At 39.2% G+C, this 128644-nt stretch overlaps 6 protein-coding genes and 1 pseudogene across 11 annotated transcripts; all 7 read right to left on the minus strand.

The window, feature by feature from the left end:
- Positions 1–28377: 28377 nt before the first annotated feature.
- SMARCE1 (SWI/SNF related, matrix associated, actin dependent regulator of chromatin, subfamily e, member 1) lies at positions 28378–50893 on the minus strand. Of its 4 annotated transcripts, XM_033089992.1 has the most exons (11): positions 50465–50893; positions 48438–48489; positions 48219–48262; positions 45091–45195; positions 40078–40158; positions 39035–39166; positions 38596–38767; positions 35677–35849; positions 35046–35147; positions 33770–33980; positions 28378–29643 (listed from the first exon to the last, which is right to left on the minus strand). In XM_033089992.1, exons 2-11 carry the CDS (start codon positions 48442–48444, stop codon positions 29435–29437), a joined length of 1236 nt encoding a protein of 411 aa, XP_032945883.1. In that variant the 5' UTR covers positions 48445–48489; positions 50465–50893; the 3' UTR covers positions 28378–29434. The 4 variants fall into 4 exon arrangements, with proteins under 4 accessions (XP_032945883.1, XP_032945884.1, XP_032945885.1 ...); XM_033089993.1 differs by lacking the exon at positions 48219–48262 and having other exon boundaries at positions 28380–29643; XM_033089994.1 differs by lacking the exon at positions 45091–45195 and having other exon boundaries at positions 28380–29643.
- Positions 50894–53432: 2539 nt separating this feature from the next.
- KRT222 (keratin 222) lies at positions 53433–64050 on the minus strand. 2 transcript variants are annotated; one of them, XM_033089999.1, is made up of 6 exons: positions 63794–64016; positions 60605–60733; positions 59680–59900; positions 58010–58083; positions 57684–57819; positions 53433–57271 (listed from the first exon to the last, which is right to left on the minus strand). In XM_033089999.1, the coding sequence occupies exons 2-6, from the start codon at positions 60707–60709 to the stop codon at positions 57043–57045; spliced, it is 765 nt and encodes a 254-aa protein (XP_032945890.1). In that variant the 5' UTR covers positions 60710–60733; positions 63794–64016; the 3' UTR covers positions 53433–57042. The 2 variants fall into 2 exon arrangements, with proteins under 2 accessions (XP_032945890.1, XP_032945889.1); XM_033089998.1 differs by having other exon boundaries at positions 56915–57271; positions 63876–64050.
- Positions 64051–78305: 14255 nt separating this feature from the next.
- KRT24 (keratin 24) lies at positions 78306–82588 on the minus strand. 2 transcript variants are annotated; one of them, XM_033090773.1, is made up of 8 exons: positions 81961–82588; positions 80936–81018; positions 80329–80485; positions 79898–80059; positions 79666–79791; positions 79076–79293; positions 78744–78856; positions 78306–78545 (listed from the first exon to the last, which is right to left on the minus strand). In XM_033090773.1, exons 1-8 carry the CDS (start codon positions 82513–82515, stop codon positions 78442–78444), a joined length of 1518 nt encoding a protein of 505 aa, XP_032946664.1. In that variant the 5' UTR covers positions 82516–82588; the 3' UTR covers positions 78306–78441. The 2 variants fall into 2 exon arrangements, with proteins under 2 accessions (XP_032946664.1, XP_032946665.1); XM_033090774.1 differs by lacking the exon at positions 78744–78856 and having other exon boundaries at positions 78381–78545.
- Positions 82589–98238: 15650 nt separating this feature from the next.
- Positions 98239–104381, minus strand: KRT25 (keratin 25). The gene is made up of 8 exons (XM_033090785.1): positions 103895–104381; positions 103499–103581; positions 102940–103096; positions 100673–100834; positions 100462–100587; positions 99885–100102; positions 99461–99528; positions 98239–98614 (listed from the first exon to the last, which is right to left on the minus strand). Exons 1-8 carry the CDS (start codon positions 104321–104323, stop codon positions 98505–98507), a joined length of 1353 nt encoding a protein of 450 aa, XP_032946676.1. The 5' UTR covers positions 104324–104381; the 3' UTR covers positions 98239–98504.
- A 2545-nt stretch (positions 104382–106926) lies between these two features.
- On the minus strand, positions 106927–112206 carry LOC117013593 (keratin, type I cytoskeletal 26-like). The gene is made up of 8 exons (XM_033090901.1): positions 111766–112206; positions 110635–110717; positions 110089–110245; positions 109798–109959; positions 109583–109708; positions 109006–109223; positions 107652–107719; positions 106927–107078 (listed from the first exon to the last, which is right to left on the minus strand). Exons 1-8 carry the CDS (start codon positions 112204–112206, stop codon positions 106927–106929), a joined length of 1407 nt encoding a protein of 468 aa, XP_032946792.1.
- Positions 112207–118314: 6108 nt separating this feature from the next.
- On the minus strand, positions 118315–122793 carry LOC117013549 (keratin, type I cytoskeletal 27). The gene is made up of 8 exons (XM_033090820.1): positions 122325–122793; positions 121789–121871; positions 121261–121417; positions 120828–120989; positions 120623–120748; positions 119018–119235; positions 118752–118801; positions 118315–118636 (listed from the first exon to the last, which is right to left on the minus strand). Exons 1-8 carry the CDS (start codon positions 122742–122744, stop codon positions 118494–118496), a joined length of 1359 nt encoding a protein of 452 aa, XP_032946711.1. The 5' UTR covers positions 122745–122793; the 3' UTR covers positions 118315–118493.
- A 2701-nt stretch (positions 122794–125494) lies between these two features.
- On the minus strand, positions 125495–126022 carry LOC117013921 (ferritin light chain-like; annotated as a pseudogene).
- Between the last annotated feature and the right edge of the window lie 2622 nt (positions 126023–128644).

Genomic DNA, 128644 nt, shown 5'->3' on the forward strand with positions numbered 1-128644 from the left:
TTTCTGTTGATTTGGCCCCACACAGGCTCCACCTAGGGCTCATGATATAGTGGCCACACCTTGGTACAGCTAGGGAGCAGCTGGGCATGGGAAGAAAGCTTAGTGGGGATATCTCTAGCTACCTACGTGGCCAAGTGCCCCTGCTACAAAGGTTAATGTCTACTTTGGCTTCTGAGTAAAGCTCGTGGAGTCCCTGTTCTGGGGAAGCTCCCAGGCTGATAAGGCAGGTCACCAATTTCCAGGATCTTACCTGTCGTTCAAAGAAGGATGGGAGCTTATACTTATTCAGCACCTATTGCATGCTAGACCCTGAATCACCTCATTTAATCTCACAACCACCCTGTGAGGTAAGCACTGTGATGTCCGTTCTACAGATGAGGAAATAGAAACTCAGAGAAGTTAAGGAGTTTCCCAAAGGAGGCTCATAGCCAGTAGCAGAGAGTGAGGAATGAACTCACCTGTCCATCTTCTTCCCCTACACAACACTAGTTGGTACCCAGAAACTCAACTTCACAACCACCGAAAGCCCCAAAGTCAAAAGCCTCCACTGTTGCCATGTCAACAAAAACGGAAGCCCCATTGCAGCCCTGGTGTCCATCCAGTACTCATTTCTGAATCAGTCTTCATGAGTGCTTCTGATTGGTGGAGAGTAGGTCATATGCCCATGTCCTAGCTGCAAGGGAAGTTGGGAGTTTGAGTTCTTGTTTTCTACTTGGGGAAGCAGGACAATAACAAGGGAATTTCCTCCAGAAATTATGGCTATCCATAAGACGATGGCAGCTACAAATGTGACAGATATCCACTAAACTGACTCACTAAATGTTGCACGAAAGGAAATTATTTTAGATGCCTGAACACATTCCTCTTTCAAATCCTGTTCCATTCATAAAAGGCAGTTTGCAGAAATAATTTTTATTACATAATTTTTTGAGATATAATTTACATACAGTAAAATTCACCTATTTTAGTGTACATTTCTAGGGGTTTTTACAAATGCATACAGTTGTGTAACCACTACCACCAGCAAGATACAGTATTTAACCGTTTTGTCACCCCCCCATGCCCTCATGTCCCTTTGTAGTCAACCCTTCCTCCACCCCCAACCCCTGGCAACTACAGATCTGGTTTCTGTTTATAGTTTCTGGAGCAAAAACTTTTTAAGCAAAGTACTAAAATAGAACTGAGAAGATTCTTTGTGTAAATATGAATGCATACAAGTCAGAGTCTCCTTCTCCTTGGCCCCTGTTCCAGGAGTGGAGAAAGACAAAGATTATTTCAAATTGAATCAAACGGTCAAAAGTATAATTTTCTTTCAAATGTCAGGTTTGGGGCTTAAAGCAGGAAGAAGGATGAGGTAACTATTGTGGCTCCAGCTCACTGCAGGAATGCCCACTTAGAGTGACAAGCAAACAGCACCTCCAACGAATGCGGTGGTACCCATAGACCCGTGCAGAGGGAGGCCTGTCTCCAGCCTGCTGATGGTACTCCTGTCCGTCAGGTGAAGGACTGGCGAGTCTGTGTTTCTACTTCAGTGTCATGTTCCAGGTCCCAGGATTCACAAACTCCTACGCGCAAAGGTGGCCAAAGGCTGGCTCTTTATGGGGGTGTAGAAAGAGCTTAGCCAGCCGGCCAGCGCAGGCAATGGGAAGAGAAGGGGACTAACTGCAGGTCCAGGCTAGGGGCTGGAGGCTAGACAGAAGGTCTCCAAGGAGTCGGAGAATTCTAAATTTGAACATGGCCTTCTAGGTCATTCTGAAATACATTTTTTCATTATGGAAACGTATATTTTCAAAACAAGATATAACTTATTTTAGGGAACAGCGTATTAGCTTGGTTTATGACATAAATATCTGAGCATGTGGTAGTAGGCCTCTGTTAGTAGTCTTCCCCGGGCCCTGCAAATGTTCAAGGCAGGCCTAAGTGAATCTATTGAGCTTCTTCAGAGATAGGTACCAAAGCTCCCTGCAGGCCAGGCTCCCTGGTACCCGTCTCCTGAGGAGGTGAGAGAAGAAGAGAAGGAAACATTCACTGGAGGATGACTATGTGCCTGAATCTGACCTGGGCCCTTTTCCTCACATCGTCTCATTTGGGTCTCTCCACTCCCTGCCAAATAGGTATAGCACTGCTGTTTTATAGATGAAGAAGTCAAGGCTTAGTGACATTTCAGTGCCTAAGCTGGGCTTCCCACCCAGCTCTGTGTAGCTCCAAATCCAACAACCTCCTATGTTGCTATAGAGAGTTCCAACTTGCTTCTGCTCTCCCTCCCACTGGAGTCCACAGAGGAAAGTTGTCAGTCATTTAAATGGGTTGGAATGAGGCCTGTGCCACTGTTTTTTTTTTTTTTTTTTTTTGGGGGGGGCCCTAAAACTTCTAGAACCTTGTCTGGTTGATCCTATCTTTGTTCCAAAGTAGAAACAGGCAAGCTACAGGTACCTAGGGCAGGAAGTGTGCAAACACTCAGGTAAAGAAGGTACATGTAAATCTGCTGTGGGAGCAAGAGAAGGACAGGGAGAGTGGGAGGGTATAGTGCAAAGAACTTTAGCTTTTGAGTAAGTTCTGGTTTCAAATCCAGGTCCCACCACTGACTAATTGTTTGATTTTGACTGAGTCGCTTAATTACCCAGAACCTTAGTTTCAATATCTACGAAAATACGATTGATCACAGGGTTTTTTCAGAATCCCTGTGGGGATGAAATGAAATGGAATCAGTGAGCTGCCTAGCCGGGTTCTCGACAGTGCTCACTTCTGCCTCTCTCTCCTTCCTCTTGTTGACTGAATCACCGGAGCCCATTTTGGCATTTTGTAGATATCGACAGCTGAGAAATCTAAAAATAAACTTGAATTATGGTGGGTTTAGCGCAGAGGTCCCTGGCTGTCACTTCTGTGTAAATAGCAGAAGTGAAAAAAAAAAAAAAAAAGGCCATTTGATTTCTAAGTATTAGAAACTTGAGTTAAAGAACCCCCATCATGTGGGTGTCCCACAGTGGAGTAGCGGGGGCGGAAAGGGGAAGGTTTGGTATTTTTTCTTTGTTTTTGTTTTTGTTCTGTGATGATGTGGGGAACTCTCCCGGGACACATGTCACAGAACTGTAAAGAGAAGAGGAGGGTGAAGGCAGAGCAGGTGGGAAATTCGATCCTGTCCCTAACCTCATAGGGCAGAATTAGGGAAAGGGAGAGTGTCGGTCCACAATGGGTGGAAAAGGGGAGCCAACCCTCACAGGTCCCATGGCTGTCACACCCCTCCTACCTCCCAACTGCGAGTCATAGTTGGGCAAGTTCCTTAAATCGTTTTTAGTGAACTTCTGAAGTAAGGACACCTTTGGGGACTTGCCTGATTCCTGAAATGCTAGTACGTCAGAGACTTGGTTTAACGATTGGGTGTGTGTGGGGGGTGGGGGTGGGTGAGGGTGGTGGTGGTTATAGACACTCATGCAAACAGAAAGCTCACTTGACCATGGACCTACGTTGATAAGAGTCATAGGTTACTCTTATTCTTCTTATTAATTTGAATGCTTTCCCATCCCTCAAATCGAGTTTTTCACTATTCCTACAACCCACGTTTTATAGGCTCAGTGAGATAAAGAGAATTCCCCTACAGTCCTAGCCAGGAGAGCCAGAACTTGAACTGGCTGCCTCCTTCTTTACATAGGGTTGTCATTAGCCATCCTAAGAATGGTATGCAAATTGGGCTCTGGACCCGAGACTTGGGGAACCCAAGTCACCCCAGCTTTTGCCCTGTGACGTGGACTTCTGAAACTCTCTCTCTTTTTTTAATGGACATAATGACATTATATGTTAATGCTGTTGTTTTTTTAAAAAAAAGAGTGAATAATCCTAATAAAAACATGCTGTACCATGCTTGGTATTGTATTGATCTAGAAGCCTCTGAAGGTGATTTTATGGAAAACGTAACCAAGTTGTCTCCTGTTCCCCCTACAAATTGCCAGAGGGAAGGGATTTAAGCTGCTCTAAGAGGCTGTGGGACAGATCCAAGGAGAAGCTTCCTGATCATGGGAAGTTGAGCAATATCGGAGATGGAAGTGACACCTATCCAGTCCCCTGAGCCTCCAGCACCTTATGGTGTTTACCAAACACCACACTTCTTACTGATGGCCAGTGCCTGTATTCATCCTCGAGCCAGCTCAAATACCCATCTCAGACTTCCCAGCCTTCCCATTGCCACAAAGAATCATGGGCTTTTCTTCCCTGCTCTGCCATGTGACTCTGGTATCTCTATTTAGCACCTATGTTGTTCTTCCCAACTTAAAGCCAAGCCCTTGAATTCCTCCCTTCTCCGAGGGCTGGGATGTGGTCCATTCATCTCTATTACCAATACCTGAGGCACCCCCTGGCACAGTCAGTTCTCATTAAATGTGTGCTGAACTTCACAACAATGAGTTGCCTGTTGGTGGTGGTTTAAACCTTGTTAAATTTAAGAAGCTCAATCCCCAGTGTCAGTGCATAAAAATAGGCACTCTCACATCCTGTTGGTAGGAATGTAAACAGGTTCAACTTTTCTGGAGAGTAAATTTGAATTACTTAGAATTTTGAATGCCTTTTGACCATATTATTTTATTTTTCTCCCTCTCCCTCACCCTTCTCCTCTCTTCCCCCCCCCCAAGGGATTAATGGATGGTTTTGCATAAATATATTGCTATTGTTACATTCATAGCAATGTTTTTTTTTTAAACAATAGCAGAATTGGGACCAATATTAATATGGAGTTGGATAAATAAATTGTGGTTGATGTATCTGATAGAATATCATGTAGCCATTACAAACGATGATATGTGAATACTTGTTAACCAAGAAAGGGAAGTGACAAAAGCCAATTATGAAATAGAAAGCATGGTATGATCCCAGTTTTGAAGAAAACATACGGATATATCCATGGGAAAATGCCTGGAAGGATTTGCATCTTAACCTTCTGTTTGTGTGGTGGGATTTTAAGTGAGTTTAACTTTCTTCTTTTTGTCCCTCTGAACGTTCTTCTGTGAACATGTATTACATGTAGAAGACAGAAAAATATTTTAAAGTTGATTCTCTAAGTTCATTTCTCGGTCTTCAACTTTCGGAAACTGTAGAAACCAATACAAATGTAGGAAGTCAGATTTGGAAGAGCTGTTAGAAGGCCTTTGGGTCAGAGGCTCTCAAACGTGGCTGCACATTAGATGGGAGCTTTCAAAATTTGACTGCTTAGTCCACACTGTATGCCAATAAATCAAAATTGCCAGGGGTGGGATAGGGGGCCCAGAGTATGTTACATCTCCCCCCCCAAGTACGGCCAACTTTGAGATCTGTTGCTGCCCAACACAGTAGCAGTAGCCACACAAAGAAATTTAAGTTTAATTAAAATTAAGTAAAAGCAAATGAAATGAAAAGTTCAATTCCTTAGTCATACTAGCTTCGTGACCGTATGTACTCCACAACCCTATGTGATTAGTGGCCACTATATAGGACAGCATTGTTCCTCAATTTTCAGGAGAAGATACTAGAAAGGCGCCTGGTGGGTGTGTGCCCTTCTAGCAGGCCTGATTCTCACGGAAGGAGAGGGTCCCTATCCTTGCCTGCCCCTTGGCTGCAGAACAGACCTGCTTGAGCCACCAATAATTGTGCGTGCCTAGAAAGCTCCTTCTGCTTTCTGTGACTACCCCATCCTCCTCCTTGAGCCTGGGGAAGCTTTATGCGATATGATTATTTTCAAAGGCTCGACAGGCCCAAACCCTCCTGACCTGTGCAGCCTGGTCAGGCCAGCAGGCGAGCTGTTTACATGGAATCCAGGCGCTTAGCGGACAGCAGAGGGCTGAATGTTTTCCACAGCTGCTGAGAAAGGTGAGTGAGCTGAGGCAGAATAACAAAAAGCCACTTCAAAAACATACCAGAAAAAGTCATAAAGCAGAGACAATCAGAGGTTTGCGAGACACACACCCCCCCAAAAGCCTGACAAGAGAGCAAAAACAAGTCACGGGAGAGGCTCTAGCCTGCTGGTTTCGAGACCATCGCGGTTGCTGACTTGTACATGGGCCTGTCCCAAGCAGTTCTGAGAGGAGCCAGGAGCTGAGGCTGTGGGGGCTCAGAAACCTCACCTGAGTTCTGAGAATCGTGCGGTCTGGGTGGTGGGACAGTCCCTGAACACTCTGACTCTGGGAAGAAAGGGGTATATGGGAATGGCAGGGTCAGGCTGGCTGGGTGCGAATGTGGGGCTGTTTTAGCCCAGAGACTGGCCACTGGTTAGGAAGATGCATCCTACCTGGCTCAGGGCTCGTGGGACCTACTGCCTCAGAGGATAAGGCCCCCGTGGACACAGCCCTCTAGGGAATTCAAAGGCATATGAGTATGGCCACTTATGTCCAGGAAGCTCCTTCTCAGGATCCAACCATGACGATGCCAAGCCAGAAAGGGAGGCCTGGGGCTCCCTCACCTTACCCCATTTCCCAAACTCTGCCGCAAGGCCGTGACGCAGAGCCCTGGAGTTGGAGGACTTGGGCTCAAGTCCCAAGCGTGGTCACTTGCTGTGTGACCTTGGGCAGGTCAGTTTACCCCTCTGGACCTTAGTTTCTTGACCTGTAAATTGTAGGGTTGGTCTAGACCAATGGTTCTTACCTGGGCTGTGTATTAGAATAACCTGGTGAGCTGCAAAAATAAACAAAATTCTCATTTTGTTTAAACAAAATTCTCATTTTGTTTATTCTGGGATATAGTCTGGGCATCAGGATTTTGAAAAGCTCCTTAGATGATTCCAGTGTGTGGACAAGATTGAGAACCTCTGGTCTACCTAGTGGTCCTCAAGTTTAGCGTGCATCTAGTTTAGCAGGTCATCTTGTAAAAAATTCGGATGCTAATTCTCTGGGTCTGGCATAGGGTCTGATAATCCACATTTCTAATAAGCTCCCAGGGGACACGTGGGGCCCACATTTGAGTAGTAGTATGTCTATCTGTAATGTTCACTTCCCTCTAACCAGCAAGCTCAATTCCAAGCTCCAGCCGTTCAATCTGTTTTTGTGTCTTGTTTCGGTAGCTGGCAGTAGTTGCGCATTTCTGCCAGTTCACATCGTTGCTTCTAAGTTCTTTCTTTTTCCTCCCTCTCTCACAGGAATCATTTAAATTCTCACTCATTATTTGAGTTCTGACTGGATGCTGTGGGTGTGAACGAAACAGGGATCGTCCTTTCAAGGGCAGAAGATGAAAGACAAAGCCAGGCTGCGACTTGCGTTTAAGGCGGGGCCGAGGCCATTTTTATCGGGAGGGTCAGGAAAGACTACGAGAGCTGATAATAACAGTTACCAAGTACTGAGCCCCCGCCCCTGCTGGGCACTGTTCAAGAAAGCACACAGAGTTGTCTCCTTTAATTCTCATAACAACTCCATGGTAACCACTGATAATGTCCCCCAGTTACAGCCGAGAAAGCTGAAGCTTAAAGAGAGGCAGAGACTTTTCCAAGTAAGGAACAGTGTTGGGACTTGAACTCAGGTCTCTGTGTTGACTACTCGTTCACATGGAGTCAGTGCTTGAGCTGCATGCCTGACCAGACCTGGCCAGACCCAACCAGACCCAGCGTCTTGGCACCAAGTTGTTGTTGGTGGGGAGAAGGGTGGGATGGGATTTGTGTGAGTTTAGTCTACGAAAGCAACCTCTCCACTCACCTTGCATACCTCTCCCACAAGAAAAGGGCAGATGGTAACAGTTTTTCATCCCCAGCTTCTGGCCTTTGGGCCCTTGCACAGAGCCTGACACCTGGGTTTATACTTTTTCCCACTTGGCTGGCTGTCTCAGCCTAAATCTCTGCTGCCTGTATCATTTTCTACTTACATCATTTTCTTTTCTCTGAGGGAGCAGGCAGTGTGTCCAGCTTTATGATTATTTTATCTTCTTTTTGTGAGCTTGTCCCTAGAGTGTATCCCCCTCCCCCAAACAGTGCTGCATAGAAGGTTGTCTGAAGCTACCACGATTGCTGCAAATCCTAAACTTCTCAGATTCCACTGGGTTCTTAGCTAAAATGGTAGTCAACAGCTCAACCCAATACTTTTTCCAACCCGACTCAACCCAGCTTGTCTCACCTCCTGATATCAGGGTTATGGGGCTGGGGTGGGGGTGGGGTGAGAAAAAAGGAATGGAGACTTCTTTGTTCCCCCACTAGATCTTGAGTTCCTGGAGACAGTGATTTTGTCTTTTAATTTTTGGTATCCCCAGTATAGAATACGGTGCTGGGCAGATAGATACATAATCCTGTTTGTCAGATGAGCAAATGAAGGTGACATGGGTGCATTTTCTCACTGCATTGAAGGAATGGCAGCACTGATAGATTGTCCTGCTTGGTAGAAGAGTCACCTGGTACCGGCTTCAGCTTGTGAAGGCCCCGGAACCCTGTGGGCACCGTTACTGGTAAATCTCTCTCTCACCACAGCTTCTTGGGTTCTGCAGCAGCTCAGGAAGACAAGGTTTTCTTACAGAGCCCGACCCCTCGCTGTGCTGGGGGAGTTGTAGAATGCCAACTTTGAGAGCAATTAGGAGTGGCCCCGTGCAACTTAGGCAGCCCCAGGATTATAGAATGGGGGACCCACGGAAGGACCCTCTCTCCTTTACCTTCCAGAGAAAGGACCGTCTTATTGTAGTGGATATTCTTAAAATGTGTTTGGCTATGTAACCTTGGAGGCCAGGATGAGAAAAGCGAAGGGTTCAATTCACATGGGAGAATTTTCCTCTGCAGATCGTTTTTGTCCTATCGTTAGAAAAAGAAAGATAAGAAATTTAAAAAGAGGAAGAAAATACAAAGAAAAGAAATCGCATATGTACTGAGAAGCTAAATGTGTGCAAGAATCCAAAGTGACTTTGCACTGGTCAACTGGACCCAGCCAGGGAAATGTTCCTGTTTCTTCAACTTGTGTACCCAAGTAAGAAAATGTCAGGTCAGCTCCTGAAGACTCCCTCTTGTCTCTTGATTCTTACAAGAAATAAGCCATCGAGGGGTATGTATCCACTGCTGAGGTACCTGTTCCATTGGGAGAGGGTCCAGTAAGAGGAGCAGAAGTTAGGAGAGTCCCCCCCACCCCCAATTTCCAGCTCTGGATTCAGATGGGTGCTGCTGTTGATATCACTTTATTGCTATAGACCCAATCTCTTCCTCCGGCTTTCCCATGGGCCTGTGTGGTTAATCCAGTTACACCATCTCTTCTGAAAGCATCACCCATCCCAGGGGGATGTAAACTGTGATTGGTGCCATTTCTATCCCCTCCTCCAATAAACAGCTTCTTTTCTATATTTTAATTGCCAGGGTTAGAATTTTCAATTGTGAGGAATCATGAGGTGGGCCATCAATTAATGAATTAATTAATCCTTCGTTTAACAAATATCTTTCCTTAAGTGTCCATCAGCACCCCTGACTTTTATCTATATGTGGTTGACTTTTTACCTATTTCTTTGCTTTGACCTCTCTCCCTGACATTAAACTCACATTTCTAGCAACAACCAAAGAGTGAGAGGATGAGAATAGAAATTGGATGTACATGATTGAAGTTAGCCTACGGAAGTCATTCAGCAATACATATTCAGTGACTCCATTTCCAGGAGCAGAAGTTGAGGCCACAGATGGGCTGTGATTTGCCTAAAGTGTCTTAGAAAATTAGTGGCAGAATTGGGGCCAATGCTTTCCCCCTCAAAGCCTTGGATAGAGCCTTAAAGCCATACAGCGTAATCTATTCATGTCTTCTTGGATTGCTATTACTAGGCACAGTCTGCCTTCACACAAAACTGAGCTCCTCATGGGCAGGGGCCTCTACTGTGTCCCTGCACCTCGCAGCCCAGTGGCTGATACATCTGGGGGCTCGAGATGGGTGTGGGGAGTTCAACTGAGTGGTTAAATCTGACTTATGAGACTCTTAGCCGTAAACAGCATTATGTGAGGCAGGCTGACCCCACCCCGTCCTCTCCACTCAACTATGTCCAAAAAGGCGTAGCTCAGATCTCACCTTGTTTGAGAAAACTTTTTAGGTCAACTCAGTCTCTGAAATTTGAAGCAAATCCTGTCTGTTTTACTTTTCACTTAGCACCCTCTATATACTAATTTATGTTGGGAGGGGACAGTGTGGCACATTGGTTTTGAGTGTGGTCTGTGGGTATAAATTAAGTCCCAGCTTCACCATTTTCTAGATGTATGATCTCAGGTAACTCCTATGAGCCTTAATTTTCTTGTCTGTAAAATAGGCGTAGTAATAATTCCTCTCTCATCATTAAGATGAATTGAGACAAGTTGTGCAAAGTGTTTAGTGCGGAGCCAGGCACTCAGTACATTGTAGCTATTATTCTTATAAGTTTTCACAACTAAGTGTTTTGTTTCCTCACCTTCTCTGAGGATGTTAACTCACCTGTGAACTGGAAAAAATATTATGCAATTTTGGTGCATTGTTATGACAACCAATGAGAGAACACATATAGAAATGCTTTGTAAATTCTTAAGGTTTGGGTGTGAAGTGTGACTGCCCCCAAGATTACATGGCTGGTAAGAGGTAGCGCCCTCCTGGAACAACCACACCCACACCCAACACACACACACACACACACACACACACACACACACACACACACAGAGCACCACCACCACCACCGCCACCACCACCAGGAAACATCTAGGTGATCTGACCCCTACTGGCATCCTAGGGAAGTTGACTTTTGGTTATTTCAATCGCTACTCATTGAGGCCTCCAGGCCATCCGAGCAAGCAGTGGTGGAGTGGAAAAAGATAAATGACACATGGAGCTCATCCTCAAGAAGCTTAGAGTGTAGCAGGGAGAAGTGTCAGCAAATGTTATTCTAAACGAGGCTGATGACACAAAAGCGGTAGCAACAGAAAGACTGAAGTAGAGGAAGTTTGGGAGTGATATGAGTTTTCATGGCAGGGCTGGTGTTTGAGCTGACTTTTGAAAGATGGGTATTGCATTAGTTTTATTGGGCTACCATAAAAAAAAATACCACAGACTGGCTGGTGTACACCACAGAAATTTATTTTCTCACAGCTCTGGAGGCTAGAAGAGATGAAGGTTTTGGCAAGGTCGATTTCTTCTGAGACCTCTCTCCTTGGCTTGCGGACGGCTGCCTTCTCACTGTGTCTTCACATGGTCATTTCTCTCTCTGTGCGGTTTATGTCCTAATCTCATCTTCTTATGAGGTCTCTAGTCATATTGGATTAGGGGATAACCATGTGACTTAATTTGACCTAATTACCTCTTTAAAAGCCCTATGTGAAATATATTCTGAGGTCCTGGGAGTTAGAACTTCAACATATTAATTGGGATGAGGGGCACAAATCAGCCTATAACAAGTAGGATTTTTTTTTTTTTACATTTGTTAAATTACAGAAGTACTCCTAAAATGCTGTGAAATGTTGTAAAGCACAAAAAGCAAAAGAAAGCCACTAAGAGATACCCATATCTGTCCAATCTTTTAAAAAAATGAATGTATACATTTGAAAACGGGTTTATACTGTATAGCCCTGTTGTTTTGTAACCTGCTATTTTCATTTGACAAATATATCATGAACTTCCCTCCTTGTCATTAATTATTCTTCCACAACATTACCTTTAATGGCCTCATAGTAGTCCACCATAAGGATGTATTCAGTCAATGGATGGTGGGATTTTGATTAGCCAAGACTGGGGTAGAGAAAAAATAGTCTTATGGGAGGGAGAACACAGAAGTGTTCAGCAAAAGAGTTCTCCGAATCAGGTAAATTACACTCATAAGAATGTGCAGGTTTTTTTTGTCTGTGTCTGAGGAGAAACTGTGGCTGTGAGGGTGCTTCTGAGAAGTCCTGAAGGGTCCCAAGAAAGAGCCAGCTGTACAACTTCTGTCTGATGACTTTGAATCTCAATTAGACCCTACAGGGCAACTGAAAGTCAATATTTGACCAATAGAGTGAGACTGAACTTGGTGAACATTTAACAGTTTTAATTGAAATGCTGTTTTTTTTTTTTTTTTTTGAGGGACTTTTAGTAATTAGTGATGGTTGCTTTCCCATCTCTCATTCCCCTTTTTCCTTCCCCACTGTTCATCCCCGATGAGGAGAAATCTTTGGTAAAACAAAGCCAAGACACAGGGACTTAGTTAGCTATAAAGATTTATTTGTCTTACACTGAAGACCCAGAAGGATCCATAAAAGAAGTTCAAGTTCAAGTTGGACTGGGAGGGCTTCTTGGGAAGAGGAGAGGCAATGAGAGTAGGGAGGGAGTACAACTCCAGCATGCCTACCCATCCATGGTGGATTTCACATGACCCAAAGGACAATTCAACAGGGAAAAAAATGCTTAGCCCTATTAATTTGAATAACAGATTTTCAAATTGTGTTTATCAAGCCCATGGAATCTTAGGTTTCATTTGCTCCATCATGCAAGTGGGAGAAGAGGAAGTGCGAATGACCTTCTTGGGAGCTGATAGAGAAAGCCACAGAAGTCAGTTTAGGACTGTAGAGATGTCAGCTGCAGTGTTATTTCTAAGATAGCCCATTCTTAAATGAGAAAACCAGTCAGGAGTACAACGGTCTTTGGGAGCTCTTTCTATAGGATATGGCAACCATTTCTGAAACCTTAGGGATCTTACCAGACCCTTTGGTTGAATGAACGTGTCCAGGGTTAGATTTATTCTGATCAAGTCCAGCTGGGAACAGTGATGAATATTCACAGGAGTCCACATGTAGCTCAGGAGAACAAGATTTACGTTCTTATGAAAATCTTCAACCTATCACCTTCTCAAATCTGATTCTCTGAACTGGATTTCTGATGGAGAGTACACCTGTCCTTCTCCCGTGCTGGGCAGAGAGGCCATCTTCTGTGGTTCCTTCCTAGGGACTTGCGTTCATGATGGTGGTTAACATTTTGGAGGCAATTCTATCAGTTGGAATTGTAAGGACAAAAACAGGCCTGTCAAGTTCAATTTTACAGGCAGAAATGGGAAGGGAATGAAGAGGTTATCACTTATTAACTGTGAAATGTGGAGCATTCTTTTTTAAATGTATTTTTTATCTTTATTAAATTTATTGGGGTGACATTGGTTAGTAAACCTATATAGGTTTCAAGTGTACAGTTCTGTAATACATCATCTCTAGATTGCATTGTGTGTTCACCACTCAGAGTCAGTTCTCCTTCCATCACCATATACAGAGGTGCCAAAAAAATGTATACATATTTTAAGAAAGGAAAAAACTGTATTAAAATTGTAATATAATGAATGATGCTACCATTCATTTGTTTAATGCCATCTTTTGAGTGAATGTCATACTACTCATTGCTACCCTCATTCAATTCAACTTCTAAAAGGAATACATAGATAACGTCTCTTAAAATGTGTACCTATTTTTGGTACACCCGGCGTTTGATCCCCATGATTGTGGAAATTGTAAGGCTTTCTTCTGGTAAGGGATTGTACTGATGCCCTTCTCTAGTGCTGTGGGCATGAAAGGGTTCTGTAAGTGATTGTTACTTTTAGGAGCAGTCAGCCCCTCAACTTTAGGGAGGACATAGGAAAGGGGAATCCAGGAAGGATGCGACGCCCTTCAAACCTTCAACAAATCCACCTCATGAAAACCCCCTTAAGATCATTTGCTGTAAGAAAGGATTGATCACTTTGTAACAATTCCTCACATGTTTACTTTAAATAGTTCTTGTCATGCATTTTGCAGCTTTTTATTTTCTTCAAAATGAATCTTTGTTGAGACTGCACTGTGTGTGCCTAGCTCTGTAGGAAAACCACACAAACCAGGTCTCAGGCAGACGCACGCCCCCTCATTCTGTGCAAGTGATTTTTTTTTTCAGTGTCTTTTGGCACCCACTCCCAGTGCCTAGCGAGCTTCCTGCCACCCAGGAAAGTGGGAAATGCTGCCTAAGAACAGCACCCACACTCCAGCAGACAGTCATCCTGGAGGCTGGCAGCCCCTCTCCAAATGCTTGCAAAACAACATGTGCAAGGCGAACAGTCTTCCTGCCGGAAACCAGGTAGCTGGAGAGGCAAGTGATGCACCTGAGGCGGAAACCCGGGACAGTGACACACCAAAGGCCCAAGACGGGCAAGGTGCTCGGGGCGAGGGTGGCCACCAGGACATTTGGCATCATCCAATTATGAAAGCTGAATCTATTTCATTCATGTTAGTTAAAACAGGAGGCCCAGTTCCATCCTAAGGTGGAAGATGCTGTCAGTGGGTGCAGAGTGGGATTTGAGGACCAGGAAGCAAAAGTGCCACCTCCCTTGAACCTGTCACTGATGACTGAGATGGCACCATTTCACTCTCCTAGTTACCCTTCACCAGTCCCTTGTCTGTTATCCTTTCCGAAGACCGCAGTTTCTCTAGGAAGAAAGTGGGACGCCCCTCCTGCCCGAAGGTGCTAAAGCCCCAGGTCCTGGAGTAGACAACGAGAAGGTGTGAAGGGAAAGAATAAAGGTGTATATGGCACAAGAGACAGAGTTTCATTCCCCACTGAATGTAAACTCCTTGCTAGCAGGGATTTTTTTGTGTTTTGTTCATTGATGGAGCCCCAGCGTCTGTAACACATCCTGGCACATGGTAGGAGCTCAGTAAATATTTGTTCAACGAGTGATTCTCCAATGTTGAGTTGACTAGAGTCCTTCCAGGGAAGTGTTTGTTTCACTGTGAGGCCCTATGGGGAACAAAAGTGGTGGAAGTATAAATCAGGGTGCCTGGCCTTAGGTCTGGCCATATACTAGCCCTATAACCACTTGGTATTCATTCGACCACCCGTTCATTGAACATTTACCCAGTCACTCTTCTATAATATACTGTGTGTATTAGTCATTGGAGGCACAAAGATGAAAGTCAACAAATATTTCTTTAAACCCATTATGAGCCAGGCTCAGGAGATACCGTGGTGACTCAGGTTGGGACCACACTCGTTGGTAGGAGATACAGACTGTTAAAACCACCTGTGGGGAGCATCTCACTCCAGCTGGAAGTGGGGGTGCTGCAAACAGCTTCGTAGAGGAGGGCACGTGTGGGCTGTACCTTGATGGCAGGGTAGGTGTTCATCAGGGGCGGGGTTGGGCGGGCATTGAGTCAGCGTGTGTCAAGGCCTAGTGTCTCTCAAAGGCATGCTGGGGCCACCTTCCAGCCACACCGCCTCACTCATCGCTTCCCCACTTCCCAAATCCACTGAACATATCCTCCCTTCTCGTGAGTCCTTCACTATTCACTCCTGGCCTGGCTCATCCCAGGGCCTGGCAACATAACACAGATATGTGTTATTATTAATCCCAGTAAATGGAAGAACTGTTCCCAGAGTTTGGTGACATTGTTGGTGCTGGTATGGCTGCACCATACAGCCACAGGTATGGCAGCACTAAATGGGACTGTGACTCCCATTTAGCTGCTGTCCCTTGGTCTGGTTCCCTCAGGAACCTGTGGGAAGGGGAGCAGGCTGAGGAGGATTGGGGCATTCCTGGGTTCTTTGTACTATTAAAATACCACCTAGCCCCCACTGAGGACCAGTAGGTGGTAGGCCCATGCAGTCTAGCTTAACACAGAGACAATGTCTTCAACAGACTGAATATGGGGACAGCGCTTGTCCATTTGGAGGCATCCATGCCCAGGATGGAGGCCCTTTGACAGGAAGTATGGTGGCACATGGGACTAGAGGGCCTTTCCACCCACACAATTTGTTTTGATTTAGTCATTCTTTCAGGCCTTGAGTCTGGAACGTCAGAGCCTAGTCATGTGGCGGCTACTGTTAAAATGCAACTAGAAGGCTGTTTTGATGATACTTTGAAACATAAGCTGGTAATCTTTACAGGATTTTCCCCTTCCCAGGGTAGAGAAACAAAAGAGGAAGTGAGAACAGGAGGGGAGAATTTTCTTGCAGCACCTCGCCTTGTAGACAACAACCAAAAACCCCCTTGGGTTTGAACAACACCTTGTACTTTTTGGTAGCTTGTCCCCTTTCCCAGGTTGCTTCATTTGGTTCTCAGAGCTCCCTCAGTTGGGAGGCAGAATTCTGAGCTGCCGCAATTTCACTCTCATTTGCAGAGGGAAGGCACTCCTGGGAAAGGAGGCAAGGGCTGGGGACCAGCTATTCCAGGAGAAGGGAGTAATTCTTCAGAGCCATTCTGGAGCAGCGTTGGGGGTTTCTGAATTTCTTCAGGAAAGCTGGTCAGAGGTTTATCCATACCTGGGGGAGAAAAGTCCCTGTGAAGCGGGATCTGAGCTGACTGTCCTCTGGGTGGAGCCCTTTGGTCACAGAAGACGAGCTGGGCTCCCCAGCACTGAGTCACCGGCTGCTGATCTCTCCCAGCCCAGCCGTGGGACTGTCCTGGCTGCTGGGGATCCCCCACTGCAAAGTCCGAGGCCTTTAAGAGCTCCTTGGCTCTATCTGCTGCCAAGAAAGGGCCATCTTCCCCGGAGTCTTGTTGCTTTCACTGACAACTCGCAACGGGCCAGGGAAGGTGGGGAGAATGTGGAGGTGAATGAGTGAGGCCTTTGTTCTCTAGGAGATTGCAGTCTCCTGGTCCAGACAGACATGGACACAAAGACAGCACAAAGGCTGTAGGGAGGGGCAGTGGAGAGGGGAGGGAGTGCTGGGGGAAGCTGAGGCAGCCTCAGGTTGGAACACTGATGCCACGTCCCGGGGGCAGAGTCTGTGGCCCAGTGCCTCTGCTCTGGGGGCCACATGTCTACACTGAAAATCAGCAGTGCTTCATTCGGCAAGTGTGAAGGTCCCAGGGGGGAAGAGGGTTTGACATTGGGATGGTTTCAAGCAATTCAGGTTGCCATTCCCATTGCTCTTTGGAAAAGACTCTGTAGTGCTGCTGAGTTGAGCTGAGAATAAGGGGTTGGGACAAGGAGGTCAGATGGAGGGCTTGCTGGGGAGGGCGTCTCATGGCTGTCCTCTCCTGCCGCCCACGGATTTTGGTTTGATTGGGGTTTGGGAGCTGGGGATCAGAACTCTGCTGGGAGGGAAGGGGTACTCCTCCCTTAGTTTGACAGAGATCAAGTTCAGGGCCACTGGGGATCCCAGCAGGACTGAAAACCAAAGTGTCTGAACTGAACAGAGAACAAGGCTATAGGATCCTTGCCTACAGATCCCCTCCCCCCACACACATTCCAAGACCCATTCCAAGGCTTCCCAGTCAGGAGGAGTGAGCTAAGGCTGAGATGCAGTCTGGGCTGGGAATCAGAACCCTGGAGATGAAATCCTCCAAACAACCCCTTACCCCTACCCCCTTCTGGCTGACCACTGCTCCGTTCCATCTCTGCTCTGCATTTTCTACCAGCACCTGCCTTCCCTCCTGCAATGCCTTTCTCTCCATCTGTACTTTCAGAGCCAGCACAGATGCTGCACTTCCATGAAGCCTTCCCTGGTGTCCTCAAGTAGGAGTACGTGTCTCCCTCCTCTGAGCTCCTCTGGCTCACGGGACCACGCATGTGCCCCTGCCTGAGGCGTTTAGTGCATTTCTCTGTCTCTCTGAGATTCTAACTCCTTGGGCCTGGGCCCTGGCCTCCCTCATCTTGGAGTGTGCCCTGAAGCTATCAATAATATTGAATGGACACGTGAGAAAGTGCTATCATTGGCTCCTTGGCCTCTGTCTACGATCTTCTCTTCTGGAGAACAGGCAGTTTGTTCATTTCCGAGGAAAAGACTGGGGAGAGAGCTGGGAAGGGACATTCATAGCAAATTCCCCAGGGTTCTGAGATAGCTGAAGTCTCGTCAGGGTCATGATTGAGGCTCAGGAGCCATCCAGCAAGGGTGACTGGTAATGACAGAGTAGTTTGCTGGTCTGGGCTAGAGGGGAGAGGACAGAAATCTTTGCCAACAGGGCCCTGGCATTGTAGGAATTTGCCCAGCCTACAGGCTTGGCAGGGGGTCAGTTTTCAGGAGAGGCCAGAAGGTTCTACCCAGGTATATTCCAGCTTCTGTCTCTCTAGGGTATAATGAGTGGTGTGAATGACAAGGAACAAAGGTGCTGGGCAACCTCCAAACGTGGCCACCCTTGACTCCAGAACCAGGTTCCCAAATGGGTAAAACTCAGGTACAGAGTTGACTCAACCATTCAAATTTCCTGCAAGTTAATACCTACTTCCTTTTTCTTAATCCAGGGCTCCCCAGGTAGAGGCCTTGGGTCTTGGGATAGGTGCTAGGAAGAAAACTTAATGTGATGGGGCATCCCTGGTGTCCCTAGAGTTTGGAAACTGGGTGAACAGGAAGCATCCTGTTTAAAACTTACATAAATAATCTCACACCTTTTCTGAAGTATCTCTAAGGGGGGTGCATGAAGCCTGTGGTGCGTGTGAGGGGCTGGCTGGCTGCCTCTCCTTGGCCCTGGCCTGACCTCTGATTCCCCTGAGCTGGGCCCTCAGCAGCTGAGAACCTGTCCTGATGGCCTCTGGTCCCTCCTTAGTCATCCACACACACCCGGAGTGCTGTAGGAAGCCGCCACTCAGCTCAGCCCAGTTGTTGAATCAGTCTCCATCTCTTCATTTCGATGGCAGCCTGGATTTGTTATCCTTCAAAGATCATCTCTTGGAAGGACACCAGCCTCTTATTACGTCTCCCAGCCGGCCTGGGGCAGCTCAGCTAATCCGCATTCTTTGGCTGGTATACTCACTCCTGGCCTGGGTGTTCCGACGCCATCTCTGGCACCAGTAGGGTGGGAAGATGGACAAAATAATTAAGCCCCATGAGTTGAGAGGAGACTTAATTTCCCTGTACAAACTTTTGTTTCTTCTCTTCCTGGGTAATTTCATATGTGTATATCTGGAATGGTTCTTTTTCCCTTTTGTAACAGGTCTAACTTACAGCAGTAGTGTTTTTCTTTCTCTTTTTCAAACTGTATTTTTCATTAGTGTAGTAGATATGAACTTTATAACATTAAAGCTATTTTCCCCTTGTTTATTATAAAATGATTGGGCTATATTAAACCCAGTCTTGAAAAGAGAAGCATAAAATGTCACCCCTAATGTTACCAGAAACACACTGGATCCAGATTCTCTGTTTTCCTTTGCAGTCTGTCTAGATGCATATTCAATTGTCCACAGTCTCGATGTACGTCTAGTTTTTGAAAAAACCTAATCTGATAGCAGATGGCTTGTTCCATTCTGCTACATAATCTTTCTCACCTTCATCAACGCATAAAATACCTTTAGTACCATAATTTATTTCATCAATCTCCTTGTGGTTGAAAATTTGATTGCTTCTTCTTTCATGCTTCGAACCAACATCTTTTCTGGGCTCTGCCAGTCCCTAGGGGCCAGGTGGAGAAGGTGGTCTAGCTTCTTTGAGGGGTCTGGCAGGGTTCAGATGACCAGCTCTTCCTCCCATGCTCCCCTCACCTGGTCCTGGGCCTGACTCCTGCCAACTGGTTCCTGCCGTGCTCCGATGCCCATGAAAAGAAGCTCCCCCCTCTGCTCAGTTGGATAAAGGCACTTCCAGGGCACATTTGTGCAAAGGGTTTCATTCATGCTGGCGCTCACCCACTGGACTCTGACTGTATAGGCAACCCCTTTGTCAAAGGAAAGGCAGGGCCCAGTTGTATTGGATCTTTATAACTGGTGCCTAGAAGGATTCTTGGCATAGAATAGGTGCTCAGTAGTTGTTTGTTTAGGGAATTAAAGTCAAAAGAATGAGTCACAGCTCACAAGAAAACATGTAAGTCACCAACCCCTGCTGTTTCCCCAGCCTGGGCTGCAGAATCTGACACCTTACTCTGCTTTAGGGCCCATGGGCTTTGACTCAGGGCAAAGGGCCTCTTTATTCAATAGCTTACTTCTCTCCCCTAGGTGGTCCCTACACTTCTTTCCTTAGAATCCTGGTCTGTACTCTCCCCCCACGTCCCATTCCTGGATTTCAGCCATAAAGTGATAATGGATTAATAGTGCAGGGTCCCTGTGCCACTCCCTACAATAAAGCTTTAGGTCCTCCTTTATTGAATGAGGTGGCCGGCTTATCTCAGCTTGCCTGGACTTCCCAGTTTGAGCCCTGAAAGTCCCCCCTCATTCCCAGGTAAATGGGACAGTTTTGTCCTAGTTTCCTGCATCCAGTTCTTAACAAAGTCCTGTAGAGGGCGCTGGAGGCACACATAGGAGACAGGCGCGCCTGCGTTAGACCGAGCACATACAGCTTTCCCAGGTGGGTGATAATATTACACCTTCTGACTAGAGATTCTGCCTCTGGCCAGAGTGGTTCTGAAAACAGCCCATCTCCACCCCCTCCGGCAGGGAACGCCCACGTCAAGGAACTGACGCCTGTTGGAGTAGAGGGAGTTGCCTTGTCAGAAAGCCTGGTGCTCAGAGCTCTGCGTCTTGATCTTGAGAAGGTAAATCATGTATAAATAAGTTGCGGTTCATTTCTGGCTATCAAGCTGTCCAGTGTGTTCTCTCTCTAACTGCCCTGACATCAGCGCACTCCAGTTGCATTGACCTAGAGCACCTTAGGTGACCAGAACAAATTGGCTTGCTTTGTTTTTCAAGTGTGTTTATCAACTATCCACCTTCCCCTGGTTTACAGACCTACCTCTGGAAATTTAAGTGGGAAATCATAAAATTTACTTTCAAAGTGGGTGGTGGTAATGAACAAATAATCTTGCTACAACAGTTTTAGCGAGAGAGGAGACTTGCAGAGATCTCGCTTTGGGCATTAGCCTAGCTGCAGTCAGCAAGTCAGCTATTCTGATACATGCAGATTTCCTGGTGCTTCACACGCACCATCCCCCTGCTTTGGTTCATAATTAGTGTTGCTGTTATGTGTTCAACTGGGTTGCAAGTGTTTGGAACAGATACTATCATAGTGGGATCCTTTACCAACTCTCACACTTGCTCACCCTTTGTTGTTAAGCGCCATTACTTTGGGCGATAATTACAGTTCATTAGGTATGGCTGTGAGAACTGTTTTGTAAGGCCTTGGCGGAAAACAGCAACACAATGATTTAACAACACAGAGCTGCTATTTCTGACTTGGAATATCATCAGTGGATGTTTTCATCTGCACCAATGTCTGGGAAGTGACTACAGAATGCCAGTTGTCGGGTTCTATAAAGAGACATTAGTTTTCTCAGCTCTACTCCCTCTTGAAAATCATTTAAAAAAAGCAGAGGGGTTATGAGAAAAGTAGTAGTGCTTTTGAAGAGTCACAGAAGAGAGAGGGCCAGTTGGCAATGCGTTTGGGCTTGTTATCTCGTGGGTGGGGGTGTCAGCGCTGGAGTCGGACAGATCTGGGTGGACCTCCTGTTTCTAGTGTAAATTGATTGTGTCGTCTTGGACAACTTCTCTGGCCCTCAGTTTTCCCATCTTTAAAACAAGGCTGATGTTCATAGTGGCCCCTCAGTGGGTTGTTGTAAGGGGTAAAGGAGACCCGTGCAAAGCACTGAGTTCTGAGCCTAGGACGCGGGAGGGGTTCCACCACAATTTGTTGAAGGGTTGAGTGGCTGCCTTTTGCTTAACTGCAAGCTGACTGCCCGTTTTGTTGACCCACTATCGCCTCAGCGAGAATTATATTGCAGTTGGTGAAGTTATTGCTTGCTTTGTATTTAGATACACTCGTTGGATGAGTTTGGATGTTTCCCAAGTTTTCTCAGGGACACTATCATGGACTATCATTGTCAACAACAACAATAACACCAGCCAACATTTATCGTTTACTATTACCCAGGCATTGGCAAAGTATTTTTCATATAATCGTTACCAAACAAAGGCAGTGAGTTCCTTGCCCTCCTTACAGAGAAGCCAAAAGTCTGAGGCAGCAGGTGTTCACAGAGAAATGGGTTTATTGGTCTGGCCAGCTGAACTAGGAGACCAGAGACGAGGCTCAAATTAGTCTCCAACAAAGGCTTGGGATGTGTTTTAAGAGGTTGATGGTAAGGAGAGGTTGTACATGTATATTCATTCTAATTCAGGGGGTCTGATTGGGTAGTCTTGGAACTAAGCCATCTAAGGTTAGGGATGTGGAAGGAGCCACAGAGAACAAAGAAATTCGAATATGGCAGAGTTTGATTCGTCCGTCCTCTGTGTTCAAATGTGGTCCCTGCATTGGATCACCCTTTGCTTCTTATTGGGCTCCAGGTAGTAAAAGTAGCCTCTCTGCTACTTGAGTTCCGTGAATTTTGGTTCCACTGTGCTCTGCTTTAGGGTCATTTAGCCGCTAACTGTGCCCGCTCCAGGCCCTGCGACCCGTCTGATCGGCTTGGTCTGGTGGCCTCCGGAGTGTTGTGAGGAGGCCTGTTTTTATCTCCTGAAAGACTTAAAACTAGAAAAACAATTACTAGGTTCTGGTTTCACAATCTCCCATTTTCTTCTCACAGCCACTCTGGGAAGTTGATGCTGCAGTAATTTTATCCCCATTGGGCAGGTGAGAAAACTGAAATGGCAAAACCAGGCTTGAACCCAGAACAGCACTGAAGCCTGGGTTCTGAACCACCACTCCTTACCACTTTGCTTCATGTGTCTCACTTCATCCTTTGCGGGTTGGATTTTACAAGTTTTGCTTTTGGAAAGCATATCAAACTCTAGGTTCTGTAGGGCTGGTTCCTGCTGGTTTTGGGTTTCTGGTGACGCTGGCAATGATTAGGACAACTCATGGTGCCATCACCTGCTGTTTAGGGGAGAGAAGTAGAAGGATTTCATTTGCAAGGAAAGGGAGCCTGGTCTAAATAAACGGGTAAAAAGGGAAACATTAAAAAGTATCACATGGTGGAGGATATCAAACTCTTGACAAAGTGCAGTCCAACTAGGCCGGAACAGGCTTTTGGATATCCTAAGGATCTCCTTTCCCCAAAAGAAGCCGTAAAGAACATTCTAGTCTAGGCTCTGACACAGTTGGATCTTAGATGAGTCACTCACTTCTCTTTTCTGGGCCTCAGTTTCCCCTTTTGGTAAATAAGGGAATTAAACCAAATTGGTAGTTCTCAAAACTTTGATGTGGATTCCTAGGCTCCATCTTGATGAACTCTAATTTCATAGGCCTGGGTGCGGCCCAGGCAGCCTCCCTGGGGAAATTCTGATGTCCATTAATTTGAGACCTGCCTACCTAGACCATAATTTTAAAGCTGGTGTCCTGGGACATGTGTTTTTTTTTGACGAGGAGGAAGACCCATCCAAAGCACACCCACAGGAAGAGGTGGGTAAAGTTCACAGAGTAAGTAACTCTGTACAACAGTCATCTGATGTTGGTACTTCCTGAAATTTCTGAGCCTCAACCAGGGAGGTCTTTGAAAAGGTTCCCCAAGGCTTACAGATTGACAGGAAACCACAACAGGGTAACATACAAACATAACACACCCTATCAGACCTGAGGGCAGTTCCCTATGCAGCACTATAACTTGCATCATGGAAAAGTTTATACCATGTTTCCCTGAAAATAAGACTGGGTCTTATATTAATTTTTGCTCCAAAAGACGCATTAGGGCATATTTTCAGGGGGTGTCTTATTTATGCACAACAATCTACATTTATTCAAATACAGTCATGTCATCTTTTTCTGGAACATCGTCATAACATACTACATGCGTCTGTCTGGCTGACGATCTTCACTGGGGCTTATTTTCGGGGTAAGTCTTATTTTTGGGGAAACACAGTTGGTCATTTGTGTTAAATCTGTGTGTATTTTTCATTTTGGTAGTATGGAGAACTCTGGAGGAAAGGAGGTGAGGATTCAAAAGGCAATACTTTTTACACGTACATCTCCCATTGTGAGAACACTGATCTCCAAGTAGGAGTCTTTTGTTTTGAGTCATTTGGATTCTTGTCCACAGTGATGACATCCCCAGGACAAACCTCCACTCTCCACATCATTTAGTGCGTTGCACTATAGCCCAAGGCTATGTTTTTTTCCCTAGAAAAATGATTTGTAGGAGTTGTTTGATCAGCTGTGGCCCAAGATTATAAATATCGATTTCATTGGTAAAGTGCTCTACTCTAATATTAACTTCAGGAATTAGACAATGTGACTCAAATGGATGAAAAGCCCGTGGGCATACCATACGTGCTCAACAAATGTCGGCTTTTTATTATTGCAGGTGATCATGTGATTGACTTCCACTAATTTGCCCTTGAGTTCCAAACTGCTGCTGACCCAGGGGTAGTTCCTAAGAAGACAAGGTCCCTGAAACTCCCGGTAGCAGGAAATGCACCCTCCCTTTAGTGCCATCTTCCCCAAATAGCTTTCTCCGGGCTGCTGTGTGAAATCCTCCAGATGATTTTTGGATGGCGTGCAGATCTTTTAAAATAATGTTCTTTAAAATAGTATGTATTTAAGTATAAACATAACCAGTAAAATAACCGTTTAAGATTATCCTTTTGGTGACAGAGGACAATGGTTTTGCATTTATGCTGATATAAAGTTTCCTTTTAAGATAAATTATTCAAGTGGAATAAGTAAGTTGATTCAAAGAAAGCTTTTAGGTAATAAGAGTACAGGTGGTACCCAGAAATGATACAAATTGTGGTGCCAGTATGCAAATGATTGAGCTTTGAGAAGGACTGTGTGCTGAATTAAACCTGCTTGCTCCCCACTTCACTCCATATGAAAATACTAACATTAATTTTATGGAGTTTGCATCTGTTATATAATTATAAAATTTTCACGCTCCACAAGACCTTGAGATCATCACAGAACAACCCTCATTTTAGACAGGTGGTTTCTGAGGTCTAGAGTTGTTGTGTTTTGACTGAGTGCATGCAGTTCATTGCAGAGGGACTGGATTTTACCATTAGAGAAAATATTAGCACTTTCTGGTGGTCTAGACCTCAAAAGTAGGGAAGGGATAGTCCTTTACCTCCAGTTCATCAAGAGAGCTATCAGAAGAGAGAAACTGTTCTATGGCAGAATCTCAGGGGGCACCTGTCTTGAAATGTGCAAAGGTCTTTTACTTGGAAGATTAGATTTATTCTATTTGACTTCAAGGTATAGAAGCAGGGCCAGGGGGTTGACATTACAGAAAGATTTTAGCTCAGTGAAGAAATATTTTTAGTTATTTAATCCTGAATGTCAAGGAGTCTGTGGGGTGGCCTTTTCTGCCTTGCAAATGGCTCATCGTAGGGGGCCATTATCTGCAGTTACAGTCTCAGTTTTATGTCAAGTACAATTAAATCATTCGGGAATTTCCCCTCCCTACATAACACTTTTTCACTCCTGAATACATGTAAAAATATATAAGAAACTTTTTGGTGCTAAATGAGAAAACGTGTGAAAATAAGTGAGCTAGCTTAACTGTGTTTTACCGTAGGATATTTTTAAAATCAGGCCGTTAAATACTTGGCTAGTTTTGGATTTGCATTTTAATCAGGTTTTGTTGAACAATACGGAGGGTGCCCCAAAAAATGTATACACATTTTAAGAAAGGAAAAATCTGTATTAAAATTGTAATACTCAGTATATACCGACAACAAAAGATGAATACATTTTTGTGTATACTTTTTTTGGCACCCCCTGGTATAGGTCAGCCTGGTAAATGGAAAGTTCCATCATGTCACACTAAGAAAGCTGCTACTAAGAGCTTATAACTTGGACTATAGAATACAGAATTATTAGATTGAAGCAGGTGACACGGTCATTTCGTAGATAAAAACCTACATTGGCAATTTTATATGGCCCAATCTAATATTAAGACATTCATAAAATATTATAATTACTGATATTTTGACATTGTTTTCTACTACACTCAGAATTTTCCTTACCATATTGATCAAAGAAACATCACTATAAGCAAAATTATAATTCAGCATGATTTCTTCTAAGAAGGCTCTGCGTTCATTTTAGCTTGTTATTACACAGTGGATTTTTCATTTGTAAAGACATTAAGCCCTCTAAAGTGCAAATCATTAAGAAGTCAATTGTTGTTGTTCCAGCCAGGTTTGCCTTGAGGAGAAAAACATTTGCTGAAACCAGGTGGGGAGACCGTGTGTGGTAGTGCTTGGGGGTGGAGGGGAACTATTTCTGAAATGATTTAAGGAGGTATAATCCCAGCTTCATTGTCTGTTCACAGGAGACAGCAAAGCTTCAATTTAAATGCAGGCAATAGGAGTTTCACACTGTCAGCATCAACTGTCTAAAACCCCAAACTAGTATTAAATGTGAAGGATCAAAAATAAGTTTGGAGGGATTTAGTTAAACTTCAGATTCTCTTTTCAAATATGGTGAATCAAGTATTGTATCTTTTCTGTAGGACGTTATTATCACATGAAAATGAGATAGCTCCTAGTAACTTTTCCCAAATGCTCTGCTTTACACAATACATAATTTTCATGTACTGTAGGAGAGCCATGTAAAAAGACATGCTTTTGACAGGCAGGGAAAGATAAGAAATTAAAACTCCTGTAAGAAAACTGGGGGACGATGGGGCGTTCCCCTTTCTCCACTTTGTTGTTAAAATTAATGTAAATTTAAGCCCTCAAACTTTATGTATTCATACTCAAAATAAATGCACTAAAAGTCATGGCTATTGGAGCAGTAAGGGAACTGAGATAGGAAATAATTCAATCTGTTTTAACGTTGAAACAGGCTCAGAGTTTTAAGTGATTTGCCCAATTCCTATGGGGATAGGAAAAAGAAAATCAAAGACCTGGGTTGTACCCCCCATTCTCAAAGCAACTAGGAAACAGCTCAAACATGGCGGTTTCTACATATGAAGTGTGATCAAAAAATATGGTGAATGTTTAAAAAATTTATTACAGTAAAAGACACATTGCCATTAATCCCCCTCAAAATACTCCCTCTCGCTTCGAACACACTTATCCCATCTTGCTATTTTCTGAAGCAGTTCTGGAAGTCCTCTTTCGTGTTTTAGTTGTGCTGTTGTGGCAGCCTTGATGTTCTGAATTGATTCAGAATGTTTACCTTTCATGGTCATTTTGACTTTAGGGAAGAGCCAGAAGTCACATGGTGCCAGATCCGGTGAAAAAGGTGGATGAGGACACACTGTAATGTTTTAGTTTGACAGAAATTGCCATATCAGAAGCGATGTGTTACATGGAGAGTTGTCATGATGGAGAATGAAACCATTTGCCCAATTCATGTTAATGTGTTGTGATCCATGATTTATGCCACTTTAACCATAGCTCACACCCGACTGACTACACCAAACAAGGTGAAACTTGTCACACTGCTACTAAGGTTCCACATCTGCTTCCTGTATTGAAGATCCCTGCCTTTCTGTTGGATGGCACTAAGCAGCAGCATTCACCCTGTTTTTTGATCACGACGGAAAGGCTCCATGTCACACATCGCTTCTGGTACAGCAATTTTTGTCAAAAACATTAGTGTGTCCTCATCTACTTGATTCATCAGATCTGGCACTGTGCAACTTCTGGCTCTTCCCCGTCAAAATGACCATGAAAGGTAACTGTTTTGAATCAATTGAGGACATTGAGGCAGCCACAACAGCACAACTAAATATACTCATGAAAGAGGGCTTCCAGAACGGCTTCAGAAAGTGGCAAGAACGATGGGTAAGTGTGATTGAAGCAAGGGGGAGTATTTTAAGAGGGTTAATGGCAATGTCTTTCACTGTAATCATTTAAACATTCATCCTATTGTTTGATCACACCTCATATTTACATGTAGCACTCTGATGAGGTAGAATTTTAATTTGCCTTGCTTAAAAGCTGTCAAATCCTATTTGACTTCATTCTTCAGCCAGTTGCCCTAGCATCGTAAGAGCAGACGTGCTTGCCCTCTTAGTGCCATCTCCAGCTTAGCAAAGGAACCACTTCCACCCTCTTAGAGACTTAATACCACAATAAATAACCTGACATCTTGCTCTGGTATCATTTTCCACCCACTATTTAACAACTTCTCTGCCCGGTTTTGACTATTAGAGAATGTACCAAAGGGGATATACAATTTGTTGGGGATGAGATGGCTGAAGTTCTTAGCCCTGCAATGCCTGACACCCAGAAACAGATCTATGTGATAAACTTGATTCACAAAGAAACAGGAGAAAGATTTCATGTACTATTTAGAAAAACAGGTATCAAGGGTTGTTTCCACCCAACATTGTTTCCTTCCCTCCTCGCAGGAGGCTGAATGTAGAGTGGTCTGTATGTGCCATGCTCAGCAGTGAATTCACTATAAATGAAATCTTGCCCATATAGGGAAGCTATTTGTATGTAAGCAGAGGGCTTCCATGTGTATACGTCAGTTTCCATCAGTTTTGGAGTCAAAGACCAACGTCCCTATGTGACCTGACTATAACATAAGGAAACTAATTTTCCCAAGTGTCTTGTAGAAATGAACTTACTAGTAGTACAGCAGTTTTTACAGTTGGGAGAGACAGGGCCGAGTATGCAAATCTGTAATGGCTCTGAGTGGCCACTTCATACTGTCATTGCATTACAGTAACAAAATTGTTTGTTTTGCATACAAATATTTAGTGCATTAAAAACACTGAGACTTTTTCTTCCATTTTTTTTTTATTACATTTGGACCTTAAGAAACATATACCATCAGATATACCACTATTCAGTAAAAATCTATTCTAGTTTTTGGGAAGCATACGTGTCACAAATTATCTCGCTTCTAGTCTCTAAGACTTTACACTAAGTTTATCAAAAAGGTAGGCTCTGACCTATGGGATCCTGAGCCTTGAGGTTTTGAATGTCTTATTGTAAAACAATTTCAAGTGGATGAACTTAATTTCTCAGCTGGTTTTCTTCTAGAATGAGTTAATCATTTCGAAGTCATACACTCCATTGCAAGAATATTCAATTCCTTGAGCTTTGTGATTTATTGTCTTTGGAAACATGATAAAAATAATTTTTTTTTCTGTACAGTTAAGGATGAATTTACCAGGACACACCCAATATTAATTACAACAAAAGGTAGTATAGTGCCTATGTGCCATGTTCACCTTAATGACTACTTCATAAGCTAGTAACTACTCTTAACTATGGAGACTATTTCTGGATCAACGCGATCCAAGTGTAGTTGCAGGTACACTCAACACCTTAACACACTCTTGGCATCTGATATTGATTACAAAGAAAAAAGGGTAAGTGAAGAAACGTATACTCACACATGATTACATTTTCAAGAAGCTACTCTTTGTGGAAGTAAACAGGAAAGGGAACTTTCAGGGAGCTGTGGTTGGGGACTGAGAAGATTTAAAGCTATGGCTTTGGTAAGCACCCCAGTTGAGCTGTAGGAAGGCATTTGTAAGAGTGTATTTTGCAGCATCAAAGGATAATTCTCTACAAGAGGTGGGCATTTTCTCAATTTAAATTCTGAGGCTTTCAACAGTTGAAGACTAGAAACAAGATCTAAAGAAGAGCCATCTTCACAACCACTTAAGGTGACTATGCCATTCAGCTCATGATGCTAAATGGTCCAAAAACCTTTGGTGGTGTGATATGGACAAGAAAAATATTAATACACAAACCACATAACACCATTAAAACTCAAAAATTTTTTTTTTTTTTCCATTTAAAAAAGTATTTAGAACACATAAAACAAGGCAACATTTATTCTTTTTTCTCGTCTTCTGGTATTGGATCTGTCGGTGGCTCCTCCACTGTTGCACTGTTGCTCTCAGAGCCAGTGTTGCTGTCACTGGTCCCTTCCTCTGCCATACTGTCCACCCCTTCCTGCCCGCTCTCCTTGTCCTCAGGAGTCGATGTGCCTTCTTCCCCATTCTGCTGGCTTTCCGTCGTTTCTTCCAGGTGTGTCTCCTCTGTAATCACACATTTGTCACTGTTAGTTCCCAGACAAAAACATACTCTTCTAATTATGCTGACAATCTAGAGCTGCACTGCAGCCACTCACCACATGTGGCTATTAAGCACTTAAAGTGAGCTAGTGTGACTGAGAAACTTTTAGGATGTTTGAGACAACTGTGTGTTTAAAAATCTAATTTTTAACTGTAAACTTATGAAATCTAAATACAGATCGAGTATTTATGATGAAAACTTGGTTTGCAAATTTAGATGTGCTGTAGGTATAAGATACACATCGGATTTTGAAGACTTAGTATGAAAAAAGAATGTAAAGAATTAATACTTTACAAAATGTTGATTATGTGTTGAAGTATTATTTAGGATATACTGGGTTAATTAAATATATTAAATTAATTTCTTTTTCGCTTTATTTTAAAATCAATGTCTTAGTAGAAAATTTGTTAATTACACTGGCTTACATTTATTTCTATTGGACAATGCTGTTGTGGGGAGCTTTGGATTTAATCAGTGAGAAAGCAGGTGTGGAAATGATACAAGCTCGATATATTAAGTGCTTTGTTAAAAGTCATGCTCGGTTGTTTCCTGTAAGAAATCAAGAGCATGAGGTTTTTGCTCTAATAGCTTCAAAAAATTTTCTTCAGTTGTTTTTTTCTTGAGCTAGAGGGATAGACTGAGTAAAGACCTATAGCTATGCTCTATTCATAGATGACAAAACAGAGGCAAAGGACAGTGTTCCGTTTAGTTGCAAAATGAGCAAAGAACCATACTCTAGTTCTCTAGCTCTTGCTATAATCACAAAATGTGCTCATGCTTCAAATTTTGTTAAGATAAAAAACATGTTTACACAAAACAGAAAAAGGCTCAGATAATGAAACTTAGAATTTGACTATCTGAAATGTTAATCTGAATTAAATTTTGTAGAAGTATTTGGTAACGGTATCTATATTCCATGAGATATTTTCCAGCTGTCAATTCAGAAGTTGTCAGCTGAATACTAAGCATGACCAGTGTTCCTTCCACTTCTTGCAATGATGGTCCAGGAAGCCTTTGGCTGTACCCCATTATACTTTAGCTTACTCCTGTTTACATAGTACATTGGGCAGGGATGAAATTGTGCCAGGAGGTTGATTTAATCAGTACTTTATGTAAGTTTTCATGTTATTATTTTTTGCTTTGAGGAATGCTTTTAATCAGGAAAATGAGTACACCTGGAAATAAGAATTTTTCTAGGATGGGGTCAAACTTTTCTGTAAAGGCTACTTGTACTGTATTTCCCCCAAAATAAGACCGGGTGTTATATTAATTTTTGCTCCAAAAGATGCATTAGGGCTTATTTTCAGGGGATGTCTTATTTTTTCATGTATAACAATCTACATTTATTCATGTACAGCAATCTACATTTATTCATGTACAAAAACTACATTTACTCAAATACAGTCATGTCATTTTCTTCTGGAACATCATCATAACTCTCCAAACCCCGAAATCTGGCTTGAATTTCTTGCGATTCCATTTCCTGTAGAACCATTGGCCCCAATCTCTCATGCTCAGCAACAGAGCTCTCCTTAAATGAGCACTTCTTGTCCATGTAGCCTGCTCGTAGAGCATTGGCAACACAGCTGTCAGTGATTTTATCCCACGAATTCTTCACCCAAGTCACGACATCTTGCAGGCTAGGCTTCAAAGAGTTTCCACGCTGATTTCTCTCCATTCTATTTTCAATGTAGTCATTGATTTCCATGCGCAAATGGTCCTTGAATGGCTTGTTTATTGCAATATCAAGAGTCTGGAGATAGGCAGTCATTCCTGCGGGAATCATTATTTGATCTATTCTTCTCTCTGCTAGGAGGTTCTTCATGTCTTTAGCGCGGTGAGTGCTGGCTGAATCCCAGACTAGCAGACCTCTTTGGCCACCTCGCAAAACAAGTGGCAGCACTAAATCGACCCACTTCCTTGCTTGCACCACGCTTTTTTGGTTTCAAGAACATAAATGCCTGAAACACATTCAATCTTATCTTTTTTGCCCTTAGTGATGATTAGAGGTGGAGCTTTCTTTCCATCCAGATGTATTGCCAAAATACAGGAAACACGTGCACTTTTGTAACCAGTGGAGGGAATGTAGATTGACGAGGCACCCCTCTGATCAATTGTCATTTGGGATCCTTGGCCCATAAACATTGCAGTTTCATCCATAGCAATCATGTTGGAGAGTTGGTATTTAGAAAAGTCAATGCCATCAACAAAAGACTTGAATGCAAGTGCACGTTTAATAACTTAGTATCTTCCAGCTTGAACAGTGTTGTCGATCTTAGAGACAGTTCATATCGCTGAAGGAAGCCGTCCAGCCAGTGTTGTGATGCTTTGAATTCTTCTGGGGATATTTCTAACTGTGGTGCCATTGCAAGGGCAAATGCTTGAATATCAGCCCTGCGCACAACCAAAGCCTTTGCTCTTCTGTCTGCAGTGCATTCACAGATGATGTCTTCCAGCTCAGGAAATAATGGTTGCCGACCTGATCCACACTTGCGCTTCTTAGCATTTCCCTCGTCCACCTGTTGACTGAGGTTATCGTACTTTGCTCGCCATTTTCAGACCATTTGGAGATCCAACTTCTTCTCTTTGTAGAAAGCCCTAAGATTCTTGCCCTGGGAGTTCTCCACGATTCCTTTCTTGTACTCAACAGAATAGCTTTCTTTTTGCACTCATCTTGTCTGGGGGTCAAAATATTATTCCCTTTAAATATACCATTAAATCAAGTCTTAATTGAAGACTTACGAGACAGGAGTGGCAACAAAAATGATGACAGTTAAGAATGATGGTCCACACAAAAGCGACGAAAAATTGCAGGCACCAAAATTCAAAAAACATTTATTTGACATAAGTACATTAAGTACGTTCATTACAACACACGATGTATTGAATTGTGAAGATTCATTAGACACAACCACATCCCTCCGTTATCAAGTGCACACGTTATTCGTGCGTTGTGCCTGTACTCCGATTAGTCATTTGGCAATAAGTCTCAAGTTCATCTGTTTACATAGGCGTTTACATCTCGTCGACAGGCACCCACTTGGGTATTTACAAATACTTAATTATAATTTATATTATCACTTAAGTATTAATGTCAATATTATTTTATATTTAATTATACATTAATATTATTATTTTATAATTCAATATGTCCATCGTGTGTTGCAACGGATGTACTAAATGCATCCGTCTGGCTGACGATCTTAATGGGCTTATTTTTGGGGTAGGGCTTATATTACGAGCATCCTAAAAAAATCATGCTAGGGCTTATTTTCCGGTTAGGTCTTATTTTCGGGGAAATACGGCAGATAGGAAATATGTTAGGTTTTGTGGGCCAGGCAGTCTCTGTTGCAACCACTCAACTATACTGTTGTGGCCACAAAGCAGCCACAGAGAGTATGTAAACAAATGGGTGTGACTGTGTTCCAATAAAACTTTATTTACAAAAGAAGGTGGCAGGCAGGATTTGGCTGGTGGATTTTATAGGTATCCTGTCCTAGGATACTAAAGATAACTGATCTTAACAGCAATGTCCACATCTTATTTAAACAACTTTTAGCAACAAAGGTTAAAACACTGAGTGCCAATACCATATCAAATCCAAAACTGAATGATTATATGTACATTTTCTTATTTATCCTTTGAAACTCACTCTCAGAGGCAGGTACTAGAATACTTACAAGTGAGGGAACTGAGAGTAAGTAACGTCTCCAAAGTCACAGTGCCAGCAAGTGGTGAAGCAGTGTTAGATCCAGATCTGACTTCAGGTCCAGTATCCTTACCCATTATGCCATTGTACTTTATATTCCCAGGCCAAAAAATGACATGACTCAATCTGGGCAAATAACCAAGACCTCAAATAGCAAGACTAAAGACAACACACCACTGCTGTTTTGTACTGATACCAACATTTGAAGTGATTCTAGTATAAGAGATTAAGATTTGGAAAGAAATGGGTAGGTCACATAGAGAATAATTCAACAGGCACGATTAATGGAGTGACTTCTGGAAAGTACTGAGAAAGAAATCAAAATTAAAGACAGCTGTAAAAACCCTTGACATTTATTTTGGTGTCAATGGAGAGATTACCTGTCTCCACTGGAATGCTCTCATCTTCTTTCTTTTCTTCGGTCTTATTAGCGGCTTGCTCTTCCTCAGGAACAATACTGCTCTGACTGCGTTCAGCTTGTTCTGCTGCCTCTTTTTCCCTTTCCTCCTGCCTTTTGCGAGCCTGTTCCTCTGCCTGTGCAATTTCAGCTGCAATTTTTTCCATATCCACTTCTACTTTCAAACCGCACAACTAATGGTCAGAAGAAAAAAAAAACTCTCAGTACCGTGTTTCCCCGAAAATAAGACCTAGCCGGACAATCAGCTCTAATGCATCTTTTGGAACAAAAGATTAATATAAGACCCGGTCTTATATTACAGTAAAATAAGACCGGGTCTATTAATTTTTGCTCCAAAAGACGCATTAGAGCTGATTTTCCGGCTAGGTCTTATTTTCGGGGAAACAGGGTAATGTTCTTTACAATCTCTGAACCAGAGAAATTACTTCAAAAGTGGGTTTTCTTGGCTATGATCTATACACATATACACATACACATACCTATACATGGGAGAAAAAAAACATGGTTCTAGGTCTTCTCCAAGACTTTTGTGACTACAGGAAAAGAAAGTAGCTCAAGCAGCCAAGTAATATCAACTATTATAAAACAGCTGGTAAAGCAACGCTGCAAGTACTGGATTATATACAAGGCTTTCATTTGATAATATATTTCAGACTACCAAGCACTAGAGTTACCTGTTTTGATACAAAGTGCAAACTGTGAACTACATCTAAGGAAGACATTTGATGAATAAATCTCAATAAAATGAAAATAATTCATGATTGCACGAAAGTTTAAATTAAAACATCAGAAGGTTCTAGAGTCTATAGGCCTAGTACATGTGTGCATACCATGTTTCCCCGAAAATAAGACCTAGCTGGACCATCAGCTCTAATGTGTTTTTTGGAGCAAAAATTAATATAAGACCCGGTCTTACATTATATTACATTATGTATTTTATTAGACTGGGTCTTATATTCAAGTAAGATCGGATCTTATATTAATTTTTGCTCCAAAAGACGCATTAATGCTGATGGTCTGGCTAGGTCTCATTTTTGGGAAACATGGTACTATGTATTTCAAACCTATTACAATTTTGCCAGAAAATGGGAATGACTATAAATATCTACCAGTTATAGCAAAGTTACCTCTGTTTCATAGTGCACAATATTCAACGAAAGCTTATTTTGGAAAAAAGAATGAGGAAAAAAAGTAACAGACACAGTGACAAAAGTATAGTTAACACATTAAATTGATACCCTTTTAAGTTCATTGTTAAATGAATCTGTGCTTTCCAGGAATTTCCTCTTCTTTTCCTGGTGTCGTTCCTCTATTTGAAGCAGTTCAGCTTCTAGTTTTCGCTGTAAGACATATGATCAGGCTTTATAATTACTGAATTGTTTTCTCTAAAGCAAGTGTCAAACACAGAAAACATGTCTCATTTTTTAATAGTTCCCATTTCCTTATACTGTAACAAATGTTTTGAATTTTTAATTTAAATCATTTATTACATAATGTGACTAGCTAAGATTTTAGAAAAGTAAAATTTAGCTTAGAGGAATCACTGTGATTAATAAGTATATGACGTTCAAGAATACTGTTTCAGGCCTGAGCAATTTCTTTGGAATTAAATATCGAGTAAAGCAGTAAAGGTTGATAGGATGTCTCAAAACTCTAAAGGATGTACTTTCCATTACAAGGCTCTATGTTACAGTTTTAATGACAAACTTATTAAATCTCTGGGAAAGGTCAAACCTCTTCCCTGAATCAGAAACAGGTTAGAATGAATACAAAAATATTTAACAGGCGTACAGATGCATTATAGAGTCAGGTCACCTAGGATCTCTGGCATAAGCCCAATTTATTTTAACAAATGTTTTGTCACTTTACCTGATGAACCATTAAGGACTGGACCTGTCGTTTGAGGACCTGCATTCTAGCTGTTGTGACAACGGACCGAACGTCTGGCACCACACTCTCACTAAGGATTTCACTGATGAGGCGGTGGTTTCTCTGGAAACGGGCGGTGGCTGTATGCTTCATTGAAAAGCCATCATCATAATCTGGAATTAACAAGATGTTCTGGAAGTTAGGTCACCAATAACCATAAATAGGAGAGTGTAACAAGGGTATAATACTTAATCACCAAGGAGCCATGGCTCTCACTGGTCTGTAAGTAGGTCTAAAGGGCATCATGGGAACACTGGGGCAGTCACTGGATAAAAACCACACAGGACATACTGTCTTCATTGGCCAAAGTATTGGTTTTTCTCACAAAATCTTTAAGAAATGATAACGTGTTTGAGAAGGATTTGGTTGAAACACAAATGAGATATAACCATGTGTCTTTTGGCCTGGAAATTAACGTGAAGGCTGCATATGATACCAAAACTGAAATTCTGCCAAATGTTTCCCTCCCTTGGTAGTAATTTAAGGCATTTATAACTGATGATAACATATGAATTGGGCGGTGTCTTTGTCACCACAGCACTACACTGTAATATTCAAGTAGTGAAAATACCCACTGCAGAAAAACATTCTCTCTAGCAATATTCAGTTTCCCAGACCATCATATAAATTTTATTAGATTACAAGACGACTAACACCCTGAAGTAATTTTACGAGAAAAACAAATTTTACTTTTAATTTGTAGCAATTTATACACGTATATAGTTGTCAGTGTGTAAAGGCATTACATTGTTTGCATCCACTCGAATTCATATACATAGGGTATAAACCTGGTTTATATGCATACCATGTTTCCCCAAAAATAAGACCTAGCCAGACAGTAAGCTCTAATGCGTCTTTTGGAGCAAAAATTAATATAAGACCCGGTATTATATTAATATTATATTAAACCTGGTCTTATAGTAAAGTAAGACCAGGTCTTATATTAATTTTTGCTCCAAAAGACACATTAGAGCTGATTGTCCGGCTAGGTCTTATTTTCAGGGAAACACGGTAACATTTTAAAAAATTCTGAACTTTTTAAAGAAGTTTTCATAGTCACACTTAATGATTATATATGGTACATTTGTGGTACTTCCATCTAAGTTACCTTTTTTTGCTTTCTTTCATTTATATGGTCCCAATGTTGACCAACAGTAGGAAAAATAGTCTTAGCAATTTGTGCTTGTCTTTTTTTACACTTCAGTTATCTGATTTTTTTGGGGGGTTGGGGGGCTTCTATTTCTAGTTATTTTCGAATTCACCAGTTATTTATCTCATGAATATTCTAAAATGTCATTTTAAAAAGCTTTCCCTGTCTTGTGTGGATAACTGCGTATGTCTTGTAGGTGGTTTAATAGTCGTCTTCGTTAAGAAAGTTAGCAACTGTCACTCATGGACATGCTGCCTCTCTTGGTTTATGTACATTTCCACCTCCCAAGTCTTGCTTTCTACTCAGTTCTGAGGGATAAAATTCCAGGTCTAAAGTCACTCTTATCCTAGCATCTTAATTATCACCTGTCCCTCTTACTAGTAGCTTTAAGATCCGATCTTAAACTTAAAAAACGTAATGGGCAGAAGTTTGAAAAATAGAGAAAAGGAACATTTTTTGAGGATTGTTCCTGAGTGCATCTCTTCAGTGTTTCTCAATGTTCATGCTCTTATCTTTCATCTAATGAAAACTATTTTCTACTTATGGCTTCTATGTTGCTAGCCTTTGTTTCCTCTTATACTGAGCCCTATCGTTCCAATTATCTGTAGACTGGATCTTCTTCTAATCTTTAGTTCTGTATGTTCTTGCATTAATCATCCAATCTGAGCAATTAAGGTCTGACTATGCTAGTGTGTCTTTAGGATGGTTGATTCTGCTTAACACTTAATATTGTTTCTATTCTATAGCTAGTCACTATACTTATCATTATATTCTGTTCTGCATTTCTGAGAATTATTGATCAGTATCCCAGTCCATCCTTTTAAAATATCATTTTTGTTTTTCTCTCCTTTTAAGTATTACCAGTTTATTCATGCCTTTAGGTAGTATTATTGTTTCCTCTCTCAATGGTATCTTCTTTCAAATTCTTACAAGCTTCCTCTTTGTTACTGCTACTTTAAAATGGCATCTTAAATTACTTTGATGGTTTTTATTTGCTTGTAGTGAGAGCTTCCAACCTTTTCCATATCATAGTGGCACACACAGAAAATATTTGTACAGCATGCTTGATATGTGGATGAGTATGTTTACCGCTGGAGGAGGCTAGTTCTGGGGCTCCTGGCAGCTTCAGATCCTGCCTGGCTGCACGGGACCAGGGGTATAATCTGCATATCTGCAAACTATTTATGAAGCGCCAATGAGGAAGCTCTGCTGTGTGCGTATATAAAATTTGTATGTGTGTACCCACATGAGAGTTATCATGAGCTACATTTATAAATTCTAGTTGGACTTCTCAATTAACTGGGAAAGAAACTTCATAATGCTTCCTCCCACTCATCAACTTTCTCTCTTAAGAGCCTTTAATTCATAATTTAGGGAACCAATAACAGGATATAACTAGAAAGCATTTAGCTTTTAAAAAGCAGCAGAGGCAAAATTCTGATTATGACTCAAAAACCATTCATGCTTTTCAAGTACAGAGATTTTGATAAACAATAAAGAGTTTTTGCTCATTTCTGCACTATAAAGGATATTTCTTTTTCTTGTGGGAAATTCACATATAAATCTTACTAAAAATAACCAAAATATTGAAATGTCACTAAAATTATGTTTTGTTTTGTATTTAGGATAGGAAGTAAAAAATTAAACTTAAGAGATTTCTCATATTTCTCACAGGAAGCATAAACCAAACCCCATTTTTTTTTTTTTACCATCTGGATCTTCAGCAGGCTGAATGCTCATGTAAGGTTCCCCTTTCTCCATGCGAGACTGTCTCTGTCGACTTTCTTCCTCTAAAGCGGCTTCTGCACGACTTTTTGCATTTATGTAAGCAAGGTATGCGGGGGAATTATGGTAGGCCTTCATAGATTCATTGTACTCTATCTGAAATTCAAATGTTTTTCAGTTTTATAATTAACATTTTACAGATTATAATGAATACCTATGTCATCTCATTTGAATATCAAAAGATAATTAGCTACTTTTTACAGGTGAGGAAGCTGAAGCCTAGAGAAAATTAAGTGACTTGCTCCACGCAAAGCCTCAGTGCAGCCTCAGCTGTCTGATTAGATCTTACGCTCCTTTTATAAGTAATAAGCAAATCTTTATGTCTTTTACACTGGATCCATCCCACTGCAGTCCCCATTCTACCTTTTCTGCTTCGTATTCGTTTAAATATTCTTGTTTTTCTTCATCAGTGAGATCTCGCCACATGCCACCAATAATCTTGCCAATCTCCCACAACTTTAGGTCAGGGTTGGAAGCCTTTACTTGGTCCCAGACCTTAAAAAGGAAACAGTTGAAATTTTAGTATTGATGCCTAAAAAATACAGATCTTTAAAAATACTTTTTAATATGGAAATTTTAAAACATAAACAGAAGCAGAGGGAGTAGTATCAAATCTCTATGCTCTCATTAGCTTGCTGCAGATAACAGTCGGCCAACTGCATCTCATCTATAGTCTGCTGGATGACTTTAAGGCAGAAATCAGACATCGCCAATCACTGTAGACACTTAAGATGAGATAACTCAATAACAGTCTGTGTCTCTCTAATAAAAGTTTACAAAAATTTAGAAGGAAAGTGGTTAATCTGCACAATATAACGTATCATCAAATATACATATAATTATGACCAAAAATTAAAAAATTTCTAAATAGTGGTGAAAATAGCTAAATGCTCTTGTCTTTAATAAAGATATTGGCCGTATTTATTTTAAGAGTTATGTACTTTCATCACCAAAAAAAAAGGAAAAATTCAAAGGAGTATAAAGAGAACAAAAATTACCGTAAGCTTACTATTTAGAGATAACCATTGTGTTCTAGGCTTTTTTCCCCTTCAAACTAACAGGTAGTTGCTATTATTTTTATAAAAATAAGACACTAATACATATAATCTTATATTCCTTTTTTCACTTAGCATTCTTCTCATGTCATTAAATAGTCTCCAAAGACTACATAACATTGGCTATATAACATCCTCTTAAGGGTTTTAACAGTTTGTTTAATCATGTTCTTCTTGTTGGATTTTAGTCCTGGAATTTTAGAATTAGAACTAATGTCATTAAAAACTGCAGTTCTTTATCCTTTTCTCAGACTATGCACAGAAAAGCTGGCTAAGCCAATCTGAAAACTGACGGAAAGCAAAGAAGCAAAGGCAGCAGTCCTTACTCCTTTCCGGCTGCTGGGCACCTACCTTTCTGCTGTACCTCATGTAGGGCATCAGCGGCTTATCTGGTGGCTTTGGGGGTTTTGGAATCGTAATACCAGAGGATGCCTACAAAAGAGTTAAATACATTCATTACTCAATGGCAAGAAGTTCACGAGCAAGGATGAAAAGAGAGTGCCTTAAAAAATTCTAATGCGCCTTCTACTCGTCCATGGATACAAGATTCTTATATTTTCTCCACTGAAAATAGCTATCACTGCAAATTCAGAAATGTTCACATCAAAAGAAAATAAAGAAAATGACTTTAAGCACATGATTTTTAAATATTTTACTTAGCAGTTTATTGCTATTGCTTTGACAAGCTGGCTGTAAGAACAAATAAATTATTACATAATAATCCATACATCGAAAATATATGGTTATATTATCACATGTCCCACATTTAGGACATTACCTGGCACCTTTTATTTTGCCGAATTTATCATAACGCATACAGTCAACACTTGATTATCTGCACCAGAATCTGAACTCCTTTATCACTTACCACACACTGTGTACAGGGGTCTTTGTATCCCTTTGTACTATTTAGGAATACACCCCCCACGCAAACAACATCACCACCACAAAAACTACTTCCTACATTCAAAAACAGGTAACAAAAACCCTTTGCTCCTTTATCATGACAAGAGCTTTTATTTTTCTTAAGGTTCTATGTCCCTATCTAGTGGTTTTCTATAAAGGGGATCAAGAAGTGTGAACTGAAGTCATTCCTTTTCTGGTCCTTAGTCCTAATAATAGCATAGGAGTGAACAAGTTCACCAGGAACAGAGAAATGGCAGACATGGGGCCTGGTTATTTTTGAGACCTTATGGTACTCCACTCTCTTATAAAAATTTGGGGAATACATAGAAAGGAAAAGGAAAACAGAAGAGGAGGAGGGGAGACTGAAAACTATTTTTTATAAAGGCAAAGAAAAAAGTGGGTTAGAGGGGAAAAACAAAAAAGGAACACAAAGAGCTCATTTCTTTCTAAGGGCTAATACTCAGGCAGGAGATACCAGATAGCTCCTAGTGGGCACCCCACATAACTCCCATCCAAGAATGCCTGTTTCTGAACTTAGCCTATTTCTGACTATATCTTAACATAAATGATTACATTTGCAGAATAAAGTGGCTGAATTACTTTCATTTTCTTCCAATTTCTGGCAGACCCCTGTATTGATTCTCCTTGCTGGGCAAGGGGGAAGTGCAAAGCCTTATAAGAAAACTTGAGAGACGTCTTGTTCCCTTGCTTTTCTGTAGCTGCTGTGATAAAACCCCAGGGAAACTCCTCTGTTCTGGGCTGGGACCCCAGAATCATAACCTTATTTTTCATCCAAAGGCTCAGAGATTTAGCATGTATGCACTCCATTCCATTGCTTTCAAACAATGCTTCCTCTTCCTGTGATGAGGGTCTCCCTCCATCCCTATATACTTGTCAATAACTGTGCTTCTTCACACACACAATTATTAGAAAGTATTTTACCTTTGAAACAGTATTTCCTCTATTCCCACTCCTCCCATACATTCTGACCACACTTCACGCTGGTGCCCATACAGACAGACCCCATTTTCAGCCCGCAGTGGGCAATGGAGGGAGGTGAGCAATGGGGGATGGAAACTGTCAACAGTGGTGGTATGAATAGTAAGAGAATATCTATCTCAGCGTCTGCAGGAGTTCTTTCAGGAGGTGAGGGTCGGAGATTCCTACAAGGCTAACCTTATGTCGTGGATTCGGAGCAAGACACACACCAGTCTGATTCTTCATACGTGAAGTGATTAGAAAGCATTTCCAATTCATATCTAACACAAACCTTCAGAATATCATGAAGTGAGTTACAAATAAAGTGGGAATTGTGCCAATTATTGAAGTTGGTAGACCTCTGTTAACAAAGAGGCAAAGAATTCTAAAATGTCTTGAATATGTTGAATTTAAACACTTAAAAGACAAATTATAGTAATATGTGCTCTTTGATATTTTTCAAAGAACTGCATTTTATAACATTAATGGATTTGCTTATTTCTCTTCCTTTCTCCCAAAGAAAGGAATCCAAATCACCTATATATTCGGTTCATATTTTCATTACGTTTGACCAATTTACAAATACAAAGAAAACAAAACCCAAACAATAACAACAAAGTTAAATTCTAACTTATTTTCAGGATACTAAAGATTTGTATCATTAAATACCCCTAATTTATTTACCATCTGAGACAGACATCTCTCTATAACGTCTTAAATTAAAATTTCTTTTTTTTTTTTTTTTTAAAAAAAGCAGTTTGCACTCAACACACAACCAGTGCTTTGCTGTAATCTTTAGTTTGAAGTATGAAAACCTATTGGCCCCTTTATAAAATGGCCCAGTGGTTATGCTTTTGGAGGGTACATTTCCTTTTTAAGCTATTTCTTTCCTTGCGGTTATCAGGAAATCTACTTCTGGCAGCAATTGTCCCTCTTTCCAATTTTCTGCTTCTAACTGGCAATAAGTTGGGGGAAAATAAGTAATTATGCTTGTTAAAACTGTGCTTACATAAGGTCGCAGGACTCTCTCAAGGAATACGTCCATGATTTTGTGAAATTTATTTTGGCTACTCAAGAGTTTTTTATGGTTGTTTCTTCCCTAATTCTCAGCTGTTTCTCTGGTAGAATCTCATGTAAGGGTTTTCTTCTGGGATGGAATTTCTACTAAAGTACAGAAATAAGCTTTTTTTAGTATTTTTTGTCTCAATCTGTTCTCACACTTTTACTGAAGAGAATGTTAATCGTCATCGAAATGAAGAATGGACTAGGAATGATTTTCATCTCATAGCTATCGGAAGCACTCCAAAAGGTTTCAACATGCTATATAAAGTTATTGTTTGAAAACTACGGGAAAACCAGATGTTCTGTGGAGCCTACAGAAAGCTCCTTCAAAGGCCTTCACAGAATCATTCCTTTAAGTCACCGACTTAAGGCCATTTGCAGACAATACCAAATAGGAGTGCCACCCCTTCCCCTAAAGTAACACACAACTGGGGTCATCTTAAAATAAAACACTTTCATAATGGTGAAAATCAGTTCCACTGAGTCCTAAACGTGGCTTAAATTAGATATATAAAAAAGGTAGTGTAAAACTTTAGAGAATGATTCAATGACCTAAGAGAGAGGTCACAAAAAGCTGAAGGGGCTGGGATTAGCATAGGCTAAAAGTTTCCATAGTTTCTAGGCCTTTCAGGTTATTAAGTGTAAACAGCAGTTTGATTATACTTCAATCTGGTATTGAGAGGACAATACAAAGAAAACAACCACAAAGAACCAAAACAGTATTTTCCATGCCCAACAACCCTTTTATCCTAATCTACCCTGAAGCTAGTGCCCATTCCAAATGTGGGGTTCCAACATCTCCACGAAGAGGGAGAAACAGATAATTGACCCAGGCTCCAAGACAGAGTGCACTTTGCACTTCCCTTTCCCTAGTAAGTCTCCATTGAATGATCTCACTTTAACAGAATTCCCACACATACATCCAAGTTAAGAAAGAAATGTTTACACAAACCAAAATACAAATGATTCTAATATTACCACCATTTCTATTCCATTAACATAGATAATCAAGAGCTGACTGTATAGAGCTATTAAAATGTAATAATTCTCGTTTACTGCTCATGAGTGATTGTCTGCATTAACATGAATGATGCAGAACTGATTCTGCTCCTTGTTTAAATTAACATGTTCTTTACCATTTGATAACCTTGCCACCCATTACACTTGTGCAACAACACACTTAGGCCAGGGAAAAACACGTACCAATGCACATAAAAACTGTATGCATTGTGAAATGCATACACACACACACTGTCAGAATTCTTTTCAGATACCATGAAATACGCATGGCACATAAAATTTGATATGCTTATGAAGTACAAATTATGCAGAAACAATGAAAAATTTAGACAAACAAAACCTATCAAGTTAAGCAATATGCTTACCAAGATAGACATACAGTTTGATAGTTCCAAGCTTTCTGCTCTAGCTTGACTACAGGGTGAGAGGGCTTTCTTGAAATCACATTAATTGAATTATTTATGAATACAGCAGACAAAAACCAGGTATTGAAAAGTTTATAGCCATTCTGGGTTGCATAAATTCTCACCAATACCACATTCCAATGTATGCTGGTATTTGGCTTTTGGATTTATTTATTTCTAATAAATCATTTTTACAGTTATTTGTTTCTTTGGTACCTAAACTTCCTTGAATGAAGTTTAAGATGATTTTAAAATAAAAAGTCGAAAGTATATCACCCAATTTTGATTATCTTAGGTTGATCACTTATTTATTTTTCTTAGGTTGATCTGTTAAATAAAACAACTTCAGTTTCCGTTCATATCCCTTATCCTAAGAATTATAAATGCACTTCTAGTTGTAGATATCTATCTAATCTGGTACTTCAAATTAATTTCATTCAACTTTCATTCTGCAATTCTTTGAAGTGACACAAAATTCTTTTTTTAACTGGAGAGAAATGAATCTCAGTTGGAAGGTCAACTATTAAATCCAAAAGACAAATAATTTTGTGTAGCAGTTCAAACTGGTAGGCCAGCCAAAAAAAAAGCCAGGTCTGTAAGCCCAGCCTTTACTAAGAAACTGAGTTCTTGAGCCTAATGCCAAGCCAATTATGGTACCTTAAATGAAAGATAACTCTTCATCTCAAAAAGTGTTATTTTAACCATAAGAAATTCTACGTTTGTCTACACATAGTATACACATTAAGTGCCCAAGGTTTTATCTCTACCAACCACCAAACAGAATGAATTATTTTCTTCTATATACATATCCAGATCTCACTATTTTTTTTTTTCCAGTGTAAGATCGTACAATGAACATTTAAACTAGTCAAAAAGCCAGGTTAAAAAAAATTTTTTTAATGGCTGTGCTGGTGATTCAAAAGGACCTAACTCTGAAGGCATTTCTGGTCAATTCCAGTTGTTTGCCGGATGCTGTAATAGTTGATTCTCCTACCGTGACCCGGCTGTTGGTGCCCGGGTTCCCTCCCAGCCTGTAGTTGTTGTAGGCGAGATGACTGTATGGATTGTATCCCACAAACCCTGGTGTGCTGGGCATTTGCTGATGGAAACAAATGAGACAAAAACACGAATGAGAAATGAGCTCAAACGAGGAAAACACAGAAATGAAAAATGATCTGCATATGGCATGCAAAAGCAACCTGAATTTAAACAAGCAATGATGTGTTGTATTTGTTCTTTTTATTTCATTGAGAAACCAGTCTGCAAGTGTTTTTTCGGTTTTTTTTCCTCTTTGTAGGGGCCAGTGGTGTTTGTGTGAGTGTGAATGTGTGTGCTTGTTTTTTGGCATAAGCAATACAGTGAAGTGTCTCAAACATTCAGGATTACTTTATGGTCAACAGTATGATATAACAATTTATCAATAAATGTCTGAGATAGGAAAGCTTGAAATGTGATAAACTAGAACTCTGAAAACACTTTACATGCAAAACAAAACATGATTTGTTTGACAGTTATATGGATGCCGCCAATGTATTTATCTACTAAAAACAAAAAGAAATGAATTGCTTTCAAAGACAGTTTTAAATAATTTTATATAATGTGAGAAATGAGAAGAGACTCAAATCAGGAAACCAGAAGTTGTCAATAGAAAAGAACATATTTGGAATTCAATGGATGTCACATACATGATTTCAAAACAAAGACTTGTAAGAAATGCATGGATTTCATTCTGGGATATTGTCTGATCTTTTTAACCCAGTCATTCTTTTATAGGCTTTCTCTTCCATCTCTTCTTTGGTCCATCTTCCATAGGTCAATCATGTACAATTTCTGCATTTAGTGTTAATGTGAATTGCTTTTCTAGTTGACCAACTCGAACTCTCATCTTATTTCCTGATCGCCCTAAGCCCTTTCAAAACACAAGTACTCATTGTAGCAACAGAATTGTTGGCTTTTGTGAATTATGTGTTGATATGATCACAAATGGGCTCTTATATAGCAGTGCCCTTGTGGTTAATACTAGGTTGGTGCAAAAGTAATTACGGTATAAAAGGTTAAAAATAATTGCCAAAACCCCAATTACTTTTGCACCAACTTAATACTATGACATCCAATGTTTATGAGAATCAAGGTCTAATGCTTAAAAAGAATGTAGCAAAGAGAGACCAAAAGTAGGGTATTTCACCTAATGAAATTCAATCAAAACAAGTGACAGTAATTTCATTTTAACATGCAATTAACAATATCAGTCCTGAATTGTATAATGTAAAATACACTTAACACATCCCAGCCAAGTTGTAGCTGTTATAAAATAAACATATTTTCTAAAACATTCGGCTGCACATATCCTTAGTGTCTGAAAAAAAGATACTCAAGTAGATATTACATGTGATACTCTTTAAAAGAGAACTGTTCAATTTCTAGTCTATATTGTTATAGAAGACGCAAATTAAGCTCATGTAAGTAGGCAAAACACAGATGAAGTATTAAAGGCACGAAAGAAGTGTATATTACTTGGAGTGGTACATTTGAGTGGTAGAGGTGGTGGTGATGGTGGTTGTGATGGTGGTGGTGGTGGAAGAATGGAAGAAAAAAAGGAAGGAGGATAACACATTTAATATCCACTCTGCTGGATGTTCTAATCCCTAGTCTTCTGTAATTTATGTGTCAGTGTGAAATTATAATGGTACAGAGATATGACTAAAGGCAAAAAAAAAAATACCTTTCTACATTTGAGAAGTCATAAGGGGACACTTGGTTTTTGAGCTATTTTTATTACCTCAAAAAACCAAGTGTGTCTTCAAGATACTATACATTGTCTGAGGCAGTATTTACAGCAAAATGACATCTTCAAAGTTTGCATAAACAATGAGAATCACTGTTCAACATTATAAGGAGAATAATGTAAGAAAATTAAGTAGGGGAGCTAAAAAAAAAATTGAAACTAAAACATTACAAGTATACCATTTCCAAAAATGAAGTACATGGTTAGCTCTCTGAGGTCAGGAATCTCAATTGTTCAACTCCACCTGTACAGCCACTAGCAGAGTGCCAAGGAGATGGTCATAAGAAATGTTCTTTGATTTAAGAAAACAAAGCAAACACAGGACTTTTAAGATCTACTGGAAGTAACCTTAATGACTGTACATTATATAAACTGAACTGAGAACATGTGATACAGTATCTCTTTGTAAAAGCATCTTACTAAAGAAAAACAACTTGTTGATAAACATAACTAAAACATTTATCTTAGGGTTAGTAATTAAGACTAGTTATCTAGTGGAGAAAACAAAATTACACAAGGACCTAATTAGTAAACTAGCTTGAAATTCAGGGGATGGGGGTATGGAAGGAGGGTTAACAGCTGTTAAAAGAACTGCTTTTGTAGGATATGATCAATGTTAAGTGTTTTTTTTTTGTTTGTTTTTAAATAATAAACAAGGAATCCATTTCAGCAAGGCATAAAGAGTTACTGTTAAGTTTGTTTCGCAGTTTGGACAATTATTTGACATGCTGACCAAGCTGGGTCAGAGCTTGCTGGGTGAAAACTAGTTCACAACTATTATTTAGACACTTTGAAACATTAATTCCCAAACCAATAAAATATTATTTATGGAGTGGCATAAAATTCAATAGCAGGATCTGACCCACAGATAAAATTCTTACTTGAACAGCTTGAAAATAAAGATTTACAGTGAGTGTTATTATAGAACTGGAAGCTTTAATACGAAAATTATATGTAAACAAGGAGAGAAAAATGTAACCAGTTGAAGGTTAGGTTTGAAAATAATAAATGCCAGAATGAGCATTCATTCAGTGTCAACTTTAAAGACTCTTAATAGAGATCAACAAGAAAGAAGTGTTAAAACTTGTTACTTATTTCCTATTAAAAAAAAGAACTGAGCATAGGAGGTTGGCATTTCAGTAGTATGTTTCTTTAAATGTTGGGGTTGGTTCAAGGTAAGATGCAAAGAGTTATTTTATTTAGTAGGAAGTGCTGTTTTTTAGCTGAATTTTTCATCCTGTTGCTGTGATGATTGAGTGACTGTTCCTGGAAGACATTTGGGTTTTTGTATCAAGGCCAGACTTGGCTATTACATTAACAAGAAAATTAAAACTTACTGTTGCAGGAGCTGGGGTGGGAGGTGGGGCATAAGATGGTCTTTCTGTTTGAAAGAAAATAAATAACTTCTTGTAAACAACTGAGATATAATACTATGCAACAAAACTACCAATGGTCCTGTTTTGAAGAAAAAAAATGAGAGTATTTTGGAATTCCCATTTGCTAGGGCATTAGTCTCTTATTAATATAGATTGATAAATATAAAAAATGAAACTTACTTGACATTTTGGAAGATTAAGTTCTCAGTTCCTTAAGAATGAATCTGAGACACTAAAACAACAAAAAGGAAAAAAAAGAAAAAAAAAGAGAATCAAAACTCAGCAAGCATAAGAGAATGTTTTCCTAAAGAATAGGGTAATTTAATTGGTATTTCTTAGTAAAATTACATTATCTTCTAGTAACCAAGCCTTTTGCATATTTTACTAGTTCTTTAGTTCATTTGGATGATCAGAATTAAACTACTAAAACAAATTACGATAGGGATATTAAAAGTAGTATTAGGCATGTACGTGCAAGTTGTTTCTTATGCCACTGAGCCACCTCTTGTATGGGAAAACATTTTGTGGATGCCATGTACACATTAATCAGACTGATAAAAATATAATGACAATAGAATGTGATGTATCGTCAGGGCCCACCCCAACAAGGCCTATCAGATACTGACAGCTCCCTGATCAGTAGAGTAGCTGCTCTCCCCTCCGTTAAGAGTAACAACTATAAAAATGGCGCAGTGTGTTTTACTCCTCCAGGCAGTGCGAAAGGTAATGTAACGGTATGCTAATGGGCTTTACATTTTCTTACAGTGGTAAATAGCTTTATAATTGCTGGGAATAAATTCTGAGAATCTACTTGACAAACTCCTATTAACCCTTCACATCCCATTTCAAAACATACCTCCTCAGTGGCGCTTTCTTGATTAATTACCTTGGCAGAACTGTTTCCTAATCTGTACTCCTGCTCAATTCATATACATCTCTGCTATTATTATATCACATAATACCTGTTAATATGGCTAGATTGTGTGCTGCCTGGATTAGGGACCATCTAATTGATTATTGGAGTCCCAGTACCTAGCTCAATTCTTAATAAATTTTGTCCTAGTATTACCATACATATGTGAGCTTGTTCCTGCTGTCAATATACATCCCACAGTGCGAACAGGCACACACATTCATTTTTAGAAAAAAGGCAAGTAACTTCCATGACTACCAGAGTACTTGCATCCAACATTACGTGACCCAAACACGATTTTGCTTCTATTTTGCATTTTCAGGGAATTCCCTGGAGCATAAAGAATAAAAGAGGCCTGCGGTGGAAAGAAACACTGTAGTTTATTTTCTCAATAGCCTAACCTGGGTCTCTTCCTCTTTCCTTAAGGAACAGGGAGAAACCATTGGCTCTGGTGCAGATTTCCTTCCTGCTCACATTCAGGGAGCTGTCAATATCCAGCAGGCCTTGCCCTGACAGTAACCTCCACAAGCTCCTTGGTACATCACTCATTGTTAATTCTTTAAAATTATTATTCTCCTTTGCTATACCATAAATTCTAAGAGCAGGCTTGTCTACCACTGGATCCGTCCCCAGTGCCTGGCATAAAATACGAGATAAGTATTTGTTGGATACTTTATACGGGACAGGCTAATTACTTACACTATCTCGTTTAATAATTACAACTATCAACAAGATATGCACTGTTATTCCCATTTTACAGATGAAAAGAGGGAGTCTCCTCGAGTTTAAATGACTTCTCAAAAAAAACACACAGCCAGGAAGAGACAGGTTTGGGTTTCAAACCGAGGCCAAACCGTTGCAGAGCTTTCGCTCTTTACGCCACTCTAGGACCGTGAGTCCTCAGGTTGCTGCCTGAACCAAAGGGAAACCACATTCTGGGGGGTGAGGACCACGGGCTTGGCTCGTCCCGAGGGCTCCCTGAGGATCTTTAGATTTGTTGTGGAGGATGCACGTTACCAGCAATTCCATTAAAGCGGGGTATACATAGCTGCTTTGACCAATTTCGCGGGGTTAATGGAAGGGGCAAATCTTGCCGCGGAGGAGGGAACCCAGATGGGGCTCCCTCCCAACCCTCGCTCCGCTAGGCCTCAGGGAGGCCGCAACCGGCCCCCAGCTCTGGCCCCGCGGCCAAGCCTGAGCCCCAGCAACCCCCGGGGACTCGGAGTCCAGCCAAGCCCGAACACCACGACTTGCCACCCTCCAGATCCACTGGCGCCCAGTCGGAAACACTCACCCGCGGGCAGAAAAAGCGCCGGCAGCTCCGGCCTCGCTTCCCTTTGTCCCGCACACGCCCCGCCCCTCGCGTCCCGAGCTTCCGCACTCGCACTTTCAACACTCTTCGTAATTTCTGTCCAGGCCCCACCCGACTTTCTTTACAAAAATAAACCTTCTACTGAGGACGTGCTGATGCTTCGTACAGTCAAAGATTTTTTTGAGGCTTTCCTTAAAACGCCGAGTTTGGGTATTTTCCCAGCTGGACGCCGATTCGTCACGGCGGAGAGGGCGGAGGGGGCCCGACAGCCGGAGAGGCCTGGCTTCCGCGGCCGCGAGGAGCTGCAGCGGCAGCGGGCGACGCGGCGGGAGGTGCGGAGCTGCGCCGGGTGGGTGGGAGCCACGGCCTCGGCTCCGCGCGCGCGGGGCCGGAAGACTGCGGGAGTCGCCCAGGAGCGAGGCCCCGGAACCACTGAGTCCGCGCTGGCCGCGCCCGCCTCCACGCGTTTTGCTTTCCGGTCTTTTTCTTTCCTCCTTCTCTGTGAGCGGGAGCGTATACCTAAGCAAGCCGAGGATGGAGGCGCGGAGCGCTCGGTTCGCGGAATTTCCGTCCCCACGGGCTTCTCGTAGGGCTTCCTTCTTGAACGGCCGGGCATTAGCCTCGGCGAACAGCAACACGGGCTTTTCAGTGTTTCCAAATGCGAGTCTGGCTGGTGCAATTGCCTCGGGTTTCTGAGCCAAAGCCCAGAGATGCTGATCCTCTTGCTCCAGCTTGGGTGCCCTTGGAGCGCCCGCGGTGCCACTAGTCTGTGTCCAACGCTGTCTTGGCTCATTCCGTTCCCTCCGCCAGGAAAGACTGTCCCCCACTTTCAGCTTAAACTCATCTGTCTTTCTGAATCCAGCTCATAGGCCTCGTTGTGATGCCCCCCTGCCCTCCCGACCCCCTATAATCCTTTCTCTCCACCATCATGATTCTTCTACAATTTATTGTAGTCTGTACCTGATCCGCTGTAGGTAGCGGAGTGTGTTTGTCATCTCCCGTGCATTCTGAGTGTCTTGAAAGCAAAAGTACAGCCATCTGCATTGGTCATCTTGCTATTACCAGTGCCTGCTAAGGGCTTGACCCATTGTTAGATGCTCAATAAAAAGTGTATTGAGGCAGCTTTCTGGTCTAGTCCAGGGCTCTTTCTACTAAATCATGAGTAGGTTGGTTTGCCAATTAGTAGCCCCTTCCTTGGATGTATAAACACCTGGCCACTGTGGGCCACTGTGGAGGAAGAAGGAACAGATGGGCTCCCTGACCTGTAATTATTTGAAAACAGTGTTGACATTTTGAGTGACTTAGTGAATTCTTGGGCTGCCCTTTGCCACCATCTGGGGTGTGCCAGCAATGACCGGGGCATCTCTAGAAGTTTGTAAAGACTGGGACAAGTGAAACCCTGTCTGAGTCTTCCACTTCCAATATTTTTATAGGCATACATAGAAATTAGTTAAAGAGAGTGTGGAAGGGAAAGATTGCAAGAGATCATCAAAGGATAACAAACAGGCAGTCTGGTGCTTGAGATTGTGTACATGAAGTTGCTTTTTTAATATAAAAGCATCAGAGACGTAAAGGATTAATGTAAGATACAGGAAGGCCTCAGCAGGGACCCCAGTACCTCCTTTCTCTGGCCTCATCCAGCAACTCCAGCTGGTTTCTTCCTGCTTTTGGGGTTATGGCGGAAGGATGGGGCAAGGGCCCTGCGAGGCTTGGTGCTATGTTGTGTCATCTCTAGGCATCCTCTGAAGAAGGGCTGCGGGTGTTGGATGTTGGGAACAAAGCACACTGCACTGGGAAACGGGTGGCACGAAAATGGTGGAAAAGGAAAGGAGGAGACCTGAGTGGAGCAGTGACATTGATATACTCTCTCACCTCCTCATCTTTACTCATATATCACCTCAGTAGGTCTTTCCTGACCTATTTAAAATTGCAGTTCATTCCCTCAACCTGCACTCTGTTCATGGTCTGTGCTTTGTTAGTTTGTATAGCACTAATCACCACCGAACATGCTATATTCGTTATGCATTTATTTTCTTGTCTTTTTTCCCCATCAAAATGAAAGCTCCTTGAGGGTGGCGACTTTTGACATCTGGAACACTACATGGCACATTCAAGTGCTCAGTATTTGTGGAATGAATAAATGGTTATCTCATTTTCTTCGTTTGATCCTTTCTCCACTCCTGAAGATTGGCAAAATTTAGAAAGGAAGAATATAGGCAAAATATAATAGAAACAAAGAAATCTCTTCCCCAGTCCTGAAGAAATTAGACTTAAGAGTGAAATAATCCTAGGTAGACTCTACTTACACTGAGGTTTGGTTTTTTTTTTTTTCCCCAAAGCAAACTCAGGACATACGATATTGCATGTACAGGAATATTTATGGGGACCACAAGACAGACTTTTGGAATCATGATTAATCCTGGAAAATATGGGATGCATCATTAATATGACTTTAAACTATTGTAACTATAAAGGTTGTTAGGAGCCCTCACAGGGGCCTAGTGGTAAACCCCAGAGATAGTCTTAGGCCCAAGTAGTTTAGTTTTGTTTCTGGCAGCAAGGTCCAGGAACTCGGCCTCCTTTCCTTTCTGACACTACTCATACTTTCTTGAAGTTCTTCTTCCCCCAAAACAGGGAAGCCAAAACTAGTAAGTGATTAAGCTGGGATTCAGGCCCAGGTCTCCAATTTCTTTCTATAGGACTGGGAAGAAGCTGGGGAGGGAGACAGACTTGGAGGTAGGTAGAGAACCATGACTAGGAAGGAAGAAAGAAAAAGGAAAAAATGGGAGAGAACAAGGAAAAACCTGCAGTCCATGAATAGGTTTTACGAAATCTATGAACTTTTAAAATTATGCACACTTTTTATATGCTTTTTTCCCCCAGATAGTAATTGAACAGATTCTCAAAGAGGTCTGTGTGTTGAGAAAGGTTTTGAACCAACCACTGAATCATGCATTTTGTCTGTAGTATGTTCCAATGAAGCTTATTTAAATGGATTTTTTCCCCCTTAAAATTTGGCTCTGTCTGAGCCAAATAGCTTACAAAAGTTTGGTTATAGGCAAAATGGTGAAATAGGCTAATTTTCTCAGCTGTTTCTATGAAAACAGGGTATTCAGTTTCTATTGCTATACATAGTTGTGAAATATTGAAGGCCAGCAGATTTCCAGGACAGAGTGATTCACAGTGTTTTTTAGAATTGGACAAAATAGGGTTTGCTTTTACAATCTTTTGCATTGCCTTAAAAATATCTTAAGGATCTAGGATGTGGGCTTTGACATGTGGTGTGGAAAAGAATGAAAGTGTTTGGAAACAGGATGGTCCTGCAGAATCTGGGGTATAATCTATCACCCACACGCCTTATTTGAAGGTCTAGGGCAGGCAGGTGTGGGCAAACTGCAGGCCAGAGCCGAGCTGCCTTCTGTTTTTGGAATTTTATTAGTTGTACCTAGTTGTACAGCTTTTATTAGTTGTAACTAGTATAGTTGGTACAGGGATGGTACTGCCCAAAGTTTGCCTACCCGGGTCTAGGGTCTACGTGTGTAAGGGAACCTGGGGAAAGGCTTGTATCGATTTGCACATATATGTTACTTCAAAATGTTTATTTGTAGTATGCCCATGAATATGGCAATCTGTGTGTACATGCTGGCCATAACTTGTAAACACAGAAACAATTTCTGCCCTGTGCACAAACTTTCCTTTGATTTCACATGTTGGTAATCTGAGTAACGTGTATGAATATTATTTATATTTAACTAAAGTTTAATTTTGACCCATGTACCATAATACATTTCCATTTGAAACTTTCAAATTAATTTAAGCATTTTTTGACTCTAGAGAACATTTTTGTACTTTAAAAACTATCATGGTAGAACTGTTCAAATTGGGTAACTCACTGGGAAAGAATAACCCTTCTGGCAGCAAATGAAGAATTAAAATATTCTCATTACCTGTTGTGTTTTAAACTATTACTTAATCATTGTCAGCATTATATATAATTGTTCTCACAAATTCTTCTCTCCCTATGATAATTCTTATTCAGATAGTACTGTATATTTGAGTAGTGCTTTGCCAAATATTTTCACTTACGTATTATTTCAAACGACTCTACGAAGTAGGCAGAGTAAGATTATTACCAAGCACCACCTTTCCCTTTGTTTTCAAGTATAAAAATTGAGGCCTAGGGAATTTCAATGATTCCTTCCTGGTTCCATGGATAATTAGTGACAGAACCGGGGCTGGGATCCTGTAATTGTTAGTAATTGGAATTACTCTTTATTTTTGTATTTTGTTACAGAAGCATGCATTTTCACTCTTCCAGAGAGATGGAAGAATATTAATTTCTATTCATCCATAAAATGACAATATTGAGCATCTTGTAGGATTGTTATGACGATTAGTGATTATGTACAAGTATGCTGAGTACAATTGTGTTAGCACTCTGCAAATGGTGGCTACTGTCATACTTTTCCCAGGATGATGGGATTATTTTGATTTTTTTATTAGAATATATTATTTATTAGAATATACCATTCTTAATTTTTCTTTTGTTAGAAAAGGTATAAAAACATTGTCTTTCCACCGTGGTTACATTCCCCATGTGAACTAACCATATTGGAACAATTTAACTCAAAACAGTGTATCAAACTCAAATACAATGCAGCTTTAGAGTTCATGTTACAATTTTTTTTTTATTGTGGTGGTATCATTTACTCTGGTAAATTCATATCCCAATTTAAAATGCCCCAAAGCAAATAAAACTGTTATAAATTCAAGTACTATATTTCAAAATGTACATGTTACATACACTAGCTGCACAGTGGAATTACTATAATAAGCTGTTACATTCATGATGCCAGTACTAAGTTAACACTGCATATCGCCAAGATATATTACATTGTTATGATTACTGTTGCTAAGTACAGTAACTTTACTACAATAGCTTGTATGATTGCCTTTGTCAAAGCTTTAATAAAGTTAGCAACATTTAACTAGTATTGAATGAAAACATTTTTATGTATAGGATGTATTTTAGGTAAGATGCTTATGCAAGAATAAGCACTTAACATGCTGTTGTATCCTTGACAACAAAATCATCCCTCTCACTAAATAGAATAAGCCAGGCCAAAAGAAATCTGAAGTGATTGAAAAAAAAAAAAAGTTAACTTTATATCCCTGTATTACGTTAAAGATTATTTAGCATAATTTTCTTCTGGTTAAAATATACTTTTTAAAGTAGAAATAAAGTGGTGGGGGAGAGAAAGAGAGAGAAATTGCTACTGCAAAGGCTGTACTAAAATGCTAACATAGCTATAGCCCTTGGATGATACTTTAGCTGGGAAAAAAGTATGATGAGTGGTACTCAACGTTTTTTCTGTTTAGAAAATAATTACTAGCCTATAAATTTCTAATGTTTGAAAACAGGTACTTATTATTTAAGGTTATAAAATAAATATACCTATATTAAACAAATTAGGTTGTTTAAAAAACTTTGCAACAATGCTTGACTGATTCACATTTTCTATCCATATTTATTACAGTTTGAACAATTTAAAAACATAAATCCTTCAAATACTCTTAGCTTAGATAACAATACTGTTATCCAAATTCACATAAATGATTGCAGGAAATATTTATAATAGTTCATATAGTATCTTACCTAATGCTCACATCAAATACTCCAATTAATCACATTTGACTTTATAAATGGAAAAGTTGGGATGGTGAGAGGTTGGACAACCCTGTTCTAGTAACTGTAGTAACCAGCTCTATATTTTACGCAGCTGGCCTCAATTTTTGTGGGAGAGGACATATCCTTTAAAGTTCTTGAATAAAGTAACTCTTCTGGAAATCAGGTAATGACTACAAAACGCTTTTAGATGAAGATCAATTTTATTAAATTATCAAATTAGCACTGGGTTGTGTTTCTACAGTTTGCTCAAAACTGCTCATGGAAAATAATTCTTTTTCTAAGTGTGCAAATAATTGTCTCAAAAGGAAAATTTTTGGTTAAGTGAATAGTGAGTCCTCTTTAAAAGTTTGTTTATAATTGCTTTCTTTTTTAACTAGAAAAATATTGTTAGATACAATCAGTCATAGAATAGTGATGAATAACTGTGATGCTTAACATAATATAATCATCTTTAAATGAATTATTCCCTTTTCCTTTGAGTATTCAGCCATTGAGTGAAATTTCAAAGACTTAACTAAGCCAGCTAATGCTTACAGTCTCTGATAAAATTTCAAGGGAAAAACAAGAGTATTTGGAGAATAAATAAAATAGAAACCGTACTGAATTTCTGATTTTATTAAGTTCCCCCTCTCCAAGAAATACATCCATAATTAGATTCAGAGAAATGTTGTCCCATGCCATGTTTTATTCCCTAAAACATCGATCCCTAAATCAAAGAGAATTTGATTTTATTCCCTAAAACAAAGAGAATCACACATCGATCATAACATACATACTTAATAACTTACATTTTGGGACAGAAGGGGGTCAGCATGACCCACCTTGGTCCATCCTAATATCATTTTCAAGTCAAGCAAATACTGTCTTTGGATTAATTAGCGGCTGATGGAGTTTTGATAGAGGGGATGCTGCATGATCTCCTCATGATAAGCCTGACTTCTATATCTGGTAGATTATCCTGTTTAGTCTGTAAACACCCTTCATCAGTGGCTGCTAAATGAAGATCAAATCGAAGAGAAACAGACTTTTTCCTTAATCGAGGGTTATCTTTAAAGAAGGAACCTTCCCATTCTTTAATAACTTCATCCACTTTCTCTGTCCTGAAATGATAAAATAAACCTTTCTAAAGGAAGTATGGATATATTAAAAGTATTTCATATGAAAAAGAAATCAAGAAGTTTGTATAAGTTATAATGTACATTTACAATTATCATTTGCAATTTACATTATGGAATTTATAATTTATGTACTTTAAAAATCAAATGACTATAATTTCTAGGGAAGTCTATGGAATGCTGATGTTTTGGTTATAGCTTCAGAAAAATGGTGAATTGAGGATTGAGTACTCCATCTAAGTTTTTGATTAAATATAATTCGTATCAGATTAAAAATCACAGCATTTTAAAATTATGTTTGGAAACATTCAAACAAAGATTACTAAGATTACTCAATTGAGATTAATTTCTTTACATATGTTTATTATTATTTCTTAGTCAAAATTAATTTACTTACTGAATAGTACCATGAGCTTCAGTGCTTTCCTTCACGATATTTCCATTTAATATTGCCTGTTTGGTCACTGTTTCCACTTTTTCGTTCTCATACTTTTGTGGGACTTTCGTTGAAAAAGATATTTCATTGATAATGGCTGTGAAAATTTTATTTATGAAATATTAAATTGAAATGTTGAAGTACCATTCAGACAATTTATGGTATGTCAAAGTTCATTCAAATATTGCTTTTTTTTTTTTTTGCTATGCTAGAGTATTTAATTTACTTCCAGTCCCTATAAATGGCACTTTACTTTGCAAGTTAGTTTACTTATATCAGACACTCACCTGAAGGTAAAACAAAACCAACTCTAGTTGTAGGTTTTTGTTCTTTTTTCCCACCTTGGATACAACCATAATATCTGAAATTGGAAAGAATTATATTATAGGAGCAGCATTGTATTAGCATATAATTGAAACAAATGGTCACCAATAAGAGAATGGATAAATTGTAGTGGATTCATACAATGGAAATAGTATTTAGCAGTGAAAATAAATGCACTGAGGGTACACTGTATCTTCATGAATAAATCTCCCAAGTGTAACAGTGAGTGAAAAAAATGGGTGAGTTATAGCTAATTTTATAAAGATTAAAATAATATGCAAAACAGTTTCATATTTTGTTTAGGGATACATACATATTGCTATAAAGGAATGTATGAGACGATTAAGCATCAAATTCAGGAGCCAGGTTAGACTGAGGAAGGAGGATGAGATGTGAGTAGATGTGGGGGTGGGTTGGGGTTGGGGGAAAAAGGGGGTATTGATAGATTTCAACAGCATTTTATGTTTCAGTGCCTGAGCTAGGGGAAACACATATGTGGGTGTTCATTATATTTTTCTTGATACTTTCTTGTATATCTTAAATGTAGCATAATACAATTTTAAAAAATTGTAGTAATATTAAATACCAAGTTATCATTTCTTGAAGAATTAGGAATTAAATAAAATTCACAACCATTTATCTTATTTAATAACAAATGCTATATGTATATTTATATACCACTTTTAAGCACTTTACAAACATTAATTCATTTAACCCTTACAGCAATTCTATGAGGTAGGTAATAGTATTCCCATTTTGTAGATTAGAAAACAGGCACAGAGAGCTTTAATAGCTTACATTTTGAATTCAATTTATGTTTTTCAAAGATTTGTAAATGTCAAGACTCATTAGAGGTTAAAGCAGTTTCATCTAGTTTTATAGAGGACTCAGAATTCTGAAGCAAGCAAGAATAAAGGTTTCTTTTTATGGGAACATGGACAATTGGAGGTTGTGCTGTGCTCAAAGCCATATGACCTTGTAAGTGATTGCAGATTATGAAATTGTGTGAATTAATAAGAATTCCTCTTTGATACCTTTTGTTATAAGGTCATCTGTTATCAAGTCTTCTAAATTGTGCACTATGGACTCCATGGCTTTCCATGGTTGTAGATTGTAATATAACAATAACATCATCGTTATTGTTGTTGTTATTATTATTATTATTATTATTATTATTATTATTTTGGTGTTTGATGTGTGGTGGGAGTGGGCCTTTGGGGTGGGGGGATGTGGTAATAATATGTAAGTTTTCCAACCTTTCTTTGTGGGTGGCCCGTAAAAGGCAATGACTAATTCTAAAAGGGCTGCATACACATGGAAAGAAAAGAAAGTTAAGAAAGGTTATTCTTGTAGCTTTTGGGAATTGTTCACATTTCGTTCTAGGCTTGATGTGCTCTTTGTTGTAGCCAATGTCCCCGACTTTGGCTATGTTTTTCCTAATTTGGGTAGGCTGGAAATAGTTCTTCCTCATAATCTTTGCAATGTGCACTAATCCTATTTTATTGTAGGAACTCCGTGAGCAAGCCTTGGTGATGATGGTTTTTTTAGATTTAATTTCTGTGATTACATCAACAATGACGTAAGTGGCTCCACATTTCTGGTCACTTGTCATTAACTATATGGGATTAGGTACCTGATTTCTTCCTTTTCTAGGAGGCGGCGGTAAGTTGCTATTTCTTGTTCTAGCCTCATCTTCGTGTTGAGAAGTATCTCATGCTCTTGAAGCTGCTTTTCGATGCCGCGCCTTACTTCTTGTAGCTCCTTTTCTAGTCCTTCAATCACGGCCTCCAGGCCTTGTAGCTGCATCTGGTGATGTTGCTCACTGGCGTGTAGAGAGTTTTCCAGGCCCCTTTCCTGTTTTATACAGACCTTTATCAGTGAATCAGTGAAACAAAGTATGTTTCTGAAATCTGATTTGTAATGTCTTCATTCTATGGTGTTCTTTCTTAAAAAAGTTGCAATAATTTTTTATTACTTAAGCAAGAAGTGTTTCCTTACAGCTTTCTGTATGACCGAATTTTTAAAAATTTATATATATATATTAATATTTCAAAGGAATCCTGTGATGTTAATAATTGTTAGAGCCAAAAAAAAAAATCTGCAGTGTGATTAACTTACACTCTGATTTATTTGATTTTTTTAAATATTGAAAAATGTAATATTGAATAACAAAGCCAGAGCAGACTACTTGTAAAAGTCACTGTAGGACAATGTTTAAATATTTTCCTCTTAGATGTCTCATTGGTATGGATAAGAGATTCCTCACTGTTATGACTGAATAATGACAAAGGCTCTAGTTCCCCACGCCAACAATTAGAGAGCAAGGATCACTCCATTTTTATAGGTGGGAACTAAATGTTGAATGAATTGATAACAACCGTTACCATGAAGGAAGGAAGCACATAGTTGAACTATGACCAAGGATAGAATTCAGTGGCCGTGACTTTTCCCTTACAGCGAGTTTCTCACTGTAAGGTAATGAGATAATTCCTTTCCCTGTCTTAATCAGGTAACATCTGGGGATTCAATGGACCAGTCGCTTTGGAGATCATTCTCACCACAGCATGGAGAGATTCAATTTCCACTTGCAGGTGGTGCCACTGGCGTCGGGCTTCCTTGAGTTCTGCTTGAGCTGCCTTTAAAGCCTCTTCATCTTTGTCCATTTTTTTGCTTATATCTTCTTCTAGCTAGAAGAAAGCCAACAATAACAGTAACAGAAAAAAGAAAGAGCACTCTTGAAAAGGAGACACTTAAAGGCAATTATAGAAAAATAGCATAGGAATCGAATCATTTTTTTCTTTAAGTTGTTAGATTACAAATGTATGTTCTAGTGCTTAGTTACTAATTAATTATATATGTGAACAAGTCCGTTGCACTCTCTGCCTCAGTTTTCTCAGATGTGCAATGAACCTTAAAAGTCCCTTCCTACTGTGACAGTCTATGAAATGCAGAAAAATACACCTATTTTAATGAAAAGTAACAGTTTGCGGGACCTAAGTTTGAGACCTCTGATTCTTAATTTTCCATTATTTATGGCATTTATAAGGAAGAAACATTGAAAATTAGCTACTATTTCCCCCCGTATTTTCTTTTCTGTTTTTTTTCCTTTGTGTGTGTGTGTGTGTCTGTTTTCCCCCTGAATTTTTCTTGTAGGCTGCTTTATAAAAGCAGAAAAACAGTTATGTATCCCTAAATTAATCAATTATTGGACTGGGTATATAGACAGGGAGTAAATCCTGCTGGAAAGTATGTTATGCATAATTTAGAGAATTAAGTTATCATCAGCATTAGAGATTCTAAAACAGACTTCTGTATCAAGGGAACTCCCCTGTTGATTTATCGTTTTCAATATGAAATTTTTAGAAGGCATGCTAATTTTGAGTATTTCGGGTAATAGCTTCTTTAAAGATTGTTTTCTAAATGTCCTCTTATTAAATAAGGGGATTATTTTCTAGTCAGCTTTACATGTTCTTATGCTGATACTGAAATTAAATAAAAGTATCCTTTGACAGAATTCTTAACATTTGGACCCAAGATCAGTAGAAGCAATGTATGGCATTGATTGTAACATTTTGAAGCAAAAAATCACTTACTATGTTCTTACAAAAATGTATTTTAAAATTAAAAAAATTGAATATGATGGTACAACAGATTTTTTTTTTTTTGAAAGGAAACAGTGGAGTAAATGAAGTCTGTGGATGAAGCTTAAAGCAAAGTATTAGAGAACAAAATTCTTCATACATTTCTTTTGGTTTGTGGTATCACTTGTTCTTAGTGTTAAGTTGGCAAAAGCAAGCAGCAACACATATCAGAGAAACTACAAAAGAGAACGCCGAGAATTTAAGAAATGGAGCATAAAAATGCTGCTGTTTACTGGTGTTTTAGATTTTGAGCGTGGAACCGGCAGCTAGGCTTGTGTGGCAACTAGATTCTGAAAATGGTTTCCAATGAACCACACTTCCCCAAATTCATATTCTTGGGTGGTGGCCTTCCACACCGAATCTGGGCTGACCCATGTCTTGCTTTATCCAGTAGAATGTGGCAGAAGTGACAGTTCTAGGCTTAAGCCTTAAGAAGTCCTGACAACTTCGGTGCTTTTTGGAGTCCTGGGCCAACATCTAAGAAGTCTGGATACTCTGTTGGAGAGATTGTGTAGGGAAGCCAGATGGAGGGAGACCCTGAAGCTACACAGAGAGAGAGAAACAGGCCCAGTTGTCTCAGCTGAGCTAGCCTTCCAAAAATCCTATCAAGGTGCCAGACACATGAATGAGCCACCTTGGATGTCCCAGCCCAGTTGTGCCCCAAGATGACTGCAGTTCCAGCCAAGGTCATGTGCAGCAAAAGACTCACCCCACAAAACCCAATCAACCCACAGAATCATGACAGAGAACACAGTGGTTGTTTTCATCCACAAAGTTTTGGGGTGGTTTGTCATACAGCAATAACTAACTAATACAGCTTGGGTTGCCTTATTTTATAATAATTGATCAGGCTCTCTTGAATTTATTCCAGCTGACTTTCTGCATTCTTTGAAACTAATCCTCTAATGTAGATTTATGTTAAAAAGACTCAAAACGAAACTTGCTCTAGAGTAGTTTTGCTTTTTCACTTTATGCATTTCAGCATTGCAAACTAAATAACTTGTATTTTTGTTATTGCAAAAATAAAATGTTTGATTTATGATTTTCAGAAATTGTCATCTATTAATTACCCCCCCTCCCTCTTTGTAAAAGGTAAATGAACTATTTTAACACTTAAATCAAGTATCCCAGTGACTTTTCTCAATCTAGGACACTGATCATTCTTTATGAAGACTGAAAATGTTACCAGAGGTGAAATTTATAATGTTACTAAAAATGAATTGGAATTACTAATGAAATAAAGTCCTATGATTTCCCAGCAACATTTTTTTCCCTTTGGATGTTCTTAAGTTAAACTCTTTGCTATACCTGAGTTCTTGGAATAGAACTTGAACTCAGACATGGTAAGTGAACTAACTAACTAACTAAATCCCTGAATTTCTGCATCTTTGTTTCTAAAATATTTGTTTGTCCATTTGTTTAAATAGTTTATACCATAATTAATTGCTAAAGATAATTGTCAAAGTGAGTCTATGAAATTAAGATTTAGCCCTTATTTAACTTGTTTTTCTCTGTTTCTTTAATACTTAAATATTGCATGCCTCGTATTAGAAATAAACATTTTTCCTTATAGCACAAAAGCAAAAATCTATAATCTATGTGGAGCGTCTATCAATTTGGGGAATTCTGATTGTCCCAAATTATGTCTCAATTGTTCTGAATGCCATGTTCACATACTCAGATGATTTCTATTTATAACCATCTGGTATGAAACCGAACTCATTAAAAAGGTTTAGAAATATTTCAGTTTTTCTCTACAAAGTGTGCAAACTAATAAATCTTACTGTAAAACTTGTCATTTAAAAGATGTTATTGGAATCATTTCTATAAATAACTCCGTAATATCTTTGAAGGGTATTTGAAATGCCGCCTCCTTTGGAGGATGTCTAAAGGAGGTTAGAGTGCACCATTTTATTGTATGTTGACCCCATGTTTTAATGATAGGAACCTCATAATTTATATAAAAATCAAATGCATTAATCAACATTTATTCAATGGTCATTTAACAGTGTAATCACAGCATTTCCCCCTCTAGTCCCCGTCTCAGTGCAGTAAAACCTAAATTCCTTCCCCAGAATATGCTGCATTGAAAAGGAAATACTGTACCTCAGAGAGGCCGGGAGAGGAATTGGATAGACATGGATTGTCTCCTTCTCCTGGAAGGTGCCTGTCTGTATGAAATCATTACCTGGATCCTTGCTGAGAGCACGGTCTCTATCTGATTTCTGGTGAGGAGCTTTTCATAGTTTGCCCTGATCTCATTGAGTAGCTGGGACAGCTCCATTCTTTTCCCATCCTCCACCTTGGCTAACTGGACCTTATCGATAGGATGAGTCGCTGCTGCAGAGCCGCTCTGTCTGCTTCTGAGCGGAGAGCCCCTGTGTAGCCTTAAAGACGCAGAGCTCCTTTTTTAGAAGTCACGCTGGTTCTAATCAATTATGCTAGTACTTGGTAAACGTTTTTCTCCTGTTGTTGTTCGCATAGTAGAAGTGTCAGACTCTCCAAAAAGGAACAGAAAAAATGAAAACATCCTCAGTATTCCTGAATTGGTTCTCCGTAAACATGAACACTTTGTGGTGGTGGTGCTTGGTGGTGGTGGTAGGGGAGGTAATTTGCCTTGTGGGAAGGAAATGGGGCAGACGTAAAGACAATTATATTTTGTTTTCCCAAGATATTACATGGAAATAAATCTGAACCAAAAACCTGGTAGCTGAACTTTTCTTTGACAGGGTTCCCCCCCCCCCCCCCCCCACCATTTGGGTTATTTAAACAGAAATACTGTGTGGTAGGGCATTAGGATATGTTGTAACTCTTGGATATTCTGACAGTTATTGAAAAAAGCTGCCATCAGATTAAGTTGACAATTGTCATTAGCCACAGGACTGATGGATTATATTTCTCTCAAATGCATACTGTGTGGCTAATGGCAGGCTGCTGGCCTGACAGCAGGGTTTGATGTATTGAGGTGAATTCCTGAGGGCATATTACAGATGAAGCTATAGCTAGAGATAAATGCTAACAGAGTATGAGAGCTGAGACTTAACATTTCCAGTGTTTTAACAAGGTGAAAAAAATTGCAACCAGATGGTCTCTGTGCAGGGTATATTCACTGAGGTAAGATTTATGGTGGGCTTGCTCCTTCATTAGTCAACATACAGTTAATGACAACTCATTCTTGTAAATATAACATTTGTGCAACTCTTCTAACTTTAAAAAGCACCTTTACATCTATCGTTCCATCCAATCTTCACATCCCTATCCTTGTGTAACTGGTAAAGGTGACAAACCTGAGGCAGGAGGGGTTAAGGTGTCTTGGCCAAGGTCATATGATGATGTAATGACATCATTGAGATTGGAACTTTGATTGCTTGGTTGTGTTTCATGTATTGCTTCTTCTGTCTCTGCATTCTCCCTCTCTCCACCTAAATTCCTTGTTTAATCTGGCCAGCTAGTTGCTAGATGTGACTGAAATATTTTTGAGAATAGATCTATCATGACTGTTATTTGTAGGATGGCTTGGTGGAAATTGTATCTAGAGCAAAGTTCAGGAAATAATCAGTGCTTGGCTCCAGCACTCCTAGGACCTTTGAATGTGCATCATGGCTTTCTTAATTTCTGAGTTAACTCACTGCTGGCCCACCCAGTCTATGCTGGGTATTCCCACAGTGCCCTCCAAGCAAAGCCCCTGCAGAGAGGAGGTTCCAGGTCATTCCTGTACTCTGTTTAAGCTGACCCACACCTCCTCCTACCCCCTCATCAGTCATGATGGATTGGTCCAAGGATGGACACTTGACTAAAGGACAGTTAATCCATAGGCCAGAGACCTATGAGGTAGCCTGGTACAAGAGCTCTGACTTGAGAAGGTCACTTATGACTAGGCCAAATGGATTCTCTTTCTTGATAATTGCAATGGTGAAATATAAAAAGAATCAGCCACTTGGTAGTGGGAGGAGAAGGAGGAAAGTAAAGAGTTACACTCTTGTTACTTTATGTAGCCCCTGTTAATCTCTGCCTAAAATACAGAGAAGGGAACTAGATTCCATAGAGGGTTGGTCCTGGCAATCTGCATTTTAAACAGGCTTCCCAGATATTTCTAAGCACCCTAAAGTAGCAATTTCCAATAGAAATATCATGCAAGCCACAAATGCAAACCACATATGTAGCTTTAAACTTTCTAGTAACCATATCAAGAGATATAAACAGAAACAAGTGACATAAATCTTAATATATTTTACTTAACCTGAGATAGCCAAGATATAATTATTTCAATGTGTAGTCAATATAAAATATTCATGAGATATTTTACATTCTTCACTTTTGATACTGCCTTTGAAATCCAATGTGTATTTTCATAGCTCATCTCAATTTGGACAAGCCACATTTAAAGTGTTCAATAACCATGTGGCTCCTGGCTACTGTGTTGAACCATGCAGCTCTAAAATTTGGGCCCTACTGGCTCACACAAATGAGAGCTCCATGCCTGGAACACTCCACATGCATACTAGATAAAAGGAAATAGTGCTAGATGATTTTATGGATGGGGCGAGGAGTAGTATTTATAAAGGTATTCTACAAGCATATGAGTAATGAAGTTAACTATTTCAAGATCTCAAATGTCATTTTTCAAGGAAAAAATAGTGCTAATTTACTTTTCAAAAATAGCACTCTTTATTAAAAAAATTAGTAACAATAGCTCATTAAATGCCATGGCATATATAAAATTGTGGGGTCCACGCAATTCTCAGTGCTTTAACTATAGTTACACCCTGTTCTCTTACGCTTCAGAAATCCTAGCAGAATGCAAATATGCTAGAGTGTCATTCTTATAGGGATTATCTTGAATCTAGTTATTAGAAAAGGAAATCATTTGAAAATGTTGTACTTTGTTAATAGGGACAAATTAGTTATAACACACTTCACAACTGCCAAAATGTTGTGTTTGAGGACTGGTTCTAGAGACAGACATTCATGAGAGTGAGCCCCAGACCCTAGCCAGTTAGAATTCAAGACTGAAGGCATATTCATTCATTCATTTGGTTACTGGATATCTACTGTTTGCACAGAAGTGTGTTGGGTGCAGATAAAGTGCTAGAGGAGTTCTGAAGGGGAAAGGTGACCTCTTGGGTCATGTGGTGGGGAGAAAAGATGGAGAAGGCATTATATAGGAAACAGCAGGAAAAAAAGTGGTTCAGGGCCAGATCATAAAAAGGCAAGCTAAGAAGGCTGGATTTCATTTGGTAGATAATGGAGAGTCCTTGCTGGTTCCTGAAATGGGGAGTCACATGGTCATATTCATTTGGGAGTAGTGAAAAAGATTCCAGAGAAAGGATACCAATTAGGCAACTCGTGTTCATGAACTGAAATATAAAGCTATTTTTGAAGTTCAGGGTGAGAGATCATAGGAAACTGAATTTGAGTAATGGACATAGAGTAGGGGGAGCATGCATGAAATCAGTGGAGAAAGTGCCTCCAGCTGTTTGAAAGTTGGATGTAGTGGAGTCCCAGCTGAGTCCGCAGGGTGGAGCAGCAGAGCTCACCAGACCAATCAGATTCAGATTTGACCTGGGGGCGGGCTCAACGTAGGAAAGATGGCTACTGCCTGCCGGCTGCTCAGGAGCAGAAACCCTCACCAGGAAAATGCCAACTGTCCTCCAGTCCTCCTCCTGCAGCCACACACTTCAGTCTGCCGTCCATATGTCTCCGAGACCCCTCCCCCCGACTCACCGTCCCTCCGCTGGAGCCCAAGGTGAGTGCCTGTGAGCGAATGAGTCTGTGCGGGCCATTTAAGAGGATGCCTTCTGTCCTACCTGAATGGTTGGAATCGCCACTGTTTTTCACATCCAGATGTTGTGGGGGCTCCTCTTCCTAGCACCAGTACTCCAGGCTGGGGAGCTTGGTGTAGGGGCCTGATGTCCCTTGCTCCTCTGGGGGGAACCTCCTGATTCTCAACCACCACAGGGAGGCTTGGGGCCCGTTTTACATCTCCTTCCTTCCTACCAGTCTCAAGGTGGTTTCTTTTTTTATATTTTTAGTTATAGGACTTCTGGTTGGCTAGAGTTCAGATCGTTCTCCAGGTTCATTGTTCTGTAATTTAGTTGTAATTTTAATGTGTTCAAGGAAGGATGTAGGCACAGCGTTTATCTACTCCGTCATCTTGGATCCTTGCCTTTCTTTTCTGATCCCTGGAAAGTACATCTCTCTCACCAATTTGACAGGTGTTCCTTTAGCTTCCCTTTCGGTTTTTAAAATAGTGATTTTTCTAAACCTCCTTTCTCTAAATGATGCCATTAACCCTGCTGTCTTCTATTAAGTGTCTTAGATAGTCTAGTCTTAGTCATTTCCCCCTCTGTTACTTTATTCTAGACAATTTAATCCCTTGTGTTTACATTCATCCTTTCTTAGATTTTACCTCTGTTGTCTTCTTTTTCTCTCTTTAAATTTTTTCCATTTTTTAAAAATGTGTTTCCTTAGGCTATTGTCGCAGGTTTTCTCCCTCACAGTTTTTAGCATCCTAACAGGTATTCCTGAGGGTTTCCTAAAGGCACCTGTTCATTCTGCTCCACTCTTCCCCTGAATGCAGATGTGGATTTTCTTCTCTTCAGCTTGGTCTGTGTTTCTCTGTAACTACTAATGGATGGTTAATGATACACATGTTTTTATTTATTCAAGGGCCTTTTTTTATTTTTAATTAAACTTTTTATTTTGAGGTAAATGTAGATTCAGTTGTAAGAAATAGTACAGAGAAATCCCACATATCCTTTACTGAGTTACCTCAACAGTAACATCTTATAAAATTATAGGACAATATTACAGCCAGGACACTGACATTGATCAGTCCAGATACAGAACATTTCCATCGCCACAAAGATCTCACCTGTTGTCTAAGGTCTTTTCTAAGTGTTGGCTCTGGGTGGTGTTCTGGGCACCATGAAAGATGCAGAAAGGAACCAGATGCAGAAGGAATCCTGTCAAAATTCCTTCAATTCAAGGTAGAAAATGGGATGTGCCACAAGAAAGACACCTTCGAGGAGGGAGTTCGTAATTACTTTTTGCTGAATGGGTCAGAGAAGGCTTATAAAGGCAAATACAAGCGAAAAATAAGAAGCTTAATTCTCCCTGTTGAAAATAAGAGAAGAGACACCACCTTTCCCTTTTCTTTAGAACGTTTACTTTAGAAACCTTGCAATTGTAAATTCTTTATCTGTTACGTTGAAATGTAGGTGAATCTTTTTAAAAGCTAAATAAGCTTCTGGTCAGCGTTATGACCCAGGAATGTCTTTCTCAAGGACCTGGGACTCACATCTTGGGGATGTAAACATACAAGGAAAATGGCGCCCCTGTCTCCCAGTTTTTGTAGGGAGGTAGGAGCTTAACTTGAGTGGGTGCCTTGCTCCAGAACTACCTCCTTTTGGAAAGATATGAAGAACTTGTTTTTCTTTTATATAAAGCCTATTAACAAACACAGATGGTGGCTCCAATTACCAGGTGAAGTTAGGCTAAACTACGTGTGACAAACGGTGCCGTCAGGTCCACTTACTTGAGGCTAGTTATCATTTATGTTGAGAACATGTGTGTAATGGGTTCTGTTTGGCTATAAAATGGAGTGAGATTCTTTTCTGTCTTTGCGATTCCTTAGCAGGTTGCCTGTGCTGTGCATCGCATTCTGGCTTAATATTTATTCAAGTGTTTTCTTTCTCTCCTAAATTTGTGGGGAGGATTTCTGGATGGGGAGAAGATTTTGTTTTTAACTATATTTCCCCAGCAGACTTCACAGAGGAGGTAGTATTTGACCTTGTCTATGAGGGATAAGCCTCCATGTTACAGTCAATCTATTTAAAAATATGTAACATTTTCTATTTGTAGTTTAACCCACATTTTAGGCAGGTGGAAGCTTTGCCTTGAAATTTAAAGGAGGTGAAATTTATATAACATAAAGTTTACCATTTAAAAAGGTACATTCACAATATTTTATAACCAACACGTTTCTTAGTTCCAAACCATTTTCATCAACTCAAAAGAAAGCCTCCATTTTCAAAAGAAAGTATTCATTAAGCAGTCACTCCTCGTTTCTCTGTCCCCCCAGCCTATGTAACCACCAATTTGCTTTCTGTTTCTATAGATAGCAGCATTAGTCAAAATAGCTGAAAGGTGGAACTAATACAAGTTTCAACAGATGAATGAATACACAAATTGCGGCATATCCTCATAATACCATATTACTCAGCTATAATAAGGAATGAAGTACTGATATGGGCCACAACATGGATGAGCCTTGAAAACATTACACTAAGTGAAAAAAGCCAGACACAAAAGGACACATATTGCGTGCTTCCATTTATATGAAATATCCAGATGTGGTTAAAAAAAAAAGGGTTTTTGAGGGAAGACTTTAGCATGGATGGGAAGACGTTCTGTGCCAGATTTGGAACCTTTATTAGCGATGGTATGGTCATCATGTAGAGTGTTTTCTGGTAAAGAGAAATAGTAAAGTGGAAGAGGTGGAGGGGAGAGGTGGAGAGGGTGGCCGATGATGGAGGAGGCAAGAGTTTACAGAAATTCCTTTGCTTGGCTTTCAGCATCCCCTGCCCCCCAAGGCAAACTTGTGTCTTGGTATGAACCTTCTCTAACAATAGGGCTGGTCTCTTCCTGGTCCTAAACAACTATTGTAGCAGAGATAGTCTAGTCAGTCCTCAGAATCAAGCATTTTTGTGTTTCAAATGCCTTGGATGCAGCAGTCAGCTTTGGTTTTCCTCTTTTGTCCTCTCCAGTAGCTTCTTCATGAGGTGACCTGTGTGGATCATAGATGACGTCTTATCTGTAACCAAAGTTCACATATCTTTCGATATGATTTTTGCTGATTGGTTTTCACATAATGTCTTGAATCACTGAGTTCTATTTTCAAGCTCAAATGCCCTCCCATGGCCCCCACTGGCTAGATCTGTGTGCCTATTCCAGAAGCAAATGCTCACATCCGGTACCCCTTTCTGCCCTCTTACTTCTCCATGATGCCCACTGCCTGCTTAGTTTTTCACTGCCAGCGCAGAGCTTTCTCTGGGACTCTGCTCCCTGACAGCTGCTATCAGCTGCCTCTGTCTCCCCATCTTTCTCTTCTTCCCTTGCTTTTAACTTCCCAGTCAGTTTCTAAGTGCCTGAGCACCTTCCAGCTGCTCAGTACTGTTGGATATCTTCAGAAAATACAATGTGCATCGCTGATAGTACACTTCTACATACATGTGGATCCCTTTCTATGTAAGCTTGGTATATAAAACCTGGAATCTCAGAAGTGGCATAGTGAGGCTTTTTACAAAAAGACATTTTGCATTTTACAAGATACATTTTAGCTGTACAAAATTTTTTTTTCTTTAATTATATTTTCCCACAGACTAGGAAGAGGTGGTATCAATTTTGGCTATTAAACGAATGACCTGTAAAATATATAGATTAACAAAAATTCTATTTCTACACAACATTTAAGTGAGGTTCAAAATGCTTGGTAACTGTTTTCTTAACTAGACTGTGAATGTCTCAAGGGCAGAGTGCATGTGTTACGTTTCTTTGGCACCTGCCCCAGCTCCCACTAATCCCTTAGACTTAATGCTTATTTAATGTTTTTGAACAAACGAATGAATATCAGTGTAGACAATCTTTTATTGACTTTATATCTTGTCTTGAAAATAAACTGATTATTGTGAAACTTCTCTTAAAAAATACGTTTTGAGTTCTGGAAATGTTCGTTGCAAGGCTCAGATGTGTTTTGACTTTTTCATTGTATAACCAGGAGAGGAGTTGCTCTCTTAGGGATTACTGTTGTATATTTGGGACAGAATGATAATCTTTGCCTTTTGGGCGTGGGGCTGTGTTCAACTTAAAGACACTAACATGGCAAACCAGCAATTATTAAGTTTAATGCAACTTAATTACATCTATAGATCATATCATTTTACATGAATAATGTAAATACTTCTGTGAATAATTTAGAGCATTTGGGGTCTGTAGTTTTTACCCTTAAAAATCATTATCTTGGAAACCTCCCCAAGCAGCCAGAAGACTAGCTACTCACGCTTTAAAGGAGATGTTCACTGAAGTCAGCACTGTTTGAGAATTAGGGAAACATTTTCTGTTCTCTTTGATAAATTTTCAGTGTTACTCTTAAAGATTGAATAAAACAGAACCTATTCTTTTTTCAACTCTATGATGCTTTTGATAGTTTAGCTACATTACCTTTTAACTCTTAACTATAACTGTATATAGTTAGCAATCAATAAGTTTTGAGCTATGTATGAAAAATAATCTGGTAATAAGATATAAGTGTGCATGATTCATTTTCTGAATTAGTGCTTAACACAGTTGCTGATTTCTTTAAGACTGTGGTCTGCAATACTATGCTCACTGTGGTACAAAGTGTTCTAAAATTTGTGAATGTTTTGAAATTTCTTTTAATTTTTTTTGGCTACCTCAATTTGACTTTTGTTTCTTTTTGGCTTCTTACACCACTGGTCCATTCAGTAAAAAAACCAAAACAAAACAAAAACAAAAACAAAAAAACCCCATAAACTCTTTTTAAGCTTAATACGTTAAAAAATGTCCTTTGGCCTAAATTACAATTACATTTGGAAATTAACAAACTTTCTAAAATTTAGTCCAGTCTATATGAAAAACAAAACTGTTGGTAGGACAACTTGGTTGCCCTGTAGTGATTCCACATTCTGTCACACCCTTTACAAATATTTTCACACTGTTGCCTTCAGAAAAATTTAGTATGCTAATCCATTAAGCTTCAAGTCCTTCTTAATCACTTTTTTCAAATGTCTCATCTCATCAACAGCTTAGTCAATCTATCATTGCTGACTCCAGAAATGAAATTTGGTGATATGTTGACATACAGGTACCACAAGTTCAATTACCCTCAAAAATCATTATCTTTGAAACTTCTCCAATTAGCCCCAAAACCAGTGACTCATACGTACCTTGAAAGAAATGGGCATTGAAGTCAGCACTGCTTGCAAATTAGGGAAACATTTTCATTTCTCTTTGAGAAGTCATACACCTCAGTCTGCACCCTGTATGCCTCCAACACCCCTCTAGTCACCGTCCCTCTGCAGGAGCCCAAGATGCGTGCTTGCGAGTGAGTGAGTCTGTGTATGGGCCATTTAAGAAGATGTCTGGGTTTCCCGCAGCCTCCCATCTCACCTGGATGGTCAAAATACCACTGTTTTTCACAGCCAGATGGGTCCTCTTCCTGGCACCAGTATTTCGGGCTGGGGAATCTGGTGGCGGGGAGTCTGGTGGCTTGCTCCTCCAGGGTGAACCTCTGTGGCTGAGATATCCCTCCTGATTCTTTTTTTTTTTTTTTTTTTTAAGATTTTATTGGGAAAGGGGAACAGGACTTTTTTGGGGAAGAGTGTGTATTTCTAGGACTTTTTATTGGGGAACAGTAGTGTGTTTTTTCCCCAGGACTCATCAGCTCCATCCAAGTCAAGTTGTCCTTTCAATCTTAGTTGTGGAGGGCACAGCTCAGTTCCAGGTCCAGTCACCCTTGTTAGTTGCAGGGGGGCGCAGTCCGCCATCCCTTGTGGGAGTCGAACCGGCAACCTCGTGATTGAGAGCATGTGCTCCAACCAACGGAGCCATCTGGGAGCTCAGCGGCAGCTCAGCTCAAGGTGCTGTGTTCAATCTTAGTTGCCGGGGGCGGAGCCCACCATCCCTTGAGGGAGTCAAACCAGCAACCTTGTGGTTGAGAGCCTGTGCTCCAACCAACTGAGCCATCTGGCCACCCAGGAGCTCAGTGGCAGCTCACTGATTTCATTCTAGTTGCGGAGGATGCAGCTCGCTGGCCCATGTGGGAATCGTACGGGCAGTCCTGTTGCCCAGAGCTCATGCTCTAACCAACTGAGCCACCCGCCCGCCCCTCCCTTCTGATTCTTAACCACCACACAGAGTTTGGGGGCTGTTCCATGTCTCCGTCCCTCATACCAGTCTCAACGTGGCTTCTTATTTATATTTTTAGTTAATAGAACTTCTGTTTGGCTAGACTTCAGGTGGTTCTCCAGGTTGATTGTTTTATAATTTAGTTGTAATTTTAATGTGTTCACGGAAGGACTCAGGTGCAGTGTTTGTCTACTCCACCATCTTGGATCTTGTGTCAGCATTTGTTTTCATAGAGTAGGAAGATATAGCACAGGGGACCCCATCCCTCCATATAGCAATGTTTGGAGACATTTTGGTTGTCACATCTGGTAGGGAGCATGCTACTGGCATCTAGTGGGTAAAGACCAAGGATGCTCAAATGTCCTAAAACCCACGTGACAGCCTCCTCCTCCCCAAAGAATTATCCAGCTCCAAATGTCTATAGTGCCAAGACATTGATACACCCTACCTTAGAATGTGACATTGGATGTAGTGCATTGCAAAATTTTGGGGAAAGTCTTTGAATTAGAGTAAATCTGATCTCATTTTAATTTCCTCTAAGATTCATTTTGCCACCTTGACATTTTTCTGATTTAAAAAATTTTAGTTGCATAGAGTCAGAGTTTAGAACTAGAAGGTACCTAGGGGTCAGAAACTCCCTTGTTTCACAGATAAATGAAAAATGAGGCCTGGAGAGGGATACTTTTAGAAGAGTGACTTATCCAAGGTTATGCACTGAGTTTAGAGACAGCCTGGGACTGGGGCTCAGGTCTACCAGGTCAGTGCAGAATACAACAACTGGCTATTGCAAGTTGTGTGCTTCCCAGAAGACAGAAATGCCTCTGCTACTCTGGTTCCTATCTCACTGCTTCTGAAATTTTGGACACTTAAGAAAGGCTTATCATGAACATTCTCGTCTTTTGGAGTGTAAGTAAAAATTGATTCGAAAAGTGAAACATCGATATTCAAGTTTAATGTATTAAATCCCCTTAATTAAAATAGCATATGTACTCCTTGATACTGAACGAGATCCCAGCTGACCTAATACAGGCATTTTATCTACATTAATTGTTTTAAGCCTTCGGACAGGAGCTCTGCCTTACCACCTACCTGGAGAAAGAAGGAGAAAGAAAGAAGGGATCTCATTCTGAATTTAAGCCAGCCCAGAATTTCCCCAACAGCAATCTTATGTTGACATTTGCAGGGTCTCAACTATTTTGGGGTCTGTAGTATTTATACAATAGGGTTGATATGTGCAGATAATAATTTTATTTCCAGATGTCTTTCATACATTAAAATGGAAACTTTCCTGTCCAAGTTACTAATTGAAGAAGCACAGGACTTTGGATTTTTCTTATGTGCTTTAAAAAATAAACTTCATTAGGGAATATAATATTTTGGAAACATTGCTGAGTTGAAATCATGACATTATCTCTGTATAAATTGGTTTTTGGCGTAGTCACCAGTGGGGAGATTTTGGCGTAGTCACCAGTGGAAAGTCCATTTTGGTTCATTTCAGTCTTAGAAGAAACAGATGCATCAGCAGTAGTGGCAATCCGCTGTCGTAGCACTCTGCTCTGAAACACTCTTACAAAACAGAGTCTTTTATCAGTGAAGGGACACTGTCCTAGATTTCCCGACCTTGACTGTGTAGTTCACCTTATTGTTGAACCTCATTGTAGCATCTCGGTCATTCTGCTCGGTCATGGTTTCACAGGGAATTCTTATGGCCTTGAGGAGCTCGGTTATATCAGATCAAAGTGCAGTGTCCACCTCCGCATGCCCATCAGAGCCTGCAAAGCCAGTAGGCTTTTAATTTCCTGAACAGGAAACAACCGTCAAGGACTTCAACCATAACAGCAGTAGAGTTTGCTTCATTTATTAGAATTTTCCTAACCTCATCATTAGATTGGAATTGAAGACAAGAATTAAGTAAGAAAGAGGCAAGCTGTAAATCTGTGTATGGACACACACATCTTCATGGTGCTTCTTGAGGTAAGCTATCTCCTTTGCCAGAGTTTCAGTCTGCATTTCCAGATCAGTGGTGGACTGAGTTTCTACAGATCAGGGTGGTAGAATTAATCGACAGAGGTATGGTAGTATGAAAAGCTCTTTTCATAAGATCAATAAATTCCCCGCATTAAAAATCTCAGTTATGAATTGCACCATTAGAGTTTTTTCAAGGATACATAAGGATGCTTGGAAACCATGATTACATTTCTCAAAATACATGTATCTCATTTTTTTTTTTTTTTACAAAATCCTTTGCAGAAGATCTCTTCATCATCTTATAAAAATTTTAGAAAAGCTCTTACTTAGATTACATATCATATGTACTTTTTGTGCATAAAAATTTCGTTTGCAATGAAATATTTGCCTCGCCTATTTCACTCCTCACCTTTACTGCCACTGTGAGACTATGAGACTCACTTCAGTTGCCGTATTTGACTTGGCCAGAACACAGCTTCTGTCCTACTTAGAAAGCCGGTCTTCCCCTGGTTTTGTTCTCTTCTCAAAACCCAGCCTTGGGTTTAATGGCCTAAGGGGCATTTAGTGTCCTGCTTTCCATGCTGAACTCAGGCCAAGGAGCATCTCCGTTAGCATTTCTTGTCTCCAACTTCAACAACTTTCTCTTCTCTATGTAGATAGATAATTGTTCTGGGAATTTTAAAGCCTGCTAGCTTTCTTTAGGTCAAAGAGAAGCTGTTTGGGAAAAATGGAAATATATGCAGAACGTTTACAGAACGCGATTACCTTCTGAGTTTAATATATGAAACTGTAGACCTTCAGTTATGTTGCTAGAGTGGACAGGGCTTCAACTACTAATTCATTCCCTTACTTGCCCTGTGACTTTGAATACATGATTTGACCTCTCCAAGGGCAAATTCTCCAAGGTCAAGTTTTCTTCGTCTGTAAAACCGGAACACTAATATCTATACCATAGGGCTTGAGGAGTAAATGAAATAAAGCATACACATAATAAGTGCTTATGAGCACTTATTTTTTTTCTCCTCCTAACTCATCTCTTCCCCTCTTTTTTGGTTGGCTCAAAAAATTATTATGCTTAACATCACTTATAAAAACACCTATTTCGACTAATTATAGACATTAATTTATTATAATGCTTTCACATACAGCTACAGTTTTTCTAAGTTAGTTTCAAATACAAAGCAAGCCCTACTCCATAGACCAAGTCAAGCACTTGACAGGTGTATAAAGAAAAAGCGAACATTCTTCTTCCTCTGCATGCCAGGTCCTCACCAGGCCCCACCAGGTTATCACTGCTAACCTTTTGGTGTGGGCACACATTTCTGTGTTTGTATAAACACATACAAATATATATGGGTTTTCTCTTCTCTCTCTTCAATATTTTTGTTTACTTTTGTGTAAACAAATGCACGTACATATATGTACTCACTTGGCCTTTTTTCTTTTTTTTCACTTAACAGCATATCCTGGATATCTTACCAGGATAATACATAAAGATTGAATACATTCTTTTTTTAAGGCTACATTATATTCCGTTGTCTGGATGCACACTGTTTCTTCAATCATTTCTTTATTGATGAAAATTCAAGCTCCTTCCAAGCTTTCGCTCTCTTAGAAAACACTGCCACAAACACCTTGGGCATACCAGAATGTCTAAGGGTACATAGGATCTGATAGAGGTTAGTTGTCAAATTATGAGAAATGGTCAGTCGGTGAGATAATTCCTGTCACTATGATTGTGATGAATATTTATTAGCTTCCCAAACAAAGTGGCCTTGTTCTCTTAATTTCTTAGAATACTCCATATTATAACTCCATACCATAACATTTTAACTTATTCTCTTTGGCGGTTGCAGTTTCTTGAAAACAGTTTCCAGAACTTTGGAAAAGTTGGTGGGTTGGCAGACAGTACCTGTCTTTGAAATGTCATGTGGACCTCAGCAATGAAGGGTGGGAAAAGGAAACACCAATAAGGCTAAGTGACAATTTTTGGCTAGTGGTGTGGCTAGATTTGGCACAGGAATAAATACCTGAGCATCTCTTCTTTGGGGCTTTCAAGTTTTTAGAAATCTGGCAACCATATCACATGTCACCTTACTTCCCAAGACTTTTATTTGGACCAGTTTCCTAAATGTCCTGCAAACATGCAATGGCAGATTCCTGTGGCACTCTGGTGAATACTGTGCAATCAAGCCCTTCACAATGATACCCTTTAGTGTTTGCTGTGTTCTTCATGTTTTAGCTTTCCTCTCCATCTAAAAATGTAATCTTCTTGAAGTAGGAGGCACATCTTTTGTTTCTTTTTATTTTATGAATTACCCAGTTCAGTGACAGACATAAAGAAACTAGGCATTAATTAATTATAGATTGATGATTCTAAGAACTACCTCCTTTTGTGTGGGCTCAGCTGTTGGCCATAGTTTACGGGCCACTGAGATTTGATTTCAGTTATTACTGAGTTCAAATGTGATGTTGTCAAAAATGCCTACATACGAAACGGCTATAATCTTGATATTTATGAAGAAAAGTGCTGTATAAATAATTAATTAATATGAGTAACATAATATGGCAGCTAGATCATAATTGATCACTTAATTTCTAGGTAAAATACTGAATTTCTTTAAAAAATTTAGGAATACTTCAGTTAACTTGCAAAAAAAGTAAGTTTATTCCAGCAACTTTTTAAAGAGCATTCCAGTAAGGAAAAAAGGATGCAGAAAAATTGGTTAGTCATCTATTTCTGGATGGAAACTTTTTTCTGAAATTATGCAGAAAGAGAGCTAGGTGGTTGCGATGTCTTCATTTGTGTCCTTTAGATTGTTTTCTCTGAAAGCCACTCTTGTTGATCTGGAAATCGCTCATTTGATTTTCACCTCAGAAACACTGCTGACGTGAGATGAGACAACTTTGCCGTCCACCACTTCCTCTACGATGGTCTTAGTCACTCTAGTCTTGCTTGGATCTGAAAATCATGGAATCACAAATGTCAGTCTGGAAACGAACACAGGAACAGAGATCAAGAGAAATTCATGTGCGTTCATTAAGTATGTTCTCTCTGTGTAAGATTAAGTAAACGACAGTATATACTTTTAACATGACAAGCAAAATCTGTTTTTTATTTTTAAATTATAAAATTATGCACATTAAAAAAAATGTCTACCTCTTCCTTGGTCAGAGCAGCTCTCAGATCTTGAGTCACCAGAGATCGAATCCCTGGATCCCATGTTTCTGGATCCCGAGTTTCTAAAATCTGATCCTCCAAAACCAGAACCACTGGAGAAAAAGAGAATTGTATTCCCTTGCATTTTGCAAAGGCAGGAGAAAGCCTCCATACAGGGGGCTATCTGTGATGAAGGTAGATGTCCTTTGACTGGACTGGGTCACTGTAACTTTATAAATCCAAGTCTAGGTGTCAACCCCCTTTTTGGTTTCATAATATAAATACACTAAGGTATGTCTTCTAGCACATTCATGACTTTTACACTTACTTACCCTCCCTCTCCATCGAGCAGGCGGCGATAGGTCTCGATCTCCATCTCCAGGCGGGTCTTAATGTCCAGCAGTTGCTCATATTCTGCGTTCTGGCATTCGGTCTCTCCCCGGATCTGGCAGATCTGCTCCTCCAGGTTGCTAATCTGCATCTGAATTTCTGACAACTGAGCCATGTAGCCAGCTTCCGTGTCAGCCAGGGTCCCTTCCAGGGAGCTTTTCTAAGAAGAAACAAAACAAAACAAAACGAAAAAACCCAAAACATTCATGCTAAAAATAAGTCATTGATGATTTTTAAAAATTACAAAATTTTACAAAGTACTAGGAGAATTAATTACACCTTTACCAAATCATAAGCTATATTGATCTATCATTGTTTTCTTAAATTTTTTTGGCATTACTTTTTTAAACTAAATCTTTTACGGAAATAGAGTGCATTATCTTGAACTGGAATGTTTCACGCTTCCTCCAACCACAATACAGCTCTCCTTAGTACTGCTTTTATTATGTGCCAAGTGGAACATCTTGGCAAAGAAAGAAAACTGAATCACGTAGCTCCCTGTGGGAGAGTTTGGAAAGCTCTTTGCTCCTACCATGACCAGTTGGGACTGAAGCTCAATTTCCAGGGCCTGCAGAGTACGTTTCAGTTCTGTTATCTCATTCTTGGCGGAACTGGCTGCCCCAGCATCAGTAGAGATTTGTGCTTGTAGTGATGCACTCTAAATAAAAACAAAATGCAGTCACTGTGGGCTGCTGAAATGAGCAGAAGTGGTTTGTGTGTGGCCACAGGCTTTGCCGCTCAGCGGTGATAATGTTATTTATCACCTGCTTGTTGAATTGCTCCTCAGCCTCCCTGCGGTTTTGCTCAGCCAGCAACTCATACTGTGCTCTCATGTCATTCAGTAACTTGGTTAGGTCGGTTCCGGGGGCAGCATTCATTTCTACCATCACACCCCCTCCAGAGCTTCCTTGCATACTCTTCATTTCCTAGCATGAAGAAAAAAAAAAAAAGACTAGTGATGAAAACAAACACGATGACTTCCTAAAATGCATAACCAACAAAAAGTTGAACTAGATCACTGATGGGGGGAATAGGCACCAAATTCAGATAAAATTTGGTCATTATTACGTTTTCTCCTGGTCATAGGAGTTGGAAATCCATTCAGATAGAATTTACTTTATTTTATTTTTACAGAATGGACATAGGGGAAAATGTGTAGGCCAGAGTTGTTTAACAGTGTGGAACATGCTCCTACCTCCTCGTGGTTCTTCTTCAGGAAGGCCAGCTCCTGGGTGAGGCTCTCAAGCTGCATCTCCAGGTCCGAGCGAGTCACGGTCAGCTCATCCAGGACTTTCCTCAGGCCGTTGGTGTCGGCCTCCACGGTCTGCTGCAGGTGCAGCTCATTCTCATACCTGGAAGGGACAGCAGTAAGACAGTACAGTCCACTCCAAAGAGTGCATGCATTTCTCCGTGTTCAAGAAAGTTTTCTCCTTTGAGCTAGTCGATAAACACGTAAGGTTCCTAGTTTTTCCTTAGGAATTTTTTCCTTTTAAAGAAAACTATGAGCCTAATGTTAATTCTATAGATAGCTAATATTCTTTTATAACACAAATTTCATTCTTAATTTGCCTCTTTTTCTTGGTGGAATGATGGTTTTTAAAGTATACTCTTGGGATGTTTGTGAATTTAGGTCTTGAGTCACTATGTATGTATGTGTATATATATATATATATATATATATATATATATATATATATATATATATATATATATATATATATTTTAATTTAGAATAGATTAGGCAAAAAGATTGAATTTTACTTTTCCTACAACATTTGTTTCCAGGTCTTTACTTTTCTTACTTCAGTCTGAAGTCATCAGCAGCCAATCTGGCATTGTCAATCTGCAACACAATCCCAGCATTTTCGACAGTGGCAGTAATGATCTAGAAAAGACAAAAATAGTGAATGAATCATGGGTGCTTTTCCCCTTGTGTCTGCATGTCTCCTAAGGTAGCTTTTAAAGGTGAATTGCTTTGAAAACTTGCTTAGTAATGACACCTTGTGTCATTACTAAGTATTGATAACCCTGGTGTATTTGGACTACATCTTTCTGCCAAAAGGTAGCAGTTTGCACAGTTACTGGGATAGGCATAGAACATTATTTTACAGAACACAGCCCTCTGCATGTTTCTGCTGCTTTGGGAGATTGGTTATTCTATGAGCGCTTTCAGAAAATAGTGTGAAAAATGAATTTCACATCCAAAAAAGTCTTTAAAAATAAGAATAGAAACAGTGGAAATGTAACGGCTGTATGCGATGTCAGAGGGGTAGTAGATTGGGGGAGGGAAGTTATCACTTTGTGAGGGGCATAAATGATAAATGTCTAACTATTACATTGTATTATACACCTGAAACTAATTTAAAAAAAATGTATTTTCCACACAACAGTGGCTAAACCTTTTAGATTCTACCATATTCTTACATAAATTTGTACCAGATTTTCTAGGAATAAAAATAGTTGTAAAGATGATTTAAATCTGGAAGACATTAAAATATATCAACCTGCCAGAATTATTCATGAAATAGATTAAGCTAGTATTGACTCATGGCTGTCACTGTTATACATACATGTTAATTAGCTGCCTGCCATTGTAAAAATTTTACTCTTATGTAGAAATTCTCAAATTTGAAATGCAAAGAGGAAGTTAATGTGGTTGGATGTCATATGCAGTACTGCCATAGTTAAAATATAACAAGTCTCATTTTACATATACAACAAGCAAATAATGTTTTCAAGTAATTCCTTGACTTAAAATCTTCATTACAATACATGATATGAATAAAAGTGAAAGATACAGAAATAATAGAAACAGATAGTCTCTAACCTGATTCCTGAGACCTTCAATTATTGGATAGTATTTGCTGTAATCTCTGCCGGGTCCACCTTCTCCTAACCCAGTCCCATATCGGTCATACCACTCCTTGATTTTGTGCTCCAGATCAGCATTGGTCTCCTCTAGGGCTTTGACCTTGTCTAGGTAATCGGCCAGGCGGTCATTGAGGTTCTGCATGGTTTGTTTTTCACCTCCAGACAAAAGCCCCCCATTGCCAACACCACCACTGGAGCTGTAGAAGCCTCCACTAGCACCTCCACCGAATCCAGACCCCCCGCAGAATCCAGAACCCCCGCCAAAGCCAGCCCCGGACCCCAAAGCTCCCAAACTGCCCGCTACTGAGCAGCTACCAAAACCCCCTCCGAAACTGCCTCCAAAGCCACCCCCACTTAGGCCACAGCTGCCAGCTCCTCCTCGGAAGCCCAGGGCAGAGCTGCCCCCCAGATGGCATCTGCTTCCACTGCTGAAGCTGCTGCCGCCAGCAGATGCCCTGACCCAGCTGCTGCTGCCAGCCCGGGAGGAGGAGATCCGAGATGAGCAAGACATGATGCTCCTGCAAATGTTTAGCTTGTCCAGGTGAATAGGAGAGGTGACAGCAAAGAGAGTATTTGCAGGCTGCCTTTTGGGCCCTTATGTACACACTTGTAGGGTGTTCCTTTTCTGTGTCACTTCTTAATCCCTGTTTCAGTTTTGCTAATCTGCAATTGGATAATTTCTTTTCCATGAACCCACTCTACTGGCTCTTTTTCCGAAGCTGGGTCGGAGCCTTGGGGCATTTACCTTGTCAACAAAAAAAATAATAAGGTGGAGCAAAGCAAACAAAGTTTTTTTTTTCACTCTTTTTTTTTTCTTCAGAATTACAGTTTTAATCTTTCAGAGGTTTGGATGACTGATTAATTCTTTTCTGAGGGAGTAATTCTATGAAATTTACTTCATGATTTCTCAATTGCAGGGCTTATTTCCAGATTAACAAGTATCATTAAAATAATATGATACGAGTGGAAATTTCCCATCAAAGTTGTAACTTTTTGTTTGTATTGTCGTCTTAAAGTTGACATTAGTTTTAGCATCAGCATTAATTTTAGATTTTCTTAATTGCCCTTCTCTATAATTATCTCAATCAGCATATTTTCAAGGTTGTTGAAGTTTGTGATTTTTAGCTTATTGTCTTCTTTGTATTTTGAAATCATTTTAGATATTTTTACTATTAATAAGAAAAATGTAAATAAATAACAGTATTCCATGTACCTATGGTTAGATCTCAGCAGCACGTTTATTCGAGCAAAGAATGCCTAGGAAGACTGGAAAAGTTTTTAGGCAGATTGTTTTACCATCAGATCAGAGTGCGTTGTGACTGGTGTGATGCTACAAAGATTGTTATCTTTTTTATTGAATTTGTATCTGATGTAATGATACTTCCTTCCTTCTTTAGAATCAAATCTTAAGGAACTAAGAGATGATATTGATTTCATGTGTGTTTTAAAGATATCTGGAGGAGAGGATCTGAATCCACTTCTGATAACCAATGTTACAGAGTTGTTTTGCAGACACTGGAGTTTCCCCAGTCTACTCTCTGCTCATGTCTTTTTCTGTTTTTGTTTAAAAGATTTTAGAAAAGAGTATTTGTATCCGCCTCTGATAACTAATGTTATGACTGAGGTCATTTTATAGATACTGAAATCTAGAATCCTCTCCAGTTCACTTTTTGTTTCCTGTTTTTGACTCCCTTTGTACTTGAAATTATTTCCATTCACCTCCGCTAGTAGTTTAAGGTTTTTTTTCAAGACAAATACTGTATGATTCCACTTACATGAAGTACCTGGTGTAGTCAAATTCAGAGACAAAAAAATAGAGTGGTGGTTGCCAGGGGTTGGGGGGAGAGGAAATGGGGAGTTGTTTAACGGGTATAGAGTTTCAGTTCTGCAGGATAAAGAGTTCTGGAGGTTGGTTGCATATTCTCGTGAATGTACTTAACACTACTGAATTTAAAAATGGTTAATTTAAGATGGTCAAATTTATGTTATGTGCATTTTACCACAGTTTTTTAAAAAAGCGTCTTTTTTAAAAAAGTGTAGATGCTTTCAAAAATATTTCTTGGACTTCTTAGCTTTATGCTCAAGTAGCTGAGTTTTTTTTTTTAAACTTTCTTCTTTATCTATGTAGTCTCTGTTCTATGCTCATGCTTTAATCTTTATATTTGATCATTTCCCCCCCAACATTCTGACTTCTTTTCATTTTTCTTGAGGTTGCCTTTGATTGCAACACGTTAAGTAGGTGATAATTCCCTTTGCTGTGTAGCTCTGTGGTAGGGTATTAGCTTTAGCTTTTATGTTCTACCTGCATTGTTTTAGCCGTAGTGGTGTGTTACCAGTCTTACATTCAGGGTGCCATCTCTCCAAGGGCTATGAGGTGTTTTATAAACTTTAAATCATTAAGCTGGGCGTAACTCTCATTACACCCTTCTCAGGTAGGTAAAAAATGCACCAACCGTCACAGTCCATTGGTCATCTTGCTTCACCCTTCCCCAAAGCTATGAAACCGAAGAATTCTAAATGCTAATGATTTAATGGTATGTGAATGCTGGTGGTGGGAGGAACCGTCATTGGAATTTTCTTCCCTTTTAAGATTACGAAATGGAATCTTTGCACTTTCATAAAGGCTGGTATTTGGCTAAAAGAATGTTTAAAGAAAGGAATAACAGCTAAGTGAAAGAAATCTGATGAAACTTCGAAATTTCCGACCTAAAGTAGAAAGAACTTACACTAAAGTGTAAGCTGCAAAAGTTCACACTTATCCTTGACAAGTGGATAGAGAGTACTGCTTATTTGGTAGAAATTGTGCCAAACTAGAGGTTAGGAGTTAGAGATCCTCCTTAATTGGATTCTAGGTGTCCACTCAGAGGAAAAGCCTAATAAAGGTGGCAGATTGAGGAAGAGGGTGCTGGCCTAGGAATTCTTTCAAGGCAATATTCTCCAATCTGAGACCAGTCATATATGGACAGCCATATATGACAAGCACAGTGAAAACCCCTGGTACCATGTGGCATTGCTGAAAATTTAGACTTAAAGAGATTGGTTGTTGGCTCTCATTCTGCATCTAGACCCCAGGAAGGTGGGCTAATGTTCCTATTTTCTGGGGTGAGGAGGGGAGATATGGCAGGTGGACAGGCAGAGCTGGGAGGCAGTGGTTAGGAAAGGGGAGTTTGGGAAATGGGAGGCTGAGGATGAGTCAAGCCAACGAAACCGGCTGAAGATTCTTGCAACTGCTGCTTTCTCGAAAGTTGCTGGTCCCAGAATCCCAGAATCCTCTCTTGATTTTAGACAGAGAAGACAGCTGCTAGCAGGTGGCGCCAAACTGCAGATAGAACTAGATTGAGATTGTGCCGCCCAAATCTGAAGTAGGTAGGCCGGCTAGCCGAACACATTCTCTTTGGTGTTGGAATGGATTTTTACCATATTTTATTAAGGTTTAAAATGTTTTCTTTCAATTTTGTTGTGCTTCTTACTGTATATTATTTTCTTGATACAGATGCATCTTTATGTTTACCTTCAAGCTTTCAGCTTTTGGTTTTTTGATTTAAGAAAACTACTATTCCCTAAATATCTAAATATTTTCTTTCTTTCTTTTTTTTTAAATTGAAATCTTCAAAGGTTTACTTCATTATATTTCTGTAATTTTTGGTGGAATTTATTTTGGTGTGTGATATGAGGTAACTATTTTACACCCTCCCCTCTCTCACCGCCACACCTCCATTAACTAATTATTCCAGTAGTCTTATTGGATAATCTCCTTTTGCACAACTGATTTGAAAGTGCCATTCTTATGTATAGGTGTGTCTTTTTATGGGGTTTTGATTTCTGGGTCAGTGACACTTTGTTTACATTGTTGGAACTTTATACTATTTTCTTAATTCTTGTTCACTGGAAACAAGCTCCAAGATGGAAAACTGGTTACAGAGGTTCATCAAGGAGTTTCTCTTGGGAGATAATATCTGTAAGAAAGTGAGGAAAGCAGGACAGGGCCCAGGGAGAGGCCGACTACAAAGCTGTTTTAATGGAGGCTTCAGCTGATTCTTTGAAACCGATTGAACTGGACCTTCAGAGTTGTCCAATTTGAGGCAAAAGGGCTGAGCCTTTGTCTCCTGCCCATCAGCCAGTTACTGGCCCATGAGCATTTTCCTGGGGAGGGGGGAATAGTCTTGAGCAAGGGAGGCCCCCTGCTGCCAAGGGCAATGCCCAATGAGGGGCACAGCTGGGAGCTGCTAGCAGCCCTTGCTCCCAGCATGGTAGAGGCTGGATGCGTCAGCCCTGGGCAGTATCCGCTATACCAGTGTTTTGCTATCTGGAAGTTTGAGTCATTTCTCAGAGTTCCTTTAAAAAAACACTTGATTTCCTTATTTTCATTCGGATTAGTGTTATCTTTTCAGTAGAGAGTAAGTTCCTAAAGAGCAGGTGCCATCTTAATTAATATGTATGCATTTTTGACACCATACGAAAGCTGGAAAACTGCGGGCCTATCAAATATTTTATGTCATAATCATTTTTTTGGCATAGTTCTGGACTACTATAAAACAATAGATTTTAAGTCACTGTGGGACTATAATGAGATAACACAATATCCACTAGGATTGCTGTAATAATAGTAAAAAAGACAATAACAAATGTTGGCAAGGATGTGAAGCAATTGGAACCCTCATACACTGCTGATGGGAATATAAAATGGTGCAGCTGCAATGAAAACACTCTGACACTTCCTCAACAGCTTAAACATAGAGTTAACATATAACCCACAATTCCACCCCAAGAGAAAGAAAAACGTATGAAATGAAACAAATTAAAACATTTTCACACACAAACTTGTACATGAGTGCTCATAGCCAACAAATATTGACCATTTGATGAATAGATAAATAAAATGTGGTATATTGATGCAATAGAGTATTATTCAACAACAAAAATAGTGAAGTACTGATAAATGCTACAACACGGATGAATATTAAAAACGCACTAAGCGAAAGAAGCCAGATACAGAAGACCACGTATGATATGATTCCATTTATGTGCATAGTTTAGAGTAGGTAAATTTATAGAATATAAAGTGGGTTAGTGGGTGCCTAGAGCGGGGGGAATGAGGAGTGTCTGCTAATGGGTAACAGGGTTTCTTTTTGCGGGGATAAAATGGTCTAGAATTGATTGTGGTGAGGGTTGTACAACTCTGAATATACTAAGACGCATTGAACATTTAAAGGGGTGAATTATATGATATATGAATTGTATCTCAATAAAACTGTTGTAAAAAAGTCAGTGTGTAACAAAATAGCAAAGACTGATGTAGTTGATTTGCAACAGGCAGAACATTTATTGAGGTAGAGTGATTAAGAAGGAATACACATTTTTGCATTTTAAAGACGAAACAAAACCAGTGAAGACCAAAGAATTCAGAAATGATTACAGCAGTCGTTGAAGCTCTGTCTCCTCAGGCTTGTTAGATTATTCCACTTATTCAGATTTATCATTTACTTCTTTGGGATAGCACATAGACACCTACACAAAGATAAAGGAAATACTGAAAGGAAGACATTTTGATGACATTCAGGACATCAAGGGTAATATGATGACAGCTCTGATGGCCATTCCAGAAAAAGAGTTCCAAAATTGCTTTGAAGGGTGGACTAGGCACTGGCATTGATGCATAACTTCCCAAGGGGAGTACTTCCAAGGTGACCGTAGTGATATTCACCAATGAGGTATGTAGCACTTTTTCTAGGATGAGTTTGCAAATTTAATTGTCAGACTTCGTATGGCTTGATCATTTTTATTTTTATTTGCATTTGTACTGTATTGTTTATTCCATAAGACCACCTGGCCTTAAATTAGGAGATCAGCCTAACTTCATCTGCTACGTGTCTTCACAACGTATATCTGGTTTTCTAAGGAATTTTATTTTGGAAATTTTCATGTGTAATTATTTATATAAACTTATGGGTTTTTTTTGTATTTAAGTTTAAAACTATAATTATCTGCGTTAATAACCTTAGCTCTTAAGCATTGTAGTTCAGTGTCATGGGAATCAAGAAGGTGTTTCAGTTTCACGATCTCATCACTGTGTCGGTCAGTTGCATGGAGAACTGAGCTGGCCAGGACTCACTTTAGTCTGTAGCATCATGGTGGAACAGGGCTCTGAAATATACTCCCACTTTATTTACATATATATATATTTGTACGTATTCGTGTATATATACACACATATATATATGTATATTACACTAGCCATTGTAATAACTGAACTGTTCTTTGGCTTCCTTACAGTCTTACTTGACAATAATTTCACGTTATATTTATCAACATTCAAATGTTGAGACAGGTCTATAGCTAGGGCAGCATTTCTTTTAGTAATTACACTACTAATAGAATATTGCTCCATCTCATTGCCTAATTTAAAAAGAGTAGAAAAAAATTAAACTAAATTAAAACAGAAAAAAACTATACTTCTATCTTTTCTGATTCTTTTTGTTAAAATGAACCTCGAAGAAAATGATTATTTTGAAGATGAGGTAGAAAAGCATTGGGGCATGATTTTATGTTGTGATCAGTCTCTTTCTTCAATTTATTTTTCATATTCATTTATAGGTCAGAATTTGTCAAAGTTTTCAAGACGTCAATTGTGCAATTGATCTTCATTTTGTTTTCTGTAGATAAACCCCATTTTGATACCAATGCTTTTGGAAAGTGGTTAAAAATTGGTTCAAATAAGGACATTTCTAAAATATTTCCTATTAAATGATATGTTTTTTTCTGCTATTCTAAAGATGTGGCAAATTTTGAATAATTCTCTACCACTTAGAAAGGGATGAAAAAATTAAAATAATTTAGACCAATTCATTTCTTTTAAAGTTAAAAATTTAAGACTCAGGGTGATAATTTCTTCAAGATCTTAAAGTAGTTAATGGTATTGCTTAAGCAAAGCTCCAAGATACCTGCATTTTTATTGGTTTATTTATTGATAAGATAAAGAATATTCTCCCTTGCATTACGTTGTAGATTTTCGTGTTGTATCCAAAGAAGTTGGAACAAATGTCTCTTTGAATAAACTAGAATCACATCTTCCTGCTATACCCTAGGATTTTAAAAATTAGAGATGGGAATTTTGATAGCTTCAGAGTAATTTATTTTGGGAAAGTATAGATTTGATTGTCTATTGTTTTATTGCTTGTATTATATATATTGTATAAAAAGGTAATATGATTATTTCTAGTTAAGTGGATTATGATGAGCATAGTCGTTAATAGCTGGTGCTATTGCTTCATTCGTTTACCATTCACCTATTACTCGATTCAGTTATGATTCTATCCATTTATAATTCTATTATTTGTTATTCAATTTATTATTATGTTCTTATCTCAATTATTCTACTTATTTATTCTATTACCTATTTTCTACTTATAATTCTATAATTTACTATTCTATTTTTATCTTATTTTATTATTCTAGTTTATCATAACTTATCATTTTATTATCACCTTATTAGTTTATATTTTACACACCAGTAATAAGTCAACTTTTCTCAATTATTAATTGAGCATCTTACAAAAACATTCTGCTAGATCTTGGGAATAAAACTGACGTGTCACAGTCCTTGATGTTCAAGAACTTACATATAATTTTTGTTGTATTTGATATACTCACAGCAAGTCTTCTCTTACGTAATTTTCACAAATTGATAAAGTGTCAGAAGAATAATTTCCCTTTTTTCCTAATGAGAACCAATAGAGATTATTTATTTTCCCAATGGTTGACCTAGTTGTAGACACTTGGTTGCCGAGGGCTAGTTTATCATCTTCCCTTGCTTAGCTGCCCTAGTTAGAGACCCAGTTTCCATGTAGCTCGGTCCTAGTGGATCACCTTGCCATCATCCCACTGCGTACTTCACACTACCATCTGTCACAGACTTGCTACCTGATCCTGCTACCCAGCAATAGAAACTCAGATTTTCTCCCCAGTTTTGTGCTGCTGCCCTGCTGCTAAAACCCAGACCCAATCTGTCATCTGCTTCTAAAGGCTTGTGCTACCTCCATAAGGCCCCACTGCCCCAATCCCTTTCCATCACCAAGCTGTTGGGATCAATGTAGGAGATGCTGGAGAGGAGAGCATCTATGTTCCAAGTCATTCTAGAGTGTTAATGTCATAGGTAACATGTTCTATATTAGAACATAGGGAATATGTTCTATATTACATTCAACAAACATTTATTGAGCACTTACTCTGTGACAGATACTGTGCTGGGAACCAGGGATAGCATGTTGATAGAGCTACAGAATTTCAGCTCAGCTATACGTAGTTAAAATAGGCTGTTTTGGAATTTTATAACTATAACATTGTATAAGAAAATATATTTAAGTTTCAGAAGGTCAGCATGGCATAGTGCCTAAAGATCCCTGGAAGCCACATTTTTGCACTTCCAGCTACCCAGTTATTATCTGTCTATTTACCAGCTGTGTGACATTGAGAAAGTTACTTAACATCTCTGTACCTTGGTTTCTTCATCTGTAAAATGAAGTTCCTATTTCATAGGGTTATAGGATTAAACAAGATATATTTGTAAAGGATGAGGAGTAATACTTGGCAGATGGCAAGTGTGAAATATGTTAGTTAAATAGAAAAATTTATAAACACTTCTTGAAACACACCCCCTTTTAAATTGAAGACTGCTTTTGTTTTTAATGACGAATTGATGTAATCAATACCTATTATGTCTTTGCCCATGTCAAAATAGGTCTGAGATTTTAATCACTAGCTGCAGTTACCTACACAATAGAAAACAAGATTATTCTATATGTTGCAATGCATCATTTTTCATTTTTAAAATCCCAGAAAACTTTACCTTTAAGAAAGAGGTCGAGGAGTGTGGGTTTCTTGCTTGACTCATCAATTCTTCAATTACTGGGTAATATTTGCTGTAATCTCTGGCTAAACCAAAGCTATTGATTTTGATTTTCAAATCAGCAGGTTGTTCATACTGTATCCTTGTAACTGAGGTTCCAGAGGGTGTGCTTTTCACGTGGGAAAAGCCCACCGTTGTACATCCCAGTCTTTACATCATGACACTGCCTTAGCTGTGGGCATGTTTATCGCCATGGAAACCGACACTTACACCTACACTACTGTCTCTAATCTGCATCGAGCGTCATTTTTCAAAAGTTTGTTCTCATGATTCATCAGATTCAAGGCTTGTTGCTTCTTTCCATAAGACATTTTTGGGTCTAATCTCTTCTTGCTATTCGTGCTTGCATTTCTACATCACTGTTGCAGTTTTTAACTACATTTGTACCCGTCAACGTAATTAAGTAATTATCGGAGTTGTGAGAGGCAATCAGGGGATTTTACAGAGGAGGAAACTGAAGCTCAAAAGTTATGTCTTCTTTTATGCAATGTATAAAAGAATTGCAATGAATCTTCTTTGGTGCAACTCCCTTTAAAGAAAGATGGAATCCATCATGAGCTACATTTGTCCACAGAGCCCGGGTATCCAAGAGGTATGGAGGTCTTAAGTGTAGAGTGCCCATCCATCCTGGCAGTTCAGGGGTAAGCTTTAGAGGACGAATGTGCTGAAGCAGAACTCTGCACGGTCTTGGGGACCTGCTGTGAGATCCCTTGTGTAGTGAAGGCTTAACTCATCAGGCTTGGGATGCACACATCCTGCATATTCCAAAGAAAGCCCTGGCCATTACCCAGCTCCTAGGAGATAACCTCCAAGCCTTGGAACCTCCTGCCTGATAAGAGTGTCTTTGTAGATGCAGATAGTTTATGCTAACAATGTGATTTATGGAGGGGTCTTTGGCTACACTGTGTCAGTTTGGCCTCTGAAGGGACTGGAGACGGTGAAACTAAGGTGAGTCATATGGGTACTCGTGCCTATGTGACCAACCCCCAGTAAAAACCCTGGACAACACGGTTTGCTTCCCTGGTTGGCAATACTACTACATATGTGTCCTCACACATCATTTCTGGGGTAAATGCATGCTATTTTGTATGATTCCAATGTGAGAGGACAGCTGGAAGCTTATGCCTGGTGGTTCCTATACCTGGCCCTATGCCCCTTTTGCCTTTGGTGATGTTAGTCTTCATCCTTTCACTGTAATAAACCATAACCATGAGTATAACGGCTTTTCTCAGTTCTGTGAGTCCTTCTAGTAAGTCATTGAATCTGAGGATGGCCTGGGGCCCCGAACACACCTCTGCAGAACAGAGCTAGGAGAAGAGAGGGAAGTGTGTTTCCTTTCTCACTTTCAGATGACGAGTTCCAAGTCACTGTAGCATCACGAGACCTGCGACTATGAATGGCTTGGTGCAGAGCATTAAATTATAGTGGGAAAGGCTAGTTGCTCAAGGTTCTGTATGTAGTTTTAAAGCCTGGGATTAAAGAATTATAAAAATTAAATGCATGTATAAATGTTAAGACTTCACTGAAACCTGTATATTTTTGGTTACATTTCAAAGTTACTAAATCCTCTAGATAATTTAAAAACTATAGCCCTGTTCTCTCAGTACCTTGTATAAATATACCCCTTTTTTACACCGAGCAGGTAAAAGGCCCTGCTGAACCAAGGCAGGCCTGTTCTGCTTCCCTTTCTGGAAAGCCTTCAGCTACTTCCTGCTTCAGACACTAGTTCAAGCACGTTAATCACTTTGCCAGGTCGTACCTCCCACCTGAGCAGGAACATCTTGGTTATACTCTGACCGAGTTCCTGTAGGCACAAGCCTCACAAAGGATAGGATCAGGAGCTGAACTCTCTCCGTTTGCTTTGTAGACTTGCCATTTTGGCAGCGCATGCATTGGAATTAGGTAATTTTTCTCCCGAATGCTTTTGTATTAGGTGACTGATTTATGCAATTCATTGCCTGAGCCTTGTGGTAAAGTAGGGAGAATTATCACTCACCTTTCAAAGGACTGATAAGATTATATCCCTCATTCTGAGTAGGGGAAACTTGGCCTGGACTTGATAAGCTTTAAGCTCCCATATGTTTTTCAAGGTCTCTGGTATCATGAACTTAATTTTTACATTTTTGTTTCTTCATTATACTAACTACATTTATTGAGGACTTAATATGAACCAGGCACTTTCCCAAGTACATAGATTGGATATGTAATCCTCATATCTCCCTGAAACAGGTATGGTCATTATTATCCCCATTTCACAGGTAAGGAAATAACGACACAGAACAGTTAGATAACTTGCCCAAGAACATATAGCTAGAAAGAAGTAGAAATTATTTTGAACTCAGGCAGTTCAGAACCTGATGCTTGAACCACACTCTTCAATGTTGTCTTCTCTAGCAAGTAAGTTAGACAATACATTTTTCTTTGTTAGTTTGAGTCATTAATGAGATGACTTAGAGGAGAAGGTCTAAACCGTGGTGCCCGGACCTGCCAGCTGAGGCCGGGAACACTCAGCTCCAGTCTGAATTGTCACAGGGCTCCTGCTCTGATCACTTTCTCATGACCTTGAAACTGACCATCTAGAATTGTGGAACATAGTTCTATACATCAGATCATTCCTGAGCCTGCAAATGGCTCCTTAAGAGTTTTCTAAGAATGTAGATAAGGAACAAAAAAAGGAAAATGGATAAAACTAGGGGTGATATTCAAATTATTTACAAACCATATGGTATGGGTTCTGATGAATCAGAGCAAACAACCAGCCTTGTGGCTAGTCTGGAGTGGGATTCTGGAGGCCCCTGTTGTGCTTTGTGCATTTCATTACTTGGTGGTGGGGAGGGGGTCATGGAGGCAAGCCTGGGGTCATAGTTGAGGGCATTCTGGGGGGCTCTGGGCGGTGGTATTTTAATGACATGTACCAGCACTGCCGTAGTCCTTTCTGTAAATTTGTACAAATATTCTCTCTCGGACACTCAGCTTGAGGAGTGGAGTGTGGGCTGAGCACCAAAGCACAGGGCATAACTTGCCCAAAGCCTTATAGGCAACCTTTTGTAATAACAATTCTCACCTGGGAGTGGGGAGGAGGTACATATCACAATTCCTGGTGGGACTGGCATAATGTTTTCATGTTTATCCCACAGGGAACATCCATTGAACAGAGCTGCGAATTACTGCTTTCTGACATTACCAAGGCAATCGTTATTTTTTGCAGCATGGCTTTGTGACTATAGAATAGTTTCTTGTTACAATTGTTAGGGGTAAAATTTTTGCCTAAATCATCTCAGGAAAACGATTGTGTAATTTCCCCCCAAAACTGATGATCTGATTTTCTTGCATTCATTTCAATAGATGCCTTTTGGAAGTTTCAATGACTAATTTTTAAAATTCCTTTTAGGCCTTAGGTGCAGCTTCGAATTGTTTGGTACAAGCTCGAGTCACATTATTCGTTCATTCAGTTCTGAGTCTGGTCCTGTGCTACCGTGTTTCCCCAAAAATAAGACCTAGCTGGACAATCAGCTCTAATGTGTCTTTTGGAGCAAAAATTAACATAAGACTCGGTCTTATTTTACTGTGATGTAAGACCAGGTCTTTAATATAATATAATATAATATAATATAATATAATATAATATAATATAATGCCTTATATTAATTTTATTTTCGGGGAAACACGGGAGGGGCTAAAATTTCAGAGATGATAGAAAGAGTCCCTGCTCTTCAGAGCCTACAGTTGGCCAAATCATGAAATAGATGAGAAATAGGCAATTACAGCACAGAGTGAGGATGTGGACCTAGGTGCTATGGAGAGGATGATATGGGAGGACTTCCCGTAGGAGAGTAAGTAGGAGTCTTCCCGGCCAGGCCACACCTCCACCATGTCTCACGTCGGTTACTGCAAAAGGCTCCCTGCTCACACTCTGCCTTCCTACAATCCATCCTCCACACGGCAACCAAAGCGGTTTTTCTAGATTCATGGCACTCTCTGGTTGGAACCTCCCATGGCTTCCAGCTGAACTTTGAAAAAAGTCCAGCTTCCTCCATGGCCTCATTTGAACCTCTCCACTCTTTGCTCACTGCTCCAGCCACACCAGCTGTACGTGTCTTTCTGGAACATGCCAACCTTTTTTCCTGCCAGCCGTAGGGCCTTTGCATTAGTTGTCTGCAGAGCCTCTCATGATTGGCTCCTTCTCATTCATCTGGGCTTCAGCTCAAATGTCATCCCCTTTGAAAAGTCTCCAATGACCGCCCATCTAAAGGAGCCACCTGGTCCCTGTATTACTCATGCTTTTTATTTCCTGTTTTTTTTTTCGATGATGTTTTGATATCTTAAACAGCTTGCTGGCCCAGGGCTAGCCAATTCTTGGAGATAGCAAAGGGCTCTGCTGGAAGCACGTCTGTATATGCAAACCACCCAATCCTGAGTCTATAGCTTCAACCATCTCCTCATCTAGCTCTCACATATCAAGCCAATATTTCCTTTGCCATAAACCATCCCAGGGCCAGGTACTGGACAACTAGAGACTGTCCCTACAGCCCAAAGCCCCAGGGAGTTATTCACATTAGCCAGTTCTAAACTGTTCATTCTGCCCCGCCTTTCCTTTCCTGCAGAACTCCCAAGAGAGGCTTTGGTCTCAGATTTCGCCTCACTCCTTTCTGTCTCTTGACCAACGTTGGTGTTCTCCATGTTATGTCATGACATGCCCCCTTCCTCTTGGGAAATATAGGTACTAAAAATCTTCTTTCACTGGCATTGGTTTTTCCATGTCATCGCTTAGCCATACCTCTAAATTAAATCCTGGTATAATTTCAATACAACCCCCAAATGACCCTTCCGTGTAGTCTTTAAGACACTTAGCAGCATCTGATGTCCTTTTGGTTGTTCACTTGCCTGTGTTCTGTCTGCCTTCATTAGTATGTAAGCTCCCCGAAAGCAGGAATGAGATTTGTCTGGATTCCCACAGATCCTCAGTCCCTAGGATTGTAGTGGGCACGTAATTGATATTTTTTTGACAATCTGTGAATAATAGACACTAGTATTGGCCTTTGATCACATGAACCTATCTGCATTCTTTACAAAGATTAGAAGAGGAATGGGACTGAGTTGGAATTCTTTCACACCAAAAATGTGAAAGTACCAGTTATAAACGTGCAGTAAATATTTGTGAGCACTCTCTAAGTGGCGTGGTGATACGTGTTTTAAAAGAATAAATCAAAGATGTTTGCAGAGCTAAGGCTAAGACAATCAAATGTCAGTTTCAACCCCGTCTCTCTCCTTCCTCTTAGATTATTCCTGTCACTGAATATTGATAAAGATTGACTGGGACTTTAAATGAACATAATCAGTTGGGAGGGTCTATGGGAGAAGCTAGGGCTTATGGGAGGAGTTCTCGCATTAGGTATATGTCATTGCGAGACCCCTACAAGAAGACCTCTATGCTTACAATAAAGCTCTATGGTTGTAACTACCCCTGCCCTTAACTTCCTGTTTCCTTCTTCATCTCGGCATGCCGGGCAGTGTGTATAGGTGGCTTGCCATGTCTGCATGCACTGGGTTGTAATCCTTTGCCTGAATAAATCCTTTTTGGTGGCAAAACACCTCGTCGACATGGTATTCCAGCTGACAATATAAATCCACCCTTGGGCATTTTTACTGCTTATGTAGGTCTGTGAGAATATAACTTTAAGCCTAAGAAAGGACAGATACATTTTATAAGATTTGATTTCCTCATGAACTAAGACCTTATCTGGTAAGACATCCATGTAGACACCTGAAAATTCCCATTGTTGCTGTGAGTAAACTCTCCAGTGAACCAGGAATGAAATGGTGATGGCAGCAACAGTGGCGGAAGGAAGAAGGACATTTCATTAGGGCGCAGTGTTGACATACTGGCTACAGTGTATGAACCGAAGCTCTGAAAATGTCCCCCCAAAAGTTGTCTTTTTTCTATAACATAATTATCATTCAATTTCAAAAATGCTTTCAAAATGAAGTAGTATTAGTACTAAATAAGAGTCTTATTACTGATAAAATTTATTATTATTAAATGAATGGGATCAGTGGCACAGAACCCAAGTGGCATAAAATTAGAAAGTATTTTCTATTTGGTAGGGAAATGTCCTTTATGCTCACATTTATTGAGAATGCTGCATTTCTGAGAACTTATGAATTTTCTCTAAAATTGTAACGTTTTTGTTTCACATGATCTGGTTGGGGGCATAATTAGGCATTTTGACTCTAGTGGCCACTGGTGAAGATTGCATTAGAAAAAGACAATGAAAATAATTCAAGGATAATTAAAGTGCCCTTAAAGAACTCCGTCATCTGTTCTGCTTAGTATTTTCAGATGGAACCTGAAATCAAATTCCCATGAATGGATTACAATATGGATAATCCATCCATAGATGATTGAGGGTCAACTAAGTCTCTAGGGGTAATATTTAATCTGAGGAAATTATGTTTTCAGCTCATTTAATTTTTTTCCCCTTTATTAGGGATGAATGGTAGTCAAGAGCGTGATAAACATCAGGTATACTTTATAACACAAGTGAATGACTCCATTAATAGAGCTTGAACTCTAAACCAGAACTTTTGCTTTAACCTCCCTTACATTTGGAATATTTTAAAAATACGTATTCAAAAGGAAAATGATATTTGAAAATTAATCATTATAAATATTGAGTATTAAAAATAAGCATTTGTTGAGCGTCTACTCCATAAGTGCACTTTATAATAATTTGTTTAATATTTACAATAACCATTTGAGAGAAGTACTATTATTATCCCCATTTTACATATGAACCTGAAATGTATACATTTTAGCTATCACAAAAGGGGACAGGCTTGTTATTACTTTGTCTAAGTATGACAGCTTGGGGATTTAAGTGAAAGCATTTTCATTCATTGTGAATTTGTCTCATTTTGAATTATTGGGAAATCTTCCTGAAAATTTAGAGGGAAATCTGTTAATTTTTAAAAAGTTGTCCTATAAATTAAAAGCTGTTAGGTGTTTATATATCTGTACCACAGGCATTTTTTTTAATTAAAATTTATCGGGGTGACAATGGTTAGTAAAGTTACACATGTTTCAAGTGTACAATTCTGTAACACATCATCTATATATCACATTGTGTTCACCACCCAGAGTCAGTTGTCTTTCCATCACCATATATTTGACCCCATTTACGCCCATCTACCACCTCCCACCCCCTTACCCTCTGATAAGCACTAAACTATTGTCTGTGTCTATGAGTTTTTGTTTCTTTGTTTGTCTTGTTCCTTTTTGTTTTCAGTTTTATATCCCACATTTTAAATGTAAGACAATACCACCAGTGATAACTTGCTGAAGGAAGAAGATTTATTGAATGTAAAGAATTGACAGCATTTTCTATATGATCAAATGAGTCATCATATTAGTATGTGACATTCTTCCAGATGAATGGGGAGATACAACTATTGATTGCCAGATAGAGATTATATTTCAGTAACAGAAAGACAATAGGACAGACATTTTTCTTGAACTTGCTCATTTTTCAGGACAGATATATAATGCCTTCTCTTCTCAAAGAGTATTTGGCATATGCTAGCTCTTGTGTCTCAAATTAATTGCTTTGAGATTTCTCTTCCAGGGAGTGGAGCCTGGTAGTGAGTATTTTGCTGCGTTGGTCTACCTCCTCAAGAACTTTCTTAACCACTATGGCTTTGGCCGGATCTAAAAATTAAAATTTAAATGAAGATTTTAGAGAGTTGAAAAGAGATGAATAAGATCATAATAGCTAACATGTGGAATCAATCCAAATGTCCATCAATGGATGCATAGACAAACAAAATATGGTATATACATACAATGGAATATTATTCAGTTTTAAAATGGAAGGAAATTCTGATACATGCTACAACATGGAAGAATCTTGAGGGAATTATGCTAAGTGAAATAAGTCAGTCACAAAAAGACAAATACTTTATGATTCTACTTATATGAGGTACCTCGAGTTAGGAAATTCCTACAAAAAGTAGAATGGTGATTGCCAGGGGCTGGGAGGAGGAGGGAATGGGAGTTATTGTTTAATGGATATAGAGTTTCAGTTTTAGAAGATGAAAAGAATTCTAGAGATGGAGGTGATAAGAATATGAATGTACTTAATGTCACTGAACTATATGCTAAAAAACAGTTAAGATATTACATTTTATGTTCTGTGTATTTTATCACAATAAAAATAATTTTAAAAGATGAATACAAAATTATATAAATTAAAGGAATAGTAGGATTTTTACATAGGATGAACTATGCAATAAGAGCAAATACTTAGACGCATTTTTGGTGAATTTTGATTTCCTGATTAGCTAAAAACATGGTGACGTGTTACTTAAAATTAGCACACATCACTAAAATTAGATACCTAGTGCACACTGATATCTACTACAATCTTTATTATATCTATTCTTATATGTGCTATTATATATATAATATATATATAATCTCCTGGGAATATAAAAACAATGAAGCATTGAAATTGAAAAGTAGTATAGCATAAAAACAGAATTTCATTTTGATTACCTTTGAGTTGATTTCCCATATTTCCAGATCCATAATCTTTAGACTTGTAACTTCCAGACTTACAAGCCCTGTGAACACACATTGTTGGAAACATCACAAAAGAGAGTAATTTAGAGGGAAACCCTCCAATTCTAGATTCATTATTGTGTTTTCTTTAGCTGTTTGGTGAGAACATTTCAGTGGGTTGCATCTGCTTTAGCATCACTAAGTGATTTTAAAATTTTCATACCTTAAATAGAGGGCTTGTTGCATTTTGGTTTTGTAAGATGTTGCTAATTTGTATTTTGGCAATAGAGTACCATGTTGAATATTTAGTGTCTTTGATAATAAATGCGATCATATCAGTTTACGTGCACTTTCCAGAGATCTAAGTTTTACGCAGATTTCGGTATATTACATCTTCTCTGTACATTATTTTACCTACCCATCATCTCCACCGATGAGGAGGCAGTAGGTCTCGATTTCTTTTTCCAGATGGACCTTGATGTCCAGGAGCTGCTCGTACTCCAGTTTCTGACCCTCGGTCTCAGTTCTGACCTGGTGCAGCTGCTCCTCCAGGGCCCCGATCTGAGCCTGGATCTGGGCCAGCTGTGCGCAGTAGTTGCCTTCGGTCTCTGTCAAGGAGCACTCCAGGGATTGTTTCTGAAGGAAACAGTGAAGAACCTGAGACAGATATCCACATATACAAACTCTGTTTGACCTATGACTTTCTCCTTTTGTTAACTTTGCCTATGATTGTCTTAGATTTCACATTGACACATACTTAAGAAGACTGTGACACTCCTAAAATGAGCAAGTCTTTCTTATTGGTAGAACACACCTGAAGGTACACATGTTGATGTTTTAGCTGTTCTTTATCTACAACCCTACTTTTCCTTACGTTTAACTTAATTACATCACATAATATGGATATATTCTCAACACAGTTCAGGGTTTTAAAACCAATCGGCACATATTTAAAACGATAACCTAGGAGATGGTAAGAAATTGTCCTTTCCTACCGTCGCTAAGAGAGACTGAAGTTCAATTTCCAAGGTTTGGAGATTGCGCTTCATCTCAGTCAGCTCGTTCCGGGCGGAGGTTGTGGCTCCCACATCCTCAGAGATCTGCTGCTGCAGCGAAGCGCTCTGAAAGGTGTAAGTGACAGAGCAAATCTTAGTTGTGTGAACATCACCAACAATGCAGAGCGCTTGGTATCTGGGCAAAGCTCACCTTCTCGTTGAACCAGGCCTCCGCATCCCGGCGGTTCTGCTCCGCGAGGGCTTCGTACTCGGCGCGCATGTTGTTCAGCAGGACCGTGAGGTCCACGCCGGGCGCCGCGTTCATCTCCACATTCACGTTGCCCCCCGCGGCGCACTGTAGAACTTGCATTTCCTGGAGGGAAAAAAGCATTCAGCTCAACTATGCAGGGATGTTATAGAAAGTCTGTGCAACGAGCCCCGTCTGCGTTTTATATTTCCTGACCAGTTGATATAACTTTCAATGGTGGTGAGCTCACTACCTCGTGTAGTAGCCTGTTTCATGGCTGAAGAGTTTTAACTGCTCCAGAGGACTTCCTTATAGCGAACCCAGTCCCAGCTCCTACAACTCCCAATTCATGGGTTTTCGTTCTGCTGCACAGAAAAAGTCTTAATTCCTTTTTCAAAGGAAAGTCCTCAACATTTCAAAAATGAGTTATCTGTCACCTCTTATTCTATTCATTTATAGCTTAAAGGTCTCTACATTGGTGGACTGGTCATTATTCCACTTAGAGACCAGCTTTGATGTATTCTCCACCAGCTATACCGTGCACACAGCATCAGCTTGGTTGAAGGACTGAGTCTGAATAATTCTGAACAATTGAAATAATTATAAATAAATAACAATGTTTATATATTTATTTATAATTATAAACCTGTTTATTTATAATTAGTAAAGGAAGAACGTCATCGTCTAAAGATGTCCATTAAGCTTACACAGGACATGATAGTGTCATGATGGACTTTGGTGTCATACAAATCTCTTTGCGAATTTGGGTTCTGCTCTGAGTGGCTAGGTGAATTTGGGAACGTTGCTTAACTTCTTTAATTCTCAGTTTTCTTAACTGAAAATTGAGGATAAAAAAAAATATTCTCTGGGTCACTGAAAGATGTGAAAGAACTACTCGTAATAGGACCAACAGTACTACCGGGCATATAAATGCGAAAAAGATGGTAATTATTATGGTCATTATCATCACCATAGAGGCAGGAATCACTTTTGTGGTCAAAGTCGACCTATTATCCCATCTGAGGTGTGTGCTGTCGGGACGCAGTGCGTCAGTTCTAAGATTGTGGATGGCAGACATCACTGCTAAGACTGTGTACACTGAAATCCCACGGATCAGCTTCCCTCTCTGCTGCAGGAACCCTCCTGCCCACCCACACACCCCAGGCCCTGGATTGGTCCTAAGGACAATAATGAGGCTTTCTTTCCTCCGTGTACCAAGTCCCTCAGACGTTTCTAGCATTCTTTCCTCCCTGATGGTCCCTATACCTTCTCTGTCTCCAGGTGGGGTTTTTATTTCTGAGGATTTAGGAAAAACTCCTCTGCTTCAAGCAGATAAAGAAAAAGATAAAAAGATACACATGAGTTTGTTTGTGAGTCATTAAAAAAATCAATTGCATTCAATTCATCAAAACTTTGTTGAGTAACTACCAGAGGCTAGAACCACACTTGAACCCATATATCCATATAAATGTTGTTCTTCAAGTCGTTATATTTCTAAGACAGCCTCATGACTAATCAAGCAGCATTCTTAGCTTGATTTTCTGCTTTAAGCATTTGACTTGACTGTAAAAGTCTTTTGGCTGTTTAAAAATATTAAATTCATTTTCAAAGAATAAAGGTTTTCTCAGGAAACAGTGGTTCTGAAAGTAATCCCTAAACTATGCCTGCAGCAGTGGCTGTATGATTTGATTTTGACTCTAGCTTGCCACGGTGACCACTTTGGATGTATACTATTTATTTGGAAGTATAAATTTCTATGTAACAGTTTCATTTCGGTCTCATTGTTTTTATAGCCATATCTATTAAGAGTACGTATTACTATTAAGTATATATACTTAATGTGTGTATGGAGTAAATGTTTAAGTGATTTTAATCTGCCGCTGTTATAAAGAAATTTAGGCTATCTTTAAAGTATATGTACTTTAGCTAATATATGGCATCTTTGAAGTGTGTTGGTTTAGCTATAATTACCTAGCCAAACACTGCTCTTGTAACCCTGATTGGTCTGGAAAACATGATTCTTTTCTTTTTCCCATGGGAAACAATGAGAGAGCAAAGGCAAATCTGTATAAATACTTCTCTACTTCTAAAGATATCTCAGGCCTCATGTCTGTCTGACAATGGATCGTTAGGACCAATTTCTTATTTAAGAAGTCAAATACACTATCTTCTGGCAGGCAGGTGGATAGTGTCTGCAGAGGGATGGCAAAATGTAGATATTCAGCTCTTACCTCTTTATGGTTCTTTTTGAGGTAAGTCATCTCCTCACTCAGGGTTTCGTACTGAATCTCGAGGTCTGTTCTGCACAGGGTTATTTCATCCAGAACTCTGCGTAACCCGTTGACATCAGTCTCTACACCCTGGTGAAGAGCCAGCTCGTTTTCATACCTGAAAGAGTATTAATGATTTTACAGTTTGTTACAAGATTGGAGAAATAGTCACCAATCAATAATCAAATTCTAAAGTTCTGGAATTTTGAAGTGGCAGATTTGGCCACAAGAGACATTTTCAAAGTTTAGTGTCTAATCATTATTATTTTTCTTTAGTTTGAGGCATGTCTTTGGCAGACAAAGAACTAGGATATCAAACACTACTTTTACAGAAGTTCACACTATATTTTTCATAGCCCAAGTATAAAAAAAGTAATAACATTCTGTTTATTTTAAAGCCAAGTGTTTTACAGTGTTGGAATAACAGTTGGTGATAGTCAACGGAGGGGTTAAAAAATAAATTCAATTTAATGCTTTGCGTTCATCTCCACGAATTTTTTTACTGTGTGAGTCTACTTACTTGAGTCTGAAATCATCAGCTGTCAGCCTGGCATTATCGATCTGTAGAACAGCGTTAGCATTGCTCGTGGTGGAAGCAATGATCTAGAAATGGGAAATTTGGCTTTTTAAAGGCAATTTATCACAACTAATTAAAAAAGCAAAAAGTAGGGGTGTTTTTAGATTAGGAAATGGAAATAATCAAAATTAATATAGTTACTAGATAGTCAGTGACATTTTAAATCATGAGATTAACCGACCAAATCCACTTAGTGCTTATTTTCCCAATGCTAAATTGAAATTCCCTTTAAGACTTTATAAGTGGCGACGATAAATGTTTTCACTATTCAGTGAAGAAAGGAAAAGAACATTTAGAAAGAACAGTACAAAAACCTGATGGCAAAGTGTAATTTCTTACCTGATTTTTGAGATCACTGATTATGGGGAAATATCTGCTGTAGTCGTGATCAAGACCCCGGCAAGAACCAGGCCCAAATTTCTCATACCAGCCCTTGATCTTCTGTTCTAGTTCTGCATTGGCTTCCTCCAGGGCACGCACGTTGTCCAGGTAGGACGCCAGGCGGTCGTTGAGGTTCTGCATGGTCACCTTCTCATTGCCAGAGAGGAGACCGCCCTCATTCACAGTAAAGCCAGCACAGGAATTGCTTCCGCCTGCATTTCCTCCAGATGCGCTGCCCCCAAAGGCACAGGAAAAGCCACTTCCAATTCCGGGCATGGTGCTGGCATTTCCAGCCCCAAAGCTGGCTCCTCCACCTGAGAGCCTGAGCGATCCTGTGGTGGGACGGGGACAGGCCCTCCTGGGTCCACCGGAAAGTCGAAGAGACATGGTATGAGGCAGGGCAAGCGGGTCACAGAGCTGTGCTTGTGAAAGCCAGCATGGGGTGCCTTCTCATCTCAGCTGTTTGGTTTGCCTTTTTATAGACAATTCTCAAGTGTGTTCTGGATGAAATTCTGCCTACACAGAGGAAAACGTGGCTTGCCAGCCTCAGCAAGTTAGCATAATTGGATGATTTTTCCTAATTAGTAACTAACTTTGCTGGGCTTATTTCTGTAGGAGGGCAGTTGCCCTCAGGTTGCTGGTTATCTGAGAAATGGGTCTGGGTGGAGCAATTTCAGGTTCCTTATTACATTTTTAAATTGTGAGTGAGTCATTCTTCACTTCCCTCGTTAGAAGATAAAACCCATCAGTCCACCACACCATAAAAATCTGGCGTCATGGTTTTGGGCTATTTTGCCAAGGCAGATTTTGATGCTTTTGAGACTTTTTCTGCTTTCATTTTCACAATTCTATCCATATACGTAGAGAACAGAACTGGAATCGTTATTTCCGCAATCTGGTCCTTCAATCACCAGTCCACGCACCCACATCTCCCACCCCCACCCCTCTTGCCACTGTTCCTGATGGGAAGTAACTTCCTTTTGGCTGACATGCATCATATTTTGTTGACACTCATTTATGTCTAGGGATAGCTGCCTTCTCTTATCCATTTTGGTAATTAAGAACACACCCCTAATTGCTATTCTGGGTTGTGGGAGTTTAGAAGGATATTAACTTGTTTCCTGACCCAGCAAAATTTGAAGCAAACCCGGAAGGAAATATTTCATCTGTTTTTACTTCATTGTGGTTTAGCTTAGGTGAAAGTCATCAGTAAGCTAATTATTTACTGGCTGTGGATTCCCATATATTTATTGAAAACCCTAACTGTTATGGAAAGTTTTGGAAAATCTGGAAATGGGCTTATGAACAAAATTTACATGAGCATTTATTATGTGAAGCTGTTGTGAACATATGGATTCAATCATTCATATTTATTTAACAAATATTTATAAAATACCTACTATGTGCTAGTCATGGTTCTGGGCACTTGGGATTAGTAGAATCATACGTTATTTCTCTTTTTGTGTCTGGCTTATTTCACCTCGTATAATGTCTTCAGAATTCATCCATATTGTAGCATGTGTCAGAATTTCCTTTTTTAAAAAAGGCAGAATAATGTTCCATTGCATATATATACCATATTTTGTTTAGCCATTCATCAGTAGGTGGACACTTGGGTTGCATCCACCTTTTGGCTATTGTGAAAGATGCTGATATAAACATGTCAACCACCATTCTATTCTCTGCATGAATACATTCTTGATGTAAACAAATCAAGCAATATCTAAGAGCATAGAGGAAAATGTTAAAGTCCTTCCTCACCTTTCCCTCTCTTCTATCCTCCTTACTCTGTCAAGTAACTATAGTTTACCCTTCTAGACGTTTGCACACTTCCAGGTGGTTTTCTATGCATTTGCATACGTACATAGCATGTAAACACACATATGCCATATTTGAATCATCTGTCTTGTATGCATTGTTGTGTAACTTGTTTTGTTCACCTTATATCATAAGCATGAATAGGTCCCTAATGTGGCAGAAACTGTTGATTGATCCCCAATTTATAACTAGGCAATAGCTGCCCACAATAAAGACTGCTTTCTCCAGCATTTGTTGCAGCTAGCTGGTTGGGTGATTAAACCAGCCAATGTGATATAAGCAGAAGTATATGTGGCGTGTTCTAGAAACTTTATCTAAGAGGAATCTGACACAAGTCTTTGGCCCATCTCCTCCTTTTTTTCCTCCACTCTGCTGGAATGGGTGGGATGGCTGGATATGATGGGTGGAGCTTCATATTGGACCATGAGCGAGGGCCACATCTGGGGAATGGAAGAACTGAAAGCTGACAGGAACCTGGGTCCCTGAATGCCCTACTGCAAAGCAACCATCCCAGCCTTGAATAGCCTACCTCTGGATTTGTGTGTGTGAGAGACATAAACTTCTATCTGTGTAAAGTCCTTTTATTTTGTTATTTTACTCAGGGCCAAACCTAACATTAAGTAATTTGTTTAACCACTATTTTATTAAAGGACTTCCAATTATTTCCATTTTTTTGCTATTATTAATAATGCCTTTTGTAAAGGATAGATTCCTTAAATTATTTTTTCAGTTCTTTTTAGTCAGATTTATTGAGATTTAATATATGTATAGTAAAATTCATCTTAAACATACAGTTCTATGAGTTTTGACAAATGCATAGTCATGAAACCTCCACCACAATCAAGATATACAATAGTTGTTAATCTCTCCAACCCCAAATTCCCTGTACCCCTTTGTAGTCAACCTCTCCTCACACCCCCAGCTCTAGGCAAACCCTAGTCAATTTTCTATCTATAATTTTGCCTATTCCAGAATGTCATATAAATGGAATCATACAATATGTACCCCTGAGAAGGATTACATGCAACGAACATGAGAAGAAGCAGAGAAGAAAAACAAATTCCAGCCTTTTTATTTTTAAGAACCAAAAGGGATGATTTCCTTGGGTTATCTAGCCAATGAAATTTTGCAAAGGTAGGTTTAGAAAAAAATAATAACCCCTTTTCCCTTCATCATGGTCCTTTCGAAGGTACATGTTGTTCCATTGTAATATTGCTTATTTTAGAGGATTTTTCTTCAACTGAGTGGACCCTCAGTGAAGGGATGTTGTCCAGTTGATCTAGCTCCTCACCCACTGTTTTGACAACAGGTTCTTCTTTTGAATCTAAAAGAAGATAAATGAAAGTTTAGTATTCATTCTTAACGGGTTGAAAGGTATGTAGTCATGATGAGTAAATTTTTCAAAAATGGTGTTTGCAGGTTTGCAGTAAATGGAGTATATAAGTCTCTATTTGTGTTTGAAGTTTGTGCTCAGCAAGGCCCAGACCATTTTCCTTGCATTTACCACTTTTTTAGAGCAATGGGTGTTTCCAAGCATATATGAAACATGGATCAAAATACATAAGTGTCCAGCAAGTATAGGACCGGAACAAGTAACGTCTTCTTTTAAACATTAATTTGCCCTCTTTTTGTGGTTTAAAATAAAGTTGCTCTTCTATCAAAGCATTGAAGCTATGAAAATAATAGGTTCTAAGTAAGAAAGATATTGGGATATTGGTTCCCCATTTCAGTAATTTCATCATCTGACCACATCTGTTCACAGGAATATGAGCTACAAATGTTAAGAGCTGTCATAATGACTTACCTTTATCCCTTCATTCATTAGAACTAAATTTAGAAACAATCTTATTTAGTTTACAAATAAGTGACTTAATACAAGGTAAAAAGCCTTTTATACCTTTGATCTGCTTTTCGGAATTTACGGACCCACACTCTTTTGCTTTGCAACATGTGGACTTGTTTTTTCTGTGAAGAGAAGAGTAAATTATTGCATTTTTTTCTTTCATTAGGGAGCTCATAAATAACTGTGAATTGGGAATAAAAGTTTTGGAGTTCTAGTTTCAATGAGATTCCAATTCTTTTTATGTTTAAGAGATATTAGTAAGTTTTTCATGACTTCAATATATTGAAAGAAGAGATTAAATGGATGTTGATGATCAGAAATTCCCTTGTAACCAGATATTATCTCTTTCATCTAGTCCTATGGGGTCTCCAAGTTCTCATTCTGACTTTTCAATCACCTGGCCAATGGACATGTTTGGCGTGCCTACTGTACAGAAGGTGCTAGGCTAGGTGTGAAGAAAATACAGAGCCAAGATACAAGCAGTTTACACTGTTGAAAATAAAAGGAAATACGTGCATGTAAAAAGTTATCTATAACATGGCATGGAAGGTGCTGTAAGAAAAGTGAACAACGCATGGTGTGAAGAGCTCTTTGTTAGAAGGAGGGAGCAATCACCGTTGGGTTCTTATGAGAATATGCCATAGAAGGCTGACACTGACCTTGGGAGATGAGTAAGATGTTACTGACTCATGGAGTGACCGTGGGCAAGCATTCAGTAATAGCCAGATTACCGAATGCCTTTTGTGTGCGAGCCACTGTCATGAGCGCTTACCTACATAGTGAGTCACCCTTGTTAAAAGTCATTAAGAGTGTGATTTTGGTGTTATCACTATTTTACCAGTAAGGAAACTGGGCTTTAAAGAGCTTAAGCAGTGTGCTCAGATTCACCCAATGGTGTCATTTGCATCCAGGTTTGCAATTTTAGAGCTGTTGTTTTTGGCTATCAAGCTACTGGTGCCTTCTTCAATTAAATCTTCTTGTATCTTCACTGCTCATCTTTCCAATGAAAAATGTAATAACCCACTTCATACAGGGTACATGTATGGTAACTAGTGAAGTAGTAATAAAATAGAGTGTGTTATTATAAGAAATGTAATTCAACACTAAGTCACAGAAAGCAACTTTCCCCCTGGATTGGAGTACAGGAATTGTTTAACATTCCATATTTAAATGTTCTCTATATTATTATAGATACAAATACTTTACATATTTAGAAATTTGATATTACTGCCTGTTTTCATTTCACTTGGATGCAATAACAAATGCCTGAGGCCATCAATGAGTATGATCTTTAGAGTAGGACGTTTTAAGAAACAGTATTGGGATACGTGTATACTGAGAAAACCTAGTTGATGTGAGGTTAACTTTTTAATTATCAGATTAATTTTTTTCACTAGTTAATATTTACCCGTCTTCTCCATCTATTAATGTGCAATAAGTTTCAATTTCTTTTTCTAAAAATATTTTGATATCTAGAAGCTGGTCGTATTCCAGCTTCTGGCCTTCTGTTTCCGTTCGGATCTGTTGCATTTCTTCCTCCATTGCCCCGATCTGATCCTGGATTTGCTGGAGCTGAAGGTGGTAGTAGCCCTCCGTCTCGGCCAAGGAGCATTCATAGGAATGTTTCTGAAAGGAGAACAAAACTAGGCTTGTCTGTGGAACTGATAAATGACACGTTCATATTTTAAACATTCTCAAGGTGGAAAGATGTATTTGTATGAGGCCTAAATCTTTTCAGTTAAAATCAGTATTAGCAAAGTTAAAAATATGTTTTTCCTTCCATTGAAAAAAGTTTGTTTTTTACAAAAACTTTTGGAATTGGTGAGTCAGAAGTAATGTTTATGGACAAAATTCTTGATATTTAATATATTTTATATTTTTAGTTATATACACTTAGTTATATATTTAGTACTTACACACACACGCGCGCACACACACACACACACACACACACACACTTCAAATCAGTGGTGAGTCCTACGAACCGTGGCCACGAGGGAATGAAGTTCTATTTCCAAGGTTTGCAGATTGCGCTTCAGTTCCATCAGCTCATTTCTGGCTACTGTGGCTGCTCCCTCATCGTCAGAAATCTGCTCTTGCAGAGAAGCACTCTGAAGCATAATTGTCAGAAAGGTTAGTGACCAGCTTGGTGGTCTACTGAACACGTAAGCCCTTGGTGTGTGACTTGCCCCAGATGTACCTTCTCCTGAAACCAGGCCTCCGCGTCTTTGCGGTTCTGCTCGGCCAAGTCCTCGTATTCGGCCCTCATATTGTTCAACAGCACAGTGAGGTCCACTCCCGGGGCTGCATTCATCTCCACGTTCACGTTCCCCCCTGCTGTACACTGCAGGATCGCCATTTCCTAGAAAAGGGATCAGTATTAAAACTCAAGGTTGAATTTTGATGGAGAGTCACACTCTGCTGTGAAATGCTCAGTGGACTTGAGGAAGGAAACCCGACACGATAGGAAGCCCCCCTACCAGTTCCTTACCTCCTCGTGATTTTTTTTGAGGTATGTCAATTCCTCATGGAGTGTTTCACGCTGTATCTCCAGGTCGGTTGTACAAAGGGTCAGCTCCTCCATGACTCTGTGCAGACCATTGATGTCTGCCTCAGCACTCTGGTATAGAGCAAGCTCATTTTCATACCTGAAAGGTTATTAAAGAACTTGAGAACTGTAATCGTAGGCAGGGGCAGGGTAACTTTTCCAGACGTTTCATATACTGAAAGATACATCTGTCCACACTTCTGAAGCTCATTGCGATGGCAAAGCGGTGAAACACTCTGTAATGCCTATGGGTTTATGAATATTATTTTGGAGGAGTTGTTTATTCGGAGTTGAATTTTGTCATCCAATGTACTTAACAGTTGGATAAAAATATTTATTGTTTGAAATTGATAAGGACACATTTAATTTAATTTCTTCAGTGATCTAGACTGACTTTATAAAAACATACCGGTTTTTAAAGTACAAGATATGTTCTTTACTGCAAATGTAGGATTTTTACCTGCATGACAATTAATTATTTTTACTTACTTCAGCTTGAAGTCATCAGCAGTCAGTCTGGCATTGTCATTTTGTAGAACAATGCTGGCATTACAGATGGTCATAGAAATAATCTAAATAGGGTAGATTGTGCAAAATGTTAAATTCCAAAAGTCAAGGGAGACTCCAGAGTTAAGTGTGATTCTTCTTAACCTATCAAGCATCTATTTTAGTATCATTTTTGGTACATTAAAGGAATCTGGATTTTCTTCATATAATAAATGTCCAGGACTTTAAGAGACAAATGTAAGCTTTTGCAATAATGGATACTTTTATTACTCTTGATTAAGAAGGATGAATTAAATATAAGATCAACAAAGTGATTATATCTATTTTTTTTTGTTAGTTTCAGGTATACAAAGCAATGTAATAGTTATACATTTACCCCCCTCACAAAGTGATAACCCTCCCCATCTACTACCCCTCTGATGTCATATACAGCTGTTATAGTACCATTGATTATATTCCCTATGCTGTACCTTGTATCCTGTGACCGTATACGTGTATTTGATTATAGTTGCCATTCAGTATTATTCTACTTCAGCTTCAGGTGTACAGTGCAGTGGTCAGGCATCTACACAGTCTATGAAGTGATCCCTCTGATAAGTCCAGTACCCATCTAGCACCCTATATGGTCTTTACAACATTATTGATTATATTCCCCATACTGTATTTCACATCCCCATGACTATATTGTGACTACCAATTTGTACTTTCTAATCCCTTCACCTTCTCCCCCATCCCCACCCTCTTCCCATCTAGCAACCATCAGTTTTTTCTCTATATCTCTGAGTCTATTTCTGTTTTGTTTGCTCATTTATTCTGTTCTTTAGATTCCACATATAAGTGAGAGCATATGGCATTTGTCTTTCTCAGTCTGACGTACTTCACTTAGCGTAATATTCTCTAGGTCCATCCATGTTGTTGTGATTATATCTATTTTGAAACTTTCTCTTTCATTAATTAATTCCACAATTTTTATTGCCAGGCACTGCCCTAAGCACTATGAATATAGAGTAAGCAAATCCTACAACACATATTTGCTAAACACATTTAATATTTTGTCCTGTTTAGGTCATGCACACCCTAAGTAGTAAACGTATGCAAATTCATATCTCTTACCTCCCTTTTAAGATCTTCAATGACTGAGAAATAGCTACTATAGTCATGATCGAGTCCCCGGCAAGAACCAGGCCCATATTTCTCATACCAGGCCTTGATTTTCTGCTCAAGGTCTGCGTTGGCTTCCTCCAGAGCTCGCACATGGTCCAGGTAGGATGCCAGACGGTCGTTTAGGTTCTGCATGGTCAACTTCTCATTCCCAGAGAGGAGGCCGTGCTCATTTCCAAGAAAACCAGCACAGATGCCACTTCCCAACCCTCCACCACCATTATAGAAACCTCCTGCAGAAGAAACGCTCCCAAGAGGACAAGAAAAGCTGCTTCCTGCCCCCAACCCACCGCACACATTCCCGGTCCCGAAGCCTGTTCCTCCACCAGACAGCCGACCAGAGCCAGCTCGTGAGCAGGCCTGCCTGGATCCACTAGAGAGTCGAAAGGACATGGCGACAGCACAGCTGAGTGACACTTTCTAAGAGAGGAGCAAAGCTAAAGTACACCATCCGTAGTAGTTCCATTGGCCTTTTATAGGATTTAGTAGATCATGTCAGTCTGAAGTATGCCGATTTATAATAAAATATTACCTCCTCCCTAATTGTTGTGTTTCATAATTGGGTGATTTTCAATACTGTCCAGTCTGTAGGTGGAAAGGTGCCCAAGGATATCTTTGTATATGAAAAGGTGCCCGGTGGAGTAACACTGAATCATAGTTTTCAAAGGTCAAAATTAAATATGAGTAAATGTACATCTTTTTGACCTCTGGAATAGATTCCAGTTTTTTGTCCTCCTATATAACAAAGACTTAACAAGTCAAATGAGAAATGTCTACTGCTTTTCTCCTGCAAATGCTGTGGAGTATCTCTATTATTCCTGCTTTACTGAGTATTTTCTTTCTTATTTAAATCAGAGACTCTCAATATGTAGTGATCGTTTGGTGGTGGGAGTTCTTGAATTGATTTTTTAAAAATTGAAAACTGGAATAATAGAAGTACTATAGTACTTTGCTTATTAATTTAACTAAAATTAATGAATATGTACCCTTGACAAAATTATTTGTATTGTGATTTCTTGGTTGAGTCCAGGAATAGAATGTCCATTCATCTAACTTCTGAGACTCCAAATTGTTCATTTCTCTACCTCAAAAATGTTGTTTACTGCCTTTTAGTTTAAATTTATGTATTTAACGCATTATGAATTATTTTGAGAAGTGAGCGTCATATTGATGAGTGGGGAGTAAAATGTATGGAGAGGGGTGTTTTTAGTGCTACCTAAAAAGCCAATCATTTGGTATTCTACATAGAAGATTAGTTGTCATAAGGAAGCAGATTTTTCCTTCTCTTGCCTTGATGCCCATGGGAAGTTGTCCTGTCTAGTTGTGTTTCCTTTCCTTATTGGCCAAATGAAAATAATAACATTGAACAGTCGCAAATGAATGTTGAGCAGTTCCAATAATTAATGACTATAAAAGGGTCTGAAGGGCACAAACATTGTGTAAGTGTTAATTACTTAAATTATTATAATAAAGTGGCTATGTCAGACAGGGTCAGGTCTCTATCACTTATAAAGGTACAAATTGATTGGTTAACTGATTATGGGTTTGGGTAATTTTGAAACAGTCATTTTTTCTGTGTGAGATTTTTCAATGTTGTGGATATTGAATACTTTGAAAAACATTCAGCATTATTGTCCCTAAAAGATAGGGACTATTTGGTGGAGGAGAATGCATGGATTTTTTTGACCAAACATATTTTAGGATAATTAATATAACACTGTATCTCAGACCATTGGCACATGTTTAGAACAATGTGTGAGAAATTAAGAGATACAGTTTATATTCAGAGACTTGTTACTGATTTTGTTGTGATCTGGTCAAAATTTTAATCTTTTGCCCATGTTTCCCATGAATAAAACAAGAAAAACAGAGTGTGTTGTCAGTGTAATAGTTTATAAGTCTTGAGATTCTTGAATAAGAGGTATTAAGAGACTACAAAGTATTATTAACATAATCTACTGATCTCTGGATATTTTATAAATAGTAATTAACTTGTAATCTTTTGTGAAATAAGTTAAGCATATATTATTAGAAACATTTTGGAGATGAGTTGGCTCTGAAGCTAAGTGGCAACACAGATCACAAAGCATTTTTTATGTCAAAGCAGGACTGGAATGTATGATGCTTAACTGCTCAAAATGTTGTCATCTATTCGCTCATAATGGTGAATCTCTTGAATTTTCTTAATCATAGATTTCCTCTAAGTTAGTAGTTACTGCAAAAATTTAGGTCTGTTTTAGTCTTTTCTGGAAGTGAGGAATAGACTTAAATTCTCTAGTCCGTTTCTTTCTATATATTTCTTCCCTGAGAATGATTATTTTATTCATGGTAAGAAACAGGTATTCAGCCACATAACTATGATTTCTTCCGAATCTGTTTGGTATTAGAACATTCATCATACAATGTGCATATGTAGGTGCTCAAAAATAATTGAATTGAATTTTTAAGTTATGTAGGTTTAATGTCTGCTTATCTCAGGATGAAGTTTTTCATTATATTATTCTAATGATCATACACTAATTTTCCCCTGATAAATATAGTGTTTATTTTCAAACATGCTTCAATATCTTTTGCCATTGTTTACAATTCACATTCTACATTTCTGTTAGCCAGGTTTAGAAATGTATTTTTCTTGACCACAAATGAGGCTTGTTTTGTCACTAGATTCCTAGTTTTTCTTTTTTTTCTGAGAATCAGATTTTGGTATGCTAATTCCTCCCAGGAAATGGCTTCCCTGATTTGTCTGAAAAGGAGACTCTGATGATTTAGCTTAATCTCAGACTGACTCGAGTTAGAATGTACTTAGTTGTTTTTATTCCTTCTCTCGCTAAAAGGAAGGTGGAATCATGAGGTTCTCACTAGCATCGTATTATATTGTGGTTTAGCACACAGGCTCTGGACCAGACTGCCTGGATTAGCATTCCAGCAACTCCAGTTATTAGCTGTGTGACCTTGGGCAAATTACTCAAACACTCTCTGCCTCAGTTTCCTTATCTGTAAAAATGGATGATAATAATAGTACCTACCTCAGAGGGTTGTTGTGAGGATTAAATTATACTTAAAATAGAAGCTAGCATGTGGAAAGTGCTGGGTATCACTATTATTCATTCTTTCCTGGGAGCTATATTAAAAAGCTCTTAATATATTTTTGGTTGTCTTGCCTGTTGCTTTTGGTGTTAAACCTAAGAAATCATTGTCAAGACCAATGTCAAGAAGATTTTCCCTAGGTTTTCTTTGAGAAGTTTTACAGTTCCAGGTCTTATGTTCAGGTTTTTAACTTATTTTGAGTTGATTTTTGTGTATAGCGTATGACAGGAATCCGATTTCATTCTTTTTACATGTTGATATCCAGTTTTCCCAACACTATTTGTTGAAGAGATTATCCTATCCCCATTATGTATTCTTGGCCCCCTCGTTGAAGATCAGTTGACTATATATGCATGGATTTCTTTCTGGGCTCTCTATTCTGTTCCATTGGACTATGTCTTTATGCCAGTACCATGTTGTTTTTCCCCCCAATTTTTTTTATTGTGGTAAAATACACAGAACATAAAATTACCACCTAAACCATTTTTATGTGTACAATTCAGTCGTATTAAATACATTCATAATGTGCAACTACCATCCATCTCCATGATTCTTTTTCATCTCGCGAAACTGAAACTCTATACCCATTAAACAATAAGTCCCCATCCCTTCCTCCCCAGCTTCTGGCAGCCACCATTTTACTTTCTCTCTCTTTTTTCAGGAACTGCCATACTGTTTTCTGCAGCGACTAAACCATTTTTACATTCCCGTGAAGAGTGCACAAGGGTTATATTAGGTTGTTGCGAAAGTAATTGCGGTTTTTGCAATTATTTTTAACCTTTGAAACCGCAATTACTTTTGCACCAACCTAATAATTTCTCCACATCCTCACCAACACTTGTTATTTTCTATTATTTTCATTGTGGCCATCCTTATGGGTGTAAGATGGTATCTCATTGTGGTTTTGATTTGCATTTCCCTAATGATTAGTGATGTTGAGCATCTTTTCGTGTGTTTATTGGCCATTTGTATATCTTCCATATGTTTTAATTACTAGAGCTTTATAATAATATTTTGAAACCAGGAAGTGTGATTTGTTCTGTCTCAAAATTGCTTTGGCTATTCAGAGACTTTTGTTTTTCTATATGAAGCTTAGGAATGTTTTTGTTTTTTGTTTTTTTTTGTATTTCCAAATGTCATTGGGATTTTGATAAGGGTTGCATTGAATCTATAGTTCATTTTGGTGGTATGGACAATTTAACAATATTAATTCTTCCAATTCATGAACATGAGATATCGTTCCATTTATTTGTGTCTGCTTTAATTTCTTTCATCAATGTGTTATAGTTTTCAGTTTTTCCCTCTCATCTCCCTCTCATACAAGCCTCTCATCTCCTTGATTAGGTTTATTCTTAAGTACTTTATTTTTTTGATGCTATCATAAATGGGATTGCTTTCTTAATTTCCTTTTTGGATAATTTGTTGTAAGTATATAGAAATGAAACTGATATTTTAATGTTGATTTTGCGTCCTGCAACTTTACTGAATTTGTTTATTAGTTTTAATAGTGTTCTTGGTGAAGTCTTTAGGGTTTTCTATATATAAGATCATCTCATTGGCAAACAGATACAATTTTTCGTCTTCTTTTCTAATTTGGGTGCCTTTTATTTTTTTTTCTTGCCTAATTGCTCTGGTCAGGACTTCCTAGGCTGTATTGAATAAAAGTGGCAGGAGAGGATATCCTTGTCTTGTTCCTGATATAGAGGAAAAGCTTTCAGTTTTTTGTCATCAAGTGTGATATTAGCTGTGGGATTGTAATATATGACCTTTATTATGTTGAGGCACATTTCTTCTATACCTAATTTTTTGATCAGTTTTATCATGAAAGGATGTTGAATTTTGTCAAATGCTTTTTCTGTATCTGTTAAGATGATCATATGATTTGTATCTTTCCTTTTGTTTATATGGTATATCACATTTTTTATTTATATGTTGAACTATTTTTGCATCCCAGAGATAAATCCCACTTGATCATGGTATATGATCCTTTTAACATGCTATTGAATTTGGTTTGCTAGAATTTTGTTGAGGATTTTTGCATCTATGTTCATAAGGAATATTTGCCTGTAATTTTCTTTTTCTTGTAGTCTCTTTGTCTGGTTTAGGTATTAGAGTAATACTGGCCTTGTATAATGAGTTTGGAAATGTTCCCTCTTTTTCAATTTTTTGGAAGAGTTTGAGAAGGATTGACGTTAATTCTCCTTTGAGTGGTAGAATTCACCAGTGAAACCACATGGTCCCGGGCTTTTCTTTGTTGAGAGATTTTTGATCTAATTCAATCTTACTTATTATTGGTCTGTTCAGATTTTCTATTTCTTCCTGCTTTAGTCTTGGTAGGTTGCATGTTTCTGTTAATTCATTGATTTCTTCTAGATTTTGCAATTTGTTTGCATATAAATGTTCTAGTATTCTCTTATAATCCTTTGTATTTCTGGCATCAGTTGTAATGTCTCCTCTGTCATTTATAATTTTATTTATTTGAGTCCTTCTCTCCCTTTTTTTTCTTGGTAGTTTAACTAAAGATTTATCAATTTTATCTTTTCAAAAAAACCAACTCTTAGTTTTGTTGGTCTTTTCTATCATTTTTCTAGTCTTTATTTATTTCTGCTCTAGTCTTTATCATTTCCTTCCTTCTGCTAACCTTGGGCTTTTTTAAAAGTTTTTTCTTTTTCTAGTTCCTTAATGTGTAAAGTTAGATAGTTTATTTGCAATCTTTCTTCTTTCTTAGTGTAAGCAGTTATCACTATAATGTTTCCTCTTAGAACTGCTTTTGGTGCATCCTGTAAGTTGTGGTATGTTGTATTTTAATTTTCATTTGTCTCAAGATTTTTTAAATTTCTTTTTGATTTCTTCTTTGACTTATTGATTTGTTCAGGAGTGTGTTGTTTAATTTCTACATATTTTTGTATTTTCCATTTTCATCCTGTTATTGATTTCTAGTTTCTTACTATTGTAGTTGAAAAAGATACTTGATATGATATCAATCTTCTTAAATTTGTTAAGATTTGTTTGTGGCCTAACATTGTGGAATTCCCCACCTGCACTACTTACTCTCCACATCTCTTTCTTTTCCTTCGGATAGCATCATCTAATTTTTTTTCTTTATTTTTAGGATGTTTCTGATTCTTCAATTCCTTATCTCCACTTCCATGAGCATGGTGGACTCAGGGATTAGATTTTGTTTACTATTTTATTCTCATTACTAGCACATAGTGTGTGCCTAGTAAATATTTATAGAAGGAAGGAAAATTGTAAATTTTACAGGAATGTGAAAAAGATTCCAATTAGTTTACCTGTTAAACTTACTCCTAACTTGTGAACACCATTGAATTAAACAGAAGAAATTAAAAACAAAATTCAGCTCCAATTGGGGGTTATGTTTAAAATGCAAAGATTGACCAGAACTAGTGAAGATGATTTGCAACAGGAAGAACTTTTATTGAAACACCACCACAGAGAAAGCCAAAGAAATGTTACTATTCTAAAAATAGTTTGTCTTAATTTATTGGGAGAAAAGCAGAAAAATAAGTGGTCCCTTATTTAGTAATCTAGCTTCAACTTGGTATTTTAATTTAGGGATCCTTTTTTGGGGTTCAGGAAGGCACCCTCTGTTCACTCTTCATGTTGTTGACTTTGGTGGATTTCTCTTCCATGGTGTGAACTCTGGATGAGAGAACTTTACCATGAGGATCTATTTCTTCAACAACTGTTTTAACCAGAGTGGTTTTTGATGAATCTAAAATGACACATATGAATTGTTAGAATTTATTAAATTCACAATTTATTAAATTAACTCAACATTTGAAACATATACAAATAAACATTGAATGCTCAACACAGCTTTTGTTTACCTTTAATCTGATTTCCTGGTCCTTTGTAGCCTTTTGCTTTAACACAAGAGCTGTAAAAATACAGAGAGCTTGTATTAATGATTTCACTCTGTGTTTTGCTGAAGAAACTAAAACTAATGATTTAAGATGGAAGATCATTGGATTCTTAAGTAACACTAGGAAGGTTTATGTACACATGACGCAGACCATAAATACTTTGTACGTGATTTCAAAAAATCTTCAATAACCTTAAAATAAATTGTTTTCTCAATGGAAGCAGTGCTTACCCATCCTCTCCATCTATCAGGCGGCAGTAGGTCTCGATTTCTTTTTCCAGATGGACCTTGATGTCCAGGAGCTGCTCGTACTCCAGTTTCTGACCCTCGGTCTCAGTTCTGACCTGGTGCAGCTGCTCCTCCAGGGCCCCGATCTGAGCCTGGATCTTGGCCAGCTGCGCACAGTAGTTGCCTTCGGTCTCTGTCAAGGAGCACTCCAGGGATTGTTTCTGTGGATCAGTAAGACATAGTTTAGTATAAAATAATGTCCCAGTAGTGTTTTAAAATAAGGCAAAGCACTTAAGAGATACTTAGGAGAGTTATCCTCGCATAACACAAACAACCACACTTATCTGAAAGATTCCACTTGTTCAATATTAATTATTGCCATTATTAGATGTCATGCTAATTTTCTATTTGAGAATAACACAGTTGGTGGTGAATGTTATTCATATACCCAGGAGTGTTAGCAAAGATGAAGTTGTTTCCTTACAGGGCACAGTCTAAAGACCCTCCTCCCTCCCGCCCACCAATATGGCCTGTGTTTGTAGAGTCAGACACAATTTGCCACTTTCCCCAGGAATAAAAGTCCCCCTATACTTTGTTAACTCATTTCTAATCATGTTACATCCTTTTCTCATGAGGATCATAGCTCTTCTTTAAAAAATAATTCTGTAGTAAAGTGCATATACTTTCCAGAAATTAGAATGACCCAAAGAAAAGAGTGGCCTTTTTCAGCATTAAATAGTTTGATTCATTGGCTTGTGAATCCACATGGGTTTATATAGGGTTTATCCCCCAGAGCGATGCTGGCTGTAATTTTACATGGAATGAAGGTGGGAGTGTCTTACTCTTTCATCTGTAAGAATTTTAATAAGAAGTCCTAATTTTATATACACTCATAGCCTCTTTTGTAAATAAACTCTGGAGGTTTACTAGCCATAGTGGAAAAAGTATGGACTTGGGAGTTAGAAAATTTGAAGAAGTTCTGGTTCCTTCGTATCCAACTGCTTAACTTCTTTGAATTTCAGATTCTTCTTTCGGAAATAATGATACGAATTATAAAGCCTGCCCTGCCCAAGCCCCAGGGTTATTGTGGACTCATGTGGGTGAAAGTGCTGGGCAAACCCTTAATAAAAAAGGTTATTATTATTATTATTATCATTCATGTTTAGCTTTGTAGGCAACCTTCATGCCTCTACTTTGCTTCTTGTTTATGCCACTTAAAAGGATCTTGTAAATGCTCTTAATTAAGTGGCCAAAAGGAATGCTAGATGAAGAAAGTAGGAGGGGAACAAACATAATTTTGTACTCCATGGACTGTGGTTTTTGATCTTTTGGGAGAGAGGATTTGCGGTAAAATCTATTTTCTTTTTCGAGTACCTCAAAAAACATTGTGTTTGACAATTTCTAATGTTTAATAATTATTAGCAGCTAGGTATACTTTTCAGGCACAGAGGATTCGACTGTGTAAAATGCAAATGTCTTGTTTCAAGCATAGTAATTAGTGGATAAAAACGAAAATAAGTACTATCATGTGGAAGAAAACTCTTTACATTTTTTCCCCCAATTTCTGAAGCAAATCGTTTTTTGTTTCTTTTTGTAATTTTTACTTACCATTGCTAAGAGGGACTGAAGTTCAATCTCCAGGGTTTGAAGAGTACGTTTCATCTCAGTAAGTTCATTCCGAGCTGAGGTCGTGGCGCCGGCATCGTCAGAAATCTGTTGCTGCAGCGAGGCGCTCTGAAACGTTAGGAGTTGTGTTAGGGTAACGCTGGCTTCAGCACCAGGACCACGTAAGCTAGCCCTAGCGTGGTTTCACCTTCTCGTTGAACCAGGCCTCTGCATCCTGGCGGTTCTGCTCCGCGAGGGCTTCGTACTCGGCCCGCATGTTGTTCAGCAGGACTGTGAGGTCCACCCCGGGCGCCGCGTTCATCTCCACATTCACGTTGCCCCCAGCGGCGCACTGTAGAGCCTTCATTTCCTGGAAAAGTTTTGTTTAACCATGTTAGGATCTGAATATTTTTAAAGGAGCCAGATAGACATGATCCAAATAGTTAGAAACTTTTTTTTAAGCGTTGATTTCTTTTAGGGGGGGATGAATAGGCACATGTTCAAACAATCTAAGCCACGTGGAGAAACTGACAAGTTCTTTCCTGAATGGTGATGTAAAGCATTGTATTTGTCATCTGAAGTGCTGTTTTTAAATTTGAGAGGAAGGTAGATTGTGAAACTGGGGGAGACAGAACATCTACCTCCTCGTGATTCTTCTTGAGGTAAGCCAGCTCCTCGCTCAGAGTTTCTAGCTGGATCCCTAGATCGGTCCTGCACAGAGTGAGCTCATCTAGGACCCTGCGCAAACCGCTGACATCCGCGTCCACACTCTGGTGAAGGGCCTGTTCATTTTCGAACCTTAGAAAATATTTGAAAGTTTCATTAGTCACGTCACTTTTAAGGTTATCATGAAACTCGAATTAAATTTTGAGGCTCAAACTGCTAAAATATACTAAAAACTTCAGTTAGATCGCCAATAATGCAGTAAACTAATTGCTTTGAAGCAAGAGAATGGGGATACTAAAAATTCTTTTTCATATGTTCTTGGCACTCATCCATGTCAGCCCCAAAATTTCCAAAGTAAAATATATAATTCAGCTAGTTGTTTTAATAGGCATTTAGTGTAAAACAAACCAATAAAAACAAAGAATTGAGCCAACCTCAAATAGCCTAAATAAAGGAGTGAAATGTTGAGATAAATTTTGGGGTTTCTCTTCAGCTCTACTTACTTTAGTCTGAAGTCATCAGCTGTTAGTCTTGCATTATCATTTTGTAGGATAACACTGGCATTACTTGTAGTTGCAGAAATTATCTGATAATTGGAGAGTTAGTTGAGAGTGAGGAAATATTTTTTAAAATTTCAAATTTCCTTGAAAAAAGTCACCTATGAAATGATAGTAATTATTTCTAGCATTCTGTCTCTAACCATAAGATGATTATTTTGAAAATGGGAAATTTAAGAATGGCCTCTTTTATTCCTCATCCCACCCATAAAAAAGTCTTTCTATGGAAAAGCTCATAAATATGTAGCTGGAGACACTGGGAAGTTTTTGATATTTTAATATTGTTAAAAGCATAAATATGCACACCTGATGCCACATACTAGGCGAGGCATGTTCAAAGATTAGAATTTTAATGTTAATAATGAACTACTGAAAATTAGAAGGTAGAACAAAGCTCTGCTGGGTGTGAAAGCTTATACATTTGTGTGTGCGCGTGGCTAAATACTCTTACAGGTATCACCCTAGGACATCGTGTTTCTTACCTGATTCCTAAGGTCGTCAATTATCGGGAGGTATCTGCTGTAATCATGCTCAAGACCGCGACAAGAACCAGGCCCAAATTTCTCATACCACCCTTTGATCTTTTGCTCCAAGTCGGCGTTGGCTGCCTCCAGTGCTCTCACATTCTCCAGGTAGGAGGCCAGGCGGTCGTTGAGGTTCTGCATAGTCACTTTCTCATTGCCGGAGAGGAGGCCATGTTCGTTCCCAAGGAAGGCAGCACAGGAAGCACTTCCCCCGCCATAGCCTCCTGCAGATGAGCTCCCCCCAAAGGCGCAAGAGAAGCCGCTTCCAAAGCCTGGCACACCGCTTGTGTTTCCGGCTCCCGCACTAGACAGCCGCACAGAGCCGACGCCCTGGCAAGAACCAAGGCGTCTGGATGCAGAAGAAAAGCGCACAGACATAGTGTCCAGACTGGAGTGCTTGTGCCTGGAGTAAAGCTCTGATGGCGAATGTCCTGCTCAAACAGTCCAGGTAGTCTTTATATACTCGTTGTCAGGGTGTTTCTTGATGAACTTTGCTACCCATAGCAAAATGGTGTTTGCCAGCTCATCATGAATTATTCATAATTGGGTGACTTTTTTTTTTTTTTTTTAAATGAATGTCTTTACCCTACTGTGTCCATTTCTGTAGGTGGATAGTTACCTTGGGGTTATTTGTTATCTCCGAAATGGGACAGGGAGGAGTATTATCAAGATTATTATAGTGATGCATTTCAAATTTAGTATGAGTAAGCCTTCCTGTCTTCCAGGCTTCAGGACTATAAAATTCCTATAAGAATAAAACAGTGTGGGGGGGAAAAAGTGTGATAGACAAATTTCTCTTCCCTTTGATCAAACCAACACTATTTTTTCCCCCAGCAAGTGAAGTATCATAGTTATAGTTTTCTATGAATAATATGATCTTTCATTCAGACATATTGAAAATCATTTCGAGACAATGGGCTTGTGGTAGGAGAAGGAGCAGGTCCTAAAGGAAAACTGAGGGAGTTAAATGGACTCTTCTTTGGAGACAGAAAGTCTTTCTTTGACCCTCATTCCTACTGAGTTACCATTTTATCTTTACTAGTTTTCTATCTAACCTCTACTGCTAACCAGGCTAAGTAAAGGTATTGGTTAAACTTTCTGGGCCTCAGCTTCCACATCTGTGAAATGAAGGGACTAGACTATGGCCTGTATGTTCCCATGCTATTTCTAGATTTCCTGTATTTTTACATTTCTTCTTTTCATTATTTCTAGAAAAATTTGCTGCATTTACTTCCTTCACTTTTTAGTTCCTACTCACTACTGACTTTTGGTTGCACCACTTTATGAAAATAAGCTCTCAAAGATTGCTAGTTACCACACATCTCTAATTCAGTCATTATTTCTCACATTTGTTCTCCTACATCCTTTTAGACACTTTTGATACTGACCACCCCAGTTTTATTGAGTTTTAAACAATTCCTCTCTGAGAATACTTCTGCATCTCCATTTGCTCCATTTCTTTCTTTCTCTATGCTCTAAAATTTGCCTTTCCTTACAGTTTTGTGCTTGGTGCTCTTGTTTTCTACACACTCTTCCTTGGTAATCTCATCCTTTCTTGTGTCTCTGGCTCAATATGAATTGTTTCTAAATATACATCTTTAGCACTGGCCTCTTCCCTTTTTAGACCCACACCTTACTCTGCCTTCCAGACATTTCTACTTGGATGTTCAGTCATGACTTCCAACTCAACATGCAATTACCTTTGCATCAAAATTTGATCTTTTGCATCTTTCTTCATTACTTAGTGGAATTACCTTGAGTCATGCTTAAGATTACTACTGTCATTTTTCTATAGCCCACATCAAACAAGTCAGTAGGTCCTATTGAATCTACTTCTGCAGTGTCTCTTGAAGCATTTTTCTCTTTTTTAGTTTCCTTGACACTATCATTTTCTTTCATCTCAATTATTAGAACCTTAATTGGATTTCTGGTTTCATGTCTTTTTTCTTTCCATTATGGTCAGTAGGCAGGTGGCTGCCAAAGTATTATTCCTGAAATACAACACCATTTATGAAAGAACGTGGACTCTTGAATCAGTTATATCAGCATTCATATCCCAGTTCTGCCATTTTCCAGTTGTGGGACCAATGCAAAGTTCATTCTCTCTGAGGCTTGGTTTTCATTTCTAAGATGGAGACATTAGTCCTTGTGTTGTGAGGCTATTAAAGGGTAGTTAAATATGTAAAGCAATTATGGTTGTCAATAATATGTAATAAATATTTCTTCCCTTTCTCTCCTCTAGTTCAAAATCCATCAACTATAAGCTAGATGAAGCCTCCTTGCCTGACATTTAAGACTCTTCTTGATGTAGTTTCTACCTAACTTACTTGTCCATTCTTTTATTTTACTAATCTCCTTTCACTCCCTTTTGGTCTTTGTTCATGTTGTTCTTTCCATTTGAGATTATTTGAAATCTTTGCCAAGAATGACCGATCACTTTCAATTATATGGATTGAAATGAAGTTGCTGAAAATATAAATTTTCATGACCTAATAAGTGAATTTGCAGAAAAACGAGCCAGAAAAATCTGTTGATTATTCAAGAGGTCACATTAATAAAACATTATAATTTATTGTATTGTATAAAATGATATCAAAAATGTTATTTTTTGCAATTTGTAGGTTAATAAGTTTAACATTATATATATATATATCAATATTACCTCTATGTTCTAAGTAATAGAATATTTCTAAAGAAAAAATATTTGTTTTAGTACCTCTAACTGAACTTTTTCCTGATTTCTGAACAAGGGTCCACGATTTTCATTATATACTAGGCCCTGCAAATTATGTAGCCAGCTCTGGTTGTTGGGTTCTTCTCTAGGGAAGTTGAAGAATCCTAAATAAAAAAAGACCTTCAGATACAGGTATTTGAGTGTTTCCCACAAAAGAAATCTCACCACATAACCACCCTGGAGTGAAATACATGCACACACAGAGCTTACAAATATTTAAAGCCTCACTTTTCTTTTTTTCCTGCAAAAAGGTTTCAATTTGGTCCATGGCATGAGAGAGAGTTCCAGGGTGGTTAGAAGGCTGCCTAGTGGTTGCAGGGAGAGGCTCTGGCAGAACCTCAACACCAGGGGCATGCAGAGGATTCCCTTAAAGGCCTCTGGACTCCAAAGGCTCCTAGTTGTGCTTGAAGGTGAGACTTTCAAAGAGATACTCGCCCAGCCCAGCCTGGGGGCCAGCCAGCCTGCGGAGGTTAGTCAGGTGGTCGCTTATCTTCTTGATGAGTTGTGCCTCCTTTCCTAGGAAGTGGCTCTCCAGGAAGTCACAGAGATGGGGGGGGTCTGTGCTGCCAGAAGCCAGGGCATGCAGATCCAAAAGGGCCTCATTCAGGTTCTTCTTCATGACCATGACGGTTTCCATGGCATCCTGAGTTTTACCCCACTCATCTTGAGAAGCCTTCTGCAGGTCCTGGAAGAGGGAACGGCCACCATGCTGGTTTTGCATCTTCAAGCGACGGTCAGCACCCTTGCACTTGTCCTTGGCCAACTCGCAGACTAAGTGCCATATCATTGCACTTCCAGAGCCATATCATTGTGGTCAAAATAGAAGCCCAGAGAGAGGTAAATGTAGGAGGTGTAGGTTGACCAGGTGGTTGACAGTGGCCTCCACTTTGGTGGAATAATTCTGACCAACTTTGGAGCTCATGGTTGCTCAGCAATAAGGAGTTAAGCTAAAAAAAAAAAATGGTGTTGACTGACCTTGGGGGCCGAGGATGGCTGAGATGGCTCTGAGGGTTGCGACTGGAAAAGAGGTTGAAGGGTGGTTGGAAGCTGAAAGAAGGGGCATCCCTGGGTCTGCTCTGTCCAAACACTGATGAAGCAGAGAAAATCTGGGGGACCACTGAGGGTACTACCTAAAGCCTTTTTCTTAAACAGAATTTCAAAGATCACCATATACTGAAAAAGCGACTCAAAGAAAGAAGCGAAAAATAACACTCAAGGATAATAAAGAAAGCTCAAGAAAACTTTAAACAAAATCTATTAATACCTATAATTAATATTCTTAGAAGTAACAAAACATTGCATATTTGAAACATGAATAGAATATCATTAAAATTGAACAGAAGAACACGAGAAAGCTCTTAGAATTAAAAATCAACTTCCAGAATAAACCTTCAATAGAGGGATTGGAAAATAAACTTTAAAAAATCTCCCCAACAGCAGAACAAAGGATAAAAAGATGGATAAAAGAAAAGATTAGAAAATTAGAGACCGGGTCCAAGAAGAATAACCGTTAGTGCATTTTTCAAAAAGAGAAAAGGGAAAAATGATGAAGAAATTATTTTATAAACATAGTCTATAGTATTACTCAGAACTAAAGGACTGAGCGTCTAAATCGAAAGAGATCACCAAGAACCAAGCATAATAAATGAAAAAAAAGAAAAAAACCTGACAACAAGTCACATGTACAAGATATGTCAGAAGCACAAGGGGAAAAAGAGAACACTTGAAGTGTCAGAAGAAAAAACAGCACATATCAAATGACAGGAAAATTAGAATGGACATATCCAATGACAGGAAAATTAGGATGGCTCTGGATTTCTCAACAGCCGTGGAAGCTATGATTCCAGTAAATAGCGCCTTCAAAGTTGTCATGTTCAGAAGGTCCTCATACTTGGTTTAATGCTTTTCTCTTGCCATTTTGATATTCTTAATAATTTTATCTCTAAACTTGTGTCTTGTAAGTGAAATCCAATGGTGCAATGGGGGCAGGTCAGTGAGCAGAGGAGTTTATATGACAAATGTTTGTCTGCAGTTGTCTCTGACTGCCTAAGTGCATGCAACGTGTGCAATGTCCATGTGCACAGCATTCTGGTGGACCCATGATGTGCAGGCGTTCAGTGACCCTTAAAGCGAGTACAAGGTAAATATGTGTATGACCTGGTAAACAGGGTCTCTGACAACCCAAAGAGGACCAGGTGCTCCATTCAAATGGAACTTGTTTCGAATACAGAAAAAAGGCAATGATATTCTAAGAAACATGAATGATCGAGAAACTTTGTCATATACTTACTTGTGTTACATTCCTATATTAGCCGACCACTTCTGAAAATGACGTAGAAAGATAGGGTAACCCACAGTTCCTTTTCTTGTCTTTTCTTACTTACCAGTAAGTCAACAGTGGAGAGTGTTGGTAGACTGTGAGCATATAAAGAAGTAAAAGAAGAACAGTTTGTTTGGTGCAGTGTTCTCACTGTTTTGGTAAGAACAAAATACACCAGTCTGACAATTAAGTTCACAAACTTTCCACCGTGTAAGCACACGGTGGAAAGTTCACGAACTTAATTGTTGGACTGGGTATGCATGTTTGAGCTACAAAATATGAATTGTGTAATTTTGGTGATTCTGTATACAAGTTAAATGGTTGTATATTTGGATTTAAAATAGGCGTTGCACAATGTAAGAATGAATGGCAAAATGTATGCCAATAACTTAAATTTTTAATTTTTATTTATTTAGAACCATGACAATTTGAGAATATAACTGCAGAAGAAAGAAAAAAACTATATTTTAATGTCATTAATGACACCTTTTTCCTGATTTTTGAACAAGGGACTCTACACTTTCAATTAGTATTGAGCCCTGCAAATTATGTATCTGGCTTCACACATTGTATATTTGGGAAGTTATTTCCCCATGAATTTCTAGTATTTGCTTCATTTGATGACTTTTTTTGGCTCAAGATTTTGTAAATATCCTACACTTCACCATTTATTACAACTCCCATGTAACTGTTGAGTTATTGGGTCGAATTCCTGCCTTCACTGGGGCTTCTCATTAGAATTCCCATATACTAGAGAAATAGGCAAACTGCTCTCCTTGTAGGTAGGGAATTTCATGTTTGTTGGAAATCCCTACCACATATTTGATACAGAACATAGAAAGACACAATAACCATAGTGTTCATCAACCTCATGAGATTTTTAAGCTCTAGAAAAAGTATTGGTAGGTTGAATTTGGTCTGCCACCTGTTTTTCTACAGTCCATGAGCTAAGAATGGTGTTTACATTTTTAAATGATTGAAAAATCAAAAGAAGAATGTTTCGTGATGTGTCAAAATTATTTGCAATCCAAATTTTTGTCCATAAATAAAGTTTTATTGGAACCCAGTCAAGCTCATTCATTTATCTATTGTCTATGGCTGCTTTCTGCTACAATGGTAGAGTTGAGTAGTTGAAATAGAGAACTTATGGCCTCCATAGCCTGAAATATGTACTATCTGGGCCTTGGCAGAAAGTTTGCTGATCTTTGCTTTAGAAAAATAGTC

The sequence above is a fragment of the Rhinolophus ferrumequinum genome, chromosome 21, assembly GCF_004115265.2.
Source record: "Rhinolophus ferrumequinum isolate MPI-CBG mRhiFer1 chromosome 21, mRhiFer1_v1.p, whole genome shotgun sequence".
Taxonomy (NCBI): Eukaryota; Metazoa; Chordata; class Mammalia; order Chiroptera; family Rhinolophidae; genus Rhinolophus; species Rhinolophus ferrumequinum.

Bases quoted from the DNA above. Each gene is read 5' to 3' on its own strand.
- SMARCE1 (XM_033089992.1), bottom strand. The intron at 45,196-48,218 runs GTAAGTTTTAAT...TGTTTCCATCAG, and splicing joins CCACCCCAGCTCCTGCAACA to CAAATGCCCAGCACACCAGG. The intron at 35,850-38,595 runs GTAAAAAAAAAA...TGTTAATTCCAG, and splicing joins GCCTGCTGAAGATCCAGATG to ATTATGATGATGGCTTTTCA.
- KRT222 (XM_033089998.1), bottom strand. From the start codon at position 63,971: ATGGAGCTGTCCCAGCTACTCAATGAGATCAGGGCAAACTATGAAAAG. The intron at 60,734-63,875 runs GTAATGATTTCA...GCTTTCTTCTAG, and splicing joins TGCTCTCAGCAAGGATCCAG to CTAGAAGAAGATATAAGCAA. The intron at 59,901-60,604 runs GTGAGAATGATC...TGTATAAAACAG, and splicing joins TTGAATCTCTCCATGCTGTG to GAAAGGGGCCTGGAAAACTC.
- KRT24 (XM_033090773.1), bottom strand. From the start codon at position 82,515: ATGTCTTGCTCATCTCGGATCTCCTCCTCCCGGGCTGGCAGCAGCAGC. The intron at 81,019-81,960 runs GTTAGAGACTAT...TGTCTTTTCTAG, and splicing joins TTGAAGGTCTCAGGAATCAG to ATCATTACTGCCACTGTCGA. The intron at 79,294-79,665 runs GTAGGAGCAAAG...GTTTCTTCTTAG, and splicing joins TTCAGTCCCAACTGGTCATG to AAAAGCTCCCTGGAAGGGAC.
- KRT25 (XM_033090785.1), bottom strand. From the start codon at position 104,323: ATGTCTCTTCGACTTTCCGGTGGACCCAGGAGGGCCTGTCCCCGTCCC. The intron at 103,097-103,498 runs GTAAGTAGACTC...ATACTCTTTCAG, and splicing joins GCTGATGATTTCAGACTCAA to GTATGAAAACGAGCTGGCTC. The intron at 100,103-100,461 runs GTAGGAAAGGAC...TGTTTCCTTCAG, and splicing joins TTCAGTCTCTCTTAGCGACG to AAACAATCCCTGGAGTGCTC.
- LOC117013593 (XM_033090901.1), bottom strand. From the start codon at position 112,206: ATGTCCTTTCGACTCTCTAGTGGATCCAGGCAGGCCTGCTCACGAGCT. The intron at 110,246-110,634 runs GTAAGTAAAAAT...ATAACCTTTCAG, and splicing joins GCTGATGACTTCAAGCTGAA to GTATGAAAATGAGCTTGCTC. The intron at 109,960-110,088 runs GTAAGGAACTGG...TCCCTTTTCTAG, and splicing joins TCAAAAAAAATCACGAGGAG to GAAATGGCGATCCTGCAGTG.
- LOC117013549 (XM_033090820.1), bottom strand. From the start codon at position 122,744: ATGTCTGTGCGCTTTTCTTCTGCATCCAGACGCCTTGGTTCTTGCCAG. The intron at 119,236-120,622 runs GTAAGTAAAAAT...ACTGATCCACAG, and splicing joins TTCAGTCCCTCTTAGCAATG to AAACAATCCCTGGAGTGCTC. The intron at 118,637-118,751 runs GTAAACAAAAGC...GTGTCATTTTAG, and splicing joins ACCAGGAAATCAGATTAAAG to ATTCATCAAAAACCACTCTG.